Below are 121896 nucleotides of genomic sequence, written 5' to 3'. Positions count from 1 at the left end.
GTGTGTGCCTCGTCGTGTGCGGTGTACGTAGTAGTGGCTGCCGATGTATACGCAGTCCACTACAATTGGCACTGACTGGCTGCCAGAAAACGTTTTTTTTTTTTTTCTCCCTTCTTCTTCTTCCTCTTCGTTTAATCTTCTTCTTTCTCTTCTTCGCTCTTTTTCTCCGTTTTCCGTATTCCCCTCCCCATCGGGCGTCGTCGTCTACTATATTTGGGTCCAACAACCGACTATGGCAGTCGCTCCTCTGAGACGGTGGTCTTCAGTTTGAATTCCCGACCGCTGCTCCCGACCGGGCATCGTGTCAAGGAGGATCGTGTGCAGACGAAACAACATCATCACATCGCAGTCTCGGCCCGCATTATTAGACGTTTTGACCCTTGTCTTGCTCAGGTCTTGTTCTTTATTGGGTTTTCTTTTCTTTATCATCGGCTGCTCGTGTTCCGTGTCACTTCATTTAGTGAAGAACAATTCAGAGGGAGGGAAGGGATATTGCGGCATCGCTGTTGATCAAATGATTTGATTGGATTTTCTTCCTTCGACATTCCCCCGCCGGAAAGATATTATGCATGTCGAATTGTTTTCCTCCAGTGTTCCATTTCGTTGTTATTCCGATGGTGTGGCGATTGATTGATTGACTGGGATCAAGAAGAAGGATTTGTTTCATCAAAAAAGAACGGGATAAACCCTGATTACGTAGTCAAGGATGGAAGATTTGGTAGTAAAGGATGCGCAAAGGAGGGCGAACGAAATGACGGATGATGACGTCAAGCGTCTCGATAAAGAGGCGTTGTTGTCGTCGGCCGGCCATAACGAGGTGAAGGAAGAAAAACAAGAGCAGTCGGTTGGATTGATCGAAGACATGCGACAACTTGCAATGGCTGACGACGAGGACGTCGGTGGCCAACAACCGTCGCTCATTTTTGTCGAGTGCAATCATGGTCAGCAGTCGGCCGACGATGGCCAGCGTTCAACAGTTCAAGTTTTGTCGCTGGACGAGCAACAACAGCCACCGCCCGAGATCTTGGTCGCCTATTTGTCCGGCGAGCCGGAAGCCGTGGCTGCCATTGAACTTTTGAGAGAAGCCCAACGGATATGGGATCAACGGAAGCGCAGTGTCACACCAGCCGGACGAATGCAGCCAGGAAACCGTGAACAATCGTCCTCTCCTTTGATGGTCGACGTCGTTGACATCCAGCCGTCGGCCGCTAATCATCCGACAGCCACTAGACGCTACAGTCACGAGGATCTGCGAATCGCTTACACCAACATCTCGGCCCAGTTGGTCGCCTCTGAACGCAAGATGATGGAACACGACGCTCATCCGGTTGCCGCCGTCCTGCCCGTCAAAGCGACCAAACAGCACAAGAAACCCGAATCGCAGCAACATTATCGTCGCAGAGCGTCGGCCCAGGCTGAATCGCTGGCCGGCCAAGCTGTGGCTCGTTATCAGCACAAACAGCAGCCATTAGCCAATAAGAAGAATTCTATTCCAGGAACAGTTTCAACATCCGGTAGACGCAATAGCAAACGAATCAATGGAACTCCGAGAGGATCGGTAGTCAGCCAACAACACGAAACGGACGGCATCCACCAACATCCACAACGGCCGCGTTCCAGCAGGGGCTCGGTCGACGTAGTCAGCCAGGCCATGACGACGGGCGGAATGGGGGCCATCAGCAACTCGTCGTCGCGTCGCAATTCGTCGCTGACCGATTCGGCCTATTTGAAAGTGAATGAATCGATGGTGTCGACTTCACGAAGGTCGTCCAGCCATCGAATGGGCAACGCGGCGGTCGATGCCGATGTTCTGCTGCCATTGGGATCGGACGCCGTCAGCTTCCATCGCGAACAGCGTCGTCGGGCGTCGTCGTCCAAAGCTTCAGCCATTTTCCTATTGTCACCGACGGGCAAAGAAGGAGGCGGGCAACTGGTGCCTGAACCGGAGGATGAAGACGACAACTCGCCGGAAGGTCGACGACGTCGCCGAACCATTTCCATCATCGCCACCGTCGGCGCCTTTCTCCTCGTCCTCTCCATTCTGATGGTGACTGTAACTCTTCGACTTGCCACACACATCGATGATCTCGGTAAGGCGATTTAAAGTCATTTCAATCACCGTCACACACGCACTGATGGCATCAACCTGAAAATTTCAAGTTTCCAAGTGCGGTCAGTCGTTCATAATGTTAATAGCCACACACTTGTCTTATGATAATGTGAGGCGGTCAAGCCATCATCTGAAACATCTCGTCCATCATTTACGATTTAAAATGAAAAAAAAAAAAAATGCTCACCCACTTTGTTGTTGGCAAGATGTTAGGGCGCCGGAGCCAAGTCGGTCCACTTTGGCGTCAAGTGTTTTGTGTGCCGATAGCAAGTCTAATATTATGGCCTCTATATCGGTCGATCGCTTTTCTTTTCTCTCCCCTCCTTCACGCGTTAGTCTTTTTTCTTGGTTGGCATCAGACACTGAACAGGATCTTCTTCAACGAATCCAATCGACCAGCAATTGCCCGTGCGGGCTTCATTCCTTATATAGTCGGCCCTTTAGCCGCGCCTCTTCAACTGACCGAGTAATCCGTTGTGTCTACGTTGGGGATTGCAGCAGATGAGAATTTACCGAGTAGCAAATACAAGACACTTCACAGCAAGAGTGTGTCTATATATGCTCACTTTATTCTTACCCCCCCCCCCCCCCGTTCTTCTATTTCTTTGCTGTTGCCTTTTTGGCATCCGCCTTTCGTTCGCCTTTAATTCAACTAACAAGAAAGCGCTCTTTTCTTCTTTCTTCTTGTTTTTCTTCTATTCTTTCATGTCCATCCGTCTCTTTCGCTCCTCCCTTTCTGCTGCCGCGTGTGGCCGTCCGCCCGCTCTGATGCGGATGTTTAAACACGGGGCCCCATGTACGTACACGCACCGGCCAAGCGAGAAATATTTCCTGAAAAACAAAAATGAAGTTTGGGAGAGGGGAGGAGTACGGGAATAGAAGGCAGCCTTTCCTCGTGAAGCGACTTAACTGATACACGCCATTTCGATTGCAAACAGCAGACAAAAACAAGCAAATATTTGACAAGGACCTGATGAATCAGGTTGAGCTGTCTCGCCGACGAGTTGAATTGCAGCCGCGCTGAAAGTGGGCGATAACACAATGTAATATAAAAAGCCAAGGTAAAGAGCCATCGGTCGAAGTAGGCTATTGATAGTTTTCCTATAGAAAAAAAGGAACGAACGCCAAATGGATGGCGATATCAATGCGGAGCGACTTGGCAACGCCAAACGAAGCGCCATAAATCGGATGAGCGATGAGCGAACGAGAGAGAGACGAGGCCTGACAGGTGATTTCGATCGGCTTCACCAAACTCGGTATACCGCGCGAACAAAAATTCTTTATTCGCGTCATTCAGCCGCCATCATTTTCCGACCATAGAGAGCCAAAGAGTATTAGAGCGGACGGCGAAGACGGTGGAAGGAGAAGCGGATAGGAAGAAAAATGGAGAATATCGAGGGCAAACACGGATAATCAATACGCCAGTCATCGTTGTGCAGCATTATATACAAGATATTGCCCCACCGATTTCAAACAGTCTAAAAGCGCGAACGGGGAGTTACATCAGTTGTGGGCATATTCGGGTCACGAAGAGCGAAACTCTATTGATCGTCCTTTTTTTTTTTTTTTTTTTTGTTATTGGTGCTTGTTCTTTCAAAGTTTACTCGTTTCTATTTCGGTTGGATGGACAACTCGAATGGCGTTGCGCTGAACTGAGCAAATATTCCGACGTTGTTCTAGCCTTTGATTGACGGCCAGCATTAACACGAAATATCACATTTCGAGCTAGTTCCAGCTATAGCGTGAATCAACATCGCTTAAAAAAAGACGGAAGAATGGCTTTTAAAAAAAAAGGATGGGTTTATGCGATATGGAAACGACGGCCAAACATGCACACGTCTCTATAGGCAAGAAAGACAGCCGTCCCCCAACTTTTTTGTATGCGTGCTACAACCAACGATAACTTGACATAGCTGCATTCTCTATCAAACGTTTTATCATCACCCCCCTTTGATGTCGAAAAGGAAAACAAAAAATGCAATGCTGCATGCGCCAATGGTTTCGCATAATCGCCAGCTGTCAAAGCATCACGAGGAGAGGAAGCACGAGCAAACATGATATATTTCGCAGCTACAGATCGTATCACCACGTCAATACGATATCCCTAATGGAGAGACGAGAAAACAGGAAGAAAAATTCGCTTAAAGCGGACGTCTTTAAGTGTTTAAACTTGCCAAAGCGTACAGCAACCTGCCTCGTATAGCGCCAATTTCTTACACGAGGAAAAACGTCCATTCCGATTGAGACGCCATAAAAAAAAAAAACTTTCTTTCCGTTCAAATGTATTTTTAGAGAGGGCTGTATACTTTGAAAATGCCCTAAATCTGCACTGGATCGCGCAGCCAAAGGATTTAGTTTACTTTCCCATTTTTCGACACAAACTGAACGTGCACCACGATGTTTTAAAAAAGGATGGCAAAAAAAAATGAACGATGGATTTTTAGTTCACTTATCTACCACGTCTTCTTCATCAATAATCTTTAGAAACGTTACACTTGTAATCTACCGTCTGCTGTTTGGATCTGAATGATAAATGACTGAAACAGAGCCAATCGACTCGATGATAAAGACGATTTATGCAACACATTAATTACGAGGCTTTAACGATTCTTCGATATCGATTTCCCAAGGATCATTAAAAAAAAAAAAACAGGATCGATTTCTGAAACCCTATGAAAAAGGAACTTATGAAGCGATTCAACACCCCGACTCAGAGTTGGACTAAGATCAAAGAATTCTGTTCTTTTTATGCATAATTAAGCGTTGAAAGGACCATAATTCAAATTGTGTACGCCAGACCCATTTACATAACGAGAACTGCACAGCTGAATAATGTTATGATACTACATAAATGTCCCTATTTGGATGTCTTCAAAAGACAAAGGAAGTTTATGTGCCAAGCAAATTTGACGAGTACTAGATTTATATGTCACTTACCCCTTTGGCACCAGCCCCGACTACGCAACACGAATCCTCAGCGTCATCTCTTCTGTCTTTCTCGAAGCTTTCACCATCATCTCTCTCTTTCCCAAGTCGATGTGAACGACCCACTCCTCACATGCTCTTCCACAATAGATCGTCCCCCATCAGACGCTGCAGCCTTGATGCAATTACAGGGAAAGTAGAACCTGAAGCGACAACGACACATCCACAATCGATTGAATTTCAATTTCGTTGACATGGCACACGTACGCATCAAAGCAAGCAAAGATAAAAGAATTAGAACTGTGGCATTTGAAAATGATAAAAAATAGGCAAATAGTTGAAACGCCTTTACTCGTCTGCGCCATCTTATTAGATGTAATGGTCAACGAGACATCAAAGTCTATATAGAATTACCTTAACATTATTAGACGGCCTGATAAAGGGTCCAGGTTCGAGTTTCAGTGCCACTGCACACAGCTCGCTTTCACTGCCAATAAGATATGCAGAGAGGAACAGATTCGACTCTGGTTCCATCCTTTTGATGTCGCAGTCTTCGGTGGCTACGCGCTCGAGTCGTTTGCCAGAGTTAAATTTTAAAAATGTTGGTTTAATGCGCTTCTAAAAATAATGAGCGTACCTATCTTCATTTGATCAGCGCTGACGTTCCGTTGGCTTTTGGTCTTCAAACAAGCGGGCGCAAGTCGTCCTCCGCGCGTAACAATCGCATCGCAGCTGAGCAAACAAGACATTCTGCACAAACAGATTTGCGACTCGCGTAAGCAAGTGAAAAATCTGCAGCATTAACTGTCAAATGCGTGAGAGACGTAATGGATGCGGCCATTGTTCCACACATGTGCCCTGTATGTGTCACTCTCTGTACAAATTCCCATACGAGATACAAAGACTGGGCACTCGGCCGAGCATCAGTCCCTGTTCCCAGCAGCACTTACATTTCACACATCGAAGCGGAACATATAGGCAGCGGACACACATATAGACAGTGTCTGTGTAAAAGTATAGTTTCGCCCAAGACGTCGATGTCTGTGAGGCTGCTGCGTCACGCACACTGTCAAGGCGCTAGAGGGGAGGCAGAAAAGGGAAGAAGATGGCAAGGGGAAAGGGTAGGATTCAAAGAAAAGGATAAAAGAGAGCAGAGAGCAGAGTGATGATAGTGTGTGGTGGTTGGCCAGGTGAGCTCTACCGAATTCAGTCGTGGTACCAGACTCGTAGAAGGTGGTCGTGTCGTTTCGTCTCCTTTCTCAACTGATGGCCGACTTCATTTGCCTCATCTCTCCGTTTATCCGCATAGCGTAAGAACGTGCTCAATCAGCGCACCATCTCCGACTTTTTCACTTGTTTTTTTTTCGTGTGCATCAACGTTTCTTCCTATTTTTTCATGCATCACAAGACACACGGGCAGGGTTAAGTGATGCGTATCGCTGCAAGTCCACCATCCAATAATCCAGCAGCGTCTACACGGTCGATTTATTGACATACCTTACACCTGGTGTCGGGGCTCACACCTTGTTCTTTCCTCGTCTCGTTGCAACTGATCAGCGTCTATTCGATTTGCTTGTGCTCACTGGACCAACGCAGCAACAGTTGCATTCGCTTAACGGGCAAAAAGTCCATCGTGCCCGGCATTGGATAAAAGGTGACAAGGACCTTCTCGAAAGTGGACAAGAAATGAGTACATTGATGAAGCAATGTTTATAAATGTCGAAATGATTGTTACCCTATGCGTCGTGGTGCCGATAAGAATCGTCTGGGACGAAGAGTTTCTGAACTGAGACGGACGACGCAAGCGCGGGGCCGAGAAATCAATGGCCGCGGCTGTTGATTGGATCAGCCCGGTAGAATAAAGTCTTCTGCTACGTGCCAACGACCATCACCTCCTGCTCCCAATCAGTTGAACACGCCAATAGACCTTGGTCAATCGTAAAACATTCAAACAAAATAAATATTAAAGGCATAAAAAAAAAAAAAAAAAAAAAATTTAATACAAGATGGACGATATCTAAAAATCAATGAATTTCGTGTGCCATCATCGGAAATGACGAATGAAACAGAGCGGAAGAAGGAACTGGTGGGCGAGCCGAGGTTGAGCTACGGGGCAAGCGGAGCATCCGCCACATGCATAGCCACAAGAGCATCGGGTGCCGAACTCATCCGCCAACTCTCCTACCACAAATTGAATCAATATTATCAGTCGGACGAGACGCTTCACCAGTTTTCCGGCACGGCAGTGAGCAAACGCAAATCAGCCAACCCAACGTCGATCGTCAAACGCTTCTCAGACAATCAATACGACTACCAATATCAAAAGCATCGACAAACAACGGCCGGATCAACACGTCCTCGCTTACTCCGCCAGTCCACGACGCATTCAGAATCCGTGGCCGGGACGTCATCCGCCGGGCCCAATAGCGGACCGTACAATCGTCGGCGGCTGTTAGCCGATACCCGAGAGCAACGCAGTTGGCGTTCGTGCGACGCCAGTCATCATGACGTGCCGCAGGTATTGGCCGCCACTCATCTCCTGGGCGGTTCGGGTGGAGTCCGCACTCGCCACGACTCGGTGGCAAAAAGCGATGACATGACACCGTCCTTTCTCGATCTGTCCTCGTCCTCTTGTTCCATGCATCGTCAATCGGTTACTCCGAGACCATCGCCAGTTGGCAGCCATCAGGGCCGACTGGACAGACATTACGATAAAGTTGATGAAGACGAAGACGAAACGCAGCAACGGAAAGATGGGGAACTGCTGGACGAGCAAGTGCGATACACCAAACGGCCAGCAGAAGGTGCCAACGGGCTGGACGAGGATTGCGTCGTGCTGCCACCTCTAGCCACAATCGGCACGCGTTTGGTGGTGGCCCGCAAAAGTCCCAATGCGGAGCTCGTCGTCTTGTCACCCGAGCCAATGCTGGCCGATGCTGGACTGCGACAGGCCGTTAAAACTAACGTGGTCAGCAACCAACCAATAAACACAGCCAACAAGAAGAAAAAGAAAGTCCGTCGATCGCGTGCAACGGCCGATGGGTCGAAAACTGCACCAGTCAAAGCGGCCGCATCGGCCATTGCCGCCGTGGCTGTTGTAACAGTTGGGGTGGCCAATAAAACTTCATTCTCGTCTTCGGATGAAAGCAATAATCCACGTCGGCGTGCCCGCGGCATCGTCATCCTCACGTCCGTCTTCCTCCTTTTCACCTGTCTCTTCATGGTCGGCATTACGTTGCGATTAGCTCCACTCATTGACGACCTCGGTAAGAAATGTAATAAACCATCACATTCAACTCGCACGAATTTACCTGTCGCCATCACATTCTGACACATTCAAACTTGTACAGATTACATGTAATCGATTAGGGAATGTCTTGGACCGTTCCATTGCCATGGAAATGAGGCTAGGCTGTTTGATGAACGTCTCCTGGTTAAAACCTTCGTGGATGAACCTTCTCTAAACTGAAAAACGTTTGAAATTGAAATTCCTCTTGTCGTGGCAACTGTCGAGTGACGGTTGACTACAGTTGCCTAGCATTTGTCTATTGAACGCTTTTTTAACCGTTAAATAGAATTCCATCTCGAAATTGAATCACATCTTGAATGATTGCTTTCAAATCGAATGTAAATATGGAACGTTAGACCAATGCGATTTCTTGTTCATGTAGAATAACCAAGTCAAATTCCAGTCCAGTGCACAAACGCGTTCAAAATTCGATGATAGAAAAGATAATCGAATGCTATAGAGATTCTACTTGCAGGGGAATACAATGTCAAACAAATGCATCCGTGTTTGCTTGACATTCAAGTTTTCACAAGAAATAGAAACGTTACCTTGATTGAAGGGCGTGTCTCTAGACGTGACGATCGATACACAAAATTCAGGGTCGACGTCTGGAAACACCTAGGGGAGTTCATTAAATGGCAGCGTCTCTAATAATAACGTTTCCTATATAGTTCAAGTTGCACTCAACTGGCTGATGAATGACGGCCTCCGTTAAACGACCTCGCCACTATTGAACAACACGAATCTAATTGAGCACAAAACTAACATTAAACGACGTCATTATTGGCATGCCGTCTCCCTGCGAAGGTAGAAATCATACCCGTTTTGCACTGGACCGTGTACACTGTAGGACTAATCAATCTGGTCTGCCGTTGTTGGCACACACTTTTACAAGTTCCTGTTTATGAACGGCATTTGTTTTTGAATGCAACCCGAGGCATTGGGTGGAAACGCCAATTCGTGGTACAAATGATGTCCCCTTCCATTGTTTCCTTGTACAACTCCCATCCTCTGTGTACTCATTACCTACTCCCTTTTTCCTTCGATTACGTAACCACCATAGGCACCTGCAAGTCCGAGGGAAGGGCGTCCTTTTTCTTCCAGAAACTCGTTTCATTAGATTTCCCCTTTCGAAATAAATGAGTGCAGTAATGAACGGTTCAACAAACTTTTTCCCGACATCTATGAGTTCTTTACCAACGTTATTTGTAAGTTAGTTGGCGCTATATAGGAAGTGGGACGAAAGTAGACTCGTGCAGCGGTTGCCATGACTTGAACCACTTTTCATGTCAACTCAACTTTGGCTAATCACTTTTGGGAAACCAAGCGGAACGTTCATTTTCATTACAGAGCTTTCTCTACAAGCCAAAACATGTTCACGTCGCTAGACCAATCGTTTTTGATTTTCTCAGTAAATAGAGGGCGATGACAAGTCTGATTTTTTGTCACAGTCTCAAGAGTTGATTTCGAGGTACACGTGACGGCCGTGCGTGAAAGGCACGCTAGAGTGGCACTGTTTTGACTTGCTAATCGTCTGGCATCCTAATAATTCCATGCAGAATTTGTCACGATGCCAGAGGTGATGGTCAAAGTTCGGCGACCATCACCGGCCATTTTGTTTCATTCATCCAATATTTTGAGTAGACATTTTTCAAAAATGATAAAAACGCATTGACCTTTCGTTATTGGCCTGTTTCACGCTAGTGGCACTGCCCGCACAACCTTGAACGTATACACGCCCCAATGTTCTAATTGCCCGATATCGATTAAGAAATGCAGCAGGTGGGCCGAGTCGCGGTCAACGCCAGTTGCCTTCATTCAATCAAATAATAATTGATTTACAATTTCGATGTCGAGGCCAGGAGTCTACGTCAGTTCTTTGTTCGTCATTTCATCGACAAAGGATCGAAAAGAACGAGGAGGTATTGACGAAAGGATTTTTCGATGACGTCGATAAAGGAACAATGCACGCTGGAGTGGATTCACGTTGCCGAACGCCTCAACGTACATCTCCAGCCATCTACTCTCGTTTATGTATATATACACGTCTATCAGAGACGAGGCTAGGACAAAGAGAGCAAAAACAAAACGAATACCAGTCTATGGGGCAAGTAGAAGTTCACCGGGACTGCGGCACAACATCACGACCGTCACAAAGACAAAACTCGAGAGGAACGAAGACTATCTTCTCTGATCCCGCCGTAAAAGAGGAGAAAAGAAACTGCGAAAGAGGTCGATACGAACGTCAGAGAGATACGCTAGCGCATACAATTTATGAGGGTTCCTGGTAACCATAGCAACGACGTCAGCTTTTTCTCGCATTCCCGTTTTTGCGCTGTATAACTCGCATTGAAATGTTCAAAGAAAACATGAATAGCGTTATTCAACGTGATAGTATACGTTAGATATACCGCTGATGGCCATGCAAACCTACGTCCAATGTATTCGAACGTTGCTAAATTTCAATGACTTTGTTGGCTGTTGTTGGTGACCTTAAATAAAAGGGGAACGAATGTGTTGTTGTTTGTTGGCGACGTGTTCAACATCGCGTTCATTTGGAAGGATGGCAAACTAGGCCCGCATCACGTGGGGTCCATCTAAATTTAAATTACACACTCGTGACAAAACTCGAAGCGAGAGGTGCAGCGTTTAAACCTAATGCAATCGAGGTAACTCGCTATTGGCCGACATTATCCCATAGTTAAAGAGCACACATCTATACGTGACAGTAACAAGTCAGCCTCGCTCGTGACTCTTGCCGACGTGATCTAATAAACGATTGCTGTCGGGAGGCCTTGTCGGCGGGTATCGAACGGGTGTGCCATTTTCGTGAGTCAAACCGAAAGGGATTGCGAATTCACTGGGGAACAGACAAAAGAAATCGAGCGAAATCTTTTTCCCTTTACTAGTGGGAGCGATCGATTTGATTGGAGACGCTGAATTCGAAGGTGGCAGCAGCCATTTTCAGTTGACAGCGGCAACCAATGGCGAAAGCTTTCGTTCATCTCTCACGTCTCTCGCCCTTTGAAATTACCTTTCAAAAGAGGAGGCCATCTTCAGCTGCTGCTCGTGACAAATGATCGACCCCAAAGGCTAAAGTGATGATAGCTGCTTGTCCCTTGGCCTTTCCAACTTCTATTTACATTGTTTCATGTGTTGCAAAGTCCATTAAGTTTGAGTTACAATAAGAGCAACACTTGACGACCATTAGCAACAAAATATGTAGAACAAAGAACAGAACCATTGCGACTTGCAAAACAGGTCTGCTTCAATATTAGAGGATAAAACAAGTTAGCCTTCGGTTATTACAGCATCACACCTTGATGATTTGAGCATAAAAATAGGGCACTGCAGTGACGTATAGACAACATAGTTTCGCAAGACTCGTTGGGATTCAGCGTGCCGGAATGAAAATAGTGGCAAGTCTAAGCGGCTCTTCATTCCACACGTTCCAGTTTTTTCCCGTCGTGAGCTAGCAGCTGGTGCATCAGCGATGAAACAAAAGCGGCAAAGAAATGGAAATACAAGGAAATAAGGAGACCAACAACATTCCTTCCTTTTTTGTTGTGTCTTTATTTGTCTGAAATCACGAATCGCAAGGGGCACTCGGCACGGCCAGCTGATATTATAAGAATAGAAGCTGCGTACGTGTGTTCCCGCAACCGCCCCATCATCGCTAAGACAACGAAGCAAAAGAAGAGGAGGACGAAAAAACAAAAAAAAATCCCCATGTTGTTGTCTGCACGCTCAGTCAAGCCACTAGCGGTAAAGAATGAAACTCTGTATAGCCATCCGAATAGATGGATACGAAGAAAGAATAGATGGGATACGGATAGAGAGAAAGTGGGGAGGCTAACAAGACCCTCTCCTTTATTTTATACTGTGAAGCACACACGATACCATCCCATCCGCGTCGTTCGGGACCCCCGCCTCTCTTTTCTTTTACAGACTGGCACTGGTGAATGTAAGAAAGAGGGGGAATATAGGAGCTTTTCAGTTGAGCGGCGGCTTTCCATGAGTACGCACGCAGATTCGCCTCCTGGTGGGGACTCGCTTCGTCTCTTTCCGCCCTTGGTTTCGTGAATTGGATTTTCTTTAAAACATTGGAAGTTTATTTTTGCATTGATGTCCAGCCTCTATTTGATCCGCTTGACTCCGCCAACGAGCAAAGTCCACCACCAACGGGCCAATAGACCAAGGCATTTGTTGTTACCATCCGTTCAATCCGCACGCGGAACTGCTTTATTGGTTTGCAAGCGAGACGTCATAACAACTTTTTCCGATAGCGGCGGTAGTGCAAATTCGCCACAAGATTCGTGGACCGTGAGATTGGAGAGTCGTGGTCAAGAGGCGACTGACGCAGGTGTTGTTTTCGTTGAAGCGACGCCCTCCGACGCTGCCAATGCGTTGCCGAGATCGTCCAACTCGACGGATCGGTTCCTTATCAAGTCAGTCAAGTGGTTCACGTTGGCTCGTTGCCTCTTGACTTTAATGCAGAACTGGAGCAGCCGGGTCAGTTTCTTATTCGTTCCACGTAACGATCGTGATTTGTTGGCCTATCCGAGCGACGCTCACCATCAGACGCGCTTAATGGTGGCAGCTTGCGTGATTCTACGCGTCCTGTCGTCCCACTGGTCGCATTTGCCAGTCCGCTTGGCACTCACTCCAACTCCGCGTGTCGAATTGCAGAGCTGTTGTGACGGATGACTTGATCGCTCATCGTAGGAGATTGACTTTAGGGCTTTTACCTGCTGATTCTCTTTCATAGCTGGCAATATTCAGATGGTAGTGGTGATCAAATGAGTTTCATGAAGTAAAATCTAAACAAGAGAAGTGATAGTGCAAAACTCTAAATGACAAACGGACAGCAAGAGTCTGGGACTAGCAACGAGATGAGCGACTTCGTTTCCGATTGCAACCAATGGGGCCGTTACAATGTCCATTACCTGGAGCCGGATGGCGAACAGAGGACGAACGGTAGTGGCACCAGCATCAACGTGGCCATTTCTTCTCCACCCGGTGGCACCGTTGATCACAAGAGCCATCCGCTTCGATCGAAAACAAACGGGGCCGCCGTGGCCAGTGGACCGCGCAGCATCAAACGACACGGAAGCGATGTCGGAACGCGTAGCAAAGGCATGAAGAATCGTAATCGCGTCAGTCGACGACAGTCGGAAGGTCCAGCCGGTCAGTTGGCCGCTCGTTGTAAACAGCATTCGTCCTCCGGCATGCAGCAATGTGTGGACGGCGGAGCCATCCGATTGGGTTCGAGCACAAGTTGTTTGGAACCTTGTTTGCGTCTGTCCATCATCCGTCACGAAAGCGATTTGCGCAAGAAACGGGTGGCGTTCAGTGACGCTCCGGCCGTTGTGTGGAACGATCCTCCAGTGGTCCTCTTTTCTCCGCCGGAAACAACAATGGCCGTCATCCGGCCACTCATTCTTCCGCGTTGGCGTCTTATCACCGAAGACATTCGTACCCGAGCAACAGCTTATTGGCAGCCGGAAACAATGCCGATGGCAGTCCAGCGGCGCTGAAAGACGGCCACAGCGAAGAGTATCAACAGCAAGAGCAAGTATTGACGCCTAAAGAACGCCGTCGCAAGAAAGTGGTCATGGCCGTCGTCTGCACGACGTTCATCTTGTTGACGGCCAGCGCCCTCTTTGTCCTTATAACTCTCTTCAACGCGTCGGCCATTGATGAAGCCGGTAATTCATCTTTTTCTTAAGTCTTATCTGTTCAGCAGCAGGTGCAGCGCCAGACCAAATCTTGCGCCAACTTGCCTGTTACGAAATAGCGTTCTTAAGTTGACTTCACAAGATTAAAACATTTGGTATTGATCGTGTCCTCAAAGGGACTTTTTTTTTTTTGTATAAACAGTGGGCCGTTTTTTATCGTCTACCCAAGTTAATGTAAAAGCTACAAACTGCTAATAGAGAAAGCCACCCACTAGCATGTTTCGAAAGTGAAATTGCCATTTCGCACCCCCAAAAGACATCGTGACGTCACTGTCCTTCACAACATGGGGGCAGCCTTTAAATTATACACAAATGCGCTTCTCAACGAAAACGCCAGACTGCAAGGAGGAGAAGACGAAAGAGGCTCTTGTATAGAAACGAAACAATAAATTGTTTATTTCTTCTACAAAGTCTTGAGCGTCCACTCGCTGGCCGGCAGAGCGCAAACGCACGTCTATAGCTCACCGAAAATACTTTCTTCTCTCTTTCGTTTAGGCAAACTAAAAATAAAAACCTAGAGTTCTATATATATACATCATTTATACAAAATGCTGCTATTACTTCATGTCTCCTAACCGCCATTACCACTTACATGTCGGATGTACACAGCTTTTTTACAGGCTAAATCCTTTGGCTTTCTTTTGGCGCACTTGACATGATTAGCAATCCTTCATGTGCCCGGCTCGTGTGTACAGGAGGAAGACATTATCTAATGCGTTCAGCAGCTCATTTCCATAAAGTGAAGAAAAAATGGAGACGTTCCTCGAGAACTTGAAGTTATTGATCGTCTTGAATCAATTCAATTTCATAATACCATCTCTGGCTTCTTCCATGATCCAATCTCATTGATCAAAAACTTGTTTGATTCCTTCAACTTCTTGTGTTAAACGAATCCAACTTGTGCAAAAACGAGCGGTTGCGTATTTACGATGTGCACCATCATTTAGCGAGAAATCCAGTATACGGCCAGCTTAACTCGTTCGGATGGTTCGATGCACTCAGTGACCGTCATTTATTTGTCTGGCCGTCTACCAACTTTTCTCCCGAGTCTTCGTTTTGAGGACTTTGCGCCAACAAAATATTTGACGTTGAGTCATTGATTGTACTTGACGGAAACCAAATAGCTGCCCATCTTTTGTCGTGATTGCAGAAACGCCGTGAGGTTACACGGGCCTCACATTCAATACGAATACATCAAGTCGTGATTGGAAAATTCGCCGATGAACGCGTCTAGTGTCTGTCCATTATTGACGCGCAAGAAAGAAAAATGATGCCCAATCTGCCGTCCTTTTTCATCCTCTCTTATTGATTGCTGGAAAAGGAGGCAGACAGCCATTTTTTTTTCTTCCTTCGATCATGTGACTTCACGACCGACTAGCTCATTGACTTTAATGTGGTACGGACGATTCGGCAGTCACGCTGTGAAACGGCCAACATTCTTGGCAAAATGGCAGTATGACACCAAGATGAAATAGTTGGTATTCGTGTGTTTTTGCTCCCGTTTTAAACTTTGCTACAACAGACGACACGCGACGACGATCTAAATATAAGAAAGACGTCGGCAGTGTTCGCAGAGTTGCTAAGCAGATTGGGTTTCACCGCCCGTATAGCAGACGACTATTCTAAATTCAACCGTCCATAAATGGGGAAATGGGCACACATTGGCAAGCAGGAAATGCAAAACGACAGCGAAATTTGATCACTTCTCACGCTCCATTCACCGATCAACTGGCGTTTGACGAATGCTGTGTGACGAAGCCATTTTTAGAATGACGGTATTTGTGCCATACGAAATATCTTTCAACGGCCAAGTGGCTGCCTCTGCGATTTCGTGTCATGCGATCGATGGCCAAAAGATGATGAACGAGCAATTCACTGGTTGTTCCATCCACTTCAGTTACGTGTAAACTGCATCACGTTGCATGTTTGGCTCATTCTACACTGAATCAAAATGTTCCGATTGTATCTGACGAATGACATGTGCCATGCAGACCATTTCACTGCGTATGCATTCAGTAGATCAGGCCGGACGTACTCAACCGAGTTGGACCAGCAGCTATCCAGTGTGACCTACATGGTTGGCCGTTCCCAGAATAGAGCAGCTGTTTGTTCTCAAGCGACACGGTGCTGGACTGCGTGTGATGGGACAGTGCGTCACCCAAACGTTTAGATTGGGACGATGCATTTGCGGATGCTGCCGCCCGTTTGTTCTGGACGGTACGCTTAAAATATGAGGCAAACAATGTCGCTACTTTCATCAATGACAAAGTAGAAACGTATTGCATATTTTAGCTTTTTGCCGGCCATCTCTTTGTTGTTCGTCGACTCAATTCTTTTGTCCACTTGGCATGCAGCCGAGTGTCCTGCGGTTCAGCCACTAGATATGAGTGAAAGCAATGCTGTATAAATCAGTCCATCAACTTCCTTCCGTCTCTGACGTTGGCGGTCTTTCCTCCACCGTCGATGGCCACCAGTTTTGAACTTCTCGTCTCTAGGTTTCTGTGTTTATACAGACGGTAGAAACGTGCTGTATGGGATTATCACATGCCTCACAGTTGCCATGTGAAACTATAACTCGCGAGTATAAGGCGGGTCATGGCGTGTATCCATCGGTCATCGACTTCTGGTTATAGTCTGCTGACCATTTCCTTTTTTAACCAGCGGGCAAAATTCCAAATGGACGGTCCTAAAGTATCACGAGTCGATTACTCTATACATTTCAAATGATATAGTTGCACTTACAATCGTGGTGACTATTTCATCCTATTTCATCAACTTCCTTTTCTCTTTTTTCTAGTGCGGAAAGAAAATGAATTGCAGACATTCACTTCCGTTTCAAGTAACGGGGACATGATAAACGGGACGGCATCCAACAATGTTTTCTCGCCGCAACAGACAGGCCAGCTGGGGACAATTTTGAATTCGACGACGACAACGGCGGCAACACCAAGCATCATCGCTCTACTGGCAGCGTCAAATAGTTCGACGATGAATTTGACTTGAAGTGTCAAACAGTCGAAGGTTAAATATAGAATTAACGTCCACTGATTGCCAAGAACGTTCACTGAAAAAGTCCAGCACTGTCATCGTATTACGTGAATTGAATTATCAAAAACAATGAAGTGAAGCCAATTCTTAGATAATTGATTGTTAAATTTGTTGATTTCATATATTAAATTTACCGAGTCGAAGAGAACAGCTAATCCATCAAAACCACATTGTTTTTCTTCCTCTCAATTTGTTCTCTTCCATATATGCTGTTATTTATTGAATTGGAAATGCATTTGTCGTAATGCCCTTACTCCTATCTGACGTAAAAAGAAAAATACCTTCTCTTTGTTGTTATTCTCGTTCCCTTTTCCATCATCCACCATCGCTGAAGATTTTGCATATTATTGGGTCAATCGATCGGAAGAATGTCGGAGCCAACCAGGAATGATGGGGCTGCAATTCGTCCAGCCACTGAAAAGAAATAGAATTACATAAAAAATCGTTATTCGTTTGTCGCAGGCCTTGTTTGTATAACCTAGTCGTCGCTGGCGTTGTTTATTTGTAAAATATAAACCATTTTACCCCCGGTATATAAAAACGTGGAGTCGAAAGAAAAAGAAAGAACGAAGAAGGAAAAAGAGAGGCCGAAGACGGAACTGAGCTTTGACTGTTTGTAATCAATTGCAAGTGATGGCTGCTTGTTTCGGTTTGCCATGGTGTTGGGTTGTGTCTGCCGTTATTCGGGCTCAGCATGAAACGCAAGAAGCGCAACAACAATATGATGTACACAGACTACGTCCTGGCGCTGGATGTTGTTGCCATAACAAAACACACTAACAATTCTCTGTGCCGTTTGGATGCGCTTAGAAACAAAAACATGTAACGAACCAAAGACTTCGTACCTTATGTGAATGGGTGCACCGAACAGATGAAATTATGGGTTCGCCAGAAGAGCTCCACTCAACGTCTCATTTTAAGGTGAGTGGTCGGATTCTATATCTGTGAAAAATAAATGGTTTTTAGCATGCATTTCAATTTCAACATTCATTTCAAGCGTATCGATCGAGAAAAAGTCCTTCGACATGTCAGGCAGTCGGAAAATAAAGTTTCATCGCTCATTTTCATCACTTCCTCCCGCCGGAAGCGGAAATTCAGCAGGGAATATTCACTCATACTCACTAATCCGCTTCCGCTCTGCCGAGAAACTCAGAAACGAATCAATGTCACGCCGAGATTTATGTCTTATACACACCCAAAAATCGTTATCCTATAGACGTCGGTTCAACAAGAACATCTGCGCTTGGATGCCATTTCATTTCCCAACGATGCCGTGATCAGTCTATAAGCTCTCTCTCTTTCACGTAATGAGACAAGGCATAGAGCGGAACGGTCTGCTTACAGCCTGTCCCGCTAAGTTCCCGCGTACGTGACAGTCTCGGGTCCATTACTCAAGTTTTAAAATTTCCCCCGGGATAACGAAAGACATCAACATATTTTTAGTAATAAAAAGTATCGCCCAAATGACGTAAAGAGTTGGAATAAGAAACTAGGTCACCTTGCATCTGCGACGAAATATTAATGTTTTGAATTTTGCTCGTCGGCTGGTTTTGAGGTCTACATTGCAGTAACGCATACTGAAAACAGCGCTGGTAATTTTGACAAAATTGTCCCATTTTGCCGGACGACTTGTAGGCGTAATAGACGTTGTTCAACCGACTGTTGCAAGGCTTGTTGTCCAGTGGTCTAAATTGTCTATACAAAATGGGAAATTGGAGGATGAAATTAGAACGGCTACATGTGGCAACAACCACTTGAAGGACTTTGCTATTTTCTGAACTTATTTATGGGATGTCTAAATATAAACACAAGCATAATATATACCTCGAATATTTGGGTCCGATATATACCACTTGATGACAGCCGTAAGACCACGGCAAATACGGAGGTCAAGGAGGCTATCCGTCTTCCTCTCGTCTTTCCTTTGCACAAGGCGGTCAAACCATTTGGGAACGATTTGTCGGTCAACTGAATTGGAAATTCAGAGATTTCATGTTAACACCCACAGTATTCCCTAAATTAAACAAATTTACATTATATCTTGTCAAATTCTCAAAAAACAATTATCGCTTTCGAACATGCACTGCAGCGTCTACGCGATCTGATGATTTTAAAAATTTGCTACGGAAGGGTATTTACCTTATCAGTACATAGAATTCAGACGAGACTTCGGTTCCAATAGGCTGAAAGAAATGCGGCGAGAACGTCATCAGCATTGATGATGCCACTCTGTTAACAAGTCATTTTTACTGTCCGTGAAAGGAATCTTGAATCTACACCTTCCTAGGACGTATTCCAGAATGAATTACTAATTCGGTTGACGGTGATACGAAATAATACTACCTTTCTCAATGCTAATGCTGCATCAGCCAAAAGGACACGACCAGGGATTTGGTGGCGTTAAAAGAAAAAGCAGTGTGACTTTGGATGTCAGCTTTGTTAAGAGCTCAGCGACAGCTAAAGTTTTTTCTCGTTCCAAACGCGTACAAATCAGGCCACGTTTAGGCCCACTTAAGTCCCTGTCACGCATGGTATTTTATATAGGCTCAGTTATAGCTAACAGTGCTGTTATTTATGAAAGATATCGTATCAGAATTATTACCGACGATCCTGACACATTTTTTGGATAACAGGATATTATAAGATTCACGGCTGGATTTCCTTGACATTTTCTCCACATTTGTGTCTGTGTGGGTCTTCTGGTTGGTTTCAGGAAGCTTTTTCGAACTAGAAGAACCATCAACCAATGCATCCTTGAAAAAGCAAAATACTGGTTAGTATCTAGATATGCCTCAACATTCAACAACCACTAAAACATTTTTTGGAGCATACATAATACAATGTAGTGGCCCAAGTGGATCTTCAAGAAGACAGTTCATGCAGTACTGGATAAACCCAATAGATCCTATCCACTTTTACCCATTAATGCAAGGGAAATTTAAGGCAGACTCACTTCACAAAAACCAAATGTTTTTTCCTTACATTGTTTCAGATTTCTTTCGCAGAATCCACCAATTGCAAATCTTCCAAGATTCGAGGACTCACTTCATACTGCTGAATCTTACTATCCTGTTTTATCCTACTGCTTCTGTTCAAGAACATAAGGTACTTCAGCATGAAACACATTGTGTACCTACATTCAGGTTTAACAGGGATTAAATGTTTAGTTTATTTAAATACCAAATCTGCTTGTTAGAGCTAAAAAACTTACTCAATGGTACAAATTATACATCCCACTTACAAATTGTAGGAAATGTATAAAAATAGAAAGGCAAAACTGTTCAAGTTGCAAAGCCCAAAAGAAGTTTAAATTTCCATGTTTTCCTCTAACGTGACTCTTATCCAGAATTTTTTGCAACATCCCACATGCTACGTTTTGTTTGAGCTCTTTACTCAGTGCTTATTCTAATTAAATTTTTAAACTTCTGACTTACAATCGAAGCTAAACAGTTTTCAAAGCGAAAAGCAGCCTAAGAGATATTTCTACATTCAACGAAACCAGAGAAAAATTTCACGTGGTGTCTTCTCCTCACCTTGCAAATTTACAATGAGCGTTTGCGCGCCAGTATGTATTATATGCACCCACAATTATGAGACCTCCCGAATTGGCGGGAATATGTTTGTGCCGCTATTATTTCTGTTTGCGGTTTAATGTTCCTTTGTTTTTAGATGCGAGAAAAAGGGGATGGGGGTGGAAAACAAACATTTGCAAACATAACAGCGGCACCAAAATTTTCCCGCCGTTCGGAGAAGTTTGATATGGAGAGTTAGAGATGGAGGCGATAGAGGGCCGCTCATAGTGGCTGTCATTTTAGAGCCACTGGCAAACTGGCAATGCCGTTAGCAGACAACATAATGATAATTTTGTACACAAAGCAACAAAAACGGGGCTGAGTTTATTTTTCGTATCGTTTTCTTGCAAAAGTTTTGGTGTCGCGTTTCCAGCATGTCTGAGGACCCACAATCATTACAAGATTCTCTTCAGCTATACAAAACTCAGGTTCAGACGATATAATTCTATATTCAGTATCAATTGTAATCTTAAAATTAATTTAAGAATACAGCTCAAGCAAATCCACGATGCATTGCTGGTCGCGTCAGAAGAACAAAAAGCGGATTTGGAACAAGTTGTTAAGGATTTGGAAGAAATCATATTACTGACGGAAACGAGCCTTTCAACCACAACAGCTCAAGAGAGTGATACCTCTGATAGCCAAAATGAATCAAGCTTGGAAGTCAGTTTTCCTCAGTAGTGATACCAATTACATTTGTAAGTTAAGAGCTTTTTTACATTTCTTCTAACAGGATGAGCTTTCAGCATTAGAAGGAGTAAAATGTAAAGTACCCTTCAAATATGAATGGGGTGGAATTGGGTATCATAATGCTATTATCCTTGGCTCAGAGTTAAATGAAGATGGTCTGGTATATGTAAAAGCTGTTTTCATGCATCCCACCAACAAAAAAATGCAGCCATGTCCTTATTATCTTGAAGGAAATTGTAAATATTCAGATGATAAATGCCATTATTCCCATGGCTATGCTGTTAGGCTTGATGAAGTGCAAGATCTCAGGTATGACTTTTCACTGCAAATACAAGATATTCCAATAATTATTATTTTATTTGCTTAACAGTGATCCAGATTATAGCCAAATTGTTGAGGGTTGCATGGTGTTGGCAAAATATAAAGATGACCTATGGTACAAGGGAAGGGTTGAAGATGTTATTAAAGGAACAGAATTTTCAGTTAAATTTCTTCATTGCAATGATGCTCTCTTGCTTAATCTGCACTGTGTTTATCCACTTGGTATAACATTACTACGCCCTTGCCACAACAAAATGATTAAATGGTTTTGATTTCATTAGAGGAGCAAGAAGAAGATTCATCTTCGGAGTTCAGTACGGACGAAGATGACGATGACTCGCAGTTCACTTCAAAATACCTCGAAATGAATAACATTGGAGGAGCGGGTATCGAATCGTTTGGATTGTGGGAACAACACACGCGTGGAATTGGATCTCGTTTGATGGCGAAAATGGGCTATGTCCATGGTTCTGGGCTTGGAAAGGAAGGAGAAGGCCGAATCGAACCAGTCGAAGCCATGGTTTTTCCTCCTGGCCGATCACTTGGTAAAGGCCTTTTTTTCTCCTTTTTAGAGATTCTCGAAAATTATTCGTTATACCAAATCTTATTATTGTATTCTAAAGATCGTTGCATGGAGCTGAGAGAAGCAGCCGGAAGTTTGAATATGCTTTCTGTAGAAAAGCGATTGGAACGCCAGAAAGCGAAAGCCGAGATTCGGTCCCGTCAGATAGCCAATTGCGTCCGAACGAAAAGCGTCTGTTTTCGATTTTATCAATTCCAAGTTAACAAAAAATAACGGCCCTCATTCCAAAGAAGGTACGTAATTAGCTTAAAAAAATTGTTTCATGGATCATCTGTCATACTGACCGAAATTGTCTAAACATGTGAAGCACTACCTGGCACTTCATCATCGTGGCCGAAGACGACAAAGTTGGGTCACTTAACTCGTGAAAAATTAAACGTTCAGAGTTTGCAAGTTGGAGAAGAAATCCGCAGGGCTGAACGTGAAATCGCCAAATTAAAACAGTCTTTGCAACGGCAAAGCGACCGTGGTGACCTAGCATCTGTTTCACAAATTCGACTGAGGCTAGTGGACAAAGAAAAGGATTTGGACCATCTTCGAGCCTCTGATCGTCATATAGTGAATGAGCAAAAACAAAGAAAGAGCTCTTCTAAACTAACTATTTTTTAACTAACCCATTGACCGCTTTCGCTATAAAGAAGACAGTTTGGATTGCTAACCTTGTTGATACCCTATTCACTCTTTCTAGTTGGCTCTTTGAACTACACCATGTTTCTCAAGTGTCTGACTTAGTTGTGTTTAATTTTATGTATTGGTTCAATTCTTGTAACAATCTAGTGTGTAGACGAAGCTACCACGTCGCACTTCCGTTTTAAAGAGAATGTCGAACTAGAATTTGCATTTCTTCTGTTAATAACACGAGGATTTAAATGCATTTCACCTATGAAACACATTGTATATTCTACTTTGATTGTATCGAACACAAATGTCGATTAATGTATTGTGATTTCGATTATTGATTCGTAAAGAGTCAGTCGTTCGAACTCTCAACGAAAGATGGCAGATAAGAGACAGATATAATTACATAAAATTATAAATTCAAAAATTATTCAAACTTGAACTTATTTTGGGAAGGAAATCAAGTTTTATTTGCTCTAAAAGGAAAGAGCTTTTGCAACCTTGGCGTAATCGCAATAACCTTGTGTTTATTTCGCATCTCGATCGACCGTCAAAACAACAGAACTGGAAAAACAACCGATGGGGGAATTTTTACGAATCAACAACATTTTTAAATAAGCCCTTTTCAATGTTCTAGTAGTGTTGGCAGCGAGGAGGAAGAATGTTATAATATACTAAGAATTTCCGGCATGGCAGGTCGATCAGCAATAAACGCGGGAAATAAAAGACGGGTGACAAAGGGTAGAAAATCGGAGAAATATGCCATTAATCCATGCCCCAGAATGTCATTCATATTAAGTTGTTCATACAACCTTGAAGAAGAATGTGTTTGGGCATAATCAAAATTACTCGTAAATATGCAATGTTAAACGCCAATATCCGGATTTCATCAAAACCCTCAGCCAATAACAACTTCTGACAAAATATTAAGGCATTTTGTCTCTTGAGAATGACAAAGTTGTTTACGCAAATATCGATAATTGTTGCTTGGCTTTGAAAACTGGTCAGGTGAGATCGAAGTTCAACGGGGAGAAAAAAACTTCCCGTACGCAACTGGTATTTGCTCAATGTGCGTATAATAGAAGTATCAGGTTTAGAAAAGCTCACGTAGGCGTTTCGCCAGTCCAACCGTTCCACGTTCGACGTCGAACGCGTTTAATGCGCACGACACTACCGTACGTCGATTACATCGTCTTACCATGCTGACTTTGGCCCATACAAAAATCAACGTTGTGCGCTCGTTACGACTAGGATACCCCAAACGTCTAACTTCTACCCACCGAATACCTGTGAATCGCAATAGAATTCCTGAAAAAACTGACTGGCAAAACAAATTTTTTGTAAACAGTTATGTCACTTTCAAGTGAGTTCTTCGGAATAGCTTTTTTTAAATGCATAAACGTTGATCAAAAGAAATTTTCTTACTTACCCAAATGCCTCCGATCTCGCGTTACAGTGGCGCTGGTATACCAGTACTGCGCACGGCACGTCTCGTCTGCAGCCGGCACGTCTCTGACGTCACTAGCTGTGTGTGCTGGTCGAGTCTTATTATAACAAAACAGAAAATGTGTTAGCACCAAGATAGTAGGAAAGGGCGGAGAGTGTGCGACGGGTGGTGACTGACTTGGTGATCGGGAGTGGTTTATCCCCTTCCACCGGACAGACTCTGGGCGTCCGGTGGTAAGGGGGAATCAGCTGATGGGAAATGGTGAACCTTAAACTGCAAAACTATTTTTCGACTAGATGTGGTGTCGCAAAGGGGAATAGAATTCCAGGCTATTCACGATAGGCTCGTTTTCTACTACATGGAATTACTTGTAACCGATTCTAGAAGTTCCTAAAACTTGTCTGTCCCAATGGCTCATATTTTTGGCTAAAGGCATGCAAAATGTACGTCGTCTGCAAGTAGTATTTGGGTTCTTAGAACATTTGCGTCTTTTCTTTAGCTATGGGGATATTAAAAGTTGAATATTGACTAATACTGTGTCGTGTGTAATCAATCGCATATTAGTTGTCGATAGCGAGTCATTTGAATGTAGTGGGACGCACTGATCCTCTTTCGTCTTGAAAATAAAGGCTCATTAATATGCGTTTGAAAAAGACATACCCGCCGAGACAGATTAACCTGTTGTTATTTGGAGATAACTAAAGAACGATAACGTTACGTCACGTGCGCCGCCACAATACCCAACCATATAAAAATGCCGCATGGGTCCACCGATGGGCGTCACCACTGGTGTTCTCTCCAGCTGACTGAGAAATCGTTGTTAGACCCGATTCGGTAGTCAACCGTGCAACATTGAAATTTGTGAACTGTTAGGTGAGATTGCATAATTTTTATAACTTTAACACAATTTACGGGAATGTTAAGATGGTTTTAAATCGTAGAAAGTGCGTCTTTTTCGCGCAATGTTTTCCTATTTCAGCGAAAGCTGGAGGAGGGGGGGGGGGCACTTTCACTTTAGTCCCCTCCAGCAAAATTTCCACGCTGTTGTTTAAAAAGTGAAATGGGAAAAACCATGTTGTTGCGCTGAAGTCGGTGTTATTCTTCCTGGATATCGCATCTCCTCTAGTTGTTCTGTTCAGTTCGTTCTTAGCGTTGTTCCCACATTGTTTAAATTAGTCGTAAGCGATCTCGGTTAATGCTATTGCGGCTTAGGGAGTAATGTATTTAATTTACTTGTTTTGATTTATTTTTCTTCGCTAGTTGCCAACTAGAACACAAAATGTCACACGATCATCATATGATGGGTCATGATGGACACGATATGCATGCCGCCGGTATGGAGACGACGACCATGCATGATCACGCAGCGATGATGAAGGATGCAACTACTGTACACAATCACGGTGACGGTGGTATGATGATGATGATGCAGGTAATTGTTTTGATGTAACAAAATGCTTTGAGTTTTAACGATAACTACGTTGTTGCAAATTCGCAGATGTACTTCTATGCAGATTACACAGCTGTTGTCTTATTCAAACAATGGGACATTCAATCTGTTGGTGCCATGGTGGGATCCTGTATCGGCATCTTTCTTATGGGTATCCTTTACGAAGGATTGAAATACTTCAGGTAATCGCTGTTTTGGCTCTGGAAACCAGTCGGATCTTTAATCTTTTCCCTACTGAATTTGTAGAGAGTACCTGAGTCGGAAACATTACACATCTGTTAATTACAACGGTGTTAAAACCCCCGAAGGAGGTAGCGAAACATCTAGTCAAGCAAGAACGCCAATGAGGTATATCATCAACGTAAATGTATGTCCCTAAAAATGCTAAATGCATTATATTTTGCAATGACGTTTAGCTTCAAGACGAGTGTGACCAGTGCGTCCCATTACATTCAAACGGCTTTACATCTTCTGCAGATGATCATTTCCTATTTCCTCATGTTGATCGTGATGACATACAACGTTTGGCTTTTCATCTCTGTGATTCTGGGATGCACCGTTGGCTACTTCTTGTTCGGATGGCAGAAAGGGTTCCTTGTTGATATTACAGAACATTGCCATTAGGCATGTGATGGGCACAAGCTGATGACCTTTACTCCTTTTCCACGAACCAACGGGATCAAGTGTGTGTACATTTTGTCACGTGGGATTTATTATGTTCTGTTCCATCGTGTTGGAACGAACGTTGTTACAAATGATTCGATAGTCTGGTGTATGATTTGACATTCAATTTGAATAAATGAGACGTTTTAGCAGATTAATGGCTAAGTTGTGTATGTAAATGAAAACCACATTTCAGAAAAAAAAATCAAGGACACGACACAATATCATTGCCACAACGTGTCAGTTCTCGAAGAAATTCGAACAGGAATTCAGCAAATTTTATTTGTGCTGTTTTTTATAAGGTTTTTTTTTCTTTATTTCAAATGAATCATAAGAGGACAGATAGAGATAGAGGAAAAACATAAGACTTGAAGTAATTTTTGTCATCTTTTTCTTCACATTCTTTTTTTGTTTGTTTTTGTTTTTTGTTTTTGAATACGTCTACACTGTCAACGAGTACCCTTGACGTTTCCAATGCTGACATTTCGTGGTTTCAGACAAATTGTGTCCTACGTGTTACACAAGTATGTACATTCGATTACACTTAATTATAATAATTATAAAAAAATGAAGGGAGGTGGTGTAGAGATGAACGGGGTGTGGAGATGTTGGTGGTCAGGGGAGTCCTTGCATTGAATTCCAATTGAATAATAATTAAAAAATTAGGGTAAACTTAAATCTATGATGAGGGGACAGTTGTCTTTCAACATTCGATTCCACTGAAAGAGAAAAGACACGGCGGAGATGAAGAAGAAAACGAAAATAAGAAAAGATGTCGCATCAATTATTGAGAGGGAAAAAAATAGGACACAAAAAGGGAGGACAAAAAAAAAAAAAAAAAAAAAAGAACAAGATACGTAACGCAACAAGTTTGTAATGGTTGAATGGCCAGTACACGTAACAAAAGGTTCAGAAGATAAACTCGTCGATCCGTCTATAGCAGAAGACTCGTCCAGATTTAGAGCAATTCCTCGAACGCTGCCATTAAATCGCTCTGGCGATTCATGTCAATTTGGCCAGCCAACTGTAAATAGAAACAAAAAAAGATGTTCAACTATCCGCACTGTTTACGCAATAGAGAAATTGAGGACTTACCGCTTCTCGCTTCCTACGCTCTTGCTCTCTCAGTCTCTGCCTCTCACGTTCTTTATCAGCATTTGTCGAAGCGCCACCCATTGGCGGGGCTGAAGAAGCAGGGCTTGGCGCTGATTGTCCTAAACAAGAGAAAGAGGCCGTTAGAGCGGTGAAAGTTTGGTCCAAGATGCGAAAAAGATTAATAATCAACATACCTTTAGGAGACGGCGAAGGAAGAGGAACTCCTCCACCTACGGCCGCTGCTGGCGAAGGGGCCGATGGGGGTGTAGGGGCGGGTGAAGTACGATGTTGCTGTTGGGCTGACACGTGTGAGTGGTGTGTTTTGTTGACGACCGGCTGCGGTGGCGGGGCGGCATTCTGCTGAATTGGACTCAATCCCGTCTTTGTTGGGGGTGACGGACGTGCTTCGTCTTGCAAACCAATGGCCACTCGTCTAAATCGTTTTAAAGGTTAGTCATATTAGATATTAAAACAAAAACACGGGTTATACAGACCTAGCTTTCTCCAAAGTTTCTTCTTCTTCTCGTTCGCGTCTACGATCGGCTTCTGCTCGCATTCTTTCCCGTTCGGCCTGTTCCTTCTGCTGGCGACGCATCTCTTGCTGTTCAATCAGAGCTTTCTGTCGAGCTTCCTTCTCTTTAGCTTGGCGTTTGAACATTTGGAACGAATCGCCAATGTTCGACGACTTTGATGACCCTGGCGGCCCACCTTGTTGAGACGGGCCGGCCAAAGACGACCACGAGCTAGCATTGCGCACTTGGGCCATGGCCGCTGAGCTGGACTTGGGTTTGCCGCCAGAGACTGGCATCGTCACTGACGGACTCGACACATTCGAGGCAAGGGCCATCGATTTGACATCGCCGAGCGATTGCGAATGGTGAATCGCTTGTTGCTGTGGCTGCGCCATCGAGTTGAAAAGATTGTCGCTCGGCATTTGCATCATGTCCTTTTGGTGTTGGTCAAAATCGTTCATCGGGAGATCCATGCGGGACTGGAAATCATACTGCCCACCCGTCTGATTCAGCGGTTCCGATTTGACGTGTACCATATTGTTGTGAGCCGAAGAGCCGGGTACTCCAGCGTAGCCAGCGCCCTGTTGCTGATTGATCTCCGACTGTCCGTTAACGAATAAATTAGGCTGTTGGTGGTGATGGTGTTGTTGTTGTTGCATATCAGCCATAGATGGCAACGACGTGCCAGACGGTGGACTAAAGAGGCTGTTTGAACCTGGAGGCAGGTTGGATCCGGCATTTGCTAGAGGTCGAACTTGTTGCTGCTGCTGCTGATGTGGCAGCGACTGTTGCTGCTGCTGAGTTGGCTGCTGTTGCTGCTGCGGTGTCATCACTGGCGGTAGTGGTGGCTTGAGCGTTGCCTGGCCAACATGTGAGTTCGACTTTTGAGCTGACGACTCCATGAGTGAGGGCAAATTGTTATTAGCAGTAGGAGCAGCAGCAGAATTATTGGTATGGCCAGCAGTCATATTCACGGGACGATTGCCGTGTTGGTGGTGAGCCTGGTGATGAATGTTACCGGTCGATGGATGCGACCGCTGACTATCGCTACCACCCTGATTGTGAGCACCTTCGTTTGTTGGCCAGCTTCGGCGAGGCGTCACGCTCATTACGTCCACCACCTTTTTAGAAGAAAAAAAAAAGAAGAAAACGAATTAGTTAAACGAGCCAAATAATTCAAAATCACACAACGTGTTACCTCGCCTTCGGACTCCTTCCGCTTGGCCTTGCGCTGCTGCTGTTGCTGCTGCTGTGCATTTGTTTCTGAAAAAAGGCGGGGTAGGATTGATATCATCGTCACATTTTATTACATCCACATTAAAAAAAAAACTCTTCTTCCTCTCCCACAACCCGCGAAAAATTCTGACAGCTCTAAAAAAAAAAAGGTAGCCACAATTTTAAAACTACGTGGGGCTGGCGGTAAAGGAATATAATAAAATCTATAATCTACGGATCAGTATCAGCGCGACCGAGTGCAGAATGTGATTCCATCAAAAAAAATAAATAAATAAATAACCCAACAGGAAAAAAGAGCACAATTTTGAGAAGATGATGATGAAGGGCAAAGAAGAAAGTAAAAAGAAAGAAAAAGATCAATCAGAGACATGAAAGTGTGACCTTTTCGTGTGTGTGTGTGAATGTGTCGAAAGAGCTTTAAGGGTCGGCATGGATGAATCATGTGTTTGTTTCACTTCGTTTATTGCAAAAAAATCTTGTCGATGACCTTACACAGTGTACGGTATACATTGTACGATGTACGGTAAACCATGAAACAGAGGAAAGAAGAGAGGAAAAAAAGGTGGGTATAGAATTCTTAAAAACCAAAATAAGTTTTTAAAAAATGTAAAAATTTGTTTAATCCGAGTAACAAAAGTGTGTGAAGAGGGAAGATGTGAACGAGACGATGACAACATTTTACAGATGAGAAACTATTCATTGTTACAAATATGAGCGAATGAACCACAGAATCTTTGAAGCCAAAACAGGCGGTTCTCTTGGGTTAACGGGAGGAATTTTTCGAGATAGAATTTGCTCTCAATCACGCGACGACCACGATTTAAATATTTTTGCGGCAAATTTTTAATTGTTTAAGTACGAAATGGGGGAGTAGGCCGTCACGCATGAACGTTGGCAACTTTCTACGTCGACGCTAGCGGATCAGATTAGAAATTTCGGGGGGAAAAAACGAACGAGCAATTATCAAATCCGGACAGAGGGCAGGGGATTTTTTCTTAAAGAGTTAACCCCCCATTTAAAAAAAAAAAACGAAAAATAATCTTCACTATACGTTAATTATTCTTTAATTGTTCATCTTTTCTCCAAGATGGAGGAGAGGTCAGGAGAGGAATTATGTACAAGTGCAAACGTCGTTGCTAACCTCCATGCAAAAAAACAGGGACAGAGCTGCTAATATCTCCGTCCGTGTCTTATTTTTCACCGTTCAAGAGAATATTACAATCCTCAAATAATAAACAAAAAACGACGGAATTAAATACTCATTTCTGTGGCAGTTTATCGTTTCAAAAAGAGAGAAAAAAAGAGCTCCCCGAACGCTTTCTCTTCTTCAAATTTGAGCACTCGAATCTCAAGATTTTTTTTTTCCCCGGTAATCTGAGACCCAATCCGAATAGAAAGAAAAGGGAAGTTCGGGGAGCGTGTGAGTGCTACGTGGCAGCCAGAAGAGAATGCCACAAGAGCAAATAGTTTAAGTAAGGTCATTGATGAACGTCGTTATCTGAAAAGAGAGGAATCGTTGAGTGCTGAAAGCGTCTTGGAGGCTCTTGTTTGCGCTTTTTTAAACCAAAAGAATCGAGACCCGAATTTTTAAAAAGAAAAAAGAAAAATATTCGGAAGAAGGGGAATAGGCCTGATGATCCTCAAGTTCTTCATGAAGACGCACGCCAGCAAGAATCACACACACGTGTAGTTGGTTTCCTCTGAAATTCAAGGAGAGTGATTCCGACAATTCACGACACAAGCTTTTCAGGTACCAGACTTTTCAGTGGATTATCAACACGGCAAAGACAAAAATCCACTGGTCCAAAAAAAAAAAAACGAGTTGCGGAATGGATAATAAAGAATCCGTGTTAACGAAGAGATCTCCGCGATAACAACAAACAAAACAAAACAAAAAAAAAAAAAGAGGGGGAAACACGTGTTTCACCTCGCGCAACAACGGAGGGGTAAATAACAGAATGTTTTAAATGTCTATGCGTGATAATGACACAAGGTGAATGAATGGTCATGAAGAATGAGATAGGAATACCGAAAAATCAAAACCTTTCAGCGTGTGGCCAGTCGAAAGAGAACCCAAAAAGAAAGGAAGAATAACAAAGAAGAAGAGGAAAAGAATTAAAGCTCGAAATCGAGCCTCCAAAAGACACATTCTGCACTCGCGGCTTTCTTCTTTTTCACACACAGTTTTTATACAATTGCCCCTCACTCATTAAAATTTAGACTGGCTTAAACTTGGTTTCATCGATGTTGAACAAAAATGAAGAGCTCTGTAAACTTGTGGCAGTTGGTTTTTTTTTTTTAAACGCGCGGTCGCTTCTGTGATACTGTGCGCAAGCCAGAACGAGAAAATGTCACACTTTCCCTTGCTATTGACGCATGCTTACGTTCCACAACTGACTACCATGAATATGGAATTTAAAGAAATGGCGGCTATTGCTTGGTTGGAGGAAACTACCACAGTAGAAATGTGAAGAAAAAAAAAAAAATAAATAAAAAAGGAAAAAGAGAGGTATGTGGGAGGGCTGAGAGGAAGGGGATGAGAACGTTCGGTCTTTCAGTTTAAGACGGAGAAGTGGGGCTAACCTGCTTCCGAATCCGATGAATCGGAAGAACTGGAACTGGAACTCGAGCTGCTACTGTCGGAATCGGAGCTGCTCGAAGACGAAGACAAACGAGAAGCAGCCCCAGCTCCTGCAGCTCCACTACTAGCACCATCGACGGCTCCTTTAGCCTCTTCTATAACAGTACATGTGCACAAAATTGAAATAAAAAAAAGGGAAACGTTAGTTTCTATGTTAAAACTAAAACGCAAGTCATTTACGACTAAAAATGAATTTAGCCGCAACATTTTGTCTTTCGGTAGGCTGGTGAACCTTAATCAACACAAAAGGCAGCATTTGATCGCTCTAAATGTCTAAATGAATAAAAAGGAAAGTTTTAACCTTTGCGATGGACCTTCTTGGCTGATCCCAGTTTTCCAGTCACGTCTTGCAATCTCTCATTTAGCTCCCGTTCTTTCTCTCGCATGGCTTCGTCTTTCGTCTTGCCAGCTTGCTTTTTGTCTGCCAGAATGCCCATCGATTACATTAAGGATCGAAACGAATTCTTAGCCTTTAATGAAGATAACATACAGTATGGTTTTCGAGGCTTCTTGCGCAAACACGAAGCAACGTATGATTCAAGCTCTCTGAGTGTTGAGGGTTTGAGTGTTTCAAAGTCGATTTCAATCTCGTCAGGGTTCGAGTCCCTTAACGAGGGTTCTCTAGATTGGATGATGTGAACGACGCGACCAAGCTTGTCCCCTAGAATCGAGCAAATATGATTACACACACGTCACACCCATTATTCAAATATTTAAAAAAAAAAAAAACATACCTGGAAGCTTGTTGATATCCAAGCTGAGCTGTCGCTTCTCGTCATATGACATTGGCTTGGCATTGTCTTCGTCTTCCGAGTCGAATGCACCTGTAGGTGGTGGAACAGGTTTTTTCTTACCAGGCGGTGCCGAAGCAGCCGACTTGGACGTTGAAGACCTCGGTTTCTTGGGTTGACTACCGGCATTAGCACTCACCTGTAAACGAACGTGAAAATGAATTAATGATGACAAAGCCATGAATGTTGAAATTACCTTGGACGGTTTCATTTGTTTCCCTGTTGATACCAACTTTGAGTCGACAATACCAGGCATACCTGGCATGGGCATGGGTGGCAGGGATTTCATGTCATTCATCGGCGCCATGGGAACCTGTGATGCCATGGAAGTCGGCGGTCCGGACATTGGTGTTGCCATGGTGTTGCTTTCAGCCATAGAGGCTGTCGGCGGTCCCGCTTTGTCCTTGACATCTCGTTTGAGATCCTTCTTGGTCTTTTCCCTCTTTCTTCGTCGTCTGGCACTGTCCTCCATTAATGATCGCAACTGTTCTTGCATGATTCGGAGCTGCTCTTGGAATTGCATAAGCTTGCGATCTCTTTCATCGTGTGCGCTGTCATCGCTGTCGGATCCGTCTGAGTCAGACTCCGAGCCCGATTCTAAATCAGATCCTGATGACTTGTCATCACCTCCAATGGACTCTCCTTCCACATCAGGTCCATCATCGGGAATCTTGGCGTAGCGCATCTCGAAAACATCTTGGAGCTTTCTAGCCATAGCTACAACGTCGTGGTCTGGCGGGTTGTATTTATAACAATTGGTGAAAATCATTCGGACATCACTGGCGAATTCGGCCGCTGATCGGTATTCCCTTCCGTCCATTTTGGCCTTGACCGTTCCTAAATCCATTGGTTTCTTGATAATGTCATGATAATCGTGAAGCCCAAGCAATCCAGCATCAACTGGTTTGTAGAAAGGCCATGCATAGCCAGAATGTTTCTTTGAAAATAGTTCTTTCAGAATCTCGTTGCAGGCTTTTGTTGATTCACGCAGTTTGTCTCGCGGCTTCGAGCTGTGTTGCGGCAACGTGTCGGGCAAGTCTTTGACCACTTTCTTGATTTGTCGTCCAGACTCGCGCCGCGAAGAGATCTTGGCAACTTTGCCAGCGCTATGCAACACCATACCACCGGGTGAATCGTAGGGCGTATTAGACGTGGGAGTTGTCGTATCTGCCTTTCGCTTCACACCTTTCTTTACTTTGCTTGGATTATGATTGCCCAGCACACCAGCTCCATGTAATGAGGAATCGTGCATGCTCAACTGTCCGCTGTCAACCAAACCTGGGGCTGATGGTCCCTGATTGGAAGGGAACACTCCAGCGCCCAAAGGCGCGCTGGGATGCGCAGACGGCGGATGGACTGGGTTAACCGGACCTCGGACGGGCATCGCCGGAGTCGGATTTGGAGTAGGTAAGGGGGTCTGTACAGGTGGTAGCGTTGGGGCGGGTAAACTGCGCATAGGAGGTGGATGTGATGGCATTGATGGGACAGTGGACGTTGTTGAGCTGCTGCTACTATTGTTGCTCAATGTCGTCGCGATTGGAGGCAAAGGCATTTCAGGACCAGGAAAGTACGACCCTCCGACTGATGGGGCCGAGGAAGGAACTGGTAAAGATGGGGGCCCAATCAATGAAGGCCCACCAGCCATGGTATTGTTCATAGTTATACCTAGTTGAATAATGCAACATTCACATCACTACTTTAAGTAGAGTACAAAAGCAGAATCCTTACCTGCAGCTATCTGGTTTACTCCTGGCAAAATGATTTTGGTGGAGCCAGGTGGTCTTCCTCTAATAGGTGCCTTTTTTAATTTACTACTTTTGCCTGGTGTTGATTCAATTTCAATCTCATCCTTGGGCATCTGAGCTACCTTGGTCAGGAAAAGCTTTTCCAGGGTTTGAGCCATCAAAACCACATCTTCCCCAGGCTTATTATACACATAACAGTTGGTGAACATTGTGTTAAAATCTTGAATGCACTCTTTGGCACTCCAGTAATAGTTATTTTCCAGTCGTTTTTTCACTGTCCCCAAGTCCATTGGGTATTTTATGATTTTGAAATAGTCCTAAGAAGTAGTTCATTTTAAGCCTAGTGAGCACGAGCAAGCAAAGAAAAAAGGAAAACAGGTTTGTTGACTTACAGGTAAGCCAAGTTTCTTGGCATCAACAGGTTGGTGAAAGGGCCAAGCAAACGAGTGTTTCCACACAGCTTTCATGACAAACTTCTGGATGTACTGGAGCTGATTGGTGCATCTTCCAGGACGATTAGGTGGAGGGACAACAGGAGGCTGTACAATCCCATTTATGGGTTCAAGGATTGGTTCCTCTCTTGGAGGTGGCTCAGGCCTTGAAGTAGGTGTAGACATCTAAAAAATAGAGTATTTTATTACTTTGTTGCAGAGTAAAAATGGACAAATATGAAAAATCTTACCATTTTGTCATTTTCCTTAGTCGATTCCCCTTCACTCCGATAGGACATGGCAAATCTGGAAAAGGTAATAGTTCCAGGGTTAAGAAAATTTACACAACTTAATCACTATCACTCATTTCACATTATTCACATGAACACAGCCTGCCAGAGAAACTAAATTCCATCAACATTGACAGTTGAGGAGGCTTGGGGAAGTTTTTGAACCTGAAGCTTGGGTCACTAATCACATACACAGTCACATACACACAGTAGGAGGATGATGAAACACTAGATTTCTTTAAGATTAAAATAATGCTCTTTCACACCAAGAAGAAACTAACGACTTTTTCCTAATAATCACAACTGCAATAGCACTCTTAATGAAGAATACCAAATCGTATGGGTAAACTAGCCCCCAAACAACGGTTGGCTTGGACGACGCATACTACGCGAAAGCTTGGGGTCTCTTGTGTGCTGGGGCGGGATAGTATAACGAAATCCACCATCAAGTGAAATTCACGTTTATTGCTACTCGTAAGATACAAAAATTATAATTGTACCCATCAGAGGATTCTGAAGAAGGCCGATCGTAAGGCGGGTGGGTCGGATGGCCCTCCTGCTCCATGATACGGCCGGATAAATAATGAAACCAATTCGGGTTTTTTAACACCAAAGCAATGGCGACGACACAACCGTCATGGCGGTAATGGCCGCCTTATTCCCAAAGAAAAGAAATAGTTCGTTCTTTTGCCGCCAGTCGTGTCCAAGCTGAGAGGTACAGTGAACGGTGTTGCCAAATAAAGACCAGGAAATGTGTCACATTCCAATTTGTATTTCGTTCTTTATTTAGAAATCCCACCTTATTCCATTCAATAAATAAACACGTACTAACATTAAGCTATTATTTTTAATTTTTAATTGATAACTTATATTTATGAGTTCTAAGTTTGAAATTAAACAGCTAATACAAAAGAAAACGAAAATAACAGATGTAAGTGTTACCAAGAGAACAAATCACAAATACATAAACAGTCAACAGTTCTGGTGTACACAAATCATTGTTATAGATAATCACGAAAAAATTACTGCAACAAATTGCGTTTAGTCGTATCGACTGTGACCTGTTCAACTCGAGAGAAAGGACGATTCTGGGGGCTTCCACTGCCAATTTCAACGTCGGCTCTCCTTCCTGTATATTACGAGCCCTGAAGCTAGTTTTGGGTTCTTTTTGTTGGGCTTTCAAAGCGACATCTCTTAACCGATGCAATCAGTGCGATTCCATAGTTTTATACTTTATGTGGAATGCCCAAAATCAAAACACGTCGAATGTCTTTTGAACGACACAAACTTATCTTATGATGATGCATGTTTTAAAAGAATGTAAGTGATTAATTAAAATATATTTACATTTAAGGTGACATCTAGGAATAAAAGAAGGCACTCCATGGAATTAAATAATGGTCCAGTACTTCAGTTGTCTTCGCTCCGCTGGATCAAAGCCGTACATGGCCGAAATACCGATTATGGGGGGACCTATACATAGCACAATGTCGGATAGAACGAACCACTAACTGATAGGTGCTGGGTACTGTTGTTGTGTAATGTCTTAAACGATGAGGTTGCATTACGAGTGGCAGGCGATAAAAAGCCAAATGAAAACTGTTCTGCTACGTAAAGGTAACATACTGTCGATTGAGACTGACAGTTGTACATCTTTGGCCAGGCACCTAAGTTCGCAAATCACCAAATTAATTTTTAGTCAATAAGTGGAATGAATTCACCAATGGGGAATAGCTCTAGACATTCAATGCTTTTAAGAGTTTCAAATTTCAACCTAGAAGATATTCTAGGCGTCCACGCTACGTAAACAGCAAACCCCGGGTCCATTCTAAGACTGAACAGAAGATGAAAAAAAAAATCTGCATCTTAATTTCTGCTGATAACATCTTCCTTTATCTTTGGGTCTATTTGTTAACTGTTTTTTCTTCTTCAGCCTTTTTTTTTTCTGTATTTTACAGGATAGACTGGCTTAGTTTAAATGGCAACACTGAAGTTTAAGATATTTTTTGAAAATTTAACTGGGTTGTACAACTTCGTTCCTTCAAAAAGATAGTCTAACGTAATTACCAATTTGTTTTCATGATAACATCATTAATTGCACTTTGAGAATTGTACGAGATTTTTACACTGATTAAATGGCAAAATCTTTCAGTTTTTCAGCCAGTTCGACCAAGTTGCAGAACCCGATGTACAAAATACATACTACCAATCTGTCTTTGTAGTTCTAAGATTACCCGCCAGAAATTACTCGTTGACAAACGAAACTTCAAATGTGTTATTGTTTCGTGCGTTATGCAAGTGCTTGGAAATATTCGTCGTATTTCAAATTCAAAATTGTCTCTGTATTACATTTTAATCATATATCGCGAAAAACGCTAATTGTCGTAAAATGAAATTACCTGCTCCTGTATTCCAATCTACGATACTGCAACAACTTCCTATTCATAGTGATTTCCTTTCAGTAATAAGAAAGAAGGAATGCCTTTTTGTTTACAAGACAAAAGAAGTATAATCGTAAGGTTTTCTCTCATTAGGAACGCTAAGCATAACGATATTTCTATTAAAAATAGGTCTCTACACAAAAAGATGTTGCCTCACTAAACAGTCCTAAAGTAGAACCAGAAACACAAACCAAACCTCTACAGTTGCAACAAGAAGTTGATATGGTGGGAACCCCTTTGGAATGTCCATTTGATTTGGATATGTTGAAAATACAAGACGAAGATTTCTACTCGAAAGAATCAATGGAATCCTCCCATCATTCAGAGCTGAAAACTTGTATTTACAAACCATTTTCATCTTTTGAAGCCCGGTATTTAAGAGCTTGATGTTAACAGTTCTTGTTTTTCCCTATGTTTTTACCTACCCTTTTTTTTCCATAGAGGGATACTATCTAATTTCATTTTAGATCTCTCTCTCCAATCTGCTTTGCCAGTCTTCTGCTTGGCGGATGCTGAAGATGGGGAAAGAACATCAGTCTTGGGCATTGAGAGGGGAAGGAATAATGAGCTCATTCGTTACAAGATAACAGTAGCTGGTCCCATCACAGCAACCAATCCTACCATCCAGTTGGATCATTTGAAATCTGAAATGGCCTTCTTCACAAATGTTGGAGAGGTGAAGAAATTTCTTATCTGAAACGAATTAATATCAACATCATTTATCGCTTATGACAGTTTTCAACGCGAGCGATTGCTACGTACGAAGCCTATCGAGGAGTTGATGTCAATGCCGATACAGATACGAATGAGGCATTTGTCAGACTGGAGTGTTCTTGGAAGAATCCTACAAAAGTTCTTGAACTCCCCCACATAGCTTCGCAAGCTAAAGTCGTAAGATGAAGGAATAGATTTTAAAATTCCTAGCATTATATATTATCAACAAATAATGTTTTACCAGTTTGATTGGTACATGTTCTAGCTCACGTAATGAATTGTTTCCACCTCAATTCAGATCATCCGCCCATTACCTGGCGAAACCTGCAGCGGAGCCTATGAGATCTGGCGGCAATTGAACACCCTTCAGCACTTGATCAAGGGATTGGAGTCGCTCGAGATCGTTTGGTTTGTCAAAGCATCACAGAAAACATTAAGAGAAGAAATAGATAAATTAATTGCAGCATTTTGCAAAGACGATACCTACCAATTGAAAGGTAATTGCTTGAGTCTCGGTGCCTTGGGACGACCAATGAATCCCTGTGAATACGTTCAGTCCGATGTTTTTGTAGTTCAAACTAAAAGCAATATTATTTCATAGAAAAAATTGAATTCGAGGAACTTTACGACGAACAGCTGATTTACAAGCGGACACCGATGGATTTCATAGATCACTTGTGGGAATTACTATCACGTAAGATCAAAAACTTAGGTCTATCAGTTGTTTTTGTTGATTGTTCTTGAAACCTCATTGTAGAGAACTGCAGCAGTTTCAACGACTTGTGCCAAAGTTTGCAGTACACATTACAGCGCGCGAAAACGGATCATCCAATGGTATTGTTTTGTAATTACTAAAAAATATCGTTTATCATCATATTAACTTGAATTTTACCAGGTATTTTTCGACAATCCTACGAAATTTGGGAAAATGTTGCGTCAGAACGATGCACCTCCTCAGTTGAACGGTATGGAACCTGTTTCTCTCCTCATCGAAATGGGCATCGAGAAGTTGAAACGCGATTACCTCTACATCTTTAGTGGTAAGCTGGCCTTGATTAAAAACGCTGTTATCAACAAAAAATTTATCGACAATTGCATACAGGCAATAATCTGGTAGCCGAGCGCGTCATCTCCATGTTTTTACCACAAGATGGCACCTCTTTCATCGATCAACTGAACTGCCTAATCTCAATCCAATCGGCTGTTGAGGTTGTTGCTTTGTGCCACAGGGTACTCCAGCTACCTCACTTGGCTCTTCGCGATGTCGTCACTCCTCTACTGGAACACTTTCGCGATCCTGATAACCTCGGACGAGAATTCTCTTTTCAGCTGGGCGTTTGTCTGCTAAAAGGCTTTTTCCAGCGTCAAGAGTAAGAATAATAACAAGATTTATTTAAAGAAGAAGAAGAAAAAACGAGATAAGATCACGACAGTATATGCTTGTCTTAGAAACAAGCGGCTTTAAAAAAAAAAGGGTTTACCATTCAGCTTTGAATTTGGTTGTAAATCCAATTGTTTTGTTTGTGCAGGAGCGGCTCATCGGTGGAGAAATGGCGGGTGGAATTCGCTTCAACGGCTGATTGCCATCCGGTCAAATTGGCTTGTCAACTGACGGCCAGCAACCTTCTCGACGCTTCATCGGCAGGTACATAGGATCATGATCTAGATGATAAATAGAGACGGTGAAACAAGTCTTATTGCCATCATCTCAGCCATGAATTTCTTTGCTTTATTTTGGTGGTTTGGTTACTTATATCTGCGCCCATGTTTGAAATAGGTGACGAGGAGACTGTTGGCGAGCGGCGTTTCAATGTCGAGCGCTATCTCTCCAAAAGTGATACGTTGCTCGGCTGATGAGTGGAAGAAACGGAATGAAGAAATGATCGCCGTCCGAATTGAACCTCTTTTCTTAACCTCCCCTTGTATTCAACCCCTGTTTACCTTTTTGTTATTTTTCATGCGTTACTAAAAGCGTATAGTGAAGAAGAAAAATACAACACCGAGTGGGAAAAAGTAAAGAAGAAAAAAACTAATCATTTGTCCCTGTCATTTCTGTGAATGAATTGATAATGCATGGATGATGTTTTTGCACATTCAGTAGCGGGACGCACCGACCCCAAAATGTGGGCGCGGATGTGTGTAATCCCATCATGGAGGATAGTGCCGGCTCTTGTGTCCACGTTCAAGCTACTGGAAGTGACTCGTCTACTGACACAAAAAAAGGGGGGAAAAAAAATAGCTTCGACTAGTTTATTTGAGCTACTGCTTGTTACAATAACATATTAGCATTGTTGTCGTATTTTTTTCTGACCTTTTCGTGTATTGCCGTTGTCAATAGTGACGATGCCATTGATGAGGGGAAAAGGGTTTAGATACAATAGAAGCTCTGTATATATCGGTGTTCTTTTATGATTATTATTGATACGGGCTGATAGAGGTATATGGTGCCAGGTCGATGGAGTATGATGATGAAGCACAGCCGTTCTCTTTTTCGTCCCTTTTTTTTATTATTATTATTCTTCCTTTGCCTTTTGCATTTCGATTTTCTAAATGTTCCCCTTTTTTTTATGGTTTTATGATGGAGCGAGAGGCCAAACAAGGTCCCTTCCTTATTCGAGTTGCTACCGAGGTTCTATTTGGCTCGAAAAATAGGTGTGCCAAGTCGTTTGTCGTACAACCACCAGCAGCACCTCCTGCAAACCCCTTTGAAGGCTCGTACCTTTGACGATATTGGCCCAACCGGGGCCATATACCTGGAGTACTCGGCAGCAGCAAGGCATGTGTACTCGATAAGTTTATGACCTGAGCAGAAGAAGCCGCGTGCCGTTTAATGAGAAAAAGCAAATGATCCACATCGAATCTTCTTCTCTCATCCGGAAGAAAGGGGCTCACAAAAAGCGGGGCTATATAGTGCTACCGTTATCTGCCAAGGCCCAATACAAAGTGTATGTACAAAGCCACAAACAACAATCAGCCCAACATTCCGAAATACCTCCGAGTTAATGAAATATGGCGTGCATCTATGGCACTGTGATGAAGTAGAATAGGCTGTAAAGCAAAATCAAAGCACATCGGCACAGTTTGCACTTGCGTGGAGGACAAGTGCTGGCCAATGGAAGACCATCTCCTGGGATGGATGTTCTTTTGTTTCCCTACAACTCGCAGGTCAATTGATCAGTCTAGACAAATCAGAAATAGATCCTCCATCTAATCCTATTGTTAGAGAAAGAGAGAGACAGTACTTCTTATTTGTAGGTACATCACGATAGCCTGTGCAATTGCTTCTTACCTGTTACGAGCTGAAAACGTTCATCAACGAGACGATCGGAATACAACGTGACGATGCATTTCCCTCCGTTTTTGCACGTAGCTTTTCTTGTTTAAAAAAAATACATGCCTCTACGTGTCTAGACACCTATTGTCTGAAGTAATCCCCAATGTTTACACCACCCAATTCTTTATATCCTCGCTTTATAATGCAGTGATCACCTTACATATCCCAAATGACTTTTAGATCCATCGGGGGGAAGTACAGGCCCATCGACAAACAATACGTCCAGCACAAAATGGACAATATAAAGCTTCTGATCGACTTGAATAAAAGGCCCATCGAAGTCGGTGGGGAAATGATGAAAGTAAAAAAGGTCAGGTCGAACGTCGCGAGCGGTTTGACTCTTTTGTGCTTAATGAGTTAGAAGGCTGTCTGAGACGGTTCAAATCCGGTGGCAGACAGTTGACCTTTAGCTGGTTAACAAAAAATCAATAATAAACAATAAAAAGAATTAAAACGGCGCCAGGATACATACAAAAGGGACACAACATCTTCGTGGTTTATAATACGCATTGGGTGGAGCTGCCGGCCGCGCCGTTTGCAGTCGACTCTGTGATTCTCCAGTATAAATAACATTTTGATATTCATAAACGCTGTTTCTTTCTATTTCACTTTTTTTGGATGTTTGCCTTTAGTACTTTCGGCCGTTGATTTAGATTCCATAGAAAACTGAAATAGACAGCGGCGATGAGAAATGAAGAACCTGCTGATGATACTCAACAGATGGTCGTTTTTTATTTTTGACTCGGTAGAGCCGGCACCATTTCTTATGAAAAAAACTATCCCCATTGCCTCTTTCTTTTCATGTTGATTCTTGGCCATCATTTCTTCGTTTTCGATTCACACTCTAAACAGTGTATTTATACATAGACACGGAGACGCAACTAGGTACATCAACAAGCTGAAAAAAAGCAAACAATTCAGAAAAATAGACCATAAATACATCGATAAAGAAAGGCTTCTGTAATCTTTGTTGTCCACTACAAGTGGCCCCCCTCTTTTTATATACCATTCCGAATCACACAAAACAAGCAGCTCAGTTCAACTGAATCTACTGGCACTGCATAAACAAGTCACTTTTGCCTATGGTGTAGGACTAACTCGGCAGAGTCAACATGTTCTCGCAGCTGAACGTGGGTTCGAATCTAAACAAACACAACAAATGTAATCCGCTTACGAAGTTGAACATAAATCGCCGACTCAAACCATCTACACAAACATTGTTGTACAAGGGAGCCGACTAAAATATTATTCTGAAGGACAGGTGTACGAACGTAAGTCTATAAATTTAAGTATTAAAATTTAGTATCAAAGGGAACGAACTCGAGCGAAAAAAAACATTATCTCAAATGGCATTTGACTTTAAAACAAGTTGAGCTATTTTGGATACGCCAAGAATTTCACCTGAACATCAAAATCCGAGGGCGTATATGGGTGCGAGTAAAAAAAAGACAGGTAGGGATAACAAAACGTTTTGAAACAAAAGCAATCCATTCGGCCTCTCTCTCTTTCTTTGTTTGGTCTCATTTGCTCCGACATTCGGACCCAGCCCCTTCTATTTTCTCGGAATTGGACAAGATGGCCGTTGCTGTCCAGGCCAACGAGTATTCAAACGAAAACATTCCACTGTCACACGAAACTTGCAAAAGTCAGAATTGATGAAATGCTGAGACACGATCGTTTTTCATCGCTCAATTCTGTTTGTAATATTCGTTTTTAATGCATGCCGAGGGCAAGGTGGGACAAGTGCATCGTCTAATGAACAAACTTTCGCATTGGGCCTTTCGCTCGTAATTCCCATTTTTTGTCATCGCAAGTTGACAAGCGTGGAGAAAAACGAAATAGTCTCACACAATGCCGCCCTTCTCTTCAATCCACCACCGTTTTTATACCTGCTGCATTTCTACAAAATAATATTTTTTCTACTGGTGTCATCTTCTCCCTTTTTTTCGGACCGACCGAAACGAAAGGGGATGCAACACCTCCCAGACGTTTCAGTCTATTCACGAGACTGATAATAGACTGATGCGCTGCTGCTATTCAAATAAAAAAACTATTTATACGTAAAATAGAAGAGGCAACATGAAGTGACCGTTTATGAGGGTCGGACAAGATCAAATGAAAATTTTCAAAAGTTTTTTTTCGAAACACCGGGAGTCATCGAACGCATTGCGCAGGGGAGGGCGCTGACTAGACAAGGCATATACACGATAGAGCGCCAATTCAAATAAGATGTCGCACGTATATATAATTTTGAAAGAATATTGCGCCCACCTTCGTTCTTTTCATGTGATGTTGTTTGAATTGGCGTCGCTAGTTGTGCGGTCTCTGGCCATTTATTTTTCCTACTAGCCGGCGTTTTTAATTGGATATCACCCGTGTGGCTCTTCCTCTCGCTTGAATACATAATTAGCCATCCTCTCTCTCCTTTTGAGATAGAACGAGGCAGCAGCCAAGATGTTTGGGTGCGCGCTACATGGGCACAGCGCCTAAATCTGCGCTGTTGGACAGCGCCGCATTGTATTGGCCGGCAACGGAATGAGAGAGATGGAACATTTTGGATAAGAAAAAAAAAGTGAGGCTTATAAAAAGACAAGTTGAGGAAAAAAGATAAGTGTCGCCTCTTTGCACCGGCCACATGATGAAAATGCGGCGTATCGAATGCGATGAAATAGACGGCCCGCTTTTACACGCTGCATCACGCATTATATGGGCGAAAAGATAAACTCGTATTCAGATTTTTTCGGTGCTTTGCAGATAAGGACAGCACAACAGCAACAGTTTTTATTTTTTTCTTCTTTTTTAAATTAAAAGAGTGCCGACTAAATGAGCCGATGCTGGGGGGCCGGATCATCTTGTCTTTTGACTCGCATCTTTTCATTTTTTTTAGTTTCTTATCTTCAAATCTCTTCAGCTCATCAGTGTGGCCGAAATGTTAAGTCCATGTGAAGCGTATGTATAATATATACAAAAACGCACGACGACCCATCTTTTTCTTTAGCATTTTCGATGCTTCTGTCGCCCTGAAATTCGGGATTGCACGTACGTCGTGTTGGGCATGGAGACTCTTCTGTTTATACTTGCGTTGTTTTACTTATTCCCCGTCCATGTAATAAATAGGAGAGGGAGAAAAGTCTTGTTCTCTCGCGGTTTTCCATCGTTTCATCAAAGGCGTGAAGAGAAATGCGAGGGGAAGATGTTTGGCGACAGCACCAAAACAAAGAAGAACCAATTGCTTTCTCCCATCGACCACGTTGGATCAGGGGAAAAGAAAAGGCATGCAGACACTATATATAGTCGTTTAATTAGATGTCGTCTAGTCAGTCCGGATTTGCGCTTTTCTTGTTCAATAGCAAAGTCGATTCCTCCGGGGAGGCGGTCGAGGTAGATTTGCGATTGTTTTCATTCCCCAGTTGATTCGCTCTGTCTGGACGTGCCGCCTTCTACCTTTTCTTGTTTTACCTATATAAGCTAGTTCTTCTTCTAATATTATAGTTGTAGAAATTGAGCTTTACATCGACATGCCTGCGCTTGCAACACGCCTATGCAAAAGCTAAAATGGCCAGAGTCAATCGAATGAGCCATCTTGTGTACATATCCTTGGGCCTATATATCTAAGTATTTAGTTGTTGTAGAGATGGAATAGAAGAATACAACAGTGAGGCCGAAATGTTCAGAATCTATTTGGCCAGTTGGCTTCTCCATTTTTTTACCTTCAAATAGTTTTATAAAGGTAGATGCTTGTTTGCTGGACACTAGACTTTAACATTGGCAGGTTGAATGAAAATGTACACTGCAAAAGAAAAGAATTAGGGAAAAAAAGGTAAAGCCATGAAAAAGAAGAGGAGGAAGAATTGTCCCTCAGGTACGCCCTCTCGCTCACAGCGGGAGGCTCTCGTCCTGTCAGATTGAAAAGACATTTATCCTTCTCGCTTTCTTCCATCTTCTCTTATTTGCCTCCCCCCACCGTCTTTTTATTCTTTTGCATTTTCTTATTTTTTGCAAAAAAAGGGAGGCCTCAGAAGAGGCTCTTCAAGGGTGTCGCACCTTTTAATTAGACCTGGCTACCATTGCCTTATATGGCAGGGGCACCACTAACAAACGTCCATAGGACAAACAAGGAGTATCACTTTGGCATGGACGATGAGCGATGGCGAGATGTACAACCAACGAAGGGGGACCCTTCTATTGATACCGGAATCTATTCTACGACGGGCTCGATATATATTTTCATTTTTGACTCTCTTCTTTTCACTTTGTCCCGTCTTTTTATATAATGGAGAGCCTCTTGTCTGGCATGGGTTGCTCCTGTTGGCTGTACGTTCAATTGCCATTCAAGGCTCGAGTGGCAGAGATTGTCAGCCTCTTTGATTTTTCTGCATTTGAGGGGCTAGTTCACCTGCCTCCTTTTAAAAGCAAATGCAAACAGCACTTTCAAAATATAGATGTACATTCCAACACTAGACTTTAGCTATAGACACACGAAATGGCAACTATGTAATCGTTACGTCATTGCAAATGCACTAGGCGTACACCGATCCATTTGATTCACGTATAGGCCTACATGTTTCAATTAGAACCGACGTCACCAGCATTTGTAATCCAACTTCATCCGTGACATCTACCTGCTGAATGCTTATACTTTAAACATGAACAACTCACGTAAGCTGGTTCTTTTCATTTAAAATAAAACCTACAACATACAAACTAAAAAGCCTACAGACACATTTAGGTCACACTTTGCTTAATACTCTGTACGATATCGATGCGTATGTGTACAAAAGTCAGAGTGGGTGTGAGATCACCTGCTGTTTTGTCGGTGCATTGTGCCATTGTGATCTTTACGATCCACTTCCACGTCCGTAAGTGTCTGTCCAAGCTTGACGGCCGATGTCGTGTCATCGGGGGCCGTAATGGCCTTCGTCTTCCGCCTACATAAAACGTCCAACATTTTTACCTCGGCCCTTTTTCAATCTCGCTTATGTGTGTCATCAACGTCTTTTTTGTAGACCCATCCGTTCACAGAGCAGCGGGTGGTTCACTTTGTTATTTGCCAATTGTCGTCGCAGAGTTTCTTCATGCCCCAACCGGTTTACGTAGACTCTACAGTCCATAAATGAAACGTAAGTCGATTCGATTTGGTTTGTTATTTGATGCATTTCCTTGAGCAAAAATCATTTTGAAACATCCATACAATCTCAATGTACACGATAATTTATAAACAAATATGTTTGTTGAGGTATAATATTAACATCGTCAAATGAGTCAACGAGGAAGGAGTGAAGACACAAATAATAAAACGATCACTGGAAGCAAAAGGTCGAATGGCTACTGCCCGATGATGGAAGAGATCCGGCCGATGAAGGCTGTTGAAGTCCTCCGTAATGGTACGGATGATGTGGCGAATGATCCTGACTGCAACTGCTCGTGTTGAGGCCGTGCTGCGCGGCCGAATGGGCCGGCCGTTGGTGGATGCGGCTGTGCTTTTTCAGGTGATCCCGACGGCCGAAACGTTTGGAGCAGACGGCGCAAGAGAAAGGCCTCAATCCGGTGTGGATCCTCTTGTGTCGGGTCAATTCTTCGTTGCGAGTGAACGTCTTTCCGCAGGATTCTTCGTCGCATTTGAATGGTCTTTCACCTTTTTTTCAAAAAAGAAATGAAACGTTAATATCAATCGAAATGAGGTTTATGAATAAGAGCTATGAATTATTACCTGTGTGACTGCGAACGTGTCCTTTGAGTTGTCCGTTGTTGCTGAAGGCGACTTGGCAGTGCGGGCATCGGAACCGCTTGGGCCGCTGCTTCTTGCCCGACGGATTGTGATGAGAAGAGGACACCATGTTGGCACCGACAGCCGACGGATAGTGGTGTTGAATCAAAGGCTTGAATCCGGCCAATTGGTACAGCTCTCCGATCTCATTGGGGCCCATACCCAAGGCGGCCAAACGGCTCGGATGTAATGCTTCGGGAGAGGCTTCCAACGATGCCAGGAATCGCTCCATGGACGGAGCAGCTTCCGGCTGCAAGCCGTGCCCGAGTAAATGATGATGTGGCTGTTGTCCGTGCAAATGATGGAACGAATCGGTCGGAATCCATCCGGGGAGGGCCGAAAGGTAAGGCGACGATGGCAAATGATGTTGGCCCAATGACATCATGTGGGCCGAATAGGCCTGCTGGAGAGCCGAGTGAGCCGATGGCGATGAGAAATCCATCCGATGGAAGCTGGACGTGGCTTCCGATTCATCGCATGACGAAGATCCGGATGAAGACGATGCACCGGAAGGTAAAGGCGATGACTCCGGAGAGCTGACAACCAAGAGCCGGTCGTGTTGTTCCTCCTTCAAGAGGACGGGCGGCGTTTTGTTGCGGGCCCCGCAATCGGAATCCCACGGCCGGAAGATCTTCTCACTTTGTGTGTTGCACGGGATGCACGTCATCTTCGAAAAATGTCCGAAATGTTCAAGAACAAACTGGAGAAATAGAAGGGGAGCACTGAAGGAAGTTGAGGACTGGACTCGATGGCCAGTTGACAGCCAATGTTGATCCGACTGGATGAGATGACCGTCTTTATATAGGTGAGGCCTATGATAGTCCATCGAGGCCATCCACATGAAGAAAAAGAAAAAGGGCAGTACTGGAGGGCTGAGTAGGAGGGGTGAACCCGAAAAAATGGGAGGAGGCACAGAAAAAAAGGGCTCGATGGCCATATTCTATAGGGAAAGTTGGAGAGGTAGAAAGAAGGGGCTTCTCGTTATGCGCCTCTCGTTGTGGGCCCGAGTGGTGAGAACTGAGAGGCGCTGACGGGCCTCCAACCAGAGCCCGGCCGAATTTTCAAAAGGGGCTTACGCACGAATGCTCAGTCGAACTTGCCCACTGGGCTCATCTCGTCCAACCGGGCCTTCTATCTTCTTCCTCCCGGCACATTTAGCGCTCCAGCCTGAAACATAAAACCTTCCGTTTGGGGTTGGCCCTTTCTTTTTTTCAGCCCCTCCCTCCCCATCATCCAACGTGCGGAATAGATGGGAACGAGGGTATCCTTCCCTATAATAGAACAGAAGGGGCCTTCCTATCTATTCGGGTTTGATAATTGTGATGCTTTTCGTGATTGAATGCGTTTGCTGATGACGAGTTACAGCGGGTTGGGGTTGAAATCGAGGGTTCCCGCAACCTGCAATAATTGAATTAGGTTTTCATGTGAATTGCGAATGCCAATCCATCAATGTCTCTGTTCATCGATCGACGCAAGGGATGGAAATGTTTCATTTATAGTAGTCCAAGCATATCAGTTCTCAAAATTTAATTAGTCTGACATTTTTAAAAGTGAACTCAATCCAGTTGTTGCCGGTGTGCACTGGCAGCTGGGAATTGGCATCCAAAAGTAGACTGACATTCCAAGAAATTGAATAACATGTGGGCCGCTATTTTCGGATAAGATGTTGACTGGGAATTGGCAGCTAAATGCGCACATTCTTGTTACCAAGTGTCGATCTGTTTTGTGCTCATCGCCATTACATAACGTGCATTTAGCCTTTTTATAAATACAAGGCATCCATCTGGCTCTCATTTAAATAATAAATATGTGACACATCAGCTGTTGGGGAACATACGTTCGTCTGAATCGCTGAGGCGGAATCTCTGGGTCGCCTGTGTTATAATATAAGAATTGGAAAGTTTGATGGACGAGGGACTTACACCTCGTGCCGCTCTCGTTATCTATTTGTTTTCATGTAGGAAAAGGTGACCGCGTCTTATGGAATTGCGGTCCCCCAATGCTCGTGTCTATAAACGAACAAAAGGATTTTTTGGTCAATGTGCTCTCCTTATTTTTCAGGACGTAAGAATGTCTGTAGCTTTTCCCCTTTGTTCATCGACAAAGACCAAAAGAATTTGTTTAGCTTCCAACACTTTCCGATAGACTCAAGAGAAATGTCAGGGACACGTGGAATGATGAAATGCAATTGAAAAAAATCGCAGATGATGGAATTGAAAATAATCAATAAAATGTAAGCCAAGGTCTTTTGTTGAGTGCCATCTCTCAATTTATGTAAGCCACTGTGAACAACGTCCATATGGCGGAGTGCGCCTGGGCGGGGACCGAAACGTCAAGATACGACGCCCAAAAGAAACTCCCCTCGCAATATATTATACACACCTCCCTTGTACTGTCCTCTTCGTTTTGAAAAAAATACGTGAACGAATAGGCGAGTGACTGTTGATGCTCCTCTTTCTATTTTCATCAATGGATTTACACAACCGACAATGGATGCAGAAATCGAAGAGGGGGGGAGTTTCAACTGTAGACATTTCTTATTTCTATAAATGACGTTATTTCGTTTATGTCCCGTGCAATCTGTATATACAGGGCCGTTTCTTTTCGTTCACCAGCATCACGTTCGTATAAGAACAGAGAAGGTAAAGAATCAGCGAGGCGCGTGTTTGCATGTTCGATATTTGCTGGTGTTATTGATCATCAGCACAATACACATTTCCTATTGATATAATAATACATTAGGGAGCTGTTGCCTCTATAAGGCGATGGAAGAGCTTTCCCTCCTTCAGTTTCCATGCGGATGCGTTTAACCTCCGCAAGTCTCCCCCTTTTTTTTGATCCCATCACGGCGTCCAATAAGAATCGTTTGATTGTAGAGGGGTGGATGGGTAGCCACGATGATGATGGCCCCCATCGAACGGCCGCAAACAACATGGTGATGCTCTTTTGTCTGTCGTGATGCGCTTGTGGTGGCAGAAACCACTCGAACGCTCCTTGTGTTATGGAAATGCACATCGACAGTCCCCCACTTTGATTCTATTAGAGGACAAACAACAACACAAAGGCATAGAGAGGGAGGCTTTTGTACCACCCCAAAGAGAAGTGAACAGACGGGAGAATTGCACAAACTCACGGTTGAGAAAGAACGTCATCCCCCCTCCCAAAAAAAGGAGGGAGAGCGGACCTATACGTCCTGCTTATCTTATGAAACTCAACACTTGTATTTTGTGTGTGTGATGCCACTATCATCGATGAACACAGCCAAACGTTTCTCAACATCTAAAGTCATCGCAACGTCACGCCATTTTGGCTCCCCTCTGCTTCATTTTTGTTTGTTCCTTTCACACTAACTTTGAACTTCTATGATGCGAGTAGATCTTCATTTCATCGCCAAGGATGGTTGTTAAAAGAATTTGAAAATCATCAGGTCAATGGTCAGCCTATTTGGAAGGGCTTATAAATCGGAAGTAATCCAGTATCTACATGTATAGAGTCAATTTGAAACACTTGAGGAAGAAAAAAGATAAGCGGATTAGCCGACCGCTGCAAAGCTACTGCTCTTTATGAACTCGTCCATACACATTGGTCTGATGCACAAGAAAAAAGGTCAATAAACACGCGGTTTGACGGGGCATCACACGAAAATTAATCGGCTTATCCTGTCTGCGACTTTGTCCATCGACTTCTACCGCCAATTTCAATTGGAAAAGAATATCTTGTTCGCTGTATTTATTAACCGCCGTTTTCCTATCGATACAAAAGTCACACGGGCGGAAGATGACGGTGCGGATGATGGCCCGACGAAACGATCTACGGATATCCGTAAAATCTTTATATGAAACAGCAGGTAGATCTTGACATTACAGAGGACGATAATGTGCGCCCCAAAAATAACTGAATGGAATCAATGAATGCAGTTATAATTAGCTTTTGTTATGCTCAAACAGCGGTGGGTGCTATACACGCTGAGGTGCGGCATGGTATAATAAAGCTGTAGGCCTATACGTGTCTACGTATGTTTTCTGCCGAATTCAATAGGTTTGGTGTACTCCACTTTTTCTTATGTATATCAAAGACGTTGGCCTTTGGCTGAATTAAGGGAAAAAAGGTGCCGCACCGGAAAGATTTGTTCGCGCTTACCATTCTTTTGCATTCAACACGACCATTGACCAAGGAAGCCGACATGCTGCACCTATAAGCGCCTTAAAAAAATGACGAATAGTGTATGGACCAAAGACCAAGACCTTCAATATATACACACAAGTCTAGACTATGGATACAAGTGGATTGCCCAACGCAAGTCAGCACGTCTCTATTTTCAATCTGTGCACTACAATGTCTACGTTAAAAGCCGAAAGCCAATGGTTTTTTGTGTGTATATGAAAAGAGATTCGTTTTAAACGTTGGCGCGGGGGGGATAGAAAGAGAGCGCGGGAATCGGGTGCCGGTTGAACAATCTGACCAAGTGAACTTTTGGGGATCATGCGCCTACAAAAGACGAGAACAAAACAGTTTGACAAAGGAAGGCAAAAAGCCAAAGAGGGAAAGTGCATCGTCGATGGAAATGAATCGAGAAAAGAAGAAGAAGAAATGCGGCGGGGCATATAGAACACAATAAACGGAGTACTAATATCGAAATGAGCAAAACGAAAAGAAAAGGTGGACAACAGTCGTCGGCGTTTTTTAGTGGCTACACACAGACGGACACAGTGTGTCCTTTTGTGTGTCACCTTCTTCCTTTTTTGCTCTCCTTACTTGGCCCGGATCATTGTGTATTTTCTACGAGTGTGTACCTCGATATCCGCCAATGGATCTCCCCAAATCTTGGCTTCTCTTTTCTAAGCTCTGCTTTAAAGATGGTCCCCCCTTAAAAAAAACCAATGCATGTATACGTTTATGCTCTTAGACTACATACGAAAAAGCCAAAAGCCGTCGGCTTCTCTTGTCTTCTTTTTGAAAAAAGGCCACAAGAGGCAGGAGAGATGAAGCGGAAGCCCCCCTGCTTTGCCCTATCCTCGGCCTATAAGCTTATAGAAAATGTACACACACACATATACGTCGATCTGTGCTGTTGTAGTAGAGATGCCGACAAGCTTTTTTGCTTCTTTCAGGAGGCAATGATTTTTTGTTTCCTTTCTTTTATTTTTTTTATCATTTTATGATTTTTCTTTGGCTTTTTTTTTGTTCTGGCTGAATGCGTTAGTCGAACTTTTGGCTGAAAGAGTCATCTATACGAAAATACAATTGTCGCTTTTTTTATTTTTGCAAGTTCCGTTTCGGCTTGTTTTTTTTGTATGCGTGTAGTTCGTGTTAGTAAGTAGCTATTGAGGTGGCATTGTGTGCGATGAGTGAGCCAGCAGAATACGAGGCTTGTCAGCAGCTTGTGATTATTAGGGCTATAAGAGCAGCATTCAGTGGCGGCAGCTGTCAAAAAAAAAGTAAGGTAGCACATCGTCGTGTGTTTAACCGAGCGCATGAATTTACAACTAAAACACAACGTTTGGTATCGAAGAAAAACTATTCACGCCTGTTTAGATCTGGACACAAGCCGCAAACGGTGTGTATGTTTATAATGCAAAATAGAAGAATGTAGACGTTTGGTTTCTCGATCGTGCCCTATATACAGAACGAAATGGAATGTGCAATTGTGCGGACAATGATTGATTGCATTCCTTATAATCTGTGACTTGTGCGTAAATGCCATCCTCACGTATGTAGAAAAGACTGGGTTCAGTCAAGTCTATTATTATTAAACTTCCAATCGGCAGAACTGGAATTCAGCGTGTCCGATCCATCGTGTTCTATATTCTCTTTATTTAGGAAGCTAGCATTGGCTACTGATGGTTCAACCAAAGCAAATAGCTTTAAGTCTGACGAGTTAATCTCTTGTTCTCCACGCTTCTATTCCCATACTCAACTGGGCCTTTGATGGGTTCTCGTTATACACAAAAAAAAAACCGCTTCCATTCATCTTTTGTTCATCTTCCCCCTCTCAATATTCTTTCGTCGATGGTTTGAAAAAAGATGCGCCTTTTTGATTAGGTCGTCCTTTTTTTTTGAAGAGCCCGCCCCTGCGATTCGATGGGCATAATGCAGCGTGACCGGCAGCCAACAGCACATCGTGTCTCCATTCAAAACGACCAGAGGGAACGAGAAAATGTTAGCAGCACTAACTTGAAAAGTGTCGATAACAAGGAAGATATGAACTGCTTGATAGGGTGTCCGTGTCCAAAGTGTGCAAGAGTCACACACCAGGCGGCACCGTTACTTAACCAATTCCGCACGGTTCATGAATGAAGTTTGGTCTTCTCCATATTGCCAATAGACGGGCATTGGAATTCCCTGATTTTATTCGCTTCTGTCTATCTTTTGTGTGTGTGTCATTCTTCTCGCTAGCACACAGAGAAGCAGAACACACGACTGCAATCCATCAGCCATTACTTATGGATGAATGAAATGTGTTGGTGTCTCTATTCCACTGGTCCTCTTGCGTCGTCACTGGCCCCCCTGTTCATGTGGGTTTCTATGGCGGTCATGAAGTCAAAGCGGCCAGATGAGCCATTCTTATGTTGTGTTCACGATTTGTTTGATAGATCAATATTGGATCGGCCTCTCTCTTCAAAGTATCCATACGCAGAAGCAGCACACAAAGTCTTACATAGAAATGAAGTTGTACAACATAATCGATAGACAGAAAATATAAAACCGCGAGGAGAATTACCTTTTTGGGCTTTCGGATGCCGACATTGGCATACCTGCGAATTGGCCACCGTGAACATTCCAGTCTACCTGTTTGGCCGTATTGATTCTAGCTGCTGCTTCACACCCTCCATCATAAAAGAAAATACATCTATATCTGAACGTGTATTTTTCAATTGCTTCACGGTGCTTTTTTTAATCGGTCAATGTAGAAAAGGCAACAAGAAATTCCAATGGCATTCCTGATTGGAGGGGCTTTCCCCATTTTTATTCTTGTACTCTGGCAATATTGCAAATGAATTTGCAGCCTGTAAAGTGCAATCCATCATTTGGCTATTGCTTATGGCACTAGACGTAGACAAACGAAATTCATTTTCATTTCTTGTGTGTATGTCAAAGTGAGGCCTTTTACGGTGTCAAACAAAAGGGTCGGTATGGTTGCCAATCCTTTCCATCGAATTCTGAGAAAATTTCCCCTTTTAGATGCAACAAGACAAAAAGGCGGAGAAACAAAACGGCAAAGTAGTCGTGGGAATAATCGTAGGATGGGCCATCAAAATGAACAGTTTTTTTCTTTTTTCATTCCGAAGTGGAGAGAAAACGTTTCGTTACCGTTACCCCCACACATCGCCATAATTCTAGACATCGTCGATTCAATGTCGATGTTGGAACGAAGGATTTCACTTGCGTACATTTCTAGTTCTGAAAAACCAAGACCGGCACGTGTCGCGTTCGCAAGAGGCTCTCTTTGAAATTACTGAAATGAAAGAGGAAATAGTTCAGAAGCCCCGCGTTATAGCAACATTCATTTTTTTTTTTTTGCTTTCGACAAGAGTCACTGGGACAAGACCAAGTGACGAAAACGAAGCCGAAAGTAAGAAACGGTCGCTGCGCAATGACACACTCTTTCATTTATACGTGAATCGCATAGGTCTATTCTAAAGAAGTTGGTTGCTATATAAAGATCGAGCCAAGAGAATGAACGCGGCAGCTGATGATTGTCAAGGATTGCCTCAACTGTGTAAACGCTGACGTCTACTATTATATACGACGCATTGAAGGCCCTTGGCTCCGCAAAGTCCAAGTTCTATATCTAGTCCGGGCTAACGGACGCCTATATCCAACTAAACGCTATATTTCTGAGTGTTGATATACCCTCATATACAACATGCATTAAAAACACAACAACAGGGGAAAGTAAAAAATAAAATAGAGAAAGAGAAAAAAAGGTGCTTTGTACACATCCACACCTGGTGGTGGTTTTTGCTGTGGTATATTGGACATGTAACAGACGAGGTTCTCCATTCTCTCTTTTCATACTATTTATATATAGAGATTTCCTTTTGGCTTTAGCGGGGAGACCCTATTGGGCTTTTATTTTGGAAAATGTGAAAAGGAGAAGCATCAGGACAGCTCTGATAACGAGGACTAACCAAGCGGGGATGAATAATGATCATCAAACGTTGTGCACCTCGGTGATTAAAAAGCCGCCAAAAGACTTTTTTGCCGCTCACCAATTCAGCACAGACGTTGAAGGAAATCAAATGAAAAAAGACCAGCTTTCTCATTGATTCGGCTGATTCTCTTTAAAAAAGAATCGGCACGAGCTTTTTAAATGGGACATCAGCAAACATGAAAAAAGGCAAGAGGCTTTGCATTCGAAATGACCATGGACGAATCTCTCATTCACCTTTGATAAGCCGTGATGAGAATTTGCTTAATCGAGCGATTAACCATCGCTGAAAAATATCTACTCGTCGAATATACGAAACAAAAACATCAACTGGAAATGGAACGCGGCAAAGCTGACCATGATTTTGAATTTCATTCATTGTTTTTCGAATTGGATGTTGGTACGAGCGTAGAGGCTCTCGCAGCATGGAGCATCTACGTCGGCTCTACGTGCCAGCCCATACAAACGTAAAAAATCATTTAGAATGAAAGCGAGTACGCGACATCAGGTCAACTGATGGACAATAAAAAGCCCTGATTTCTACCACAAATGCTTATTTTTCTAACCAAAAAAGAACACGACGGGACGGCTAAGCAATTCTCTGTTTCTCATTCTTGAAAAGAAATACGAGAAAGAGTAAAGCCTTTTTCTTTTTATTCGTTTCGATACACCGTCCAATGAGAAATCGAATAATAAGCCCCGCTACATACAACGTATGGCATATAATTGTAGGCCCATAATAAATCTAAATTTTTGTGTTTTATTTATGGATGGTACGCATCTTTTGTAACCAGACCAACTATCGTTGCAGACCCTCAAAAAAATATTTCTAAAACAGCAAAATATATTTGAAATACGCAGCAGGCCCCACCCCGCGATGGCCTCCCCTTCCATTTGTGCGGACGTGTAGCGACGCTGCTGAATGGATGTAGGAGAATAACAAAAGAGAAAAAAACCAAAGGACAGAGGGGTAGATGCATAACAATAGACACCAGCGTTTGATTTCGGTTGGTTGATTTCATCCAATAGCCGACGACGAATAAAAAAGTGCCGCGTCGTCGCCCTATTATTTATTTATTATTATTATTTAAGGAAAAAATAAATAGCCTTTATGAGAAAAAGGGATGCCAGCGCGACATAACACGGTAAGAATTTTTAATTTAATTGATTCAACTCGTATTATGATGTAACTAATGCTTACAGATTTTGCAATTATCATATTTATGTATTGTCTTGTTCTTTTCTAGAACAATCTCGATTTATATTCACCGGAACTTGTTTATAAATGCGTAGCACAATACGAGAAACACAAGCCAAAGTAAATTACCTGGTCAATTAATTTATATTTCGGTGTGACGTCCTGTGCGCTGTTCTCACATCTCGCATTGTAAATCATTTCTTATAGCAGGCCTATCTCATCTGTATATAGGGCTTATAAATGGATACAACCCAAATAAGCTCGGCATAATCAACTGGCAAGACCTTGAGCTCAGCTGTATGACACGCCAAGTGAACGCGACACATAGTAAATATGAATCCATAATACGTAGGTAGTAAATAGTGCTCTCGAGATGAGACCTATATTCTATAGGCCTAAACTGGGCATCGTCCATTTATATTGCCCACATCGGTAGGGATGTAGAGCTTTTATAGTCTGTGTCGACGATGTATATATGATCAAATTGCTTTCGGGGCTGATCTGGTGAAAAGCTGATGCGCGATTGGGATTTTTATTGCCAAGTGAGTTCTCTCTTGGGCCCTAACGCACAACTTAAAAACTTCAGGAAAAAGAAAGGGGTTGACATACCTCCGACATCCGTCCACAGGCTCGAGCCCCGTCAATAGGAGCGGCAATTCTCATCAGCATTGAAGGCGCCAAGATAAGTCTGCCCATTTTTCCAGCAGTAGAAGCACAAGGCCTACGTATAGATATAATAAAGCCCCATCATAAAGCGAAGCAAATGGGCAAGAATGTACATGTCCGGGCTGCTTATACTCCTTTTATTGTTTGACAACAGAGTTTGGACAAATCTTGTCCAGGCACACACTGAGAACCTCTCTGAATTAAAAAGCTATTAGCACATCAGGCATTATACCTCTATCCTTGATCCGTAGCTGGATGTCTGTGTAGATGTAGTGGACATTGCGTCTTGTTGTGTGCGTTGAGCATCATCACGACCAAGAGATCTGAGTCACAAGCAAAAACAGAAGCTTAACATTTCAACATTTCTCCGAATAAAAAAATAATTTATGCGCAGCCTATACATTAGGCCTCGTTCAGATGCTGCCGTATGTATAACTGATCAAGTATAAGCCAGGCCAAAAACGTTTAAGTGGGACAGCAACCCAACAATGTGTACACATCCACTGTCATAGCGGTGGGTCTCTGCTGTTTAAATCATATCGACAATAATCACAAACAATTCAATAAGCCAACCAGGACCTCCTATAGGTCCATGTGCATAAATATATCAATACACACAGCAGCTACTTGGAAAAAAAATGTCCTGTGATAACTCAAGTGGGCCAGCATTATGAATTGTTTGGTGTGACAATGAATAAAAGGCAAAAGGGACAAGAGCCTGTGAGAGAATTTTGAAGCTGGGTGGAAATAATAGAAGTTTTTTCAAGAGGTGTGACAGCAGCAGTGGGGTGAAAGGGATCCAACTTTTGTGGTTGTCAACGACAATAGAGGCAGTAAAGATAATATAAGAGCACCCACCTCTGTTGCTGCGTTGTGAGCGTGATCGTGTCAAGAGGCTCCGTAGGGGATCATCTCTCCTCCATCTTGACTCTTTGGGCCCCCGCGAGTGTAGCAGCCACAAACTACATCAGCCATTTTTGAAGAATGGGCCTTCTTGCATTCAATGAAACTCTTGCTTGTTGTTTAGAATAGACGTGCTCACCTTGCCATGACGATCCTCTGTGGATATAAAAACCACCCATCACGAATTTCCCCTTTCAACTCTTCGGTACTATTCTTTTGCAGCCGTTTATATATGGGAAATATGGACATGTGCAGTAGTTTATCCTTTATTATCTGTTTGCCCATTCTTCGTGGGACTTATTTCAAGGTATTAAAACTGTAAAATAGCGCAGACAGGGCAGGTAAATGATAAATTCAAATAATCCACTTGCAATCAAATTTTTTCTAATTTCTACGTTTATATTGCAGAGATACAGGATGGGCCAGCCAACGGACGTTATATTGCTCTGAGCATTTGTTGGGACGTTACCTGTTTGCAGGGGTGAATGGCTATAGATACACAATTGATTGATGAATCGATGTGTTATCGAGAGGACAAGGCCGCAATGGTGTAGGGAACAAGATGATGCCCGGTGGGCCGTTGGACCTCCCAGCGCCAATTTTCCGTCGTTTCCTATGACGCAACACATTCGATAACAATAACACACGTTCTATACATAACAATTCGAACGAGGAAAAGGAAATGGCGCTGACGAATTGGCCACCATTGCGAGGTCTATACCAGAATAAAGAAAGGAAGTCGATGAACGACCATCTGAAGGAAGGGTCCCTTGCTGCTGTTGGTTTAGGACTTCTGTGTGATATCAAACGGCCTGCAAACGTCCTCATGGCTATATAAAAGAATTTGTCCAAATTCACTGGGTTCTGTATAGATTTCAAACGGAAAAAGAAGCTTTCATTTCCTTCCGGACACCCACCAAGTGAGCACGAGGACAAGATTACTTCCTGCTGTCTACGTCTACCAATACATTAACCTGGGAATTTTACCTCAAAAACCTGCAAAAACTGACAGTCAATGGAATTGGTTGAATATCACAGGATATACTCAAAATTGAATGCTTATTCCGGGAAAATTGTTATTTTTTTCATTAAGTCAACCGTTTTTTAAATAGATTGATTATTTGTCCTGCATCGCAATGAAAACTAGCGCGCCAGTACGTGACAGCGCTTTGTATCGTTTTTTTTTAAACCCAACTTTTACCGTTTTATTCAAAAACTATGAGTCCCCCGAAAAAACAACCCTCATATTCGTGAAGTCCGTTCAATTCTGCATCGAAACCACGTATTTAAAGCGAAATCAAAAATTTTGCCAAAATTGAAAAAGTGAGAAGGCTATAGGAGAAGGCCTTCCCACTTTTGTCAAAATCGGTAAAAATCGAAATCTCTTGGAATGCGAAGAAAATCCCACAGTATAACCTAATTTTAACGCTGATTCAGAAAAAGCCATTAGTTTTTTGTCATGTAAGCCGTTTTTGAAAAAATCGTCATTTAAAAATAAAGTCGGGCTTATTTTTTTAGTCGGGCTTATTTTTTAACAGACTTAACTAGAAACGTGACCGTTAGATGGAGGTAGCCGTCAAACAGAAAAAAAAGGCCAATATTTTTTATTTTTATTTAGGGTAAAACGGATTGCCATACTTCTTGCTTTAGTGTTGGTCTCTAGTTTGGTGGTTCTGGTGAGTTTTTGTCCTATGAACATGTACCTTTTCCCTTTGCTTCTTTGTCAGTATGTGAGAGCGTTGTCACCTTTTCTTTTTCTTTGCAGTTTGTAGAAGCAGATTGGTTGATTTGTCATACCGCCACTGACTTAAATTTGTTTAGATAATATTGGACTATTGACACGAAAGCAAAATTTTACATTTCTGTCGTAAAAACAGTTGCATCTAAGCAATCACCTGCAAATAATTTGTTAGCCTCTAGTATTGAGCTGAATGTTTATAATACGGTTCTTTTTCACTAAACATTGATTTTAATAAGCTTATTTTGTTTTTGCATAGTTTGTTGCTGAATGAAATGAATCCTGGTGATGAAACTGGCAAACTTGGTTTTAAAACTCGAAGGGATTGAACCTGGCCAACAGTTTAAATGTTGGAAACGTCACACCAAAAGCTGCTTGGCCGTCAGTGGTTGACTGCTTACACGTCAGCTTACGATGAATAACAAACCAGCTCATTGGTGACCATGTTGCACAACTTCTCAAATGTGTGTGGTGTCTAGCAGATTGCTGTTGTTTGACAGGACTATGTGGAGCATTTCCAGGTTAGTTTTCGTATCAGGGTTTTACATTTTACAAAGTTTTAGAGCTGTGCTTGCACGTTAGATTGTATGAGGTATCACATTGCCTTTTTTTTATTTGTGTTCGTTTTCCTCAAAATTCTACAAACAAATATTTTAAGTGATGGCTTATTCAATGGTGACATAGCACAGATCTTTCATCTATAGTGTCCTTTTCATTACTCTCCACAATCAAGTGCATTTAGCAGTTAATACTCACTTGACTCTGGCAAAAATTTGCTTTAGTTGATATTTCAAGAGAAGTGAAATTAGGCTACTCCAATGGTGTTGTGCGGAATCCATGGTTTTCAATAAGGGTTTTGCGCAGACAACTTAGACAGTTTAATGCTTACGTTTGACGATTCCATTTAATTGTACAAAACAAAAATATTTCTATCGTGGTTGCAATGATAGGAGAGGACGAAAACAACTAGTTATTTCCTTATCAAGGACGTAATTACTAAAAGAAGGGATTAATTTTTCGTTACGTCTCCTCAAACACGTCCATTCACTTGTGTTATAACTTTCGCCTTAATCAGGTTCTAGCTGATGTGATGCGCCTTACTTTGTGAGATAGTCCATCGACCAGTACCTTATTTTTTTCGAGTGTTAATTTATTTAACTTACATGCGTTGACATTACAGTTCGAAATAAATACTCTTTGCGATTGATCAATTTATATAGTTATCTGTATTTTGCCGAGAATATCATTTATTGCAACGTAGCGCGTTTTGTGTGTTTTCAAACAACCTTGATATCCTTGTAAATGCCATAAATAATATCTTTGAAAATTCACCTCATCCGGTTTTAAAAATTTCGTACACGTTACAATTTGCTAGATTTGTATTACGCCGGCTCAAATCCATGCATTCCATCAAAAGAAGGAGGGCTTTACGTATTTGCAATACCGAGTTTGATCAAGAGTTCAGCCGCATCGATTAAGTGTGGGCTTGAACTGTATTCACACAAAAGATGAAGCGCATTACATCCATCGTTGGTTTTTGCGTTTTTGTCGATACCGAGTTCGATCACGAGTTCAATCGCATCGATTAAATGTGGGGTTGAACTGTTATGACACAAATAATGAAGCGCATTCGCTCCCTCGTTGGTTTTTTCGTTTTTGTCGATGCCGAGTTCGATCAAGAGTTTAATCGCATCGATGAAATGTGGGCTTGAATTGTTTCGACACAAAAGATGAAGCGCATTCGATCCATATTTGGTTTTTGCGTTTTTGTCGATGCCGAGTTCGATCAAGAGTTTAATCGCATCGATTAATTGTGGGCTTGAATTGTAATAACACAAATTATGAAACGCACTCCATCCATCGACGGATTTTTCGTTTTTGTCGATGCCGAGTTTGATCAAGAGTTTAATCGCATCGATTAAGTGTGGGCTTGAATTGTCAGAACACAAAAGATGAAGCGCATTCGATCCATGGTTGTCCTTTGCGTTTTTATCGATGCCGAGTTCGATCAAGAGTTTAATCGCGTCGATTAAATGTGGGCTTGAATGGTTATAACACAAAAGATGAAGCGCATTCGATCCATAGTTGTTTTTTGCGTTTTTATCGAAGCCGAGTTCGATCAAGAGTTTAATCGCGTCGATTAATTGTGGACTTGAATTGTTTCGACACAAATAATGAAGCGCATTCGATCCATCGTTGGTTTTTGCGTTTTTGTCGATGCCGAGTTCGATCAAGAGTTTAATTGCTTCGATGAAGTGTGGGCTTGTATCGTTAAAACACAAAAGATGAAGCGCATTCGATCCATCGTTGATCTTTGCGTCCTTGTCGATGCCGAGTTCGATCAAGAGTTTAATCCCATGGATTAAATGTGGACTTGAATTGTTAAAACACAAAAGATGAAGCGCATTCCATCCATCGTCATCCTTTGCGTTTAAGTCGACACCGAGTTACATTAAAGATTCGATGTTATTCCTACAATCTGTTATGGGACATGTAGACAGCTGATGAAGCTTTTTTTCTTTTTTGCTAAGCTAAATGGAAAACCTTTGTTAGAAAACTAAAATTTCACTGACGAAGAAGGTGTTAAACTTGTGTGAATTGCTTACTTTGATATTTATGGCTTCAAGCTGATTAACAACTTCTTCAGATGTAATTCTTGTATCAGGTGTGTTATTCAGCATTTTTTCTATTAAGTTACGTGCTAAATGTTTCTGGTGAATTTCTATTTTCCAAAAATTTTAGACATTTAACTATTATGGTTACGTTATATAATCTTCCTCAAAAGGTAACTTACCACTTATATTGGCTGGGTTGTTCTGCTTCATGTTCGTCACAATATCATATTGATTTTCACCGTAGATGTGTCTTCCTTTCAAGAGAATATAACCGAAGACGAGGCCTTCTGCGTAAACGTCGCTTTTGATGGAGCCTCTAATTTCTGTAATGCGTAGGTCTCTGCCCATTATAATTCCCATCTCTTCGGGAGAGAACCAAATTAGAGTCCCTTTGACTCCACTCATTGTGAATGTTCCTCTTTCATTCATGTCAGCAAGGCTTTTTCATTTGCTCCTTAAAATTACTTTAAATCATTTTTACAGGACGTTTTTCTTGTTGACGAGAGCTAGTCAAATGATCTGCATCGAATTAATAATTCGTTCAGTGTATCTCAATCGTTTCTTTTAACGCTTTCTGCGTGTAAAACATTTTATCCTAGTTTTACTAATTGCCCTCTGCACTGTTCACTTTCGACACGTATACCTTATCGCATTACTTTCTCGTTATCTTTCCTGAAGCTTCCCCCCTTCCTTGCTTTTCATCTAAATATGCTGTGAATATCGTCTGCTTTATTTCTATAATGGACATGGGATATTTATTAAATTATATTTGTTGGCGCTGTAGGTGACGCCAATCGGAAGGTAAAACAACTTGAAATTACAACTGTTTTCGGTAAACCCGTTGGAAATAATTTTGCTTAAAGCCGCGTGACAAAGCCGCGGGCGAATTACACCATCGGCTTGGCACAAATGAATCCTCAGTTCGCTGCCTCGTTTGATCCGGTCCAAATAAAGCCAACACTGATTACCTTAGACGCAGCTGTTGAAGATGGAGGACAACTAGCGCAACCAGATTCATGAAAGATATCATTAAAAGCGAGGCACCGGCGAAGTCGCTAATTAATATAACTCTTCTTTCAAACGGCATTCAGTCTTCTTTTCGGCCGCACTCGAATTGAGTACAAAATGCGCAAGACGTAATCCATGTACAGCAGTGCTATCTCAGTCCAAATTATTTGCCCCGTAAATGCTTAATTCAATACTCGCATTTTCCCAGCTTATTTGCCACGATGAACATTATCACCAAATCCTAAATGTCAGAAGGTGATTTATATAACTTTTCCCATCTCACGGGTAGAATGGATGTGTTTAGCTGAAGCAAACAAACTCAACGTTGCCTCGAGATAAGACGCGTTGGTTCTTTAATTTTAATGCACGTTTCGCAATTTTTATTGACAAGTTGTTTACCTCAACCAAAGTTCAGCCAGATAATAGCATTTCTGTTTGGTTTGGATTTGTTTCCCGTACATTTGTTTGTTTAGTTTCAAGATAAGCTCGGGCGTATCAGCCAGTTGTTATTCTCTTGATAGGATTGCGTGGGGTTAGGTAAAAATGGAAAGCCACAATGGAACACGTAAAAAAAATCCGTGCATAAGAAAAATAAGGAAATGTGACTTTATATTAAATGTGACCTTTACAAAGCAGCTTTCACTGTACACGAGCAAACATTTAAAATTGGGCACTTTCACACCCAAAAAAATTACGTATATTTTTGTCTGTTTAATTTTAGTTATAATATAAATCTTAATTAGCAATAATCAGTTTTACTATAGTATATTAGTAGGATACCAATTTTTATATTTCGGTGCAATAGGGGAAAAATGATTTTATTGCTCCGAAACATTCCGGTGCAATAGGGAATAAAGCCACTGATTGCAACGACATGATTCGGTGCAATAGTGAAAAAAGCCCGTATTGCTCCGAAACATTTCGGAACAATAGGGGAAAATGCCGTTATTGTTCCGAAAGATTTCGGAGCAATAGATTCCACCTAGAATTTATAGTACGCGTAGAGGGTTAAATACGTTTAACAAAAATTGTAGAAATGTCAGTTTAAAATATTTAGTACGTCAGCTGCATCCAGTCATAGATAAAGACGACTTATCTAATATCTATCGTCGTATTATCTTATCTATAAGTCGTCTTTATCTATGATCCAGTGAGGCCATTCGTGCAGAAGAGAACTGCCCCAATTTACAATTTCTTCGAGAGAGGAAGACGAGAAACGTTCAACTATTTTTACTGCTGGATTTTGATGAAGTGAAAAGTGGGTGATCGAATTGTAAACAGAAAAACTCTCTGGTAACTTTGATTTCCGCCTATAGTCATAGTAGTTTTATTAACATATAATGACTATCGTGACTTAGATTTAGATAATCTACGCCAAGTTATGCATTTAGTATCTCTTTTTGGTTTTTTACTTCGAATATTGTATTTTCCTGATGTGACAAATGAAACTTTGAAATACCCTATAACTGTTCAGGGCCCAAAATAATAATTGAGAAAAAAATACCTGTTGGGCAATATGGTACAAGTAAAACAGCTAGTGAATGAAAACTCAAACCACTCATCCTCCCCCTATACTTCCTACATGTAACTATACATTAACCTAGCCAACAATTTCATCTCACTTATTGTGTTGTTCCTACCATCTTCCATGGAATATCTAGGGCAGTTTCATAGGATTTTTTTTGCCATACTAAATTTTCTATCGTTTTGTTAGGAATGGAAGGCAGGCCTGTACAGATTGTTGTGGCTAAAGAAGACCATACATTTGAATTGGATGAAGAAGCCCTAGCTAACATTGTTTGTCAGGAACATGTGAAAGACAAACATATTGCAGTTATATCTGTTGCAGGAGTATTTAGGAAAGGAAAATCTTTTCTTCTTGATTTCTTCCTACGTTATCTGAAAGCGAATGTATAAAAATAGTAGAGGCCTTACTTTTGGTAGCTCAACTAATTTTTGTGGTTTTTTTAGGGTTCCCCTGATTGGCTTGGGTCAGAAGATCGCCCACTGAGAGGCTTCTCCTGGAGAGGAGGTTGTGAAAGAGATACCACTGGAATTCTTGCATGGTCTGAAGTTTTTATGGTGGATGCTCCTAATGGAGAGAAAGTGGGTTTTTCAATTTGTGCAGTTTAAATTTAAATGGATTTTCATGGACAAAAATCTTTCCATTTTAGATTGCTGTTCTTTTATTAGATACTCAAGGGGCATTTGACTGCCAAAGCCCTGTGAAAAACTATGCAACAATGTTTGCACTTAGCACCATGACCAGTAGTGTTCAAGTTTACAATCTCTCCCAAAATATACAGGAGGATGATTTGCAACATTTACAAGTAATATACAAATTTTCATTATGTCATAAACAAATACTGTTATTTTTGTTTATACCACATAGTTTTTTACCGAATATGGGCGACTTGCGTTGGAAGATTCGGGAGATGTCCCCTTCCAAAAGTTGGAGTTTCTAGTACGAGATTGGAGCTTCCCTTACGAAGCTTCCTATGGAGAAGTAGGCGGAAAGTCTATTCTAGAACGAAGGTTGCAGATCTCGGACAAGCAGGATCCCGAGCTTCAAACTCTTCGCAAGCGTATCCGTGCCTGTTTTACGGATATCTCGTGCTTTCTAATGCCCCATCCTGGACTCAAAGTAGCCACTAATCAGAACTTCGATGGTCGATTAACTGGTATGTGATTACTGCCATGTTTCAAGGGCAAATGTCACCGTTCTCTCATTTTTCTATAGACATCGAACCCGATTTTAAGGAGCAATTGAAAGTATTGGTCCCACTACTTCTATCGCCAGAAAATTTAGTCGTCAAACAGATTGGTGGTAATCGTATTCGAGCCAAAGAATTGCTTCATTACTTCCAATCTTATATGGCCATTTTCAAGAGTGGTAAATTACCTGTACCCAAAACTGTGTATGAGGTAATGTAATGTTGTTGTTTCTGCAATAATCGTGCGAGCTGAAAAAAGTCAATATCTAACTTTTCTTTGCAGGCAAATGCGGATGTCAACAATCTTTCGGGTAAGTAGACGTAAGGGACCGATTTTGTGCTATGGACTAATGATAAAGTTTATCTCTTCAAGCTGTTGAGGGTGCTAGAGAAGTTTATTCGTCTTCAATGGAAGCTATTTGTGGTGGAGACAAACCGTTTATGAGTTCCAATGCATTGGAAGACGAACATATGCGCGTAAAAGATAAAGCTATTGAACACTTTCAAGGACGTAGGAAAATGGGCGGAGCAGAATTCTCAGAAAAGTACAAAGAACGGTTAGAGCAGGTATGCTTCATTGGTATTTTCTCGGCCTTTTCGGTTCCTAAATTGAACTTCTCTGTATTTCTAGGAAATCGAAGAGCTGTTTAGCCACTATCGAACGCAAAACGAAAGCAAAAATAGTTCTAAAGCATACAAAACGCCAGTTACTTTGTTTGTGTTTGTAATCGTTTTCGGTTTTGTGTCTTGGATCCTAGGCTTACTGGGCCTATATCCTTTGGCCAACTTAGCCAACCTCATGAGGGTCTTGACTCTGGTGACTCTCTGTACATGGGTTTATATCAGGTGAGGCGCACATTTCTCTTTTCTTTTTGCAATACTTTTCGGCCCCTTCGAAAGCTTTTTCTTGGTTTGCGACAATTAACACACTTTTATTCCTCCACGTCTTTATATTATTTAACGCTGAAGTGATACTTCTCCCTTTTTTTAAATGGTTTTTCGGGCTTGGGGTCTTGGTTTACTTAAACTAGCCTATTCATTTATGTTACTTTTTACAGAAGTTTCGTAATACGTAAAGAGCTTTGATCAAATGTAACTCCTTTGATCGAGAAGAATACATCAACTTTTAGCTCCCAATCCTACCTAGGTTTTAACCTTGTAAACTAACCTCCAGTAATTCCAAAAGTTCTACAAACTATGCATCATGTCATATTTTAAGTGTGTGCTTTCGTGTTCGCAGATATTCAGGAAGAATGCGGGTTATTGGAACGGTGATCGATTTCATAGCCGAAGCAATTGGGGAAAATGTAAGCATTCATTAATTATTCGAATATATTTGTGACTCCTTAATCCCTTCTGAGTCGTTTGCAGCTCGAAAGGAATTCCAGTGTAGGTCTTAAGTTGTGCACACAAATTTTGGTAAATTTATATTGCTCAATTCCATCAATCATCTCGTCCTATTTGTAGGCTGTCCGGCTGCTGTACTTAATCATGGCAGGATCGGGATTGGAACAAGTGACTCAACGAATGACTAATATAACGATGGGAACGCAGGTTGCAGCAGGAGTTGGTAATCACACCAGAGCAAATGTGTCGAAAGCCAAATCAACCTGAACATATCCGGCTAGACCTTACATGGGCACTTTGTTCGCTGGTCGCCGCCCGAGTGCCTTACTGAAATAGGAAATTATACCCTATCGAGACCAACTTGAAAGGGTTAGAATTTTATTGCCTGAAGTGTTTGTAGAAAAAATTTCGTGGGTGTTATCTTTGTGAAACAGGCATGCCATTCATTTATTTGGCGTCTTTCTTGTTGGTCCCCGTGTGCCATTATTTGCTAGTTACTCATTTTTTTTTTTGTATATGGGTTCATTTGAATTTATTGGTATCCGCAGTAATAAAAAAAAAATCTAATAATTGAAAATGTACTTACATATGTAAATCCACCTCACTTACTGTAAAACTATTGAATTAAAGCATCGACGAAAGACAACTGAGATTAGCACCGATCAAATCTAAGCTCTACTCTTCACTAAGAGACCAAGATTTATATCGGTTTGTTTTCACACTGTCATCGCCTTGGCGACGAGAATTTGTTTTTTTAAATCTCGATTGAGCGGTCATGGAAATCGATGAAAAACCCGCCCCGGCTGTGACGTAAGGTTTGTCTTTTTACCCATAGATGGCGGCTGTGTGATGAAACGCCTATTTTTTAATTTTTTAATTCTCAGCTTTGCTATAGTGCTTCTTGCTTTAGTCTCTGCTCTGGTGAAGTGCGACAATGTGCGGTATTGAATTTATGTCCCAAAACCATTCACCTTTTCCTTTTGCTTCTTCGCCAATATGTGAGAGCGTTGTCACCTCTTCTTTGCAGTACACAAAAGCCGATAAGAACATTTGGCATAGTATCAATGACGTAATTGGTTTATACAATTCGTGTCTATTGACACGAAAGCAAATTTTTACATTTCTGTCCTAAAAACAGTTGCATCTCAGGCAGAGCGTGGGTCATTTGGCTAGGCTTGCAAGATGATTTCAATACTTTTCGGTTCATGGCCGTCATAAGAAACTTGGAATTTTAGATCAATATTGCTTGCAACATGTGCTTGTTGCGAGGGGAAATGTTTTAGAAATGAAGAGTCACCTGCAAATCATTTGTTAACCTGTAGTATTAAGGTAAATATTTATAATGTCGTTCTTTTTCACTAAATGATGATTTTTTATTTGCCTATTTTTTTTTTGCATAGTTTGTTGCTGAATGCAGCAAGTTCTGCTGATGAAACTGGCAAACTTGGTTTTGAAACCGGCCAATGATCTAAACCATGGAAACATCGTCATACCACACGCTGATTGTCCATCAGTGCTCGAATGTTTACACGTCAGTTGACAATGGGCCACAAAGCAGTTCATCATTTAAAGCGGAGAGAGTTGAAATCTCAAATGTGTGTGGTGTTCAGCAGATTACCCTCTTTCAACGAAAACTATATATGGTGCATTTCCAGGTAAGTTTTTGTGTTAGGGCTTTACATATTGCAAATCTTTAGAGCTATGCTCGTGCGTTAGATTGTATAAAGTATCAAATTCCTCAAGATTTTTGTGCGTTTTCCTCGGATTTTTACAAACAAATATTTTAAGTGAAGGTTTATTCTATCGTGACAAAGCACAGACCTATCATCCATTCCGTTCCTTTTCAAGCCGCTTGATCGGTTTGCCACGAAATGAGGAGCGCTTTCCATCCTTCGTTGCACTCTGTATTATGTAAATGGATTAGGAACAAAGTTGAGTCGGTTTCCTTTACGACACTACTTATTGGATTTTCGCAAATTTCAATTAATATTGTGGCTATGTGTTTGTTGTTGAAATTTCACGCTCATTTTCCCTGTTAAGGCTGCATTCCTCGATAATTTTACGCCCCTAATATGTTTGCTTCAACTTCATTAACTATTGCGAATAATTGTCGGCGTTTTAGAATGCCACATTACATACCGTTTGGCTTCGTGTTGTTGATATAGAAATGGATCGCCCTTTAGTTCTCATATGCATAACACCAGTTTCACCGAATGACTCATGTTTCTCCCAAACTGGCGGTGTCCAACCATAACAGAGTTGTGTTGGTGGACGTGTGGTCGTTCTTTTTACAGTTGGCTTAGCAAACGGAGAAAGCTGTTTTCCGCAGACAAGTTAGACAGTTTAATGCTTACGTTTAATTGTGCAAAGCAAAAATATTTCTTATTATGGTTGCAATAATAGGCAAGGGAATGATCGAGAGGAGAGGATGAAAACAACTAGTTGTTTCCTTATCAAGGAAGTAATTACTAAAAGAAAGGGATCAATTTTTCGTTACGTCTCCTCAAACACGTCCATTCACTTAGGTTATAAGTTTCGCCTTAATCTGGTTATAGCTGATGTGATGCGCCTTACTTTGTGAGGTAGTCCATCGACCAATACCTTATTTTTTTTTCGAGTGTTAATTTATTTAACTTACATGCGTTGACATTACAGTTCGAAATGAATACTCTTTGCGATTGATCAATTTATGTAGTTAGCTATATTTTGCCGAGAATATCATTTATTGCAACGTAGCGCGTTTTGTGACTTTCCAAACAACCTTGACATCCATGTAAATACCATAAATAATATCTACGAAAATTCACCTCATCCGGTTTTAAAGATTTCGTACAGGTTGTAGTTTGTAAGATTTTTATTGCGCCGACTCAGATCGTATGCATTCCATCCAAAGAAGGTTTTTGCGTTTTTGTCAATACCGAGCTCAATCAAAAGTTTAATCGCATCGATTATGTGTGGGCTTGAACTGTATTCACACGAAAGATGAAGCGCATTCCATCCATCGTTGGTTTTTGCGTTTTTGTCGATGCCGAATTTGATCAAGAGTTTAATCGCATCGATGAAATGTGGGCCTGAATTGTTAGAACACAAAAGATGAAGCGCATTCGATCCATAGTTTGTTTTTGCATTTTTGTCGATGCCGAGTTCAATCAAGAGTTTAATCGCATCGATTAAATGTGGGCTTGAATTGTTAGAACACAAAAGATGAAGCGCATTCGATCCATCGTTGATCTTTGCGTCCTTGTCGATGCCGAGTTCGATGAAGAGTTGAATCGCATGGATTAAATGTGGGCTTGAATCGTTAGAACACAAAAGATGAAGCGCATTCCATCCATCGTCATCCTTTGCGTTTAAGTCGACACCGAGTTGCATTAAAGATTCGATTTTATTCCTACAATCTGTTGTGGGACATGTAGACAGCTGATGAAGCTTTTTTTCCTTTTCGCTAAGCTAAATGGAAAACCTTTGTTAGAAAACTAAAATTTCACTGACGAAGAATGTGTTTAACTTGTGTGAATTGCTTACTTCGATATTTATGGCTTCAAGCTGATTAACAACTTCTTCAGATATAATTCTAGTATCAGGTGTGTTGTTCAGCATTTGTTCTATTAAGTTACGTGCTAAATGTGTCTGGTGAATTTCTATTGTTCAAAAGATTTAGACATTTAACTATTATGGTTACGTTAGATGTTCTGCCTCAAGAGGTAACTTACCACTCATATTGGCTAAATTTTTCTGCTTCATGTTCACCACAATATCATATGGATTTTCACCGTAGATATGTTTTCCTTTCAAGAGGATATAGCCGAATAAGAGGCCCTCTGCGTAAACGTCGCTTTTGTGTGAGCCTTTAGTTTTTTCAATGCTTACGTCTCTGCCCATGATTTCCATCTCTTCGGGAGAAAACCAAACTAGAGTCCCTCTGAGTTCACTCATTGTGAATGTTCGTTGGTCACTCACTTTTCGTGACAATCCAAAATCAGCCAACTTGATCGTTATGTCATTCCCTTGTTTAGTTTGTTTCACAGAAATGAGAATGTTTTCCGGTTTAATGTCCCGGTGGATTAGGTTCTCAGAATGAATGTGTTTGAGACCAGTGGCTATTTGAGAGAAAACCTCGAAATTATTTGGTAATGCAGGTCCTTTATATTTCCGAGGATCGTCCTCATTTAGGAATACCGTATCTAATGACGCGTCGCACAGTTCCAAGGCAAAGTCACTGAATCACAAAAATCATATGAAATTCTCTTTTTAATTCAATGCTATTACGTAATAATCTTACTAGAAGTCGGCATCGCTTGCGTAGTGGACGAACTTAACAATATTGGGATGATTTAACTGCTGCAGAATTTTTAACTCGTTGTCAACTACCTTATTTTTGCCATTTATCTTCATAATTTTTTTTACTGCTACGCTTTGACTTTTAAATTTACCACGATGCACTGAACCGAAGCCACCGCAACCCAAAAGATCACTGCGCTCAAATTCGATGCCATCTACCTTTACGGCAGTAGTCGATGACATTTTAGACTGAATTGCACCCCAGACTAGCGAGACAAGAACTTGTGCGAGCTACTACTGGGAAATACCGATTAACATTGGACAACCTTTACTTGCAACTCGTAATTTCTTTGGATTTATCAGTCAGTTTATCTCCCGTACGAAACGTTAAGCTAGCTCAAACCTTGGGTAAGCTAGCGCAGCTCCTGCTCCAGGCCCCTCCAAGCTAACGATTTCAAGCTTAAATTTTTTACGCTTTAAGCTTGGAAATTCAAGCTAACCTAAACCCGGGCGCCGCTAGCCTAGATTAGGCAAAGCGAAAAAATGAAGACTGTGGCTGGGATCAAACTCGGGTCTCCCGCACCACAGTCGGATGTTCTTTCCACTGGACCATTCTATACATATTAAAACTACTATTTCAGAACAATACAATAGAGAATCTAGAAATATACTCAAGTTTTTTTCGACAGGTCAACAACAGAATTTAAAAAACCTAAACATGAAGTCGAAATTAAGTTAATCTTTCGTTCCCTCAAAACTATTTAAACCAATTATGCTAAATTTTTTTTATTTTCAAACTTAAGTATGATTTGTTAATTTTTTTGAAGGAAATGAATTATTTAAGATTAAAGTCCTATCATAACTAATGCTTGTTTAAAGCATTTCTTATGCTAAATAATAATATATATTTTTCTAACTCCCATTTTTCTAGCTTAAACTTATTTTAGTAGCTTAATTTCTGTAAGCTAAAGTGCAAGGTTGCGAAGTCACAGCTTGCGCAAGTTTAATTTTAAGGCGCTGAAGCCACCCCCCAAAACTCAAGCTAACCTAAACGTATCCCTAGCTTGAAATCTGCAAGCCAGCGACGAGGAAGCTTGATAAAGCTAGGATTTGGGCATCGCCAAAACGCAAGCTAACCGTTTCGTACGGGCTGACTGTCAAGCATAAAATATAACTGACGAGCCCAATGCAGAAAATAATGTGTTATCGCGTCGTCTACCTGTTGATCTCTGTGAATTGCCAGTGAGGTTTTTTCATTTGCTCCGTTCAGATTACTTCAAATCATGTTTACGGGACCATTTTCTCGTTGACGATTGCTAGTCAGATGATTTGCATCGAATTATTAATTCGCTCAGTATGCCTTTCCAATCGTTTCTTTTAACGGTTTCTACGCACGGAAGTCAGACATTTTATCATAGCGCTTTACTAATTGCGCCCTGCACTGTTCACTTTCGAAATGCATACCTTATCGCATTATATTTTCGTTATATTTCCTGAAGCTTTTCGCCCTTCTTTTCTTTTTATCTGAATATGCTGTGAATATAGGCTACGTCATTTTTATGATGGGCACTATTCGTTTATTAAATTTTATTTGTTGGCGCTGTAGGTGATGCCAATCAGAAGGTAAAACAACTTGAAATTGCAACTGTTTTCGGTGAACCCGTTGGAAATATTTTTGCTGAAAGCCGCGTGCGAATTGCACCATCGGCTTGGCACAAGTGAACCTCGGTTCGCCGTCTCGTTTGATCTGGTCCAAATAAAACCAAAACTGATTACCCTAGACACAGCTGTTGAAGATGGAGGACAACTAGCGCTACCAGATTAATGAAAGATATTATTAAAAGCGAGGTACCACCGAAGTCGCTAATTAATATAACTCTTCTTTCAAACGGCGTTCAATTCCTCTTTCCAGCGGCGCTCGAATTGAGTACAAATTGCGCAAGACGTAAGCCATGTACAGCAATGCCATCTCAGCGCAAATCGTTTGCCCATTAAATGCTTAATTCAATACTCGCATTGTCCCAGCTTATTTGCCATGACAAACATTATCACCAAATCCTAAATGTCAGAAGGTGATTTATCTAACTTATTCCATCTCACAGGAAGAGTGGATGTGTTTAGCTGAAGCAAACAAACTCGACGTTGCCTCGAGATAGGACGCGTTGGTTCTTTAATTTTAATGCACGTTTCGCAATTTTTATTGACAAGTTGTTTACCTCGACTGAAGTTCAGCCAGATAATGCGTTTCTGTTTGGTTTCGACTTGTTTCCCGTACATTTGTTTGTTTAGTTTCAAGATAAGCTCGGGCGTATCAGCCAGTTGTTATTCTCTTGATAGGATTGCGTCCTGCGTATTGCACCACAATTTGAGTGACAATTGCATTTTAAATAAATGTAATTTGGCTTATTTCTTCAACGCAACAAGCAAGGAAAAGCCGAACAAATTTCCATGGTCATTTCCTTCGTTTGATACATCAACAGCTGAAGTGGCGAGAAAATGAATGTGTTTCCTTGGTTTTTTTTTATAATGTGGTTTCATTGAATCCGCCATCTTCTAAAATGACGACAGGGTTATCGGTGTGACCCAGGAACCGAGCCCTGCCACCGCCCCGGTGTAGAAAATGTCTCTGTCATCCCGTGATTGGCCCATTCCAGGCATGGAGGAGGTGGTGAGCCCCGGATCACAGCCAATCAGGTGTTTAGACCCGACTACTGCTTTCGTTTCGCATTACGGCTGATTTGGAAAAGTATGGCAACAAAGGGTGGAATCTATTGCTCCGAAATCTTTCGGAACAATAACGGCATTTTCCCCTATTGTTCCGAAATGTTTCGGAGCAATACGGGCTTTTTTCACTATTGCACCGAAACATGTCGTTGCAATAAGTGGCTTTATTCGCTATTGCACCGAAATGTTTCGGAGCAATAAAATCATTTAATGAAATAGATGGTGACAGGTGACTCGTCATATTTTAAGGACCATTTCGAATGTGTAATTATTCTGTTTCTATCATCTTTGCTGATTCATCAAAGTAGGGAGATAAATAAAGATGAATATCCCCACCCATAATTCTTTTTTCTTACTTAGTTATTTTCGAAACAATTTTAGTTGCAAAGCTTCACCGTTTCCACGGCATAACGGTTAAAACATATCATTCTTTGAAGAAAACCTCCATGAGAGAATATTCCATTTGTCTCCTAATCGATATGGTCTAATAAAAAGAGAAAATTTGATAGAACTAGTCTTATACCATGTTTCGGAGCAATAAAATCATTTTTCCCCTATTGCACCGAAAGATTACTTATCAAACATATGTATATATTAAGTAGTTTCCGAATACGAAATACGAAATATTTAATACATTTTAAATACCGACCGACAACAGTATTATGATTTATCTTTTTTTAAATATATATGATGGTGACTTATGGATTTTTGTTCTACGATTATCCATGGATTAGAGATTTTGTTGTACGGAAGCGGCCTCATGAAGAGAAGTTGTTCAAGTATTACATGAGCATTAAGGATTAAAAGATTATACCTGGACGAGAGATTATGCAGTACGGAACCGGCCAGATGAAGAGAAGTTTTACTAGTATTACATGAGCATTAGGGACTCTAGTTGACACTCGTTATTTACGTTCCTTTTAATTTTGACAAGCGTTATTCACGCTATTTTTAATTTTTTCAATCAATTTCAGTTCTCTTTGTGTTTTCTACAATGGCTCTTGCTACACTTAAACCCGGTAAGGCTTTCGCTAGTTGGGAGGAATTTGAAACTTTTTTGCAGGAATTGGAGACTGTTTATTTTTACCCGCTACATTTTCAGGACAAGAAAACTATCGCTTCTTATAATAAAGTGGTAAGTTTGAAATACTGATAACATCAACTTTCAATAACTAATAACATTAATTTTTCTCGCAGTTGAAAGGTGCAACTTTCAAGATGTATTTCGACGAGGTATTTCGGGGCGATTCAAGATGTATTTCGACGAGGATGCATGGTTAGGAGTAACGAGCTTAGGTAAATATTTTTCCTATTACTAATTTCAAATTTCAAATTAATAATTTATTAATATGGAACATTATTTGTTTCGTAGTTGCGGAGAAGAAAAGGCTTATCGAGAAGAAGAAATCAAAATTTTACTGAAATAGTTGTACAAAAGTTATTGGGGAGGTGGGCACTGTAATTTGTTCTTGTTGTTTAGAATGGGTTCACTGGAAATGCGAAGGTTTAAAAGATGTACCTAAAGCTAAGGATTATATTTGAAAATTATGTATAAATACTAAGTGAAAAAAACAATAAACAATGCTATTTAAATTTGTGCTTGCTAAATATTGCGATCGCCGAAAAAAACAACTAAAAAAAACCCACAAACACAATAGTCCGGTGGGCAAAAATGTGCCGCCGAAAGAAAACAGAAAAAAAAGATGATCAACGAAGGCCTAGTCCGGCGGGCAAAAATGTGCCTTTACAAAGCAGCTTTCACTGTACACGAGCAAACATTTAAAATTGGGCACTTTCACACCCAAAAAAATTACGTATATTTTTGTCTGTTTAATTTTAGTTATAATATAAATCTTAATTAGCAATAATCAGTTTTACTATAGTATATTAGTAGGATACCAATTTTTATATTTCGGTGCAATAGGGGAAAAATGATTTTATTGCTCCGAAACATTCCGGTGCAATAGGGAATAAAGCCACTGATTGCAACGACATGTTTGGTGCAATAGTGAAAAAAGCCCGTATTGCTCCGAAACATTTCGGAACAATAGGGGAAAATGCCGTTATTGTTCCGAAAGATTTCGGAGCAATAGATACCACCTAGAATTTATAGTACGCGTAGAGGGTTAAATACGTTTAACAAAAATTGTAGAAATGTCAGTTTAAAATATTTAGTACGTCAGCTGCATCCAGTCATAGATAAAGACGACTTATCTAATATCTATCGTCGTATTATCTTATCTATAAGTCGTCTTTATCTATGATCCAGTGATGCCATTCGTGCAGAAGAGAACTGCTCCAATTTACAATTTCTTCGAGAGAGGAAGACGAGAAACGTTCAACTATTTTTACTGCTGGATTTTGATGAAGTGAAAAGTGGGTGATCGAATTGTAAACAGAAAAACTCTCTGGTAACTTTGATTTCCGCCTATAGTCATAGTAGTTTTATTAACATATAATGACTATCGTGACTTAGATTTAGATAATCTACGCCAAGTTATGCATTTAGTATCTCTTTTTGGTTTTTTACTTCGAATATTGTATTTTCCTGATGTGACAAATGAAACTTTGAAATACCCTATAACTGTTCAGGGCCCAAAATAATAATTGAGAAAAAAATACCTGTTGGGCAATATGGTACAAGTAAAACAGCTAGTGAATGAAAACTCAAACCACTCATCCTCCCCCTATACTTCCTACATGTAACTATACATTAACCTAGCCAACAATTTCATCTCACTTATTGTGTTGTTCCTACCATCTTCCATGGAATATCTAGGGCAGTTTCATAGGACTTTTTTTGCCATACTAAATTTTCTATCGTTTTGTTAGGAATGGAAGGCAGGCCTGTACACATTGTTGTGGCTAAAGAAGACCATACATTTGAATTGGATGAAGAAGCCCTAGCTAACATTGTTTGTCAGGAACATGTGAAAGACAAACATATTGCAGTTATATCTGTTGCAGGAGTATTTAGGAAAGGAAAATCTTTTCTTCTTGATTTCTTCCTACGTTATCTGAAAGCGAATGTATAAAAATAGTAGAGGCCTTACTTTTGGTAGCTCAACTAATTTTTGTGGTTTTTTTAGGGTTCCCCTGATTGGCTTGGGTCAGAAGATCGCCCACTGAGAGGCTTCTCCTGGAGAGGAGGTTGTGAAAGAGATACCACTGGAATTCTTGCATGGTCTGAAGTTTTTATGGTGGATGCTCCTAATGGAGAGAAAGTGGGTTTTTCAATTTGTGCAGTTTAAATTTAAATGGATTTTCATGGACAAAAATCTTTCCATTTTAGATTGCTGTTCTTTTATTAGATACTCAAGGGGCATTTGACTGCCAAAGCCCTGTGAAAAACTATGCAACAATGTTTGCACTTAGCACCATGACCAGTAGTGTTCAAGTTTACAATCTCTCCCAAAATATACAGGAGGATGATTTGCAACATTTACAAGTAATATACAAATTTTCATTATGTCATAAACAAATACTGTTATTTTTGTTTATACCACATAGCTTTTTACCGAATATGGGCGACTTGCGTTGGAAGATTCGGGAGATGTCCCCTTCCAAAAGTTGAAGTTTCTAGTACGAGATTGGAGCTTCCCTTACGAAGCTTCCTATGGAGAAGTAGGCGGAAAGTCTATTCTAGAACGAAGGTTGCAGATCTCGGACAAGCAGGATCCCGAGCTTCAAACTCTTCGCAAGCATATCCGTGCCTATTTTACGGATATCTCGTGCTTTCTAATGCCCCATCCTGGACTCAAAGTAGCCACTAATCAGAACTTCGATGGTCGATTAACTGGTATGTGATTACTGCCATGTTTCAAGGGCAAATGTCACCGTTCTCTCATTTTTCTATAGACATCGAACCCGATTTTAAGGAGCAATTGAAAGTATTGGTCCCACTACTTCTATCGCCAGAAAATTTAGTTGTGAAACAGATTGGTGGAAACCGTATCCGGGCAAAAGAGTTGCTGCATTACTTCCAATCTTATATGGCCATTTTCAAGGGTGGTGAATTACCTGTACCCAAAACTGTGTATGAGGTAATGTAATGTTGTTGTTTCTGCAATAATCGTGCGAGCTGAAAAAAGTCAATATCTAACTTTTCTTTGCAGGCAAATGCGGAAGTCAACAATCTTTCGGGTAAGTAGACGTAAGGGACCGATTTTGTGCTATGGACTAATGATAAAGTTTATCTCTTCAAGCTGTTGAGGGTGCTAGAGAAGTTTATTCGTCTTCAATGGAAGCTATTTGTGGTGGAGACAAACCGTTTATGAGTTCCAATGCATTGGAAGACGAACATATGCGCGTAAAAGATAAAGCTATTGAACACTTTCAAGGACGCAAGAAAATGGGCGGAGCAGAATTCTCAGAAAAGTACAAAGAACGGTTAGAGCAGGTATGCTTCATTGGTATTTTCTCGGCCTTTTCGGTTCCTAAATTGAACTTCTCTGTATTTCTAGGAAATCGAAGAGCAGTTTAGCCACTATCGAACGCAAAACGAAAGCAAAAATAGTTTTAAACCACACAGCGGCAACTGTATACTTAATTAAGGGTGTTTCAGTAGGGAAAATCAACTGAAAAAACTAAGTAGTTTAGAATGACACTTAATTTTGAAAAAAAATACTTAAACTTTGCTTTACCCTACTGAAACCAAATTTCTAACCTTTCGTTTCTTTTTTAAGTATGCAAAAAAAAATTTAAGTACTGCTTGCACCTTTTTAAGGGTTAAAAAATTGATACAAGTGTTTAAAATGTTGAAGTATCCTGCGAAGCAGACAATATTGATTTTTACAACCGAGTCAAAATATACTTTTTAAAATGTCAAATTTTTCAAAGTGCCAAATGTGTTCTGTTTTGATTCCAAGTGAACGTCCACTAAGTTTTTTTCACCACATGAAAATTCATGCTTCGGCTACTGTGTTCAACGTTATATGTAAGTATCCTGGATGTAATGTTCGTTATAACAAATACATTTCCTTTCGTCGTCACTGGAACAAACTTCATGGAACAACAGTGTACAAAGATATATTGCCTAATATGCCCAGTCATCGTAACGGTATATATACTTATTTAAAATATTTAAAAAATCTATAGGTCGAATTACAATAACTAATTACTTTATATTTATAACATAAACAACAGGAGGTGCTACTGGAGACACATCTGAATTGGTGACGGATGAAGATTTTCCAAATAATGCTACACTTATGCCAGCTCTGGATGGACAAAATGAACTTGAACCAAATTTACAACAGATGGACGATCCATCGCTACGGCAAAAGTTTAACATTCCTTATGAAGCCCTCATACTCATTTCTTCATCTATTCATGACTATCACCACAAGCAGGCAGAAGTCATGCAGGTTTGTAATTACTTAGCGATTTCAAATATATTTAACACTTATCATTTTTGTCTACACACATTGTACAGGAAAAGCTTAACTCCATATTAAGTCCATCGGTCACCAACACAAACTCGTTTAAGGAGATATTTAAAAGGGCAGAGGGCGAGGACATGCTTACGAGGAGTAAACTTGAAACACTGTGGGAAAAAACCTTCCCCACTACAATGCCTATGGAAATCAAACTAAACGAGAACGACCCGTCCTATCACTGGGTAACCGATGAAAATTGTGGGCAAGTTTTGGATGAAGTTTTTGAAGTAGGATACATCATTCCCTTCCTTCAGTCCCTTCAGCAGTTCCTCTCCATTCGCCAGGTATATGAATGTGTTTTACATAGCTTTACCTTAGGTAGCAGAAAAGATGAAACAGACGTCTATTCAGACGTTTGGGATGGCAAATACGTTAGACATAACCCTTTGTATGTAGAAAAGAAAGGCCAAGTTCTTGGTTTTCAGGTTTATATGGATGAGGTGGAATTAGCAAACCCATTGGGAAGTAAAAAAGGGAAACATAAAGTTTCAATATTTTATTGGATGCTCTTAAATGTTCCACCTAAAGCAAGGTCGTCTTTAAAAAGCATTCAGTTACTTGGGATAGTAAGCTCAGATTTGCTGAAACGGAGGGGGGTTAGTTCTTTTATAGCACCATTTTTAGCTGATATGAAATTGCTGTATAACGGTGTCGATCTTATTGTAAGGAACGAGACCCGGAAATGGTTCGGCCTTTTACTTAATTTTGCTGGCGATATGCCGGCATCTAACTTCATTGGTGGTTTTAAGGAAGGCGTTGGTTTTGCCAACCTTCCCTGCAGGACCTGCATGATTAGCAAGGCCGACCTAGATAAGATACACTATTCCGTAGATTGTGTTATAAGGGAAAAACATTCTCACTCTATGCAAGTTGAAGCAATTAAAGATGTAAATCAGGCACAAGCTACACGAGACGCATTGTCAGTTAAGTATGGGATTAATGGAGAAAGTTGCCTTGTAATGCTCGACTATTTCGATCCAACTAAGTGTTTTGTTCAAGACTTGATGCATCTTGTTTATGAGGGCATTTTAAATTTGGTAGTCTCCTTACTTTTACAAAACCTAATGTCAGACCCAACCATTTTGCTGGATTTAGATGAGGTAAACAACAAAATTGCTAATTTAAAAAGTAGTCGAGAGTTTACTGTTCCCCCCCCCTTACGAAAAAAGGAAATTACGAATTTCACTAAGCTATCATTTTCTTCTTCTGAGATGGCATCTGTTGGGATGTGTCTTGGAATCGTTTTGGGCGATTATGTTTGTAGTGGCAAAAACCCCTATTTTGCCAATTTTTTTTTACTTTTGCGAATTATTTCGTGTTTAAGATCGTCTAATTTTACTGAACGCGACCTACAACTTCTTGATTACAACATCTACATTCATAACAATAACCATGTAACCCTTTATCCTAAAACAAATGGGTCGTCCATTACCCCAAAACTGCATGCCTTGATCCATTTTCCAGAACAAATTCGCAACTTTGGACCTCCTCGATATAGTTGGTGTTTTCGTTATGAGTCGAAAAATGCTCCCTTTAAGCGAGTTATGCGACGAAATTGTAATTATCGCAATGTACCATGGTCTCTCTGCATTTTTCATCAAAAGCTAGTTGGGTTGCAGGTTCGAAATGACGGCGAAGGTGATTTTTTTGAAATGAACGACGATTGCAAAGTTATTTCAATGTCAGATAGCGTTTCATTCGAGGTACATTTTTCCCGTTGGTCACAATTACTATGCAGTTACACTCCTCTTACACATTTTTCCAAGATTCGTTCCCTACAGAAAATTAAACTATGTGGTCGCATTTGTTTACCGGGGTCAGTTTTTCTACGTAAACTACCTACTTCCCTCGATTTGGCTTGTTTTTTTAAGCTTACTGAAATTATAGTTTCAGGGGATAACATCTACTTGGTTATGGAAACCATGGAAACTAAAGCACTTAATGTTGATTATTTTTCATTTGATGTACGTGGTACAAAAATTTATACTGTAATAAGTCCCACGACTTTACAATTTCAAGTTCCGCTTCATTCATTTTATTATAACAACAGCTTACATGTCATTCCTGACTATTATCAAATGTTGTAAAATTTGTGTCTAATTTAATGAAAAATACGAAATGAAACATGGGAAACAAATTATTTCTTTGATTTCATTTAATGTGGCAAGTTGGCAACGCTTAAACAATGTAGTATATTACTTCGTCACATTTCGAAAAGAAAAAAAAATGTCGTGTAGTTCCGAAAATCAAGAAAATAGAAGCGAAAGAAAAGTAGTTGTATACTTAAAAGACATTGCGGCAAATAATCCCAAAAAAATGTTTGTGTTGCCGTCCCTTAGCGACACAGAAAGGCAGGAAGACAAAGTGCTACTGGAAAGCATGGTATTCAAATGGCTGGGGGAAAGTGAAAGTTACTTGAAATTCCTCGGTGGTAGCCATCATACCAAAATCCAGGATGTTCAAATACTTATTTTTAATACAGACTTCCACTTAGAGTTTGAAGTAGGTAACTGTGAAGTTCTTAACCACCTGGAGAAAAATCTAATAGCCAGGTTGAAGACTACTGACGCAGTAAGACAAGGTAAGAACAAAATTTATTCGTTACTTTATTTTAAACTAACTAACATTTCATTAATCGTTTCTAGGTAACTCAATTGATTGCTGGGATTGTGCTTCGAACAACTCTAATTTAACCAACCTCACCAGTATTGGTAATGTTAATTGCATGTACAGTAGTAAACGTAAGAAAGTTTTTTCCTAAATTGTCAAATATAGATTCGAGCAGGTGTAGTAGCACCAATGACTTTACTTTCCTACAAGATAATGATGGTTATGTAACGAACAGCATCAATCAAGGTAAGTTTTACTAATAACATTGTCTTTAATACCTATGGAAATGTTTTTGTCACCTAGTCGTAGGCCCTGGCTTCACAGAGAATAACAACCATAATACAGTTTTTGTTGTTGCAGCTGAGGAAGTTAATACGGGTAAGTTTGGTCAAATTTGTTTTGTGTTAATAACAGTGTTTATTTTTTGTTGGGTTATTATTTTGTATATTTTCAGAACCTGTGATTCCTGAAACACAAGAAGAAGTTTGTGCAACTAACGGAGTAGAACATCTAACCCTGCCAAAGGAGGGTGACGCAGACTCTGAATTGGGACCGGTGCTTCTAAATGCAATAAGAAACAATAAGCTGTTATTGCATTTAGATTACTTCATTAGGACGTGCAGCAAACACCTTTGTCTTACCCACCCACATCACAGATCGAAGGCAATTTACTCAAAATATGCCCAAATGCTTGTAGAATCTTATCCGTGCCTTGCTGACCACGACGGTGGATGGGTAAGTGTTTTTTGTTGTACTACTTTTTTTTTGTTAGTAATGTTTCTTTTTCATTTTAGGTAAACATTCGTAGAAAAATAGTAAGGTCCATTGCCAATCGCCTTGCTAACAATAAACACAAGGTTGCACGAAAAGAAAAAGCCATGAAGAGGAAACTATCAGATGCATCTTCCTCTTTTAACGAAAGGGAAAAGGAAACGGTTTTAGAAGAACACTTATTGACAGAATTCAAGTCCAGACGTAACCTAGTTGCTGCCGAGGGAAACCAACTCACTACCGAGCACTTGCTCAAAATGATTCCAGCATACAACGATTTTGCTATCGTCTACAAGGATTTCCTTCTCATGGAACCAATGAGAGCTGATGGAATGGGTGAAGCGAAATTTATGAAGAACTTTAGAAGTCTGCTATCGAAGTTTCGTCAGTTCCTTGGCGACAAAGTGGACATACCCAACGAAGAAAGAGGCAATTTGTCTTTAATTCTGGAAATCAACAAGCATTGTTCTACAACAAAAGGTGTAAGCAAGGCCCCTGAAATTTTAATCGCAAGCCAGGTATGCCCATTTCCATTTATATTATAGAACTTTAACTCACAATTTCTATCCTCTCGAATATGTTACTGCAGATTGGACATAATTACGATCCTGACCCCAATGGCGTCAATCCGTATGCAGTACTTTTCTTCGACGAATTTAGTGCGTTGCATTCCATGTTGTTGTTAGGAGGTGGTATCCTGAAGTACAAGAACGTTCCATGCAACACAGTGGGTGCTGCCTTTTTGAAGCTTATCTCCATCTATTACATAATAAACATGGAGTATCCAGCTACGTATCAAATCCTCACCGTTGTCGACAACTACTGTTTGAACGTCGAGAACAATAATGACTACGCCCGGAAAAGAAGAAACAATAAAAAAAAATTATCAGTGCCTTATGAAGTTCCTGTCACAATTCAAGAAATTTATGTTACCCGCTGTTGAAGATATAGCTGCCTAACTACCGCGCGCTTTATGGATCGTTAAGTTATTTTTTCCTTTGTTTATTTATGTCAAGCTCTCTTGAATGTTTTTTTGTTTTCGTACCTGAAGTTTTGCAATTGCCATTCCGTTGGCGGATGTGATCGTTTTTTTTTGTTTCCCGTGAATGGCTAAGTTATTCACCAAACTTTATTACCCAGAAATTTTTCCATCTTTTGAACTTGCTACATTGCATTTCTTTTTTTAACCAAGACTGTTTGTTTTTGTAACCAATCTCATTGCAAATACATTTGTGATTAGTGAAACAATAAAAATTTGAAAATTGTATAACATTTTTTTATTTTACCTATAAATAATTTCAATAGTAAGCAATAATTTTAAGTATCCACCAAACAATTAAGTAGCCTAGTAGCCTACTAAATTATTCAGTAAGCAGGGAGGTATAGTTAGGAATTAAGTATGCTATTTCCATTAAGTACAGTAAAAAAATCTAGTACGCTGGCCTTTTTTAAGTATCAAAAAATAAGTATTCAGTCGCCGCTGTGCATTCAAAACGCCAGTTACTTTGTCTGTGGTTGTAATCGTTTTCTGTTTTGTGTCTGGATTCCTAGGCTTACTGGGCCTATATCCTTTGGCCAACTTAGCCAACCTCATGACGGGCTTGACTCTGGTGACTCTCTGTACATGGGTTTATATCAGGTGAGGCGCACATTTCTCTTTTCTTTTTGCAATACTTTTCGGCCCCTTCGAAAGCTTTTTCTTGGTTTGCGACAATTAACACACTTTTATTCCTCCACGTCTTTATATTATTTAACGCTGAAGTGATACTTCTCCCTTTTTTTAAATGGTTTTTCGGGCTTGGGGTCTTGGTTTACTTAAACTAGCCTATTCATTTATGTTACTTTTTACAGAAGTTTCGTAATACGTAAAGAGCTTTGATCAAATGTAACTCCTTTGATCGAGAAGAATACATCAACTTTTAGCTCCCAATCCTACCTAGGTTTTAACCTTGTAAACTAACCTCCAGTAATTCCAAAAGTTCTACAAACTATGCATCATGTCATATTTTAAGTGTGTGCTTTCGTGTTCGCAGATATTCAGGAAGAATGCGGGTTATTGGAACGGTGATTGATTTCATAGCCGAAGCAATTGGGGAAAATGTAAGCATTCATTAATTATTCGAATATATTTGTGACTCCTTAATCCCTTCTGAGTCGTTTGCAGCTCGAAAGGAATTCCAGTGTAGGTCTTAAGTTGTGCACACAAATTTTGGTAAATTTATATTGCTCAATTCTATCAATCATCTCGTCCTATTTGTAGGCTGTCCGGCTGCTGTACTTAATCATGGCAGGATCGGGATTGGAACAAGTGACTCAACGAATGACTAATATAACGATGGGAACGCAGGTTGCAGCAGGAGTTGGTAATCACACCAGAGCAAATGTGTCGAAAGCCAAATCAACCTGAACATATCCGGCTAGACCTTACATGGGCACTTTGTTCGCTGGTCGCCGCCCGAGTGCCTTACTGAAATAGGAAATTATACCCTATCGAGACCAACTTGAAAGGGTTAGAATTTTATTGCCTGAAGTGTTTGTAGAAAAAATTTCGTGGGTGTTATCTTTGTGAAACAGGCATGCCATTCATTTATTTGGCGTCTTTCTTGTTGGTCCCCGTGTGCCATTATTTGCTAGTTACTCATTTTTTTTTGTATATGGGTTCATTTGAATTTATTGGTATCCGCAGTAATAAAAAAAAAATCTAATAATTGAAAATGTACTTACATATGTAAATCCACCTCACTTACTGTAAAACTATTGAATTAAAGCATCGACGAAAGACAACTGAGATTAGCACCGATCAAATCTAAGCTCTACTCTTCACTAAGAGACCAAGATTTATATCGGTTTGTTTTCACACTGTCATCGCCTTGGCGACGAGAATTTGTTTTTTTAAATCTCGATTGAGCGGTCATGGAAATCGATGAAAAACCCGCCCCGGCTGTGACGTAAGGTTTGTCTTTTTACCCATAGATGGCGGCTGTGTAATGAAACGCCTATTTTTTAATTTTTTAATTCTCAGCTTTGCTATAGTGCTTCTTGCTTTAGTCTCTGCTCTGGTGAAGTGCGACAATGTGCGGTATTGAATTTATGTCCCAAAACCATTCACCTTTTCCTTTTGCTTCTTCGCCAATATGTGAGAGCGTTGTCACCTCTTCTTTGCAGTACACAAAAGCCGGTAAGAACATTTGGCATAGTATCAATGACGTAATTGGTTTATACAATTCGTGTCTATTGACACGAAAGCAAATTTTTACATTTCTGTCCTAAAAACAGTTGCATCTCAGGCAGAGCGTGGGTCATTTGGCTAGGCTTGCAAGATGATTTCAATACTTTTCGGTTCATGGCCGTCATAAGAAACTTGGAATTTTGGATCAATATTGCTTGCAACATGTGCTTGTTGCGAGGGGAAATGTTTTAGAAATGAAGAGTCACCTGCAAATCATTTGTTAACCTGTAGTATTAAGGTAAATATTTATAATGTCGTTCTTTTTCACTAAATGATGATTTTTTATTTGCCTATTTTTTTTTGCATAGTTTGTTGCTGAATGCAGCAAGTTCTGCTGATGAAACTGGCAAACTTGGTTTTGAAACCGGCCAATGATCTAAACCATGGAAACATCGTCATACCACACGCTGATTGTCCATCAGTGCTCGAATGTTTACACGTCAGTTGACAATGGGCCACAAAGCAGTTCATCATTTAAAGCGGAGAGAGTTGAAATCTCAAATGTGTGTGGTGTTCAGCAGATTACCCTCTTTTAACGAAAACTATATATGGTGCATTTCCAGGTAAGTTTTTGTGTTAGGGCTTTACATATTGCAAATCTTTAGAGCTATGCTCGTGCGTTAGATTGTATAAAGTATCAAATTCCTCAAGATTTTTGTGCGTTTTCCTCGGATTTTTACAAACAAATATTTTAAGTGAAGGTTTATTCTATCGTGACAAAGCACAGACCTATCATCCATTCCGTTCCTTTTCAAGCCGCTTGATCGGTTTGCCACGAAATGAGGAGCGCTTTCCATCCTTCGTTGCACTCTGTATTATGTAAATGGATTAGGAACAAAGTTGAGTCGGTTTCCTTTACGACACTACTTATTTGACTTTCGCAAATTTCAATTCATATTGTGGCTATGTGTTTGTTGTTGAAATTTCACACTCATCTTCCCTGTTAAGGCTGCATTCCTCGATAATTTTACGCCCCTAATATGTTTGCTTCAACTTCATTAACTATTGCGAATAATTGTCGGCGTTTTAGAATGCCACATTACATACCGTTTGGCTTCGTGTTGTTGATATAGAAATGGATCGCCCTTTAGTTCTCATATGCATAACACCAGTTTCACCGAATGACTCATGTTTCTCCCAAACTGGCGGTGTCCAACCATAACAGAGTTGTGTTGGTGGACGTGTGGTCGTTCTTTTTACAGTTGGCTTAGCAAACGGAGAAAGCTGTTTTCCGCAGACAAGTTAGACAGTTTAATGCCTACGTTTAATTGTGTAAAGCAAAAATATTTCTTATTATGGTTGCAATAATAGGCAAGGGAATGATCGAGAGGAGAGGATGAAAACAACTAGTTGTTTCCTTATCAAGGAAGTAATTACTAAAAGAAAGGGATCAATTTTTCGTTACGTCTCCTCAAACACGTCCATTCACTTAGGTTATAAGTTTCGCCTTAATCTGGTTATAGCTGATGTGATGCGCCTTACTTTGTGAGGTAGTCCATCGACCAATACCTTATTTTTTTTTCGAGTGTTAATTTATTTAACTTACATGCGTTGACATTACAGTTCGAAATGAATACTCTTTGCGATTGATCAATTTATGTAGTTAGCTATATTTTGCCGAGAATATCATTTATTGCAACGTAGCGCGTTTTGTGACTTTCCAAACAACCTTGACATCCATGTAAATACCATAAATAATATCTACGAAAATTCACCTCATCCGATTTTAAAGATTTCGTACAGGTTGTAGTTTGTAAGATTTTTATTGCGCCGACTCAGATCGTATGCATTCCATCCAAAGAAGGTTTTTGCGTTTTTGTCAATACCGAGCTCAATCAAAAGTTTAATCGCATCGATTATGTGTGGGCTTGAACTGTATTCACACGAAAGATGAAGCGCATTCCATCCATCGTTGGTTTTTGCGTTTTTGTCGATGCCGAATTTGATCAAGAGTTTAATCGCATCGATGAAATGTGGGCCTGAATTGTTAGAACACAAAAGATGAAGCGCATTCGATCCATAGTTTGTTTTTGCATTTTTGTCGATGCCGAGTTCAATCAAGAGTTTAATCGCATCGATTAAATGTGGGCTTGAATTGTTAGAACACAAAAGATGAAGCGCATTCGATCCATCGTTGATCTTTGCGCCCTTGTCGATGCCGAGTTCGATGAAGAGTTGAATCGCATGGATTAAATGTGGGCTTGAATCGTTAGAACACAAAAGATGAAGCGCATTCCATCCATCGTCATCCTTTGCGTTTAAGTCGACACCGAGTTGCATTAAAGATTCGATTTTATTCCTACAATCTGTTGTGGGACATGTAGACAGCTGATGAAGCTTTTTTTCCTTTTCGCTAAGCTAAATGGAAAACCTTTGTTAGAAAACTAAAATTTCACTGACGAAGAAGGTGTTAAACTTGTGTGAATTGCTTACTTTGATATTTATGGCTTCAAGCTGATTAACAACTTCTTCAGATATAATTCTAGTATCAGGTGTGTTGTTCAGCATTTGTTCTATTAAGTTACGTGCTAAATGTGTCTGGTGAATTTCTATTGTTCAAAAGATTTAGACATTTAACTATTATGGTTACGTTAGATGTTCTGCCTCAAGAGGTAACTTACCACTCATATTGGCTAAATTTTTCTGCTTCATGTTCACCACAATATCATATTGATTTTCACCGTAGATATGTCTTCCTTTCAAGAGGATATAACCGAATAAGAGGCCCTCTGCGTAAACGTCGCTTTTGTGTGAGCCTTTAGTTTTTTCAATGCTTACGTCTCTGCCCATGATTTCCATCTCTTCGGGAGAAAACCAAACTAGAGTCCCTCTGAGTTCACTCATTGTGAATGTTCGTTGGTCACTCACTTTTCGTGACAATCCAAAATCAGCCAACTTGATCGTTATGTCATTCCCTTGTTTAGTTTGTTTCACAGAAATGAGAATGTTTTCCGGTTTAATGTCCCGGTGGATTAGGTTCTCAGAATGAATGTGTTTGAGACCAGTGGCTATTTGAGAGAAAACCTCGAAATTATTTGGTAATGCAGGTCCTTTATATTTCCGAGGATCGTCCTCATTTAGGAATACCGTATCTAATGACGCGTCGCACAGTTCCAAGGCAAAGTCACTGAATCACAAAAATCATATGAAATTCTCTTTTTAATTCAATGCTATTACGTAATAATCTTACTAGAAGTCGGCATCGCTTGCGTAGTGGACGAACTTAACAATATTGGGATGATTTAACTGCTGCAGAATTTTTAACTCGTTGTCAACTACCTTATTTTTGCCATTTATCTTCATAATTTTTTTTACTGCTACGCTTTGACTTTTAAATTTACCACGATGCACTGAACCGAAGCCACCGCAACCCAAAAGATCACTGCGCTCAAATTCGATGCCATCTACCTTTACGGCAGTAGTCGATGACATTTTAGACTTAATTGCAAACCCAGACTAGCGAGACAAGAACTTGTACGAGCTTCTATTGGAAAATACCGTTTAACACTGGACAACCCTCACTTGCATCCCGAAATCGCTTTGAGTTTATCAGTCAGTTTATCTGTCTGTAAAGCATAAAATATAACTGACGAGTCCAATGCAGATAATGATGTGTTATCGCGTCGTCTACCTGTTGATCCCTGTGAAATGTCAGCAAGGCTTTTTCATTTGCTCCTTAAAATGACGTCAAATCATTTTTACGGGACGTTTTTCTCGTTGACGAGAGCTAGTCAAATGATCTGCATCGAATTAATAATTCGTTCAGTGTATCTCAATCGTTTCTTTCAACGCTTTCTGCGTGTAAAGCATTTTATCCTAGTTTGACTAATTGCCCTCTGCACTGTTCACTTTCGACACGTATACCTTATCGCATTATTTTCTCGTTATCTTTCCTGAAGCTTCCCCCCTTCTTTTCTTTTCATCTAAATATGCGGTGAATATCGTCTGCTTTATTTCTATAATGAACCTGGGCTATTTATTAAATTATATTTGTTGGCGCTGTAGGTGACGCCAACCGGAAGGCGAAACAACTTGAAATTACAACTGTTTTCGGTGAACCCGTTGGAAATATTTTTGCTTAAAGCCGCGTGACAAAGCCGCGTGCGAAACCCACCATCGGTTTGGCACAAGTGAATCTCAGTTCACTGCCTCGTTTGATACGGTCCAAATAAAACCAACACTGATTACCTTAGACGCAGCTGTTGAAGATGGAGGACAACTAGCGCAACCCGATTCATGAAAGATATAGTTAAAAGCGAAGGACCGGTGAAGTTGCTGATAATATAACTCTTCTTTCAAACGGCATGCAATTCTTCTTTTCGGCCGCATTCGAATTGAGTACAAAATGCGCAAGACGTAAGCCATGTACAGGAGTGCCATCTCAACCCAAATCATTTGCCCTGTAAATGCTTAATTCAGTTCTCGAATTTTCCCAGCCTATTTGCCACGATGAACATTATCACCAAATCCTAAATGTCAGAAGGTGATTTATATAACTTTTCCCATCTCACGGATAGAGTGGATGTGTTTAGCTGAAGCAAACAAACTCGACGTTGCCTCGAGATAGGACGCGTTGGTTCTTTAATTTTAATGCACGTTTCGCAATTTTTATTGACAAGTTGTTTACCTCAACCCAAGTTCAGCCAGATAATAAGATTTCTGTTTGGTATCTACTTGTGTTCTGTACATTTGTTTGTTTCGTTTCAAGATAAGCTTGGGCGTATCAGCCAGTTGTTATTCTCTTGGTAGGATTGCTCACTGTCTATTGCACCACAGTTTGAGTCATAATTGCATTTCAAATAAATGTAATTTGGGTTGTTTCTTCAAGTCAGCAAGCAAGGAAAAGACGAACAAATTCCCATGGTCATTTCCTTCGTTTGTTACAGCAACAGCTGAAGTGGCGAGAAAATGAATATGTTTCCTTGGCTTTTTTTATAATGTGGTTTCATTGAATCCGCCATCTTCTAAAATGACGACAGGGTTATCGGTCTGACCCAGGAACCGAGCCCCGCCACCGCCCCGGTGTAGAAAATGTCTCCATCTTCCCGTGATTGGCCCATTCCAGGCATGGGGCAGAGTTGTGACATTGTGAGCCCCGGATCACAGCCCATCTGGTGTTGAGACCCGACTACTGCTTTCGTTTCGCATTACGGTTTATTTGGAAAAGTATGGCAACAAAGCATGAGGCATTTTCTGGCGCTTAACTGACAAAAAAGAAAAAGGCTTTCTTCATTTGGGCGCAAAATTTTTAGGCAAGAGGTAAGAAAAAATATGTCCGGTAACTTAACATAGGTTAGGGTTAACGTATAACTTAACCCGTAGATTCCAACAAGTAATTTGCGTTCATTGTCTTGTCTGAGAAATGCTGTTTATCTCTTGTCAGACAAAAATGAAGCATGGTACTCAAAAGTGCAGTTTTCTTCTCTGAGTAAACATCCCGCATAAGCAAGGTGAGGTTAAAAATGTGGATCCGTCCGCCGTAGCCTTCCTAATCCAAGTGATTTTTGTCATGCCTGAAATAATGAAGGAAAAAAGGTGTCAAATCAGGCTTCATCTCCATTCAGTGACATGGACGATGAAGAATGCATTGTTGGGAATACTCTCGGTCTGAGGTTAGTTTGGATATTTATCTTACTTTAATATGTTAATATAAATTGACCTTCTTGTGATTATAACTGAATCTGAAATATCATATTAGGAGAAGGATGGTGAATTTGGGTATTTGCTGATAGGCATTGGTGTTTCAAACAATGGAAATACTTGGGAGCCCAAGAAAATCTTTATTGTAATAATTTCATTGCAGCATTTGAAATCAAATTTCTACCATTGAATGAGAATCCTGAAAACAAGCTAAGCCAAGAGAAGAAAATTGTGAAGAAAGAAGAACTAAAGCACAGGTTTGTTTCAAATTCTTAACTAGATGCAATGAACATCAATATTGTCATGAAATCTATAGTTTTCTCCTTGTCATTATGGATGCCGTGGAGAGAATCTTAGGAGCAAGCGATGACAAAACTATACAGGTAACCATATTGATTTGTTTTGTTAAAACTTCCCCATGTCATTTTCAAGTGAGATCTTTGTTTTGCTTTTAGATAGTTGTAGGGTTGTGTAAAGATTGTGGTTGCAGGGCAGGAGAGTCATTCTTTTATACAATACCTTTCCACTTTTATTATAAATTGTCTTTTTAGCCGCTGAATGTAGCTGGAACATGAAATATTGGAATTTTAATGTTAGGACATTTGGATTGCTATATCTAGTTTTATTTATATTTTATATATTCATTTCTAAATATAGTTGTAATATTATAAGTAAATTGTTATATTTTATTACAGGCTGACCAGAATTACAAACACATTTTCGCAGTGCTCAGAATAATTTGGCTTTGCATAACATTACTTCGGAAGGATAAATGTGTTATAAATTTGTAACTAGCAACAATGAATATTAAAGGTTAGTAAATTTATAGTTTTCTACATGTCATTATGAATGTTTAGTTTTCCTACTGAATTTGATCGTAATGTAGGTGGGGCCTTTCCCCATTTTTATTATTATAAGTCTTCGACAGGAATTATTGCACTTTCATAAATATTTAATAGGAAATGTTGCAATGTTGGTAATTGGTTGGACAATTATCTAGTTTGTGAACAGACATTGGCTATTTTCATCTGTTATTTTATTTCTGAGTAATTAAGTTTTATTTTCTATTCTGTAAAATTCTGTAAAATTTATTATTATTATATTTTGTTTTATTTTTCTTCTATCGATTGTGTTGTAATCGACAACAACAAACACATTTGAATGCTCGGTGTTTAACAATGATCAAATTAATTTTTGTTCAAAGTCAGAACATTCAAATTATCATGTAGACTCACATGTGCAGAGGATACATTTTAATAGTGATTTGCAGGTGATTAATATAAGATTGTCAATGCTTAATAATTTTTATTTACATTCAGGGGTAGCAGTTCAATGGTGTGAATTAACGAACATGATATTAGGATGTATAACAGTAATGATGAAACCAGCAGATATAATGAATACAAGATGGTACTATAAATATTTTAAATAATTATTGAAACTTAATGTTCAATTCTTCACTTTATGCAGTTTGAAAGGTGAGCCAGAGTAAACTATTCAGCACCTAATCACAAAAGGACTGAACAACCTAAAGAAAAGTTGTACTATTGGTAACAGTTTGAATTAATTCAAAATTAGTTTACTAACATAGATCTAGAGCTAATTTAAACAAAGTTGATATCTTCTTACTTTCTACAACTGAAGAAGACAATGAAGCATGTTAGCATAAATTCAACTTACCTTACAAGCGAATTGATCGATGATGGTATTATAGTTGTGGTACATTTGTATACTATTTGGTGTCTAACATAGATTTAGAACTAATTTAATCATAATTAAAATCCTCATACTTTCTACAATTAAAGACAGTTAACGTAAATTCAACTTACCTGACAGGCGAATCGATCGACGACGGTGTTGTAGTTGTGGTACACTTGTATAGGCAAGACTCCGTACGAATGTGAATATCTAGCGTCTAGACGACGCCTTAAATACTCGCAGACACGTGTCACATTATTGCGTTCCCGGAAGTATAGTGTAGGGTAGAGGGACCTAATTCTGAAGGTCGATAGGTTGAAGGGCAAATTTTTATTTCCAGGTGAGCCCAAGGTTATAGCCATTCCTTATCAATAGACCTTACGTTACTTTGATTTTTTTTTTGTTTCCAAGTGCCTAAAACAGATGAAGAACCTCGGGCATTCACAAAAAAGGGGGGGGGGAGAGGAAGAAAAAAAAAGAATCTAGCAGCTCAGTAGCTCTTTCACCTGCACGCGGTGCACTGGTGTAGATTTGTTGCTTACAATCCACGTCTAATTATTCTTAGCACTTTAGCACGTGTTCTCAGCTCTCGTAAATCGTAGATTCATCAATTACGCTCTAATAACGCACTGCATCGGCACCTGGTTTAGTCTCTGCACTGGTTTTATTTAGTTGGGGAGTACGATAATTCTAGATGAAATAGATAAACGTAGATTAAGTTTAGGATAAGTAAATCTACAGTTAAGTTAAGGATAAGTAAATCTAAAGTTAAAATTAATGCTACTTTAAGTAAGGCGTAAAGCGTAGTCCACCTCACTTCGTTACTTAGGCACAACACTATCTCAGCCATTTTCTTCCACTGTTTCATGTAATTATTTACCGTAATCGTTCGAAAATAATTTTACTACGAACATTTGCACGTTTCTAATTCACACAGTTTACACTTGAACAAGCCAAACCCAATCCAAACAACCTCCTGACTCTTTAACTATTAATAAACAATTTCTTTTTTCAGGAACTTTTTATCCAATGTAACTGTAATTGTGTACTTGGTGCCTGTTAGAATTAAGATGAAACATGGTGCTGTTCCAATATCGAAAAATTTTTATTTTTTTTTATTTTTGCCCCTTGCATACATACAGGAGTGCAATCTCTGTGGCCGAAGAGGACATTGGGCAACGAGGATAGCCCCGCAGCCACTGGAATATCGCCCAGGATTCCGAGGTATACAATAAAAGATTTTGTATCTATGTATTTGTTTTAAATCTTATATATCTAGGAGGGCCACATCACCACCGAAGGGGGACCGTTGGGCAACGAAGGTCACCGCCAGAATCCTAGCCCAAAATTGCAAGGTATTTAACAATTCTAAGTGTTTTATCATGTTCTATGTATTTATCTGTGTCTAGGAGGGCTGGTAACACTACTGAGGAGGATTACTGGACACCGGGAATCGCCGCCGAAGTCGCCAAGGGTTACCAGGTATTGCTTTAACAACTTTAGATGTCTAATCGTTTTTTTTATGTATTTAGAGTGGTCCACATAATCGAAGAAAGCCACTGGACAACGAGGTTCGCCGTCGGAGCCACCTCGATCGTCGCCCAAAATTGTCAAGTATTTCATTAAAAGTTTTAAGTTTTGAATTATGGTTTTATTTTGTTTTTATACATTTAGGAGGGCTACATCACCATCGAAGAGGAAGCCGCTGGAGCAACGAGAGGCACGGGTATTGAGGTATTGTTTAAAAATCGTTCAAGTGCTTAATCGTGTTTATTTTTTATGTATGTAAGAGGGCTGCACCACCGCCGAAGAGGATGCTGGAGCACCGACATCGTCGTCATAGATGTTACAGGTATATGTTTTACACGTTAAATTGTCTAACCATGTTTTTCTTGGTATTTTAGAGGGTTGCATCATCGCTAAGGAGAACCACTGGACAACGAGGTTCGTCGTCGGAGGCATCATAATTGTCGCCCAAAATTATCAAGTATTTAATTGAAAGTTTTAAGTTTTACACCATGATTTTATTTTGTTTTTATGTTTTTAGGAGGGCTCCGCCACCATTGAAAAGGATGTAGGACGCTGTCGGAGTCACCATGATCGTCGCCCAAAATTGTCAAGTATTTTTTTGTAAATTTTAAGCGTTACACTATGATCTAACTTTGTTTTTATTTATTTAGGAGGGCCCTACCACCATCGAAGAGGATGCTGGGCATCGAGAATCGCCGCTGGAGCAACGAAATCTTCGCCATGGATGTAGCAGGTATATGTTTACACGCTTAATTGTCTAATCGTTCTTTTTGTATGTATTTAGAATGGCCTACATCACCACTGAAGAGGCCACAGGGCAATGAGGTTCGGCGTCGGAGCTACGGTAATTGTTGCCCAATTTTGCCAAGTATGAAATTGAAAGTTTAAAGTTTTACGCCATGTTCCTGTTTTTATGTATTTAGGAGGGTCCCACCACCGCCGAAGAAGACGTTGGAGGTCGAAGAGGACCGAGATCGTCGCCACGTATATTCAGGTATATATTTTTTTATTTAGTGTTTAACCATAGTTTTTTTTACGTACCTAGGAGGGTCCCTCCACCACCGAAGAGGACCACTAGACGTCGTGGATCGTCGTTGGAGGAATGAGGGTCGTCGCCCAGCCCCGAGATTCACGCCCATTAGGACGATGGAAATGAAGATGGTACGGTTGAGTATTGCCAAATTGGCTTTCACTTACTTTATTTCATATTGTGATTTGTGTGATTGATAGATGTGTTTGCTTCGTTCCTTTTTCCCTCCCATTATTTTCCCTCAAGCATTATTGCTTATGATTTTACCTTTTACTGAGCACGCAATTTCACTACACCGGCACCCCACGGATCGTTCACGGCTTGTATTCGACTTAATGCACCGGGTTGGGATTAGTGGTTTAGGTAATGTAGCCCTACTTACATAGGTTACAAGCCAAGTATTTGTTTGCTGCAGGTTTGCAAAACACTAACTGCTATCGTAAAACCAAATACATTACTGCTGTATTTTGAATATTGAATGATGACTTGAAAAATAGCAATATGAAAACAATTAATTGCTTGTGATCGGTTAGTGTACAATGAGTGACAACCCGATAAAAACATGATGGGGTAATAACCCGTTCAACCTGCCCCATAAACGGAAAAGAACAACCCGCTCAACAAAACCCGACCCGTTCGAAGCAGGGCGGTTAATCTGACCCAAGTCTTTCTTCCTTAACCTTCCCCTTTCCTTTTACCAATTCGATACTTTGCAACGCTGTCTTACATGTCTGCACAAGTGCACATGAAGTTCAGTGTTGTATGCGCGGAAAGTTAGTAAGTAAACCGAAAATACCAGTATATATATTTGATAATTTCATATTGGCGAAGTTCTATTTGGCATTTAATCCAGTTTTGGTAATTTTAGAATCTTAAAGACGTGTAGCGAACGCAAAGATATGGCAGCATCAAAGACCACTCACGAGCGTCGCATCGTTAAAATGAAAGGGGATTATAGTTCAACATGGCGACGATAGGACACCAACCTGTAAAGCCTTGACCACAGAAGAGAATTTAAACGAAATCATAGAAATTCTCTTTGATTTTGAAAAACATACAAGACCTGTGAGTTGAATTTCTGTATCGTTTTGTATCTTACTTGATCCTATGCTTTGCTCACAGGTAGCTACCATTTCAGCAAGGTGCATCTTGGAACCGATTGTCCAGATCAGTTTTGGAATTAAGCAGTGGCACCTTAGCAATGAAAATATCCTAAGCTAGAACTAACGATGGAGCAAGCTAAAATCTTCGGGTCTAATAGTACCAACTGGTGTGGCGAATGGGAGAGACCTCCACCCTGTCACGAGTTGTGGATATGAATGTACAAATCTGTGATTACTGGATTTGATACTCAGAACTGTTCCTGTTAGAAAGGTGCACATGAATTTGGTCTTTGTTTTTGTTATTCTTTTTTACATAAAATATTCTATTTTTGATCTATGTTGGAGTGGATTGAGGCTGATGCATACTTTGTCATAGTGCAAGAGAAATAGGGTAAAGTTGCTGAAGCTGCAGACATTCTATAAGAACTTCCGTTCAAGACCAATGATTCTGTGGAAAAGCTAGAAAATGTAAGAATTATTAATTTTGGTTTTAATGTCAAATAATTCTGTCATGCAATTCTCATTTTCTAATACCAGTGAACAGGTGGAGCTTATCTTGAAACGAATGAGATTGTTTCTTCTTCATCTGCACTCAGATCAGTTTGAAAAAGATAAGTTTCAAATTTGTTTTTAGAGAAAGATGTGCTCAGTCTTAAATTGAAATATTTTCATGTAGGAATACTTTAACATTGTTCCATCTGTCTTATTGAGCGTGGGAAGGTGGAGAGGAAATGTTGATGACTTATTCATCATTGTGTAGATTCCTGATGTTGACAAGAACAGGTATTATATCTCTACATTTGTTAACATAATCAAGCCATGTACAACACAACAATGATCCAACAGAAAAAGAGCTTCAGCAATTGTTGGTGGTTGTCGAGCTGATGTTTCGCTGACACGATGTCAATAGTACCAACTAGTATGGCGAAGGGATAGACATTCCTCCCGAAAGATATCATTAATATAGGTCAGTGCAGTAAATCACATCTATAATAGAGCAAAACGTACAAGTAACTTCTTTTTGCATGTTAAAGAGTCGCGATGTTATTCAAGAACACGAATGAGGCGGATGAACACTTGGTAAATCTGCCTTAACTATGCAAATAAAATTGCATCACATCTGGAATTTAGCTTTGTGTAATAGGTTCAACATATCAGTAGACGTACAATTATTGCCAAAATATTGTGGGAAATGTTATATATAAATGTTATTAATGCTTTTTTACAGATAGACCCGAATAACAGTCATTGAATGAAATGGGCATTGGGATGTGGGAGAATGATATATTGCCATGAATTTGAAGAAATGGTAAGTGAAGGAGAGATGATCTAACACCAATCGCCTATAAGATTGAGTGTTGTGAAAACATTACAAGTGCGTAGTTAAAGGCTAGGCAATGAAGTATGTTTCAAAATGTGCGGATTGATAATTCAATAAGGAATTATAATGTTGTAGTTCTGGGGAAAAGTAAACTGATTTAGTTTTCTTATTTAGATTGACGTGATAGGTTGTATTCATATTCCTTTATATATTTCTTTCATATTCCTTTCCGATTAGGTTTACTTAATACACTAGCCCACGGAAAAGATATGATACCCCGCGGAATAAAAATAATACGTAAAGAAACAAAGGAATAATAAACTATTTCGGATAAGCCGCTATTCAGAAAGAGGAGATAGGATTTTTGGTTATTATTTTAACCTTAAAATTCGTGAGAAAGATATATTGTAAGAAGTACAGTAATTTATACATAATGTTAAACTGAAATGATGTAACGTGGTTATTATAAAAATATATGTGATAAATTTATCTGCAAATTGCAATAAATGACTAATTACTACATTATTATTATGTAAAAAAATATTATTGCACTTATCAGTAGTTACATTAACAATGCTATTACGTTATTTACATTTACAACATGTCCTACATGACATCAAATATTTGGTTTTTGGACTCGATCCTACGACCTATAGCGTCCCATGCCGATACTCTACATATGGGCCACCAACGACATTTACAAATTGGACGGATCGATTAGCATACAGTGTTAACCTAAGTGAAATACGATCACAGAAATAGAGCTGCTCAAATGATTTTGATAACCATCAATGGCTCAGTGGTAGAGTACTGACTTCGTATGTCAAAGGTCCTTGGTTCGATTCCGAGGGTAAGCATGGTGTAAATAAATGTGCATTGATACCACTGAAACTGTTGTATTCGATTTGCCTAGAAAAATATTATATCAAATGCAAAATCAATATAACTATTACTACAATCTCCACCAACTTGAAGCTGAACACTCAACCCTTCAGTTACAACACTGCTCCTCTACCACAGAGCTACCATTGACACATTACACATCAATGACTATTCCAAGACACTAAATTAACTACCTCCAAGCTAGCATACGTAAAAATGCTCTAAAAATCGAAAAGATGTCTATAAGCAAGTCATGGCACAACGGTAAAGTACTTGCGTCAGAATTCTAAGTGCTGTGGTTCAAATCCCAGACTAACCAAAAAAAGTAATGCAATTCGGAATTAATGGTTCGATTCAATAGTAGCAGTTGCCCTTACTCTAGCGTGAGTAATATGAGATATTTGGTTCAACTCCCACAGCAACAACCTGAACGGTAATTGAAATTTAGAGGAAGATCATGGTAGAGAATAACTTAAAGGTACGGTAACCTTGATGGTAAATGACCTTCGAGAACTGAGAAAGTCTCAACTGATAACCTTCAAAGGAAATGTCAAGGACAAGCTCAGAGGCTGAAGGGCAAGTGTTTGACCTAGAAATTTTTGAAGGTCGAATATTTGACCTTGAAAATTTTGAAGGTCGAATATTCGACCTTGAGATATGGGATCCGGGATATGGGATATGGGATATGGGATCCGGGATCCGGGATATGGGATATGGGATATGGGATATGGGATATGGGATATGGGATATGGGATATGGGATATGGGATATGGGATATGGGATATGGGATATGGGATATGGGATATGGGATATGGGATATGGGATATGGGATATGGGATATGGGATATGGGATATGGGATCCGGGATATGGGATCCGGGATATGGGATATGGAATTCGGGATTTAGAATCCCATATCTCAAAAAATTCAAGTTCAAGTCACACGTTGGTGGTTATCTATTAAAGTTATCAATTCGTTGGTAAACACCTGGACTTGGCCTTCGTCAGGGTCACATTACCATTGGCTTCATCTTGGCTTTTCTTTCGCTGAAGGTTATTTGCCGGTATGGTACGCTTATTTACTGTGGGACTTGAACCACATCCGTCGTGTAACTCCCTTTGAATAGGGCAGCAGATACCATTTAATGGTATTATTTAATTCGAATTTCAATTATTATCATTGGTTGGTCTGGGATTTGAACCACAGTACTATGTATTCAGACGCAAGCACTTTACCGATGTGCCATGACTTGCTTGTAAACAATATTTCGATTTTTAGTGCCATTTTACATATGCTACCTTGGCTATAGTTAATTTAGGGTATTGGCGGAGTCATAATATTGAAATGTGTGAATGGTAGCTCAATGGTAGAGGAGCAGCTTTGTAACTGAAGGGTTGAGAGTTCAACTCCCAGTAGGATAGGTTGTACACTTAAGTACGTAACCTCGAAAATAATTTTTAATAATTTTCTATACAGTGGAATTCAACAGTTTCACATGGTACGAATTACGAATTATTAGAACCATACCTACCTTGGATTCGAACCAAGGACCTATGAAATACCAAGTCAGTACTCTACCACTGAGCCATTGATGTTTATCATTGTAAAACATTCGTGCAGGTCCATTTGTGTGTTCGTATTTCACTTGTTAACACTGTATGCTAATCGATCCGTCCAAATTGTTAATGTCGATGGTGGCCCATACGTAGAGTATCGGCATAGGACGCTACAGATTGTAGGATCGAGTCCAAAAACCAAAAATTTGACGTCATGTATGACATGATGTAAACGTAATAGCATTGTTAATGTAAATATTGATTAGTGCAATAATATTTTTTGACTTAATAATAATGTTGTAATTAGTCATTTATTTGCAATTACCAGATAAACTTATCACAAACCTTTGTTAAAATAACCACGTTGCAACATTTCAGTTTAATATTATGTAATACAATATATTTTTAAGACGAATTTTATGGTTAAAATAAACCCATTTTTAATAACCCAAAATCCTATCTCCACTTTCTGAATTGCGACTTATGAGGAAAAGCTTATTATTGCTTTGTTTTTTTACATATTATTTTTATTCCGCGGGGTATCATATCTTTTCCGTGGGCTGGTGTATTAAGTAAACCCAATCGGAAAAGAATATGAATACAACCTATCACGTAAATCTAAATAAGAAAACTAAATCAGTATACTTTTCCCCAGACCTACAACATTATAATTCCTTATTGAACTATCAAGCCATTTTTTTGAAACATACTTCATTGCCTAGCCTTTAACTTTTCCCAACGCTCAATCTGATAGACTATTGGTGTTAGCTCATCTTTCCTTCACTAACCATTTCTTCAAATTCATGGCAATATATTTAATTCTCCCACACTCCAATCCCCAGTTCAATCTGTTATTCTGGCCTATCTGTAAAAAAGCATTAATCACATCAATACATAACATTTCCAACAATATTTGCAATAAATGTACGGCTGCTGATATGTTCAACCTATTACACAAAGCTAAATTCCAGATGTGGTGCAATCTTATTCGAATTGTTAAGCCAGATTTACCAAGTGTTCATCCTTGATAACATATTTTTTTTTTAATTTACAGGGTAGGTCAGTCCTTCAGCACATTAAATTGGATTGAAATTCTTCTGCTTCGTTGACAAAGTAGTCATAGTGGGCGGCCATCCATTGATCATCACAAGGCTGTAGTGTTTGGCCACGATGAGGACATTATGCTCAATAACACGTGTTTCGAAAGCATTCCAATGTTATTCACCTTGTTCAGTACCTGTACAAAAAAGTTAATTATCCGTTTCTCCTTACTACATATGTGTTTTACTGAACTAACGTATGGAAAAGACGTCTGTTGCTGAGTGGAGCCTTGTCCCGTGCGAAGTGCTAGTTGGTACTATAGGCATAGCTTACCCCAGTTGATTATCTCGGCAACGACGGGCAATTGCAAAACTCCAATGACAGACCAAAAGAAAAAGAAACTGATTAGATAAAAAAAAAAAAATAGAAATATTAAGTAAAGACTTCCCCGTTTATACTTGCATTTCGGAATATCGTCGACAACTTTTGCCTGCAGAAAGCCGATAAATGAGATTGAATTGTTTGCTATCAAAAGAACTCAGCAAAAGGTAAAGGTTGGTAGGTTGCATCATCATGCTAACTGTCAGATCCATTCTCTTTAACCCCTATTCTGTTATAGAAGGCTAGATAATGTTAGCACATGTGAAGATGTGATAACTTGTTAGTCAACATCAATCTTTACCTGAAAAGTGAGATATGATTAACTAACATCTCCTCCCCCCAAATGATTAACCCTAAATAGGTGACATGGAGCAACAGAAAATTAACTCGTAAATTTCTATTTACGATTCAGGCATATCCTTTCCAAAAGAATTGGCCATTATTCTCCTTTGAATATCCTAAATAAAAGTCCTTGTTTACTGTCCTTGTTCCAAGTTGAGCTCGACCTGTTTACCAATATGGGACAACAAGGATAGAATGACAGTTACTTAAAGTGAAAATCTACCATAATTATTCTTACATTTTCCAACTTTTCCATGAACCCAGAGTTCTTAGCACAGAGCTGCAGGACTTCACATTCTTTTCTCTTTCATTTGCGCAAAAATATGAGCATATTCAGCACATTCGACTTTGACACCTAAAATTAAATGTTAAACGTTAAAAAGATTAACGGCAACCAAAGCCCAAAATCATGTACACCTTCTGTGAAGTTACAACATTGAACGTGTTAATCACTTTGTTCTTTATTTCCTTGGCAGGTGCCTCCTCATCATACTTAAAGCATAGAAAATACACAATTCTTTCAAGACACCTTCAAATGGTGGCAGATTCCTGTAAGCAAAGCAGACGATCATGTAAGATACAAAAAGATACAGTAATTCAACTCACCGGTCTAGTCTATTTTTCAAACAAGAGGGAAATTTCTAGGATTTTGTTGAAATTTCCTTCTGGTCTTGGCTTTACAAGTTGGTGTGTTCTCGTCGCCATGTTGAACTCTAATCCTGTTCGATTTTAACGATGCGACATTCGTGCGTTGTGTTTGATTTTGCCATATCTTAGCCTTCATTGCAAGTCTTCAAGATTCTAGAATTTTCAAAGCTGGCTTTAATGTCAAATAAAACTTGGTTAACATGAAATTCTTAGATGTATACCGGTATTTTTGGTTTACTTAAAAGCTTTCTGCACTTACAAGGGTGAGCTTCATTTGCGCTTGCGCAGCAATGTGAAACAGCGTTGCCAACCATCGAATTGGTAAAAGGAAGGGGGAGTTTAAGGAGAAAAGACTAGGGTCAGATTAACAGCCCCGCGTCGGGTTTTGCTGAGCGGGTTGTTCACTTCTGTTTATGGGGCAGGTTAAACAGGTTATTTCCCCATCCTGTTTTTATCGGGTTGACAATCGATGTATGCAACCCGATCACAAGCGATTAATTGTTTTCGTATTCTTATTTTTCAATCCATTAATCCATGTTAAAAAGACAACAATAAGTTGCCCATTAATTCATTTTGTTTCCTTTTTTTACTAAAGCAGTTAGTGTTCGTAAATTTGCACCAAAAAAATACTTAGCGTGAAACCTATGTAAGCTAGGCTACATTACCTAAAACACTAATCCCGACCCGGTGCAAAATAGCAAACAAACCGTGAATGAACTGTGGGGTGCAGTGAATTTGCATGCTCAGTGAACGGTGAAACCATAAGCAATAATGCTTGAGGGAAAAGAATGGGAATAAACAAGGAACGAAGGAAACACATCTCTTAATCACACATATCATCATACGAAATAAAGTAAGTGAAAGCCAATTTGGCAATACTCAACCGTACCATCTTTATTTCCATCGTCCTAATGGGCGTGAATCTCGGGGCTGGGCGACGACCCTCTTTCCTCGAACGACGATCCACGGCGTCCAACGGTCCTCTTAGGTACGTACCCCTCTGGCGAGGCCCTCCTAGGTACGTAAAAAAAAACTATGGTTAGACACTAAATAAAAAAAATATATACCTGAATATCCGTGGCGACGATCTCGGTACTCTTCAACCTCCAGCGTCTTCTTCGGCGGTGGTGGGACCCTCCTAGATACATAAAAACAGCGTAAAATTTTAAACTTTCAATTCAATACTTGACAAATTTGGGCAACAATTACCGTAGCTCCGACGACGAACCTCATTGCCCTTTGGCCCTCTTCAGTGGTGATGTAGGCCATTCTAAATACATAAAAAAAATGATTAGACAATATAACGTATAAACATATACCTGCTATATCCATGGCAACGATTTCGTTGCTCCAGCGGCGATCCTCGATGCCCAGCATCCTCTTCGATGGTGGTAGGGCCCTCCTAAATTAATAAAAACAAAATTAGATCATAGTGTAACACTTAAAATTTACAAATAAATACATGACAATTTTGGGCGCCGATCATGGTGACTCCGACGGCATCCTACATCCTTTTCAATGGTGGCGGGGCCCTTCTAAAAACATAAAAACAAAATAAAATCATAGTTCAAAACTTAAAACTTTCAATTAAATACTTGATAATTTTGGGCGACAATTATGATGCCTCCGACGACGAACCTCGTTGTCCAGTGGTTCTCCTTAGCGATGATGCAACCCTCTAAAATACAAAAAAAAACATGGTTAGACAATTAAACGTGTAACACATATACCTGTAACATCTATGAAGACGATGTCGGTGCTCCAGCATCCTCTTCGGCGTCCAGCATCCTCTTTGGCGGTGGTGATGCACTCTTACATACATAAAAAAAAAAACATGATTTAGCACTTAAACGTTTTTTTTTTTTTAAATACCTCAATACCCATGCCGACATTCTCGTTGCTCCAGCGGCGCTCCTCGATGTCCCGCATCTTCTTCGATGGTGATGTAGCCCTCCTAAATTCATAACAGCAAAATAAAACCATAGTTCAAAACTTAAAACTTTTAATGAAATACTTGACAATTTTGGGCGACGATCAAGGTGGCTCCGACGGCGAACCTCGTTGTCCGGTGACCTTCTTCGGTGATGTTGACCACCCTAAAATACGTAAAAAATAACGATTAGACACTTAAGATTGTTAAAGCAATACCTGGCAATTCTTGGCTACTTCAGCGACGATCTCCGACGTCCTGTTATCCTCGTCGGTGGTGTTGCCAACCCTCCTAAACACGTAAATAAATAGAACATGGTAAAAACACTTAAAATTTTTTAATACCTTGAAATTTTGGGCTAGAATTCTGGCTGCGACCTTCGTTGCCTAACGTCCCCCTTCGGTGGTGAAGTGACCCTCCTAGATTCTCAAGATTGAAAAAAATTATATAGTTAAGATACTAAATTTTTCGTTATGTATACCTCGGAATCTTGGGCGATTCCAGTGGCTGCGGGGCGATCATCGTTGCCCTATGTCCTCTTCGGCCCCAGAAATTGCACTCCTGATTGTACAAAAGAGAAAAAAAAATTTTTTTTTTGAATATTTGATCAACAATAAGTGTCATCTTAATTCTAACAGAATCGTGTACACAAAATACATTTACATTGCATAAAAGTTTCCTGCAAAAAGAAATTGGTTATTAATCGTTAGTTAATGATCAGGAGGTTGTTTGGATTGGCGGTTCATGTTTAAATTGTGTGAAAAAGTTTGTGAACAACAACTACGGTACACAATTGCATAAAACAGTGAAAGAAAATGGCTGTGATAGTGTTGTGCAAAGGTAATGAATTGAGGTGGACTATGCTTACGCCTTACTTACAATAGCCTTACTCTTAACTTAGCTTTATACCTACTTATCCATAATTTAATCTATGTTTAAACTATTTCATCTAGACTTATCATAATACCCAACTAAACAAAACCAGTGCAGAGGCTAACCCAGGTGCAGATGCAGTGCGTAATTGATGAATCTACAATTTGTGAAAGCTAAGAGCACGTGCGAAAGTTCTAGGAATCACTATACGAGGAGTGCCAGCAACAAATCTACACTAGTGCATCGCGTGCCGGTGAACGAGCTACTGAGCTTCTGGATTCTTTTTCTTCTCCCCCCCCCCTTTTCCTTTGTTGTGAATGTCCGAGGTTCTTCATTTGTTTTAGGCACTTGCAAACAAATAAATATTTATAGATTAATAAAATTTATACAGATAAATAATTAAATTATAGTTACCCCAAAATAATTTAGTCGTGATTATTTATGTACACAAACAGAATCATTGTCCTACCAGCTAATAACGTTGCAATATTTCCCGTTGAAATTAATTGAAAGTGCAGTATTTCCTGTCAAATAAAATTTATAACAATAAAAATGAACAGGTTCACACTTCCATTTTAATCAAATCCTGTTGGAAGACTGGACATCTATAATAACATGTAGAAAACTATAAATTTACTGATCTTTGATGTTCATTGTTCCTAGTTAAGAATTTAAATACCTGTGCTACCAAAGTCCTGTTTTGCTAAGCAAAATTATTCTATGCACTGAAAAACAATGATAGCTGAAAACTGCTGCGACAATGTGTTTGTAATTCTGGTCAGCCTGTAATAAAACATAATAATTACTTATCATATTACAACTAAATAAAAAAATGAATATGTAGAATATAAATAAAACTAGACATAGCATGCAAAATTTCCTGTCACTACAATTCTAATATTTCATGTCCCCAGCTATATTCAGCGGTTAAAAAGACTATTTAAAATAAAATGTAACGGGATTGTATAAAAGAATGACTCTCCTGCCCTACAATCACCATTCCTTACACATCCCTACAACTATCTAAACACGAAATAAAATCTCACTTGAAAATGATAGGGTTAAGTTTTTAACAAAACAAAATGGTTACCTACATAGTTTCTTCACCATCATCGCTCACTCAAACAATTGTCTCCACCTCCACATTTCGATCAAATCCTGTTTTAAGACTGGGCATCCATAATGACATGTAGAAAACTATAGATTTATTGACCATATTGATGTTCATTGTGTCTAGTTAAGAATTTGAAACAAACCTGTGCTTTAGTTAGTCTTTCTTCACAATTTTCTTCTCTTGGCTTAGCTTGTCTTCAGGATTTTCATTCAACGGTAGAAATTGACTTGCGAATGCTGCAATCAAATTATTACAACAAAGATTTTCTTAGGCTCAAAAGAATTGTCACTGTTTAGAACGTCAATCCATGTCAGCAAATACCAACCTTAACCATCATTTTCCTAATATATTTCAGATTCAGTTATAGTCACAAGACGGTCAATTCATATTAACATTTTAAAGTTAGATAAATTTCCAAACTAACCTCAGACTGAGAATATTCCCAACAATGTATTCTTCATCGTCCATGTCACTGAGCAGAGATGAAGCCTGATTTGACACCTTTTTGAGATATTCTGCATTCGACCAGCAATATCTACTCCAATACCAGTCATATAGTGTCATGTCACTTGAGTAATCTAGATAAGGGATAGTTTATACAGATATGTATACAAAAAAAATACAATTACCATGACTCCTTTTTGTTTGGAATTGAAAAGCTGTTAATTGTATCATGCCAAATGAGTTGCCAGCTTACTATGTTGTTGTTTCTATCATTCATTGTCCATCCAGGAACAGCAGTAAACCAAAACAAAACTTCTAAAAAAAAACATGAGATAAAGATTGTAATTTATACCACTATGCAAAACAAGTTAATAAAGGGGAAATGAAAATTATGCTTACAACATTGCTCAAGAGCATTTTCTAGAAGTTCAGATGTTTAAGATAAGTGACTGTACACCTTCGCTGCCGGACTTTGTCTGAAGTTTAGCATAGCAGTAAAAATTGGCGGGAACTATTAGTGAGGCTGCGTTGCCTAACCGTTATTTATCTAATGGTTTTAACATGGTGAACAACAAATTTCATTATCGTGAATCTTGTTAAATTTTGAATCTAAATCATATATAATAACCTATATTTATTGATATTTAATTTTTAAGTAGACGTCTGGAATCGGGCCTTAAATTTCTATCGTACCTACCTTTATATTTGAATTAACTCAATAACCATGAAATCTACATGAAAACAAATTTCATATTCGTGATTCTTGTTAAATTTAGCATCTAAATCATGTATAGTTATCTAGTTTTATTGATATTAATTTTTTATGTAAAAGTCGGGTTTGTCGTTTTGTCGGGCCCAATATTTCTAGCGTACCTGCTGGCGCGACGGTACCTGCTGGCGCGACGGTACCTGCTGGCGCGACGGTACCTGCTGGCGCGACGGTACCTGCTGGCGCGACGGTACCTGCTGGCGCGACGGTACCTGCTGGCGCGACGGTACCTGCTGGCGCGACGGTACCTGCTGGCGCGACGGTACCTGCTGGCGCGACGGTACCTGCTGGCGCGACGGTACCTGCTGGCGCGACGAAGATTTGACTGAATATATTGTGTAACAACAACTTAATTAGCACCCCCAATAATTCAAATTTCGTCAAATGCCAGATTTAATTAAAACTAGGTTATATCGATGCAGAATTCATCGCTGATTACGAATATCATATTTTTTTTCACATTGGCCTTATAGTTTATTAAATAACAGTAAAAAACTAAAATAGGCCAAAAATGAAAAAGTAGGAAGGCTATACCTTTCTCACTTTTTCAAATTTCGTCAAATGCCAGATTTAATTAAAAATAGGTTATATCGATGCAGAATTCATCGCTGATTACGAATATCATATTTATTTTCACATTGGCCTTATATTTTTTTAAATAACCGTAAAAAACTAAAATAGGCCAAAAATGAAAAAGTAGGAAGGCTATACCCTTCTCACTTTTTCAAATTTCGTCAAATGCCAGATTTAATTAAAAATAGGTTATATCGATGCAGAATTCATCGCTGATTACGAATATCATATTTATTTTCACATTGGCCTTATAGTTTTTTAAATAACCGTAAAAAACTGAAATAGGCCAAAAATGAAAAAGTAGGAAGGCTATACCCTTCTCACTTTTTCAAATTTCGTAAAATGCCAGATTTAATTAAAAATAGGTTACATCGATGCAGAATTCATCGCTGATTACGAATATCATATTTATTTTCACATTGGCCTTATATTTTTTTAAATAACCGTAAAAAACTAAAATAGGCCAAAAATGAAAAAGTAGGAAGGCTATACCCTTCTCACTTTTTCAAATTTCGTCAAATGCCAGATTTAATTAAAAATAGGTTATCTCGATGCAGAATTCATCGCTGATTACGAATATCATGTTCATTTTTACATTGGCACTATAGTTTTTTAAATAACCGTAAAAAACTAAAATAGGCAAAAAATGAAAAAGTAGGAAGGCTATACCCTTCTCACTTTTTCAAATTTCGTCAAATGCCAGATTTAATTAAAAATAGGTTATCTCGATGCAGAATTCATCGCTGATTACGAATATCATGTTCATTTTTACATTGGCCTTATATTTTTTGAAATAACCGTAAAAAACTAAAAGTCGGGCTTATTTTGTCGGGCTTATTTTGTCGGGCTTAAAATTTTGTATTATTAAAAAAATGAAATCTTTAATTAGAAATAGGTTATATCGATGCAGAATTCATCGCTGATTACGAATATCATATTTTTTTTCACATTGGCTTTATAGTTTATTAAATAACAGTAAAAAACTAAAATAGGCCAAAAATGAAAAAGTAGGAAGGCTATACCCTTCTCACTTTTTCAAATTTCGTCAAATGCCAGATTTAATTAAAAATAGGTTATATCGATGCAGAATTCATCGCTGATTACGAATATCATATTTATTTTCACATTGGCCTTATATTTTTTTAAATAACCGTAAAAAACTAAAATAGGCCAAAAATGAAAAAGTAGGAAGGCTATACCCTTCTCACTTTTTCAAATTTCGTCAAATGCCAGATTTAATTAAAAATAGGTTATCTCGATGCAGAATTCATCGCTGATTACGAATATCATGTTCATTTTTACATTGGCACTATAGTTTATTAAATAACCGTAAAAAACTGAAATAGGCCAAAAATGAAAAAGTAGGAAGGCTATACCCTTCTCACTTTTTCAAATTTCGTCAAATGCCAGATTTAATTAAAAATAGGTTATTTCGATGCAGAATTCATCGCTGATTACGAATATCATATTTATTTTCACATTGGCCTTATATTTTTTTAAATAACCGTAAAAAACTAAAATAGGCCAAAAATGAAAAAGTAGGAAGGCTATACCCCTCTCACTTTTTCAAATTTCGTCAAATGCCAGATTTAATTAAAAATAGGTTATCTCGATGCAGAATTCATCGCTGATTACGAAGATCATGTTCATTTTTACATTGGCACTATAGTTTATTAAATAACCGTAAAAAACTGAAATAGGCCAAAAATGAAAAAGTAGGAAGGCTATACCCTTCTCACTTTTTCAAATTTCGTCAAATGCCAGATTTAATTAAAAATAGGTTATTTCGATGCAGAATTCATCGCTGATTACGAATATCATATTTATTTTCACATTGGCCTTATATTTTTTTAAATAACCGTAAAAAACTAAAATAGGCCAAAAATGAAAAAAGTAGGAAATTAAAAAGGTTATAGGCTATACCCTTCTCACTTTTTCAAATTTCGTCAAATGCCAGATTTAATTAAAAATACGTTATATCGATTCAGAATTCATCGCTGATTACGAATATCATAGTTTATTAAATAACCGTAAAAAACTGAAATAGGCCAAAAATGAAAAAGTAGGAAGGCTATACCCTTCTTCATTTTTGCCACGATGCAGAATTCATCGCTGATTACGAATATCATATTTATTTTCACATTGTTATATTTTTTAAATAACCGTAAAAAACTGAAATAGGCCAAAAATGAAAAAGTAGGAAGGCTATACCCTTCTCACTTTTTCAAATTTCGTCAAATGCCAGATTTAATTAAAAATAGGTTATTTCGATGCAGAATTCATCGCTGATTACGAATATCATGTTCATTTTTACATTGGCCTTATTTTTTTTTTTTAAATAACCGTAAAAAACTAAAATAGGCCAAAAATGGATAAAATATCATATTTATTTTCATGGCCTTATATTTTTTTTTAAATAACCGTAAAAAACTGAAATAGGCCAAAAATGAAAAAGTAGGAAGGCTATACCCTTCTCACTTTTTCAAATTTCGTCAAATGCCAGATTTAATTAAAAATAGGTTATCTCGATGCAGAATTCATCGCTGATTACGAATATCATATTTCATTTTTACATTGGCCTTATATTTTTTTAAATAACCGTAAAAAACTGAAATAGGCCAAAAATGAAAAAGTAGGAAGGCTATACCCTTCTCACTTTTTCAAATTTCGTCAAATGCCAGATTTAATTAAAAATAGGTTATATCGATGCAGAATTCATCGCTGATTACGAATATCATGTTCATTTTTACATTGGCCACATATTTTTTTAAATAACCGTAAAAAACTGAAATAGGCCAAAAATGAAAAAGTAGGAAGGCTATACCCTTCTCACTTTTTCAAATTTCGTCAAATGCCAGATTTAATTAAAAATAGGTTATATCGATGCAGAATTCATCGCTGATTACGAATATCATGTTCATTTTTACATTGGCACTATAGTTTATTAAATAACCGTAAAAAACTGAAATAGGCCAAAAATGAAAAAGTAGGAAGGCTATACCCTTCTCACTTTTTCAAATTTCGTCAAATGCCAGATTTAATTAAAAATAGGTTATATCGATGCAGAATTCATCGCTGATTACGAATATCATATTTATTTTCACATTGGCCTTATATTTTTTTAAATAACCGTAAAAAACTGAAATAGGCCAAAAATGAAAAAGTAGGAAGGCTAGCCTTCTCACTTTTTCAAATTTCGTCAAATGCCAGATTTAATTAAAAATACGTTATATCGATTCAGAATTCATCGCTGATTACGAATATCATGTTCATTTTTACATTGGCCTTATATTTTTTTAAATAACCGTAAAAAACTAAAATAGGCCAAAAATGAAAAAGTAGGAAGGCTATACCCTTCTCACTTTTTCAAATTTCGTCAAATGCCAGATTTAATTAAAAATAGGTTACATCGATGCAGAATTCATCGCTGATTACGAATATCATGTTCATTTTTACATTGGCCTTATATTTTTTGAAATAACCGTAAAAAACTAAAAGTCGGGCTTTATTTTGTCGGGCTTATTTTGTCGGGCTTAAAATTTTGTATTATTAAAAAAATGAAATCTTTAATTTTTCAGAAATAATTAAAAATAGGTTATATCGATGCAGAATTCATCGCTGATTACGAATATCATGTTTATTTTTACATTGGCCTTATATTTTTTTAAATAACCGTAAAAAACTAAAATAGGCCAAAAATGAAAAAGTAGGAAGGCTATACCCTTCTCACTTTTTCAAATTTCGTCAAATGCCAGATTTAATTAAAAATAGGTTATATCGATGCAGAATTCATCGCTTATTACGAATATCATATTTATTTTCACATTGGCATTATAGTTTTTTAAATAACCGTAAAAAACTGAAATAGGCCAAAAATGAAAAAGTAGGAAGGCTATACCCTTCTCACTTTTTCAAATTTCGTCAAATGCCAGATTTAATTAAAAATAGGTTATATCGATGCAGAATTCATCGCTGATTACGAATATCATATTTATTTTTACATTGGCCTTATATTTTTTAAATAACCGTAAAAAACTAAAATAGGCCAAAAATGAAAAAGTAGGAAGGCTATACCCTTCTCACTTTTTCAAATTTCGTCAAATGCCAGATTTAATTAAAAATAGGTTATTTCGATGCAGAATTCATCGCTGATTACGAATATCATATTCATTTTTACATTGGCCTTATATTTTTTGAAATAACCGTAAAAAACTAAAATAGGCCAAATGAAAAGGGAGGCTTAAAATTTTGTATTATTAAAAAATGAAATTTAATTAAAATAGGTTATATCGATGCAGAATTCATCGCTGAATATTTTTTAAATAACCGTAAAAAACTGAAATAGGCCAAAAAATGAAAAAGTAGGAAGGCTATACCCTTCTCACTTTTTCAAATTTCGTCAAATGCCAGATTTAATTAAAAATAGGTTATTTCGATGCAGAATTCATCGCTGATTACGAATATCATATTTATTTTCACATTGGCCTTATATTTTTTTAAATAACCGTAAAAAACTGAAATAGGCCAAAAATGAAAAAGTAGGAAGGCTATACCCTTCTCACTTTTTCAAATTTCGTCAAATGCCAGATTTAATTAAAAATAGGTTACATCGATGCAGAATTCATCGCTGATTACGAATATCATGTTCATTTTTCACATTGGCCTCATATTTTTTGAAATAACCGTAAAAAACTGAAATAGGCCAAAAATGAAAAAGTAGGAAGGCTATACCCTTCTCACTTTTTCAAATTTCGTCAAATGCCAGATTTAATTAAAAATAGGTTATATCGATGCAGAATTCATCGCTGATTACGAATATCATGTTCATTTTTACATTGGCCTCATATTTTTTGAAATAACCGTAAAAAACTGAAATAGGCCAAAAATGAAAAAGTAGGAAGGCTATACCCTTCTCAATTTTTCAAATTTCGTCAAATGCCAGATTTAATTAAAAATAGGTTATATCGATGCAGAATTCATCGCTGATTACGAATATCATGTTCATTTTTACATTGGCCTCATATTTTTTGAAATAACCGTAAAAAACTGAAATAGGCCAAAAATGAAAAAGTAGGAAGGCTATACCCTTCTCAATTTTTCAAATTTCGTCAAATGCCAGATTTAATTAAAAATAGGTTATATCGATGCAGAATTCATCGCTGATTACGAATATCATGTTATATCGATGCAGAATTCATCGCTGATTACGAATATCATGTTCATTTTTACATTGGCACTATAGTTTATTAAATAACCGTAAAAAACTGAAATAGGCCAAAAATGAAAAAGTAGGAAGGCTATACCCTTCTCACTTTTTCAAATTTCGTCAAATGCCAGATTTAATTAAAAATAGGTTACATCGATGCAGAATTCATCGCTGATTACGAATATCATGTTCATTTTTACATTGGCACTATAGTTTATTAAATAACCGTAAAAAACTGAAATAGGCCAAAAATGAAAAAGTAGGAAGGCTATACCCTTCTCACTTTTTCAAATTTCGTCAAATGCCAGATTTAATTAAAAATAGGTTACATCGATGCAGAATTCATCGCTGATTACGAATATCATGTTCATTTTTACATTGGCCTCATATTTTTTGAAATAACCGTAAAAAACTGAAATAGGCCAAAAATGAAAAAGTAGGAAGGCTATACCCTTCTCAATTTTTCAAATTTCGTCAAATGCCAGATTTAATTAAAAATAGGTTATATCGATGCAGAATTCATCGCTGATTACGAATATCATGTTCATTTTTACATTGGCCTTATATTTTTTGAAATAACCGTAAAAAACTGAAATAGGCCAAAAATGAAAAAGTAGGAAGGCTATACCCTTCTCACTTTTTCAAATTTCGTCAAATGCCAGATTTAATTAAAAATAGGTTACATCGATGCAGAATTCATCGCTGATTACGAATATCATGTTCATTTTTACATTGGCCTTATATTTTTTGAAATAACCGTAAAAAACTAAAAGTCGGGCTTATTTTGTCGGGCTTATTTTGTCGGGCTTAAAATTTTGTATTATTAAAAAAATGAAATCTTTAATTAGAAATAGGTTATATCGATGCAGAATTCATCGCTGATTACGAATATCATATTTATTTTCACATTGGCCTTATAGTTTTTTAAATAACCGTAAAAAACTGAAATAGGCCAAAAATGAAAAAGTAGGAAGGCTATACCCTTCTCACTTTTTCAAATTTCGTCAAATGCCAGATTTAATTAAAAATAGGTTACATCGATGCAGAATTCATCGCTGATTACGAATATCATGTTCATTTTTACATTGGCCTTATATTTTTTGAAATAACCGTAAAAAACTGAAATAGGCCAAAAATGAAAAAGTAGGAAGGCTATACCCTTCTCACTTTTTCAAATTTCGTCAAATGCCAGATTTAATTAAAAATAGGTTACATCGATGCAGAATTCATCGCTGATTACGAATATCATGTTCATTTTTACATTGGCCTCATATTTTTTGAAATAACCGTAAAAAACTGAAATAGGCCAAAAATGAAAAAGTAGGAAGGCTATAGAGGAGGTAGGGCGCAATTGGAACACGCGGCAATTGAAACAAAAATTCTACCACTTAAAGTATGTAAGAGATTTTGTTTAAAAAATTTGAACTAACGGAAATTAGGGTTCTACATTTTTAGAAAAAATTGGAGGCTTTAGAATCCAAAAGTTTTCGAATTATCCCAGAAAATTGTTTTTTGACTGCCCATTTGTCGTTTTTTTGCAGACAATTTTTTCGTTTTCATACCGAAAACGATGGAGAAAATCATTAAAAAAGGTCTCCAATCATTCGTCATTCTTTAAGCTATAAATTGATCACATTAACTTTTTCCTAGCTAAATTTTATCCCCCATAAACATTAAAACTCCTTGAAGACCCATGGTCGGAGCAGTTGGAACACCTTGTTCCAATTGCGACCCTTCCGTATGCGCGTCTCCTATACTATAGTCTGGCAACAGTGTTCCCTACGCAGCGTATTAGCAGAGCTCTTTTTTCAATTATTGTTTATTTTTGTGTTTTATTTCGTCTGCTGGGTGGCTGGCATTTATCTTCTGCCTCAATGTTTGTGCTTTTATTTACAACGTTGACGAAAGAAATTAAATTTTAAAAATTAAATTAAGGACATTAACAACAATTAGATGTAAGGCTGGACATGCAATATTCGATTATAAAAATTTTATCTCCATACTATTAACCGTTCTTTTGATTACTAACGGTTTTCCGAACTTAATTCAGAAAACTACTAAAATTTATTAAATAATATTTAGTTAGTATAGAAAGTTATAAAATATCTTAAAAAGTAAAGATTAAAATTCTCTATATTGTTGTAAAAAAATCATCAAAATACGTATCCCAGATTCTAAGATATCGTCATTTTAGTTTCTTCATAAAACCGGGAGCTCTCTTATGGGAAAACCCACGTTTCAATTGCCCAGACGCCCTGTTCCAATTGCCGAGTAGAATTGGCAATTGAAACAACTTGGGGTACCTCCAGTTTTTTACGCATAGCAGATATTAATCTTTGCCGAACCCACCCAAAAAAAATACGGTTATGTAGCTGAGATAATTGGCTACAAATCTATATATTTTTTAGTTTACTTGGACGATTTTTGTAAACGTACGGAACAAAAATAAGTTTTGTGTTCCAACCACGCCCTACCTCCCCTACCCTTCTCAATTTTTCAAATTTCGTCAAATGCCAGATTTAATTAAAAATAGGTTATATCGATGCAGAATTCATCGCTGATTACGAATATCATGTTCATTTTTACATTGGCCTCATATTTTTTGAAATAACCGTAAAAAACTGAAATAGGCCAAAAATGAAAAAGTAGGAAGGCTATACCCTTCTCAATTTTTCAAATTTCGTCAAATGCCAGATTTAATTAAAAATAGGTTATATCGATGCAGAATTCATCGCTGATTACGAATATCATGTTCATTTTTACATTGGCACTATAGTTTATTAAATAACCGTAAAAAACTGAAATAGGCCAAAAATGAAAAAGTAGGAAGGCTATACCCTTCTCACTTTTTCAAATTTCGTCAAATGCCAGATTTAATTAAAAATAGGTTATTTCGATGCAGAATTCATCGCTGATTACGAATATCATATTTATTTTTACATTGGCCTTATATTTTTTTAAATAACCGTAAAAAACTAAAATAGGCCAAAAATGAAAAAGTAGGAAGGCAATGCCATGCCATGCATGCAGGTCGTCAAATGCCAGATTTAATTAAAAATAGGTTATCTCGATGCAGAATTCATCGCTGATTACGAATATCATGTTCATTTTTACATTGGCACTATAGTTTATTAAATAACCGTAAAAAACTGAAATAGGCCAAAAATGAAAAAGTAGGAAGGCTATACCCTTCTCACTTTTTCAAATTTCGTCAAATGCCAGATTTAATTAAAAATAGGTTATATCGATGCAGAATTCATCGCTGATTACGAATATCATATTTATTTTCACATTGGCCTTATATTTTTTTAAATAACCGTAAAAAACTAAAATAGGCAAAAAATGAAAAAGTAGGAAGGCTATACCCTTCTCACTTTTTCAAATTTCGTCAAATGCCAGATTTAATTAAAAATAGGTTACATCGATGCAGAATTCATCGCTGATTACGAATATCATGTTCATTTTTACATTGGCCTTATATTTTTTGAAATAACCGTAAAAAACTAAAAGTCGGGCTTATTTTGTCGGGCTTATTTTGTCGGGCTTAAAATTTTGTATTATTAAAAAAATGAAATCTTTAATTAGAAATAGGTTATATCGATGCAAAATTCATCGCTGGTTACGAATATCATGTTCATTTTTACATTGGCCTTATATTTTTTGAAATAACCGTAAAAAACTGAAATAGGCCAAAAATGAAAAAGTAGGAAGGCTATACCCTTCTCACTTTTTCAAATTTCGTCAAATGCCAGATTTAATTAAAAATAGGTTACATCGATGCAGAATTCATCGCTGATTACGAATATCATGTTCATTTTTACATTGGCCTTATATTTTTTGAAATAACCGTAAAAAACTGAAATAGGCCAAAAATGAAAAAGTAGGAAGGCTATACCCTTCTCACTTTTTCAAATTTCATCAAATGCCAGATTTAATTAAAAATAGGTTACATCGATGCAGAATTCATCGCTGATTACGAATATCATATTTATTTTTACATTGGCCTTATATTTTTTGAAATAACCGTAAAAAACTGAAATAGAACTTTTTCAAAATCACTTTTTCAAATTTCGTCAAATGCCAGATTTAATTAAAAATAGGTTATATCGATGCAGAATTCATCGCTGATTACGAATATCATATTTATTTTCACATTGGCCTTATATTTTTTTAAATAACCGTAAAAAACTAAAATAGGCCAAAAATGAAAAAGTAGGAAGGCTATACCCTTCTCACTTTTTCAAATTTCGTCAAATGCCAGATTTAATTAAAAATAGGTTACATCGATGCAGAATTCATCGCTGATTACGAATATCATATTTATTTTTACATTGGCCTTATATTTTTTGAAATAACCGTAAAAAACTGAAATAGAACTTTTTCAAAATCACTTTTTCAAATTTCGTCAAATGCCAGATTTAATTAAAAATAGGTTATATCGATGCAGAATTCATCGCTGATTACGAATATCATATTTATTTTCACATTGGCCTTATATTTTTTTAAATAACCGTAAAAAACTAAAATAGGCCAAAAATGAAAAAGTAGGAAGGCTATACCCTTCTCACTTTTTCAAATTTCGTCAAATGCCAGATTTAATTAAAAATAGGTTACATCGATGCAGAATTCATCGCTGATTACGAATATCATGTTCATTTTTACATTGGCCTTATATTTTTTGAAATAACCGTAAAAAACTAAAAGTCGGGCTTATTTTGTCGGGCTTATTTTGTCGGGCTTAAAATTTTGTATTATTAAAAAAATGAAATCTTTAATTAGAAATAGGTTATATCGATGCAGGATTCATCGCTGGTTACGAATATCATGTTTATTTTTACATTGGTCTTATATTTTTTTAAATAACCGTAAAAAACTAAAATAGGCCAAAAATGAAAAAGTAGGAAGGCTATACCCTTCTCACTTTTTCAAATTTCGTCAAATGCCAGATTTAATTAAAAATAGGTTATATCGATGCAGAATTCATCGCTAATTACGAATATCATATTTATTTTCACATTGGCCTTATATTTGTTTAAATAACCGTAAAAAACTAAAATAGGCCAAAAATGAAAAAGTAGGAAGGCAATGCCATGCCATGCATGCAGGTCGTCAAATGCCAGATTTAATTAAAAATAGGTTACATCGATGCAGAATTCATCGCTGATTACGAATATCATGTTCATTTTTACATTGGCCTTATATTTTTTGAAATAACCGTAAAAAACTGAAATAGGCCAAAAATGAAAAAGTAGGAAGGCTATACCCTTCTCACTTTTTCAAATTTCATCAAATGCCAGATTTAATTAAAAATAGGTTACATCGATGCAGAATTCATCGCTGATTACGAATATCATGTTCATTTTTACATTGGCCTTATATTTTTTGAAATAACCGTAAAAAACTGAAATAGGCCAAAAATGAAAAAGTAGGAAGGCTATACCCTTCTCACTTTTTCAAATTTCGTCAAATGCCAGATTTAATTAAAACTAGGTTATATCGATGCATAATTCATCGCTGATTACGAATATCATATTTATTTTCACATTGGCCTTATATTTTTTTAAATAACCGTAAAAAACTGAAATAGGCCAAAAATGAAAAAGTAGGAAGGCTATACCCTTCTCACTTTTTCAAATTTCGTCAAATGCCAGATTTAATTAAAAATAGGTTACATCGATGCAGAATTCATCGCTGATTACGAATATCATGTTCATTTTTACATTGGCCTTATATTTTTTGAAATAACCGTAAAAAACTGAAATAGGCCAAAAATGAAAAAGTAGGAAGGCTATACCCTTCTCACTTTTTCAAATTTCGTCAAATGCCAGATTTAATTAAAAATAGGTTACATCGATGCAGAATTCATCGCTGATTACGAATATCATGTTCATTTTTACATTGGCCTTATATTTTTTGAAATAACCGTAAAAAACTGAAATAGGCCAAAAATGAAAAAGTAGGAAGGCTATACCCTTCTCACTTTTTCAAATTTCGTCAAATGCCAGATTTAATTAAAAATAGGTTACATCGATGCAGAATTCATCGCTGATTACGAATATCATGTTCATTTTTACATTGGCCTCATATTTTTTGAAATAACCGTAAAAAACTGAAATAGGCCAAAAATGAAAAAGTAGGAAGGCATACCCTTCTCAATTTTTCAAATTTCGTCAAATGCCAGATTTAATTAAAAATAGGTTATATCGATGCAGAATTCATCGCTGATTACGAATATCATATTTATTTTTACATTGGCCTTATATTTTTTGAAATAACCGTAAAAAACTGAAATAGAACTTTTTCAAAATCACTTTTTCAAATTTCGTCAAATGCCAGATTTAATTAAAAATAGGTTATATCGATGCAGAATTCATCGCTGATTACGAATATCATGTTCATTTTTACATTGGCCTTATATTTTTTGAAATAACCGTAAAAAACTAAAAGTCGGGCTTACTTTGTCGGGCTTATTTTGTCGGGCTTAAAATTTTGTATTATTAAAAAAATGAAATCTTTAATTAGAAATAGGTTATATCGATGCAGAATTCATCGCTGGTTACGAATATCATGTTTATTTTTACATTGGTCTTATAGTTTTTTAAATAACCGTAAAAAACTGAAATAGGCCAAAAATGAAAAAGTAGGAAGGCTATACCCTTCTCACTTTTTCAAATTTCGTCAAATGCCAGATTTAATTAAAAATAGGTTACATCGATGCAGAATTCATCGCTGATTACGAATATCATGTTCATTTTTACATTGGCCTTATATTTTTTGAAATAACCGTAAAAAACTGAAATAGGCCAAAAATGAAAAAGTAGGAAGGCTATATACCCTTCTCACTTTTTCAAATTTCGTCAAATGCCAGATTTAATTAAAAATAGGTTATGTCGATGCAGAATTCATCGCTGATTACGAATATCATATTTATTTTTACATTGGCCTTATATTTTTTGAAATAACCGTAAAAA

The 121896-nt window shown here is 39.4% G+C and overlaps 12 protein-coding genes and 8 long non-coding RNA genes across 24 annotated transcripts; 10 read left to right on the top strand and 10 right to left on the bottom strand.

Moving 5' to 3' along the window:
* Positions 1-268: 268 nt before the first annotated feature.
* Positions 269-17633, top strand: LOC130692067 (uncharacterized). Of its 2 annotated transcripts, none has more exons than XM_057515141.2 (2): positions 269-2090; positions 16860-17633. In XM_057515141.2, exons 1-2 carry the CDS (start codon positions 707-709, stop codon positions 17063-17065), a joined length of 1590 nt encoding a protein of 529 aa, XP_057371124.1. In that variant the 5' UTR covers positions 269-706; the 3' UTR covers positions 17066-17633. The 2 variants fall into 2 exon arrangements, with proteins under 2 accessions (XP_057371124.1, XP_057371126.1); XM_057515143.2 differs by lacking the exon at positions 269-2090 and adding an exon at positions 6892-8301.
* Positions 5968-6938, bottom strand: LOC130692091 (uncharacterized). The gene is made up of 3 exons (XR_009001344.2): positions 6771-6938; positions 6533-6700; positions 5968-6421 (listed from the first exon to the last, which is right to left on the bottom strand). It is a non-coding gene; the product is annotated as an uncharacterized LOC130692091 (long non-coding RNA).
* Positions 17634-19370: 1737 nt separating the features above from the next.
* Positions 19371-20205, bottom strand: LOC130692095 (uncharacterized). Its single transcript, XR_009001347.2, has 3 exons — positions 20093-20205; positions 19713-19863; positions 19371-19629 (listed from the first exon to the last, which is right to left on the bottom strand). It is a non-coding gene; the product is annotated as an uncharacterized LOC130692095 (long non-coding RNA).
* Positions 20206-20976: 771 nt separating this feature from the next.
* LOC130692071 (zinc finger CCCH-type with G patch domain-containing protein-like) lies at positions 20977-22934 on the top strand. Its single transcript, XM_057515148.1, is given in 8 exon segments — positions 20977-21110; positions 21175-21345; positions 21416-21681; positions 21743-21915; positions 21975-22238; positions 22317-22429; positions 22431-22509; positions 22584-22934. Coding segments are annotated over 8 exon segments (1422 nt in total). The 5' UTR covers positions 20977-21056; the 3' UTR covers positions 22886-22934.
* Positions 22935-24332: 1398 nt separating this feature from the next.
* LOC130692066 (atlastin-like) lies at positions 24333-68438 on the top strand. Of its 3 annotated transcripts, XM_057515139.1 has the most exons (12): positions 24333-24343; positions 64946-65024; positions 65446-65642; positions 65703-65837; positions 65906-66061; positions 66124-66412; positions 66472-66656; positions 66729-66756; positions 66819-67012; positions 67077-67291; positions 67686-67752; positions 67913-68438. In XM_057515139.1, the coding sequence occupies exons 3-12, from the start codon at positions 65448-65450 to the stop codon at positions 68057-68059; spliced, it is 1611 nt and encodes a 536-aa protein (XP_057371122.1). In that variant the 5' UTR covers positions 24333-24343; positions 64946-65024; positions 65446-65447; the 3' UTR covers positions 68060-68438. The 3 variants fall into 3 exon arrangements, with proteins under 3 accessions (XP_057371122.1, XP_057371123.1, XP_057371121.1); XM_057515140.2 differs by lacking the exons at positions 24333-24343; positions 64946-65024 and adding an exon at positions 60407-60629; XM_057515138.2 differs by lacking the exon at positions 24333-24343 and having other exon boundaries at positions 64871-65024.
* Positions 24463-26606, top strand: LOC130692080 (high affinity copper uptake protein 1-like). The gene is made up of 5 exons (XM_057515158.2): positions 24463-25214; positions 25602-25773; positions 25840-25973; positions 26038-26139; positions 26208-26606. The coding sequence occupies exons 2-5, from the start codon at positions 25621-25623 to the stop codon at positions 26413-26415; spliced, it is 597 nt and encodes a 198-aa protein (XP_057371141.1). The 5' UTR covers positions 24463-25214; positions 25602-25620; the 3' UTR covers positions 26416-26606.
* On the bottom strand, positions 27313-35867 carry LOC130692085 (bromodomain-containing protein 4-like). Its single transcript, XM_057515165.2, has 14 exons — positions 35696-35867; positions 35157-35211; positions 34867-35091; positions 34458-34791; positions 32926-34394; positions 32673-32868; positions 32429-32599; positions 32240-32359; positions 31881-32033; positions 29260-29324; positions 28044-29182; positions 27744-27982; positions 27550-27668; positions 27313-27478 (listed from the first exon to the last, which is right to left on the bottom strand). The coding sequence occupies exons 1-14, from the start codon at positions 35758-35760 to the stop codon at positions 27413-27415; spliced, it is 4416 nt and encodes a 1471-aa protein (XP_057371148.1). The 5' UTR covers positions 35761-35867; the 3' UTR covers positions 27313-27412.
* LOC130692065 (protein zwilch homolog) lies at positions 37423-40352 on the top strand. The gene is made up of 11 exons (XM_057515137.2): positions 37423-37701; positions 37766-38007; positions 38078-38312; positions 38372-38527; positions 38649-38847; positions 38952-39044; positions 39108-39184; positions 39246-39390; positions 39453-39720; positions 39880-39995; positions 40128-40352. The coding sequence occupies exons 1-11, from the start codon at positions 37585-37587 to the stop codon at positions 40202-40204; spliced, it is 1725 nt and encodes a 574-aa protein (XP_057371120.1). The 5' UTR covers positions 37423-37584; the 3' UTR covers positions 40205-40352.
* On the bottom strand, positions 46899-48161 carry LOC130692076 (zinc finger protein 358-like). Its single transcript, XM_057515153.2, has 2 exons — positions 47395-48161; positions 46899-47319 (listed from the first exon to the last, which is right to left on the bottom strand). Exons 1-2 carry the CDS (start codon positions 48116-48118, stop codon positions 46985-46987), a joined length of 1059 nt encoding a protein of 352 aa, XP_057371136.1. The 5' UTR covers positions 48119-48161; the 3' UTR covers positions 46899-46984.
* On the bottom strand, positions 61355-64124 carry LOC130692082 (uncharacterized). The gene is made up of 3 exons (XM_057515160.2): positions 62903-64124; positions 62715-62830; positions 61355-62639 (listed from the first exon to the last, which is right to left on the bottom strand). Exons 1-3 carry the CDS (start codon positions 63150-63152, stop codon positions 62556-62558), a joined length of 450 nt encoding a protein of 149 aa, XP_057371143.1. The 5' UTR covers positions 63153-64124; the 3' UTR covers positions 61355-62555.
* A 288-nt stretch (positions 68439-68726) lies between the features above and the next one.
* On the top strand, positions 68727-75139 carry LOC130692087 (uncharacterized). The gene is made up of 3 exons (XR_009001340.1): positions 68727-69121; positions 69193-69447; positions 74642-75139. It is a non-coding gene; the product is annotated as an uncharacterized LOC130692087 (long non-coding RNA).
* On the bottom strand, positions 70497-72389 carry LOC130692070 (serine/threonine-protein kinase/endoribonuclease IRE1-like). The gene is made up of 4 exons (XM_057515147.2): positions 72075-72389; positions 71506-72011; positions 71318-71433; positions 70497-71242 (listed from the first exon to the last, which is right to left on the bottom strand). The coding sequence occupies exons 1-4, from the start codon at positions 72314-72316 to the stop codon at positions 70601-70603; spliced, it is 1506 nt and encodes a 501-aa protein (XP_057371130.1). The 5' UTR covers positions 72317-72389; the 3' UTR covers positions 70497-70600.
* Positions 75140-77052: 1913 nt separating the features above from the next.
* LOC130692074 (atlastin-like) lies at positions 77053-79489 on the top strand. Its single transcript, XM_057515150.2, has 9 exons — positions 77053-77208; positions 77630-77826; positions 77887-78021; positions 78090-78245; positions 78308-78596; positions 78656-78840; positions 78913-78940; positions 79003-79196; positions 79261-79489. Exons 2-9 carry the CDS (start codon positions 77632-77634, stop codon positions 79348-79350), a joined length of 1272 nt encoding a protein of 423 aa, XP_057371133.1. The 5' UTR covers positions 77053-77208; positions 77630-77631; the 3' UTR covers positions 79351-79489.
* Positions 79490-85099: 5610 nt separating this feature from the next.
* On the top strand, positions 85100-86295 carry LOC130692083 (atlastin-2-like). Its single transcript, XM_057515163.2, has 3 exons — positions 85100-85255; positions 85650-85716; positions 85877-86295. Exons 1-3 carry the CDS (start codon positions 85209-85211, stop codon positions 86021-86023), a joined length of 261 nt encoding a protein of 86 aa, XP_057371146.1. The 5' UTR covers positions 85100-85208; the 3' UTR covers positions 86024-86295.
* A 2103-nt stretch (positions 86296-88398) lies between these two features.
* Positions 88399-90339, bottom strand: LOC130692069 (serine/threonine-protein kinase/endoribonuclease IRE1-like). Its single transcript, XM_057515145.1, has 4 exons — positions 90036-90339; positions 89467-89972; positions 89279-89394; positions 88399-89203 (listed from the first exon to the last, which is right to left on the bottom strand). The coding sequence occupies exons 1-4, from the start codon at positions 90275-90277 to the stop codon at positions 88562-88564; spliced, it is 1506 nt and encodes a 501-aa protein (XP_057371128.1). The 5' UTR covers positions 90278-90339; the 3' UTR covers positions 88399-88561.
* A 1827-nt stretch (positions 90340-92166) lies between these two features.
* Positions 92167-96001, top strand: LOC130692086 (uncharacterized). Of its 2 annotated transcripts, XR_009421094.1 has the most exons (11): positions 92167-92295; positions 92373-92457; positions 92544-92742; positions 92802-92868; positions 93181-93298; positions 93805-93895; positions 93956-94035; positions 95326-95407; positions 95463-95538; positions 95593-95797; positions 95858-96001. It is a non-coding gene; the product is annotated as an uncharacterized LOC130692086 (long non-coding RNA). The 2 variants fall into 2 exon arrangements; XR_009421093.1 differs by having other exon boundaries at positions 92233-92457.
* Positions 96002-98428: 2427 nt separating this feature from the next.
* Positions 98429-99555, top strand: LOC130692564 (uncharacterized). The gene is made up of 4 exons (XR_009001458.1): positions 98429-98629; positions 98693-98813; positions 98881-98983; positions 99075-99555. It is a non-coding gene; the product is annotated as an uncharacterized LOC130692564 (long non-coding RNA).
* A 2860-nt stretch (positions 99556-102415) lies between these two features.
* Positions 102416-103721, bottom strand: LOC130692504 (uncharacterized). The gene is made up of 3 exons (XR_009001435.2): positions 103607-103721; positions 102902-103532; positions 102416-102841 (listed from the first exon to the last, which is right to left on the bottom strand). It is a non-coding gene; the product is annotated as an uncharacterized LOC130692504 (long non-coding RNA).
* Positions 103722-103782: 61 nt separating this feature from the next.
* On the bottom strand, positions 103783-105141 carry LOC132088380 (uncharacterized). Its single transcript, XR_009421911.1, has 3 exons — positions 104906-105141; positions 103975-104169; positions 103783-103917 (listed from the first exon to the last, which is right to left on the bottom strand). It is a non-coding gene; the product is annotated as an uncharacterized LOC132088380 (long non-coding RNA).
* A 138-nt stretch (positions 105142-105279) lies between these two features.
* Positions 105280-106509, bottom strand: LOC130692505 (uncharacterized). Its single transcript, XR_009001437.2, has 7 exons — positions 106428-106509; positions 106291-106365; positions 106031-106237; positions 105897-105970; positions 105612-105827; positions 105479-105551; positions 105280-105418 (listed from the first exon to the last, which is right to left on the bottom strand). It is a non-coding gene; the product is annotated as an uncharacterized LOC130692505 (long non-coding RNA).
* Between the last annotated feature and the right edge of the window lie 15387 nt (positions 106510-121896).

The sequence above is a fragment of the Daphnia carinata genome, chromosome 1, assembly GCF_022539665.2.
Source record: "Daphnia carinata strain CSIRO-1 chromosome 1, CSIRO_AGI_Dcar_HiC_V3, whole genome shotgun sequence".
Classification (NCBI taxonomy): domain Eukaryota; kingdom Metazoa; phylum Arthropoda; class Branchiopoda; order Diplostraca; family Daphniidae; genus Daphnia; species Daphnia carinata.
This window is presented reverse-complemented; position numbering and strand designations above follow the sequence as displayed.

What these genes read in the sequence shown, in the direction of transcription:
- LOC130692080 (XM_057515158.2), top strand. Translation starts at nt 25,621, where the DNA reads ATGTCACACGATCATCATATGATGGGTCATGATGGACACGATATGCAT. An exon ending in GTATGATGATGATGATGCAG is followed by an intron (nt 25,774 to 25,839) that starts GTAATTGTTTTG and finishes GCAAATTCGCAG; the next exon opens with ATGTACTTCTATGCAGATTA. An exon ending in GAAGGATTGAAATACTTCAG is followed by an intron (nt 25,974 to 26,037) that starts GTAATCGCTGTT and finishes CTGAATTTGTAG; the next exon opens with AGAGTACCTGAGTCGGAAAC.
- LOC130692085 (XM_057515165.2), bottom strand. Translation starts at nt 35,760, where the DNA reads ATGGAGCAGGAGGGCCATCCGACCCACCCGCCTTACGATCGGCCTTCT. An exon ending in AGTAAACCAGATAGCTGCAG is followed by an intron (nt 34,395 to 34,457) that starts GTAAGGATTCTG and finishes TTATTCAACTAG; the next exon opens with GTATAACTATGAACAATACC. An exon ending in GGAAGGAGTCCGAAGGCGAG is followed by an intron (nt 29,183 to 29,259) that starts GTAACACGTTGT and finishes TCTTCTAAAAAG; the next exon opens with GTGGTGGACGTAATGAGCGT.
- LOC130692074 (XM_057515150.2), top strand. Translation starts at nt 77,632, where the DNA reads ATGGAAGGCAGGCCTGTACACATTGTTGTGGCTAAAGAAGACCATACA. An exon ending in TACCCAAAACTGTGTATGAG is followed by an intron (nt 78,841 to 78,912) that starts GTAATGTAATGT and finishes TTTTCTTTGCAG; the next exon opens with GCAAATGCGGAAGTCAACAA. An exon ending in GGAAGTCAACAATCTTTCGG is followed by an intron (nt 78,941 to 79,002) that starts GTAAGTAGACGT and finishes TATCTCTTCAAG; the next exon opens with CTGTTGAGGGTGCTAGAGAA.
- LOC130692076 (XM_057515153.2), bottom strand. Translation starts at nt 48,118, where the DNA reads ATGACGTGCATCCCGTGCAACACACAAAGTGAGAAGATCTTCCGGCCG. An exon ending in ACACGTTCGCAGTCACACAG is followed by an intron (nt 47,320 to 47,394) that starts GTAATAATTCAT and finishes TTTGAAAAAAAG; the next exon opens with GTGAAAGACCATTCAAATGC.
- LOC130692067 (XM_057515141.2), top strand. Translation starts at nt 707, where the DNA reads ATGGAAGATTTGGTAGTAAAGGATGCGCAAAGGAGGGCGAACGAAATG. An exon ending in CACACACATCGATGATCTCG is followed by an intron (nt 2,091 to 16,859) that starts GTAAGGCGATTT and finishes TCTTTTTTCTAG; the next exon opens with TGCGGAAAGAAAATGAATTG.
- LOC130692070 (XM_057515147.2), bottom strand. Translation starts at nt 72,316, where the DNA reads ATGTCATCGACTACTGCCGTAAAGGTAGATGGCATCGAATTTGAGCGC. An exon ending in GCAAGCGATGCCGACTTCTA is followed by an intron (nt 72,012 to 72,074) that starts GTAAGATTATTA and finishes TTTGTGATTCAG; the next exon opens with TGACTTTGCCTTGGAACTGT. An exon ending in TTGAAGCCATAAATATCGAA is followed by an intron (nt 71,243 to 71,317) that starts GTAAGCAATTCA and finishes TTTTCCATTTAG; the next exon opens with CTTAGCGAAAAGGAAAAAAA.
- LOC130692065 (XM_057515137.2), top strand. Translation starts at nt 37,585, where the DNA reads ATGAAATTACCTGCTCCTGTATTCCAATCTACGATACTGCAACAACTT. An exon ending in CGATACCTACCAATTGAAAG is followed by an intron (nt 38,848 to 38,951) that starts GTAATTGCTTGA and finishes ATTATTTCATAG; the next exon opens with AAAAAATTGAATTCGAGGAA. An exon ending in TCTCGACGCTTCATCGGCAG is followed by an intron (nt 39,996 to 40,127) that starts GTACATAGGATC and finishes TGTTTGAAATAG; the next exon opens with GTGACGAGGAGACTGTTGGC.
- LOC130692082 (XM_057515160.2), bottom strand. Translation starts at nt 63,152, where the DNA reads ATGAATGAAAGAGGAACATTCACAATGAGTGGAGTCAAAGGGACTCTA. An exon ending in CAACCCAGCCAATATAAGTG is followed by an intron (nt 62,831 to 62,902) that starts GTAAGTTACCTT and finishes TTTGGAAAATAG; the next exon opens with AAATTCACCAGAAACATTTA. An exon ending in TTGAAGCCATAAATATCAAA is followed by an intron (nt 62,640 to 62,714) that starts GTAAGCAATTCA and finishes TTTTCCATTTAG; the next exon opens with CTTAGCAAAAAAGAAAAAAA.
- LOC130692083 (XM_057515163.2), top strand. Translation starts at nt 85,209, where the DNA reads ATGACGGGCTTGACTCTGGTGACTCTCTGTACATGGGTTTATATCAG. An exon ending in TGTACATGGGTTTATATCAG is followed by an intron (nt 85,256 to 85,649) that starts GTGAGGCGCACA and finishes TCGTGTTCGCAG; the next exon opens with ATATTCAGGAAGAATGCGGG. An exon ending in CCGAAGCAATTGGGGAAAAT is followed by an intron (nt 85,717 to 85,876) that starts GTAAGCATTCAT and finishes TCCTATTTGTAG; the next exon opens with GCTGTCCGGCTGCTGTACTT.
- LOC130692069 (XM_057515145.1), bottom strand. Translation starts at nt 90,277, where the DNA reads ATGTCATCGACTACTGCCGTAAAGGTAGATGGCATCGAATTTGAGCGC. An exon ending in GCAAGCGATGCCGACTTCTA is followed by an intron (nt 89,973 to 90,035) that starts GTAAGATTATTA and finishes TTTGTGATTCAG; the next exon opens with TGACTTTGCCTTGGAACTGT. An exon ending in AAATTTAGCCAATATGAGTG is followed by an intron (nt 89,395 to 89,466) that starts GTAAGTTACCTC and finishes TTTGAACAATAG; the next exon opens with AAATTCACCAGACACATTTA.
- LOC130692066 (XM_057515139.1), top strand. Translation starts at nt 65,448, where the DNA reads ATGGAAGGCAGGCCTGTACAGATTGTTGTGGCTAAAGAAGACCATACA. An exon ending in ACAAAGAACGGTTAGAGCAG is followed by an intron (nt 67,013 to 67,076) that starts GTATGCTTCATT and finishes CTGTATTTCTAG; the next exon opens with GAAATCGAAGAGCTGTTTAG. An exon ending in TGTACATGGGTTTATATCAG is followed by an intron (nt 67,292 to 67,685) that starts GTGAGGCGCACA and finishes TCGTGTTCGCAG; the next exon opens with ATATTCAGGAAGAATGCGGG.